The following is a 144,179-nucleotide window of genomic DNA, read 5'->3' as shown; positions in this document are numbered from 1 at the left end:
GTCAATCTCCATTCTCCTTCAGATTTGCGCACAGGCCAAATGGGACTATTGAAGGGTGAGTGGGTCTTGCTGACCACCCCTTGGCTCTCCAGCTCACGGATCATCTTGTGGATGGGAATCACAGCATCTCGAGTTGTCCGGTACTGTCGGCGATGCACTGTCGAGGTAGCAATTGGTACTTTTTGTTCTTCCACCTTCAGAAGGCCGACTGCAGACGGGTTTTCTGATAGCCCAGGCAAAGTGTTCAATTGCTTACTGCCCTCTGTCTCCACAGCAGCTATTCCAAAAGCCCACTTGAGTCCCTTTGGGTCTCTAAAATACCCGTTCCGGAGGAAGTCTATGCCCAAAATGCACGGGGCCTCTGGGCCAGTCACAATGAGATGCTTCTTCCACTCAGTTCCAGTCAGGCTCACCTCAGCTTCCACCAAGGTCAAATTTTGTGATCCACCCGTTACACCAGAAATAGAAACAGATTCTACCCCCACATGCTGCGATGGAATTATTGTACACTGCGCACCAGTGTCAACCAAGGCATCATATTTTTGTGGTTCTGATGTACCAGGCCAACGAATCCACACAGTCCAAAAAACGCGGTTTTCCCTGACCTCTACCTGGCTAGAGGCAGGGCCCCTCTATGCCTGGTTATCCTTCTTTCCCTGGGCCTGTATCTTAGAGGTTCCTTCATGGGAATTGGACATGCCATCGTCTTTTCCATCATTTCCAGCAGTTTGGCTACAGGCAACTGGAGCTACTTCCTTTTTGGTAGATCCTCCTTTCTGAGACTTGCGCTCCTTCAATTCACTCACTCGTGCTGCCAGAGCAGAAGTGGGTTGTCCACCCCACTTCCTCATGTTTTCCCCACTGTCACACAGGAAATTCCACAGCTCACTTCGTGGGATGTGCCTTCTCTCTGGGGAACGTCCGCGGAGAAGGCACTCTTTAATCTCCTGGTGATTCTTCTCCATCTTATCTTCCATTTTCTGCATACGTGTTTCCACAGCTGCGATTCTTGCATGTGTTGGGCCATGCACAGAGTCTGCATATGCTCGGAGCTTCACTGCCATATCCTTCACAGTCTCATTTGCACCGTAGTCCGGTTTCATTATTGCTAAAGCAGAAGCGTATTCTGGTGGCCCAAGGTGTATGAGTTTTCGCCACATGTATGGAATAACTCTGGCCCGGTCTGGACTCCTCAATCCTGGGTCATTTGCAAAGACAACCTCTACCACCCCTAGTTCTCTCAGGCGTTGGATCCCTTGCTCTATGGTCTTCCATGGGGTTTGCTGCATGTAGAGATCATCTCCACACATATATCTTTCAGCCACGCCTGTTAAAACTCGTCTCCAGACACTGGTAGAATCAGCCCCCCTTTTCATCGCTTGGTCGATCACTGGATCATGTGACAGGGATCCCAAATGCCTCGCTTCAGCACCGTCCAGCATCACATCATCACCTGCCGCATCCCAAATACGGACCATCCAACTTATTATGGATTCGTCGGACCGTCGGGTGTAATCCTTTCTTAGGCTGTGAAGGTCCTTTATGGACATGGACTCAGTAATGGTTTCTGTGCCTGAGTCAGATGGTGGTTTTGAGGTTCCTTCCCCTGCATCTTTTGAGGTCCCTTCCCCTCCATTATCCTCATCTTTCACTGGGCGATCAGTTTTGGTTATGTGCTTTTTCCTTGTAACAGGAGCCACTGTCAGTGGCTTAGACTCTCCATCTGGTTTGGGCTTGCTGTCTGGTTTATCTGCAGCCTGAGTGACTGGGGTATCTGCAGGCTTTGCTGATTTATCTTCCTGTCTCTCTACCATTACATGCTGCAGTGTGCGATAGGCATATGCCAAAGCCCAACATATTGCAAGGAGCTTGTTCTCATTGGAATTGTCATTATATTTCTCTTTCAGATATTTCGCCACCTCAGCTGGTTTCTGAACTTGTTCAGGGGGAAACTTGCAAACCATTGGGTCAGAGAATTTCTTCAAGATTTGGCCCATATCCTCCCATTCCCCACACCACTCAGGATGTTCCACCTCTGGGTCAGGTGTCTCAGCAGTCACCCTGGAAATCTGAGCTCTCATTCTAGACAAGCTGCGAGACATATGGAGGAAGCTTAGGAGATACAATACCACGAAGATGATGTCTTTAACATCCAGGGGAAACTGAACATTCTCAAAAGATAACTTATCAAATTTAAAGGGAAGGGAAACCTCGTCTCCTCCTCCTCTAACAATCTGGGTGCAATTACTAATAAATTCCCAAAACAGGCTACTGAAGCTAGGACTGGGGTTAGGACGGAGAAACCACTTATCATACACACTCCGAACAGCTGCCCGTACCTCTGTCAACTTCTTATAAATCATTATCACCGAGCACAGCAAGATAGAAATCCTGATTCGTCTCCCTGCTCTGTAAAATTTACATATCAGGGACAAGATTTGAGCAAGTTGTGGATAGGCAAACAACCCTAGGGACCAAAAAAAAACCAGTACCTCAATGAAGCCTAAGGACCAAAAAGACATGAGTACATCAAGCCAGAGAGACATTATGAACTCAACCACCATGGTGATTACTTTACCCCAACACAGAATAAGCAAATTCAAACCAAAATGTAATTAGCACCGTTTTTTCACTTTCCTTCGAGCCACGCAGTTGGGCGCCACTAAATTTGTTCCGGTTTGGCCAAATTTAGAAATATATCCTCTGAGAGAAGGCACAGCTACCCCTTCCCCCCCAGGTTCGGGAAAAAATAAATTTTCCTCGAAGGAAAGTGAAGAAGATAAAACTATTTATTTACCAAACACACGGGAAAAGGAAAATAAGGCTAAATAATAAAATGTTTCACTGTGGAGGAAAAAAAAAACCTGGGAAAGTGTTAAGAGTCCTCCCTTTGGTCTCCTCGGCGCTGGGGCTTGGGCCAGGGCCAGGCCCTCTGTGCCCGGTGGAAAGTCCTCCCGATGTGCTCTGAGGTTGAAAAAAAACAGTCCAGTATAAAAGGGAGAAAATCCGGAATTCCAGAGAAGGAAAAACAAAGTCCAGCTCTCAGTCTCTCTCTCTCCGGAGAACAAGAAGCTGAAACAACTGGTCAAAAGCTGACTGGAAAGCAGCAAGCCGGGTGCTTCCTCGCTCCCCTCCCGCAGCTGAAAAAAAACCTGCTATCTCTGTGTGACCTTGAACAAGCTGCAAACTGCCCTGAAAAAGTTTTGCTCAGTTTTTTCCTTCCCCCTCTCAGGCTCAGTTTAGAGGCACAGAAAGGCACAAAAATTAATTTTGGGCATAGGCAGCGATATGGGATACACATCATAACGTCACCCCAAGACAGGGTGCCATATGCTTGGGCCACAGAAAGATTCCTATCTAAAGCAATTGTTTCAGTTTTCTTAAGCCCACCTACCCAAACAAGCTCGTGGCCTGGGGATCAACTCTACTTGATCTGTTATGCAATAAGACTGAGAAAAGACTGTAACTTGAAGAGCAGGGGAAACAGAGTATGATTCCCATTCATAGACTATTCCCAGGTATATACCCCCTTTCGAACAGCCACTGTATCTAGAGAGAGGCAGGACAAACAACATATTCAGTGTGGTAAGACTTTGTCTACCATTCTTGCTATATACTCACAGAGCTGCTTGAATTTTGTCCAGTGCATCAGTCTCCTTATAGTGAAGGCTGATTCCACAATACTGAAACTTTTTCAAGAGAATGGCAATTGATTTTGATAATATAGTTAGTAAGAAGTTACCAAAACATGCTTAGCTCTGACTTTAAAATTTTAGGTTTTAAGTTTAAAGCCAGGCTGCAGTCCTCAGGTAGTGGGATGTTTATGGAAGAACAGGCTTGAAGGGAACATTAAAGCTCCTGCAAAGACTCATCTTGACTTTAAGTAGCTGCAGCTTAGTTCTGCACCCAGGCTGGTTACTGCAGAGCTGCAGCCCTCAGCTCCAGAGGGGCTCATTTATCATGTACAGCATCAGATGCAAATGATGGTGCTGTGCCCAAACTACCATGGCTCCTGGACTTGCCAAGAATCATCTTGGATACATCAAAGGCAGAACCAACAAGCCAAGGAAGACTCAAACCACCTACAAGCCCAAGCACAGGGTCTGTGTCCTGCATTCCTGAAGCACTTGCAGCAGAGACCTAGTACAAGACACTTGAGATGTCCCTAGCTAAGTCCAGTTGGACTGAGCCAGGTTTAGTAGGTCCAGGTCTACTTTATGCACAGATGAATACCCTTGTTTTACTGCTCAGCTGAGAAGCATGTTCATGGAACATTGCATCTCAGCCAAGAAGCTAGACCAGACCACAGCTCTTTTCTGTATCCAGGCAGTGGCAATACAAACCCAGGCAATCCCGGCAGTTGCTTCTAATTAATTTAGTAACATATGTGGACATGCAATATTTCAATCTTAATGTCTCAAATAGTTTCAACATTGCTGACACAGAATGTTTCAAGTATGCTCAATTACAAGATTTCTGGAATTAAAGATCTCCTAAATTTCATTAAAAGATAAAACTTCCTGTTCCAGTTCAGAACAAAAATACATTTTAAAATGCCTGAACGTCTTGTAGAACAGCTTTTCTTCTTAATACAAACACAGATGTAGTGTGTAGGCCCATGCACAACAAAACACTTAAGCACATCTTAACTTCAGTCGTGTAATTCCATCTTCAGGCATGTGCCTAAACCCTGTAATGGGCTCAACTCAGCCAAACCAAGGCTGTACAATATCTGTTTGTACAGAAACACTCAAGCTGCCTGCTGATGTTGCATTTCTGCAACATGAAGTTGCAGTTTAACATGTTTCTACTGCAATTGCTTGTTGACCCTTTCAAACATGGTTGCCAGTGAAGGTTGTTGATTCATTTTTCAGTCCCAAGACTGACCTTATCTCTGAGCAAATGAGCTGAGTAATTGTTTATTCAAGGAAATGTGCAATCTTTTGAGAAATAGGTTCAAATGTGGATTGTACAATATTGCAACTTGTTGGATTGTTAATGGCGGATGTTCTGGAGGGAAAAGAGAAATCAAAAGAATGAATCATTATCCAGATGAAGTTCAAAAGCAATTCAAAATTAGTTTCATAATCACAGATGTGTGCCAAATAAACCCATCCAGCACAAGCTGTAGGCTTTGATTTTTGTGAAGTCTGCAAGTTCTTTCCTTTGCTATTCCCACTATAACCTTTGTAGTGTGGCTAAAAGAAAATAATAAAAAAGTTAGAAGAAATTATTGCCTTCTAAATGCTCCATATACCTGTCTCTTTCTACAGTGCTGTGCTGCATCCACAAAATTACTGTCAATGTGCACAGTGGAATACAAATACTTTTTCCCTTTGGGCTTGTAGTGAGCTCATGGTTGGAATAAAGATAAAAGTCAGAGCAGCTGAGAGTGCATCTCCAGCATGCACCCACAGCAAGGTCCCTGGCCCCTCAGCTGAAGTGAAAACCCTATGATACAAAGAATAGGCATGCACAGTACTTCTCTTACATGTCCAGCGTCTCTGTAAATCCTGTCAGGGCTGAACAAAGTCCAAGGTAATAACCATGGTCAACAGGTGCTCTCTCCATTTGAGGCTTATCCATCCTCTCACACAATTCCACCTCTGGTGGTGTGCCCCTGACAGATCAACCCTACCAAGTTTGAGTTGCACTGTTTAGGCTGTGAGGTTGCAAGAAGGCATGCTAGGACAAAATTCTGCAGGCAGATACCTTGTCCTTGATCCTTTGGTCTCTCTCTGGTCTCTGGCCCATTTCTCTTTCAGCTGTAATCTTCACAAACTCTTGCAGCTACCATAGGAATGGTATGATCTTTCACTCTTTTCCTTTCAAGCCCTTTTCTTCAACAGCCTTACACTGCTTTTGATTTGCTTTCAAAACATCGATGGTTGGTTGCTGGGGGAGCATTTACTGCTTCACTAATAGATTGGAAACTCATCTGGAAAGCATCAGTACAAACAAAACAGGAATTGATCTATCTTTTATATTAAATGACCTTTTTTTTTCAGAAAGGCCCTTGGAATTCTTAATCTTCAGACTTGTAAAATATTATAGTTTGTTCAACTCATACAAAAAGAAAGGGCTTATTGGCTGTAGTTGAGATGTCTTCACTCAAGTTCACTGTTTGCCTGGCATTCCTCCTGAGACTCTGTAGTTCCTGTAACTTACACAAATAATTCCTTGGAGATGTGCATGGAACATGGTATAAACAGCATGTTAGGAAACTATAAGAAAAGTGAAAGTTAGGTTGAAGAAGTAGCCAACAGAGTAGCCCAGAGCATAAGAATACTTCAAAGGCATCCATTGGAATACACAGGTGGAAATGGCTTCTTTTAAAGTCCTGTCCCTTAAAATGGCCCATGTCACCATCTTGCAGTCGGATTTACCACCTCTCCCTCGCAAGTCACAGATAATCAATGAAGAGAAAGAATATCATAGCACCATAGAGTTTCTAGTCAAGGATAATGAGAACCAAGTAACTTGAACAAATGGCTTTAGAATGACCAATAAGCTGAATTTCTTGGCATTATTATTATACAATAAATTTTAACCAGGAACATGCATTCACTAAAAACAAAGTTGATTTGTGGACCTCTGAAGGAAAAAGCTGGGGCAAATGAGCAAATTGGAATGATCTACTTGTTCAACTTTTCCCATTAGTAGGGACAATGTCTTACTAATACTTCTGTACCTGCTGACAGTCAGTGTTCAACTGTTGAATCTCTAGTTCAGTGACACTACTGTCACCAGCATTTTCTGTTGCGTTCAATGGCAAATGTAAGTTTTTGTGTCTGTTACTTGAAAAACCAATAGGACCTCTTTAAGAAATGTGGTTCAAAATGAAATACTTGATTTGTGGGTATAAAAATTATGAAAGCCCTTGGAATGTGTAGAGAGGCCAGTGTTGCAAGTGTTATCTAATGAACACGACTCTAAGGTCGTGTTTATTCTCACAAATACCACAGCTTTTCACAAAGGCAACAGAAATATGCATGCAAAGCTGCAGCAATAACGCAAATTATGATCTAAACTCACTGGAACCATGATATCTTTCAGAACGAACTCCTATCAGAACTCCTCATCTTCACAGCTCTGAAGGCTGAAAACATTACACCTTTTCAAGACTTTAACCATACCAAAAAAAGAAGTGCCATCTCACTGTAATAATGTTGTCTTAATTATGTACAATACTTAGCACTAGTTTTACACCAGATGAGTCATCATAGAAGCTTGTACTTTACTGTTTGACTAAATCCCACAGCACTTAAAACTCCCTGCAGTGAGAGCCTACCAGCTTGTGCTCAGCTCTTTTCTCAGACCATATCTGCTGGATCCTTTGGGGAAGGTTGATTTGAAGGGTGTTAGGCTAGGATGAGCAGACACTGTGGCTGGAAATAAGGTCTTGGAGTCAGTAAGAACATGCCAGAAAAATGTCTTGAAAGCTGCTCGGGTGTCTGTGCTTCTCCAGTCATGTCCATTTTAATTAATTGGGATTCTAGAAATCACAGAGATGGGTTTCATTCCTCTCTTTTTTAAGAGCAGTTTATCTTCTGAGTAGAAAGGTGTTAAATTTTTTGTCATCTTGTGCTGGTTGTTGTAACAATTAAGACAATGCCAAGCATGTAACTGAAACACTTGCAGTTATTTATGGAATTACAGAATTATGGAATCCCTCTTCACTTGTCTTACACTATCTACTCTTTTACTGCTAAAAATAATCCCACAGAAGCAGATACCTTTCATTTTATGAAAAGTTTTTACCACTGGGGTTTTCAACAAGATAGCATGGTCTGCTGGGCACTTCTTCATTTGTGCAGATTTTTTCTCCTTCCTGTGTTTTGGGGCTTGATGAGATCAGTGAAATTTCCTGGTAAGCACAGGATCTTTTCCCAGGTCCTTCTAAATATTGATGCCTTGGAGAATACTGGCTATTCTCAAGTCTGTTGTTACTTTGACAGTTCAGCTTTCTTCATCTGAAACATATGAATAATATCCCTTTTGAGCCTTCATAAATGGTGCTGGAAAATTCAAAGTAAAAACACGCTTAGATAGATTTTTTTTTTTATAAAGTTAAAGAGCAGATGGACTTGTAGCGGAGTATACTGCAGTCTTCATTCACAGTCATCAGGAGAGGGAGGTTCCAGCCTCTTTGAATCTCTGTCTGGAAGACCACGTGGGAAATTTAATGTCAGACATTGTGAAAAATTGGTCCCATCTGCCTCCCCTCCTTCAACCAACAGATACACAGAGTGCCTGAGTACCTGGCTATCACAGATCACTGGGATCACTGCTGAAGCCTCTCTCTATGCAAATGACAAATATTCTACTCATTAAACCTCCCTGTAATGAATGCCCTGCTATGGCAACTTCCAAGAGACTCTTGATTAATTGAAAGAAGCAAAACACTTCATGTTGAAGCAACAGCTGGTCATGGTACTTACCAGTATCAGCTGATAGTCTAAAGACATACACTTCACCAGGAAGCTTTCACTCCTACACATTATTTAAATAGAAGTTGTTTTTTTGCAAACTTGGTACCTCTAAACTGAAGTCTATTACATTTGGCTTGTACAGTCCTTCTAGTAAACAGTGTTTTTTCAGTATCTTACCAAAAACTTTACCCCGAAGAAACAGTGAGGAGTGGTGTGCACGCCACACGATCGTGTGATGCAAAAAGGATGCATCCAAGTGAAAGGACAAACAAATCTTTGTGCTCATGAAAACATTTCATTTCCATTTTAGCCAGGAATGCACTAAATAATGCATAATTTCTCAGCTACTCAAAGGTCACCTTTTGGTCTACAAGCAGCTGCAGCAGCTGTGTTCCTTCGAGACCCTGCTCTGAGCACAGAACAAAGCGTGAGAGCTGACAGGAAGCTTGGGGGATGCAGGTATGGGACAGGCTTCTGAAGGCCTCCCAGCAGCTACAGTTGAGAACTACTGCCAAATTTTTTCTCTCATTTTTTACTTCAATCTCAAACAACCTCCTTCCTTTCCCTCCCTTCCTAAGTAAATTAGTCATATGTAAAATATGAGAAAATTAACAGCCAACTCAGATTTTGACACCATGCAGAGACAAGTATCCATGGAGATTAGGGACCTCCTGTTCATCACTGATTTCCCATCACATTTGACAGGAAGGTACAACAAACAGAATAAACTAGTCCCCAGAAAGGCACTCCGCAAGGCTGAGTTCAGCTTAGAGGCTACTGAGTCTGTTATTCCCAAACTATAATGCAGCAAGCCAATTCCCAAACTGTAATGCAGGCAAGACCCACAGCTCCTTTAGATATATCACTCATATTTGAGGCTTTCATCCAGTAAATCTGGATTAAAGAAATTGGTGGCTTCTCACATATTATCTCATTATCAGGAACTCAAATATTACTTTTGCAGTAGGAATCACTTCAGCTTGCTAGACTGGAGTGTTGGTTATAACATACAGACCTTAATTTGGAGAGAGTGATTTTGAAGGGGAAAGAAAATCCATTATCATCCAGTTCAGAATCTGTCCTCCTAACAAGTAGCTCAGGGTGGTACAGAGGAGATACCCTGATCAGACCTGACTTAGACAGGATGGTGGGGGAAGCAACATGTTGTTCTTGTAGGATTTTCACAGTTATACTTTCCACAGATCTAATCCTGTTCCATTTCCTGAATGCCTAGATCAAAATTTCCTACAACCAGAATAGCTTTTGTTTCAAATTAGATCAAACAAGCAAGGAGAGAAATAACAACTACATGGAAAACAAACAAGAGTGTAACTGACTGTAAGGGCTATCTTGCATTGATGCACAGCATTCACTGCTAGGCTACAGCCTAGGGAACACTCCATTTTTAAAGGTCCCACACACAGTAACAGAATCATACCAGAGAAACATCTAACCATATGTACCACTCATCTTTCCTTACCCAGAAAAACAAGCAAATCTTAAAAAGAGATAGGAAAAAAAACCCAAACCAAAACAAATCAACTAATGCACAAGCACTGAACTAATTAGAATTCCAGTGCTTATGTATTCCTTAGCTCATCCAGATGTGCTTTCATCTCCTCCACTCACTCACACATCAAGATTGCAGCAGACCTCTATGAAAACCCTCTGAGCTCTGGGATTCCTGTCCTTGATCCTGGATGATGTAGGATTCATTAACTCCAGCTGCTGCTGTTAGATTTCCCCACTGAAATGGCTCAGTGTCACCACCAACCAGCACAAAATCCATGCCATGTGGCAAGGCTCTGTGGCTAAGCAGGCTGCCAGCCTTGGTGCCACGGTGGGCACAGCAAGGTGGCAGCTATCAAAAGACAGAAAATCGAGCAAGGTGGATGGGCCTTAAGGGCTCTTCAAATGAGTTGGCAAGAAAATTTTTAAATTTGCACTTTAAAAACCCAAAAAGCAGAATACTGCAGAGCAACCAAATTTGCCATAAACTGTTTTTTACAAGCTGGAGGTAACAGCAGGAGTTTTCAGCCAGCCTGATCAAACTGAAACCTCCTGCTTGCTCATGTGTCTCTCTGGCACTGGCACATGAGGGCCTTGAACAACACATACTGCTAGTCAGGAGAGAGCCCCATGTGCTTTTGACAGCAGCTATTGTAACCATTTTCCAGCCGTGTTACCATCAGGTATGGCTCATTACTGGAATTCAGTCTGCATCAACAGACAATATATATATAATATATACTGGACCCATCATTCAGTAGATACTTCAAATGGGGCCAGGATATCACTGGCATCACTTAGACCATCTGGCCAAGCCCAAGCCTGCAGTAGCCTACATAGAAAAAAAAGCAAAAATAAAAATAAAAAAAAAAAAAAAAAAAGCAAGTCTGTTATCCATAGGTTTAAATTTGTTCAGCAGGAACATACACCTCCTTTGCAGAACATCTGTGAATCTGGAACGTAGAAAAGGCTAAAGACACAGACCAGTCAAGCACCATTTACTTAAAATATGTGATCCCAAAAATAACTGAGAATCCTTTCTAGGTAGAAATGCAAGCCAGAAAGCAATAGCAGCCCCCTGGACAGACAACAATCCAGAGTGTAATTCTGGACCTACAAACAGTTAAAAAAATGCTCATTCTAACGGCAAGAGAATGGGAACACACAGCCTTTGCACCTATGCCTTCTCTTCCAGTGCTCGAAAGCCATGTGCCTCAGGCTTCCATAAGTTGATTTAGAGTCTTTAATGCAATATGAATTCACCAAAGATCTAGACATCATTTCTACTATTCCAAGTCACATCCTTGGACTGCCTCTAAAAAAGCCATCTTATCTTCACTGACAGTGTGGGCAGCCTGGTAAGAGGAGGTTTCCAGCACAGACTCCTGCATAATGTGCTTCAAGTAAAGCAGTGACAATATTGCTCCTGTCCCCTCACCCTTCCACCTCTGTTCTTCCTCCCTTGGCTAACGAGATGTTTTCCTTTGGCAGAGCAAACCACACCAAGTATGTACAAACAGCTGCAAGACTGGAGTAGAGTGCATCTGTGTGAGCAAAGCAGCCCTTTCTCAGCTTCACAATGGTGCAAGACCAAGTGAGCATCAATGCCCTCCATCCCATCTTCAGGCCACCAGGGGCAGGAGAGCCCAGCCCAGCAGCTGGACTGGAGTCCTCTGGTGTTACAGTGAGCACTACCCTTCACACGGTATCTGCTGGCCAATTAAGGTACAACCATGGTAATTTTTTGTCTCTTGAGCATATTTTCAGAGTTGCCCCCTTTGACTTAGGTATTTAATGGGTTGCAACCCAGTTAACACATTTGCACACACTCCCAGACACACACACACACAGAGTTGCTTACATATGGCTTTCCTTACAGTTTTGATAATCTGGGTAATTTATTCAGGTTGGCAAAGTTTGAGTGTTTTTCCATTTCTTCTGCAGAAGGGGAGCAATGTGATTGTTGCTGTGGTGATCCTTCCCTTAATATTTTTAGCCATAATCTGACTTAAAGTCATGACTGGCAGTGGAAAGTGTCATTTTTTTAAGGCACAATACCAAAACATTGGTGAAGAGCCTTTTATTTTTCACACTGAATATTATATATATATATATATATACATATGTGTGTGCATATAAATATATATATTACATATATATATATATATACATATATACACATATATATTCCTTGAAATTCACATTGATAAATGTAAACATGTAGATGTTTCTGTATCATAAACAGGCCTGGGTTTGGCCTTTCTTTTGTAAGGCCTGTTCTCCTCCATCCACTTGGGCTAAAGCTGCACAGTCAGAACCTCTGCTCACCTGGGTTATGTTTTCAGGAAGGGACTAACTTACTCAGACATATAAATGCTGACATTAAGAGTTGCTTGTCTAATCCCACAGGCATGGGGTTTAAAAATCTACCCCCTTCCCTGTTAGTGAGGTTAATGACTTCTCTGCAGAAGGGCAGCAAAGCAATTTCACATTTTTCCTTCAGTTAAGAGGCTGCAGAGCCACCATTCCTCTCTGTGCTGAGAGGACAGCAAATGCCAGCTCCCTACCTTTATTTATGCCTTGATCAGTGAAGCTGTTGGTAGAGAAAACTGTGACAGACAGTGAGGAAAGGAGCACAAACCTGATGGAAACGGTGATGTTATTCCCATTTCTAGCATGGACTGTAGGCATATCCCTGCAGGACTCTATCAAAGCGAGGGTGGTAGCACCACCCCATCAAACCTGGAGCTCTGCTGTTGCATGGCAGTGGTGCAGAGCACACAAGGAGCGGAGGTGGAGGTCCAGCCCTCAAGTGTCCTACGCTTTTCTCCTTCCCTTCATTCCAAATAGGAAACGCAAGAGGCCTGGGAATGGATGCGTTCTTAAAGCTGCAAAACTAAATTCATTACACTGCTTTTCCATAAGCTGTTCCACAGTGAGTGAAATGCTTAACATTGCATTATCCCATGGGACTAACCATGGAAAAGGATGCCATGAAGTGTAGATGAAAGTAAACTCAACTGGGCCAGTGGAAAGCTGTCCTCCCACTTAGTTGTGGTTTCCTGAAAATTATCATTTGAGATGAAATTTTGTTTGTCGTTTAAAATCCAGGATTAGTCATTCAGGAAGGCTGACAATTCTGTTTCTCCATTTTGTGTCCCCTTGGGTGTTTTCCAGCATTTAAAACAATTTCCATTTTGGGGGGGTTTGTTTTTCTTTTTTCTTTTTTTTTTTTTTTTTTTTTTGAGGTGGGGAAAATGAAGGGGCTGTTTCTTTTCCATTCAGGCAAATAAAAAGTGACATTCCAAAAGATTATATAACTTCCATCATTGCAGCTAAATGTATTTGGTGTATCTGAATAAACCAGATTTGGATATTTGTTCCTGAAATGGACCAACAGAAACTACCACATTTTCTTCTGCAATGGGATTGCAAATATAGGTGATATGAAACCATATATTGTCTTAATTTTAATATGAAGAACTCCTAGAATCATAAGTAGAGACACTATTTAACAAAGAGATGAATATATACTTATTACACACACATTTACTATGAACTGCATTAAATATGATGACAGAATACCACAGCATGATTATGCCTGTGTCTTTTGTTTCTCACTGCTCCTCTAGAAATTTCAAAATTTTTAGGATTTCATCTGCAAGTTTTCAGTGTGTGCTAGAGACTCGTGCCTTCCAAAAAAGCAGTTCAATCCTCTGTGATCTTAACACTCCCTGGATAGACTCTGGTAGATTCAGCAGCCTGTTGATGCAGCAGATTACATCAGAGGTGTAAAAAACAACCAGTGCTGCACTGGTGGAACTAGGACACAGCTTTTTACCACCCCTCCAATCCTTTCCCATCATCACCAGCCTGGTGTGGGCACTTGGACTTTGCCTTCCCACTGATCCCCTGAGGCAATGCATTGGACATAGATAACACACGTGGCTAGACTGCACCTGCACAGTATTTTGGTGGCTGAACGGTGATGTTGTGCTCATCCGGGCGATGCCAGCAGACCTCCTATAGCTGCAGCCAGCATGACTCTACTCCTTGACAATTCTCTCACCAGACCATGCAGGGCACGCTACACCTTGGGATATTAATCATGTGCTGGCATGGGAAGGGCAGGAATTGATAGCTGATTTACTTTCACCTTGGCCCATTTAATGCCCTGTCCCACACTGTGATGCCACCAGCACCAAAGTAATCTGCGGGCCTGAGTATCATGTACGTGTGTATTCTTGCCCCAGGGTCAGCTAAACCTCTTTTCTAGGTCATTTAAAGAGATTTCACAACACAGACCCACTGTTATTTAAACCCAGTCCCACTGTAAGAGAAAAAGAACCAAAATAAAGCAGACAGTTGGATGGACTTCAGCCTGCTTAGAGCTACTTTGACACCTTTTTTTTAGCTATAAATGCAAGGTCTTGCTTTCCATACTGACCCAAAGTTGCTGGATCTTGGCTCACTTTCCTTTAGCATGTACCACACCTGACCTAACTGCAGTTTCATGGGACCAGACTGAACCTCCGAAGTCCTGCTATGCCACACTCATCTTCATTTGCTCCCAAAGCCTTTGAATTAAGGCAACCTTCCACCACATCCTCCAAGCAATTAGAAGATTTCCTACCTGCTGTAAGTCACCCTTATTGTGAGTGTATATCACAATACAGTTTTTTACATGTTATTCCACACCAGGATTGCTGCCTTTGTTGCAGGGTACCAAGCTACAGCCCCTGCAGAAGCGTTGAACGGAGCATTTGCAAGCAGAATGTAGGTTTCTGTGCTATTTCTGAAGCTCTGCAATTCACTTCCTGCCTCGCACGTGGATCAGGGTTTTGCTTAGATGCAAAGCTCAGATTGAGCTGTCAGTCACAATACACTTCTCCTTTTTCCATTTTAGAAAAGGGATTCATATCTGTAAAGGATGCACTCAGTTCAAAACACTGTAGCCTTAACTACATTGGCTCTGGAGCAAAATAGCAAAGAGAGATGAAGGTATGTTCCAGAATTAAGTCTGTGCTATAAAACAGGCCTTACTAATGTCTAAATTCCAGCCTTGCTGAAGTACAAACAGCAGCCTCCTTTGCTGTGCAGGTAACACCAAGCTGTTCTTTTAACAGTGTATTTCCTAGCAATTTCAATGATTCTTGCTGACAGTTTAGTTTTAAGGACCAAATTCTCAGGCAATAACTCATGACCTAATTCTGAAGTCAAGACTTCAGTTCACAGACAATTTTCTCCGTACATCCCTCAGCAGTTTTGGAGAGAAAGGATTCTAAAAGAAGGCCATAGTAAGCACAAAAGAGACAAAAGCAGTTATCCAGACATTTAAACCAGATAAAACAAAGTAAGTACTAAATACAGATTATCAGCAGCAGTTTTTGCAAACCCATAGAGGGGAACTTAGCAGCTCCAAAGTCAAGGCAGGTAAGAAGTTGGACAGTCTTAACTGGTTACTGCCTTGCCACCCATCACTTGCTCACCTCCACCCCGTGTGAGATGAAGACAGAAAGTAATTCTCAGTTAAAACCAAACAATGCATTCCTCCCCCCTCCTCCTTCCTGCCAAAAGATATCACGATATTTACATATCTGTATTATAAAAGACAGAAAAATCACTCAATTTTTAAATAAAGGGAAAAAGCCCCATACAAACAAAAAGGCAGCAAGACTGGGATATTTATTGTCTCACCTGTCTACAGAGCTTAATTTTGAATTGCCTTTGTGGCTTGGCTACTTAGTCTACACACTCAGATTTTAAAATTATGGTTGATTTTTCCAGCTCCTTAGAATATAAGCTTAATTCTAGTAATCACAACTGCTCATTGCTACAGCTTGCTAAAGCTTATTTAAGCTTTGAGGCCCCAACTTCAAGACTCCATCTCTGGGTATCTTTAAGGAGGAGTTAGACACACATCTGTAAGGAATGATGCTGATAAAGTTGCACTTGTATTCAGAAGGAAATATGGTTTAATGATCTCTTAAGGTCATCTTTGGGGCTTATTTTACATGACAGGATCTGATCATAACACAACCTAATTGCACTAATTCAAGAGAAAGTTACCTCATCACAATGGCTCTCCCTCCAGCTTCCCCCTCCAGCTTCTCTTCTATTTTAATTAATCCTTTCTCTGTAGTGTAGTTTGGCTATAAGAAAAATAGAAAGTGTATCTTTGAGAAACTACCCCTAGGCCAGATAGACAACTTTCTGATGACATATAGAGAACCCTCAGCTTTGTCTTTCTATTCTACCATCAGTTGTATGTGACATAAAAACTAGGAAATTCAATACTGTGAGGAGAGAGGTAACAGAAAGTTTCTCACCAGGGTTTCACTGTCACAGACTCTGGCTTTCTCCACCAGCAGACTGCTTGACAGGACAAATTTGATCTGGGCAGAAGACTGCATTTCTATCAAGTTAGTTGCAGTACCTGAAATGAGGGTAACATTTCCTACAGCATCAAATTTGTTATTGCTATTTCCAGCCTCAGAGAGTTTTTGGACATTTGAACCATTCCTGGAGACATGTGAGCGATATATCTATGTTGTTGGCATCTGTGATATCAGTGCTCCACATGGTGTGCCCCATTACACCTACAAAAGTCTGCTGGGGACCTTCCTGTTGGGTTTGCTCCACTGTCAGAGCCTGGTCTAAAAGAATGAGAGCCTTGGGTCCCTGACATTTCTGACAGACTTTTTGGGGCAGATCCCATAAAAATTATGGAGCAATTCAAAACCCACATGTGCATAGTTTTGAAGTGTAAAATGTTCCAGAAATTCCTGGTGTATTCTCCACAATTTCTATGTTCTGTTTTCCTCCTCTTTTTTTTGTATATCCATTCACTCACCACTTCAGTAAAGATCAAAAGTCAGTGTATTGTTCTGTTTTATGGATCAAATCCCTCTAGAATAATCTCTGCAATGCCATACAGATCTGCAGATGTATTTTTGTGGAAAAAGTTGAAAAGCATTTGAATATTGTTCAGTATATTATAATATTTTGTCTCTTCATTTTTAATTGCCTCTAGAGTGAAGCTTTTTTATTTGAACACAAAGATTTCTTTTATGCTTGAGATTTAAATTAGCAGTGGGCAAAGCAATTCCATAAAGAGGAAAGGAGAGGGGATCAACATTTCACCTTCCATCAGAAAATAATATATCCAAAGTGAGATACAGGGGGTGTGTGCTCTGAGCTGGGACCCCCCATCTTCCCACCACTCAGTCCTGTGATTTGGTGCAAACCCAAACCCACCCACCCCACATAAGGCTCCTCTTCCACTGCTCCCGGGTAGACTTTGGAGACCAGAACGGAAGCTTTAAACCTCCCACACTCAAACCGAGCATTGCTCTTTGCTTCTTTGCCAAAAAACATCTGAGAGGACTTCAGGGGCACTCTTTCACAGATCCCGTTTCCTAAGCAGGGCTGTGCAGTGTGATAGCAGGCAACTGAAGTCCTTCAAGTGCCAGTGTTTATCCCCAGAAAGGAATACATGCATGAGAGGGGGAGGAGAGCACCTGGCCTGAGTGGAGCCACCAGAGTTTCAGCAAACACAGACTGGAACGGGACACTTGGTTTGTAGCCAGTGGACCAGTAGTGGGAGAAGCAGAAGACTAAGGAAGGACTTCCTGAGCTCCAGAGGAAGAAGAGCATTGGATTATCAAAACCATGTGGATGTTTTGACATCCACAAACCAGGGAACCACCTGGACCTCCTTTTGCATTTTGCAGCTGATCTCTCAAATACTTAGTGGAATGCTGCTCACAGTGGTTTGCTGATCCTTACAGGGGAAACAGTAACACACAATTACAAGTCCATTTTATAATATTGTATTACTTACAAACATACTGACTTGAAAAGGATGAAAGTTAGAGCTGGTTTTAAGTGCCTTTGGTTTATATTTTAGTTCTCTAAAATGAACTCCGGTAAACCTGACTGCTTCTAATGGCAAGATAAAACAGATTCAAAACCCTAATGTCTGCCTCTATAATTAACCAAAACAAAAGTAGTCATCTACTTTCAGTTCCCTCCTTTAAAATCGTCTGACTTCAGTTGCCTTTGACTTCATAGATAAAATGAAGAGTTTGATCCCCTCCCCACTGCAGGTACCCAGTCCAAGGGACAGTACTGAAGACTATGGCATTTCTCCAAACACACATGACCAACAACAAAATCTGATCAGGTGACATCAGAAAGAGTTTTCCTTGTGGTACGTGTGTGCTGTAACCTGCTAGGGGGAACAGCAAATCTCTCTGCACTCTTTTGGTACTGCACATCCATTACACAGCCCCAGACAGACACACGTGATAGCACTGTGCCATGAACTACGGACAAGGTGTCAGAGATACAAGAGAGAATTTCCATTTTCTGATCCTCTAGCAGACGTACTGTCAACACAGAGCTTTTCTTACCCAAGAGGGGATCAACAAACAATACATTACTGCCCTTCTACACACTCATCCTTTGGTGCAGAGCATGGTGGGAGCCAGCCCATGCCCAACTCTATGGCCATTCTCCTGCCAGCATAGTTTTTTAAGTTGGTAAGGTCTTAATTTGCTTTGTGCCCAGTCTCCCTTGCAAAGCATCGATGCTGTTCAAAAGAATCATTTGATCAAGGATTTGTCCATCTATGCTGAGAAAACAAATGCCACAGTCCCTCAAGGAGTTCAGTTTTGATCAGATGTGATACACCGATGATGCTGCACTAATGCACAGTCCTCACAGTCTTTCATAAGACCCTTGTTGTTGCCAACACCATTGCCTGGTTTACACTAAACCAACAATCTCTCCATTCAGTTCTTAGGTACCACATCATTTCTCTGTTTCAAAACATTCTGTGATTTGTCTGGGTAGGCTTGTTATGCAAGCACACGCCCTTGTCTACTGGTTTTGCTCCAGCACAAGGTGTTTGTTTTTCCTAGCATAGCACTGGTCACAGTACAAAATAAACTCACATATTCCATCCTAAAGGTTGCAGTATTTTCATGCTTTTTTAGGTCATTGTGTCTGTAATGCCATCCCTCCAAGATCTGCTAATGAGTATCAGCTTATGCATCATTTTCTAAACTGTACACCACAGTTAGGAAAAAAACCCCAGACACTACACATGAAGTGTCATTGTTGTGAATTGGATTTATAATACCTAGAGAACCAACAAGTGGACTGGCAATGTGATGTACTTGGATTCAAATGCTAACTTCTTGTGAGATGAAGTACTTTCATTGAGTGCTGAAAACTGAACCTGGTTACAGAAGAGCTCCTAATTGTATTCCAGTCTGTCCAAATACAAATGTTTTTCAAACAAGGGGTTACTGGATTTGTCAAAGATATAAATAAAGCCTGCATTATCCTAAAAGCTGCAACAGGGAACATAACGCAGAGTTTCAGCCTATACTATAAAGACAAGAGAATGCTATGGCCCCACAGCAGAGCCTGCCATTTAACAAGAGTTCTGGGAACTGCAGTCACATTCTGTGCCTTGGGATGCCCAAATAGATTGTCTCTTGGCTCCCTCTAAGTATTCAAAAAACCTGAGGGGTCTCAATTACAACCCTCTACAATACAAAGGAAAAAAAAATAAGAAAGAAAAAGATACATCAAGTACATTTGGACCGAGATTAAATTTTTTTGATAGGGAACAGTATAGTAGGGTTCAGCTGCAAATAAAACCTAACTGCTCTTAACAACATCCTGCAAAGGTGCAAAGCACCTATACACAGACAGCAGGATCAATATAAGCTAAACTTGTGTTTCATAGCTGAAATCAGAGCCACTTCATAGTGACAAAATAATAAAACAGCAAAAGAACAATGAGACTCTGGCACATGTGTACATTTTCTAAAATGACACGTAATGAAGCTTTAGCAATGCAGAACTCAACCTCCCTGCTCAAAGTTTTATTGACCATTATCTCACTGGGTTTGGAACAGCAGCTCTGAATGCAGTAAAAGACATTCATTTTTCACAATGTTTCCCCACATAACTGACAAATTTATTACTGTTATAAAAAAGGACACTATTTTGAAATCCTCAGGGTGCTTGACTTGTAATGGTGCCAAACATGTTTCTCTTTTCATTAGCATTCAGGGAACACTGAATATGCCCAAACCAACCTCATCTACTTTTCCCACTCACGTCGATGCAGCTGATGTTGGATCTCCAATCATCTCAGTTCTTGTGCTAGATAACAGCTTAGGACCAGAGCAATCAGACAGACTGAGAGGCTGTTTCCAGATTAGACTGAGACTGGCAGGCATCCCCAGCATAGCCTCACACTGGCCTATTTCAGTATGGTATGAACCCTGAAAATCTTGTGGCTGCCTCACCTCACAGAATGGGCAATGTTAGAAGAGACCACAGCAGGTCACCTCGTCCAAAGTTCTCCCTGGCTGAGAAATACAGACACTTGTCTCAGTTTGTAGGATGGTTGTAAAAGTAGATATATGCAGAAATTCAATTGATAAAAAAACCTCGCAGGTGTTACGTAAACCTCTGGAGTGCACAAATTCTTCAACAGGCTTGGCACATCTTCCACCTCCACAGGAAAAAGTGAATGAAATGGCAACACAACATGTTTTAGGTGGTGTCTGAAGAGACCACAGGCAAAAAAACAAACAAAAAAAAAGGACAGTAATTAAAAGGACATCAAGGTACTTGGTTAGCCAAATTTTGCTTCTCCCAGGGAGAACTCCTGTCCTCCTTTCATATTGCAACCTTTGTGAAGAAAGCAGGAACTCACAGCCCAGAAACCTCCTGCTTTCTGCCAAGACTGCTCAGTTCTTTGGTCTTCAGCCTAATGACTCACAATCATTCTGAAATTATCTTTGATATCTTGTCCCTCTCATTAATGAAGTCACTTTGGGGGCCTTATATGATATAAATTTTGTTCCCCTCAGCTGGACATGCCTAAATTTCCCTAAAGAAAGAAGGCTTTTTCAGAAAGGCTGGACTCTTCTTGTTCCATGACTTCCTCACTCTGTCATCTGTCCACCCTCTTGGTCAGCACAGGCCTCTGTCTCCTCTTTGCCCACAACTCTCCGTTCTCTCAGAAACCCATCCTGGAGCTCCCTACATCCAGTGATACCAGGGTGGTGGCCTTTCACACAACCACCTGCTAGCCCCTTGCATCACTTTGGTCTCTGTCCTCCAGGATATCAAGGCTTCAGCAGTCAATGGTATCACAGCAAGTGCCATTAACTCAGTCACACCCACAGATCACAGTTTACATTACAGAGCCTGCAGTAAGGATTTGTCATCTTAGTTTCCACTTGGCTTCTTCTCACTCACCTTCACTGTAGCCCTCACTCTGGTTTTGCTTTCTTTGGCATATTCAGACCTATCTCCAGTGAGTTCAGGCTGGATTCTTCTCCTCTCACCATAGATAGGAGTTTGATATAGCCTAAATCAACTCAATTGTTTATGCTTTCTCTGCAGTAAATGGAGAGATACAGCTCCAGAGGGCTGTTCATCCCACTGTATTCAGGTACACCAGAGAGGGGGGGAATGCATTGCCTTACACAGAGCAGGAGATCAGATATCAGCAAGCTCAACATCCACATGGCTACAGTTCAGCTCTGTAAACCTTACAGCATGAACAACAGAGATCTAAAAACCAGAGACTGACTGACTGATTGAGAGCTTCACTCCCATGGAAGCCCAGATGTCCTCTCTGTCCCATTATCACTTTCAAGCTGAGGGCTGGGGATGGTGTTTTCTGGTATTCCCAGGAGGTTGTGAAGATCTCAAGGGCATAATCAACACTGTTCTGTGGGGCTGACATCAGTTCTGTGCAACACCATGCTCAATGTTAGGTTATCGTTTGGGTCAACAGCCACAAATGTTTCCTTCAAACTTCTCTTCAGACTCTGCATCAAGGTTAAGCCTAGTTCTCCAGGATCCACATCAACCTCCATTTAAGGCAAGAAAAACAAAGGAAACTGTTCCTTTGAAACTACTAATGATTGAAGCCTTTTAATTCTTTTCCTATTTGCCATTAATTTCTGCCCCTGTGAGTCTCAGAGCTTGCTGCTTTATCTTCTAAGCCTTAGAAGCCTTGTTTTCCTCAAGGACACATTGGATTTATGAACATGTCTTTCTTTGTTCACCATGCCCTTCCTATTTTTTTTTCAGAATCAGGAACTCATTACAGCACCAGTTCATTCTCTCTCCTTGCCAAGTGAACCTTGAGTATGGAAAGTAAGTGTTTTCTGTATGCAGGGAATCCTTTCTTGATAATTTTCCAAGTAACACAGAATGCCTATTATAAGAAAGAAATCTCTGCATATTCTTACAAAAACATAACACTGATAAAAAAGATAACTCTAGACTGATCCTCAATTTCCATATCCCAATCTTCAAAATAACTAAAGGAAATTATATAGTATCTTCATTCAGTGAAAAGATTTTCCTTTGTAAATCAGCAAATTCACTTTTTCTCAAGTCTGCTTCTCCTTAGCAGTCTCATACAAACTTTCCTCCTTGCCTTAATTCTTTTCTCTCTGCTTATTATCATTAGGAGTCCTATTCTTACCAGGCATGAAATAGGAATCTTGAAGACTTCACTGGCCACATCTCTAGTCTCATTTTTCCTTTATGACCTTCCTTCTGCATCCAACACAAGCAACACACAGTCAGTCAGAGGCTGTGTATCATTACTGACAGTGAGTTCTACTTACAAACACAAAATAATTCACTCTCTTCTCTAGTTTCACAAGTCTGTCAGAATGGACATTTCTTCATTCTAGGATATATTCTCATGATAGAGTTAAAAGTTATTTCAGGTCTCTTCATTCCCCTTGCCAATTTGCACAGGCAAACAGCATCCAAAATACTTTTTAAAATAGTAATAACAACCCCCAAACAAATGAACAAATGCCATCCCACCGGGCAAACATGAAAAAGAGTCCTTATGACAGACCACCAAAATGTGCGGTCAAACCATCCATGCTGGCAGGGGAAGTACTGAAATAATGAACCAATGCCAGGCTGAGTTACTATATGTGTTTGTTACCAAAATCACTCATAAAGTGAAAAACAGAAACCTTGTGCACCTCACTGATGTGCTGTGGAAGGCAACAGCAAAGAAAAGGGCAGAGCCTGGCCACATGCATGGGAAAGATGGGATCCCACTTGACCTAGAAGACTGAGGTATTTCCTAGTGGAGTGCTGCCTGTGATCCACTGGGAGGGACAGACAGGGGAGGGGATTTCCAGTCAGCAACCCCTGTGTTTACCAGAAGACTCAAAAGAGGAACAGCCCTTAGTGAAGTCTTAATGTTCCCAGAGATGGGAGGGAGAGTCAATCCATGGCAAAAAAAAAAAAAAAAAAAAGAGGGAGCATCTAAGAAATTTATACATTTGCAATTTATCCCTCCATCATAACCTCAAACCTATTTCTAGGGAAGTCAGTGACAATCAAGGATCAGGGTTCATTACAGTTTATATCTTTTCAATGGTTATTTAAAATACCAGCAAACATGTAGGTTTCCAATTCCTTTCAGCACAAAAATTCATGTGCTCTTTAACAATAGAAATATTTTAAAACAGTAGACTTCTGCATCTTGCTCTTACCTTTATGGTCCTCAGAAGCTATGATATAAGAATTGTTACCCATACTTAGTTCGTTTATTTAAAATCTCATCATCTTGTCTGCACAACATGGGTTCTCATGTGGATGAAGTCACTGACATTCCTTGGGCATATTTGGGCTGCTCCTCAGAGCTTTAAGGAGAGCAAGGCACAACATGAGCAGCAGCCTCTGTCTGAGAGCTGTCCTCATCTTCCTGCTACACCAAGGTGCAGCAAAGCACAAAATCCATGTGAAAGATCCTCACATGACAAAGCCAGGAAAAGGAGATGAAAATCAGGAAGAGAAGCAGAGTTCAAAAATTTCTTACTCTGTTTCCCTGTTTGTGTCTCCTCCTGAGTATTCTTGGGTGTAATGAGGAGGTGCAGGAAGGTTACAGCTTTCCTGACAAGCTGGACTCAAGCCTGAGTCCACATAATTCACAAAAGCTGATACAGTCCAAAAAAATCTGCAGAGTGAACAAAGTCTGGACACCTCATCCTGCCCCCTCCTCTTGGAAGGAGCTCTCCTTCCAAGTCACAGCATCAATATTAAATCAAAAGTTGTGAGAGAAAAATTTAAGTGAGTTTAAAAGACCTGTAGACAGAAAAGTTGTGGAGGAAGTTACCAACCCTGGAAAAGAGGCAGCCTATATGAAATGAAATTTAAAAAACAGACCACAAAGTATTGATCTGATCTTTGCCAGAATAAAATATTAATCATAAGACCCTTTCCTTACACCAACCACAACCGTTATAATGATAAAAAACCCAGGAAGATAATAAAGTCATCTCACAAAAGAAGAAAGAAAATAACCCAGGGAGATATAGAACACCATTTGTCCCAAACATGTTTTCTTAAAATATCTTGCCACAAATAAAAGCCTTAATAGAGCTTTTTTTTCACTTACTAAAGTTTTACTTCCTTTTCTTGGGCAAATGGTTGTAAATCAGAGAGAAAAATGGCCAGGAACAGTCCCTTGCAGATTTGCAGGAACCTTTTTGTTGCATATTGCAGGACCCTAGCCACTATGTGAAAGTGATGTCCATTGGGATGGCTGGGATCACCATACAATAAATCATAGAGAATTTTACCAAATTAATCTCTTCTGCATCTTCCCCTGTCCTCTCTCTAGTCATCTGTCTCTCTGTGATTTACAGGATAACACATCCCAATTCTACAGGTGACTCCAATTCGCAGCAGGTCATAAATCAACCTCTTCTTGTTGCTCTAAGTGAGTTTCCTACCCTACAAGCCAGGAGTCATGATTTTTCATCGTTTCTTCATCTTCCATCCCGCAAACATTGAAATAAGAGCTCTTAGATGAATGATCTGGGGAATTTTCAGTTTTTCTAGGTGGCAGAAAGAATTTAGTCAAAGTCGTGGAAAGTCCGGAGTGTCACTTAGTGTCATGAGGTTATTGAAATTTTTCTGGGATTTTGTGGTTTCTTTAAAATTCTATAAGTGTTCTAATTCTAAGAGCTTCTAACTAAAGCATTCATCTTTGTGAGCAAATGAAAACAGTCCCAACATACTTTCCAAATCTGTCTTAAGTAGTTCTTGAGGGCTTCTACTGAGTTCTGCTCCAGCAACATCCACATAGCTTGTAAGAGGTACAAATGGCACAGCCCAAATGATGTGTGTGATCCTACCCCAAGCACAGACCACACGCTCCCTGAGTGGCTGCGCCTGCTTGCATGCACACAGAGCTGCAGGACAAAAATACTGCAGCACCAATACTCTCCCCATAAGGACTACATAGAAATGCATGGCTAGACACTAACACTCAGCAGCCATGAGCTGGTTTCTCTTTCAAGAACTCTCCCAAGAATCCCCATGTGACGGTGCTCAGGGTGCCTTAAGAGCGCAAGGGACTCTGAGTGGAGCACCCAAACAGAGGCAGATGCCTTATTATCCTGATGGAGAACACCTATTTCACAAGTCTGCTCTGCACATGTGAAAAAAACCCCAGCTGTTGCACAGCTTAATTGGAGCCATGGAGGTAAAAATAGAGGACTCAGGAGTTCTGAGGTCATGGAGAGACACTCTTCAGTGGCTTCTCACACAGCTGGCCCTTCAATAGGACTGTAATGCCCAGGAGAGGCCTACAAGTACAGCATCCAAAAGAGGATGGAAATGCTGCAGAGTATTTAGTGAGACACAAGGTCAGTAATGTCAGCAGTTTTGAAGTAAAGGGTATTGAATGGGAGAACTTTCACCTTGCTACTTAGCCTATGAAGGAATTCAGGGAAGGATGACAGAGTTTAAACAGTGAAAAGGAAAAAAAAACCCTAAACATTTGCAGATTGGGGGAAACGGTGGTAGCACAAGCACGGGACAACTGAGTGATGCAGTTTTCTATAGCTCTTAAAGTAGATCAAATATTTTGGCTTACATTTTTCCTGAGACCTCACTTACACAAGTTCTCAGAAGCATTTCTGTGACTTTTTATTTTTTCCCAAAAGAAAGCTGAGTAACAATTTGGCTTAGGTGAATTTGCAAAAAAGGAACCATGAAACCACAGAAGGGAGAAACTGCATTTGGAAGGATTGACAAGGACCATCGATACTGTTGCCAAGGTAAGAAAGATCATTCAAATATACTTGATGAAAATCAAATATATTCTCAGCTGTTGCCATTTCAGCACGATGTGGTCCAGTACTCCCAGAAGAGAAAAGTCCATGTGTATTTATCCAGATCTGATTATCATGCTCCAAGGGTGGGAGTTGGGTCAAATGTGTCTCATAAGCAACCCACCTTCTCTGATTATCTCTGCACTGGAAACATAAATTGCTTTATATTTAAAAGAAGTTTAATAAATATGAGCCTGCCTTTAACTCTTAAACTAGAAGTTAACTATTTGTCAGATAGATATTGTTCTATGTAGGGCTATGGGAAACCTTATGGTAAGAGGGCATTTTCCTTACTGTGAAATTATTTAGGAGTTCTTGCTGCTTTTCCCTAGGTCCTTTGAGACACCATGACAACCCTAGTATGTCAGGGGCAGGCAGAGGTCAGCTCCAGAGCTCAGTTCTTCCTTCTGCAAGGAGCTGAGTCATTTTATTCAGAGAAATTACATTGCTTCACCAACACCAGACCAGTAACAATAGTATTGAAACAATAACTTCATTTGGATCATCAGTTTTTAAGGGATGAATTTTGCCTCTGAGTTATATGACTGCTTCTAGAGGAAAATTTTGCCTGGTGCTCTCTCTTTCTGATGTGAAGAAATCTGTGACTCCCTGACCACACAAAGTGCTTGGTGCCATCAAATATGATGGAAGAGATCAGGGGGTAGGCTGTTTGAAAGATCAGGTTCTCCATAGATGAACATGTCTCAAATGAAATTTTCTAGGTAGAAATTCCATTAGAAACCTTCTGCTTTCTGCTTCTTTCTACTGCAAGATTTATTGCTCAAGGGATCAGCAAAATCCAGTCAGCAAACCCATCCCAAACCTGGTAAGCCACAGCAGTAACCAATACAAAGCAGCTGAAATTTTCAGTGAAAATTTCTATCTCATTTCCAAAATCTTTGGTGGAAGCTACTGGCATGTATTTACAATGTTCAGATTTGCCTTCAAATTATCTAGCTTCAACTTTGTGATTTTCTGCTTATGTCTTCAGATCTGGAGTTCTCAGAGATCACCTTCGTTAAAGGCAGGTAGCCAGCCTGCCAGAACCAGAATTGAGAGCAGGCTTCAATGATGACAGAACTCAACTGAATCTTGACCTCAGGGCATTAAATTTTTCTGGTACAGCTAGACATTTGTGAAATGAGCAATTATGCAAGAGATCTCAGAAGTCAGGGGAGGTTAAAGGAAAAGCCTGGAAATTTATCAACCCTGTACCCTTGCTGGGGTGCTGAACAAGAATTCTGACATCAGATAATATCTTCTTATGCAACCAGGCTAAAACTTTGCAATGTCTTCATCACCCATTGAGGGCTTTCTCATTTAGGATTTGGGGGAAGGAAACTGTGGATAGGTGTGAGTGTGCATTTCTGATTAAAGCAATGAGAAGACAGAGGGGATAATTTCCAAGAAAGTTAAAGAAATTATTTTTCTTTACTCACATTTAATTTTCTCTTCCAGTAGCTACGGTTCTCTCTGCTTGTTTTTATTATCAGCAGAGTACTGAAATATCACCACTTTGGTACTGACATTGTCCTCAGAATGGAGAGGTGATGGCGAACACATTGCCCATTATTTCAGCTCACCCTTTTGAATGGTTGTTTTTCCAAGCACAGTTATCCATTTAGTTTTGAATATGTCTGCTTCCTGCATCTCCTCACACGATTTTGCAAATGTCTGCAACATAAGTATCCTCAGCTGTGTCTGAGACATGTTAAGAAAGCAATGTCTAATGCACAGAGATTTGCTCAGGTTTCTGGGTATCTAAATATCAGCTAAGAATAATAACAAAACTGGAAGTCACCTTCAAGTCATCAAGCAGCTTAGACTCATGATTTTATGTCTCTGTCATGGCACTCCATCACTGACAGGATGAGGAGTCCAACTCTATTCAGCTGCTGCTTTCATGCCTTTGAACAGCTTGGTCTCTTTCTCCATCCTTTTTTATCCCTCCACAAGGACTCCCTCTGTGAACTCTCCAACTTGTTACATGAGTATTTCTCTCACCACTTGCAGCATTTTGCTGGGGTAGTTTTCTGAGTCCTCCATCAGCGGTGCCTAGCAAGCCCTAGCAGCTGCCATTCAGGCAAGGATACCTCTGAAGACTGCATCCCTTCAATTACAGTACTTCAGAGCAGGCAGAGACGGTGCCCAGTCATAGATCCCCCACATGCAACGTGGTAGGTTAACTGACCTGAGCTGGTCGTTTTCTTGCCTTGTAGTCAAACTCTGGCTCTTCTCATTTCAACTCTCTTTTGAGCTGCAACCACCTCAAAGGACATCTCACTGGCAGCAAAATTCTCTCCAGTTTACACCTGAAGTCTGGTTCTCTGTTTTCCATCACAGTCTGAGGGCCTTTGAATCACTCTGTCTCCTCTGGAGGGTTGCAGACATGCCTGTGATTTTTCCAACAGCAGGATGTTCTGAACAGAGAAATTTCAAAAGACACACAAAAATAAGAAAGTGCTGATTCACAGATACTCTATGGCAGAAATAGTGGGAGTATTCCTTTAGCACACTACTGAAAAGTCTCTCTTTTAGTTCAGGATGAACATGTCATTTTGAACACCATGCTATGAGTCCACGTGTATGTCATAAATTCCTTGCTGATCTCCAGGGCTGTGGCTATCTGATCGCCACTCTGCTACAAGCCATAGATTTTTCCCAGATGTCAGTAGTCTGTAGAAGATCCTTTTTCTGTCCCTGATCAAGTTTGAGATCAAGTCCCAAACCAGGCTGTTTTGATAGACCCTCATCCTGAAAAGACATGCACTGGGGAAGTGGGGACACTTTCATTTTAAATTTTTTAATTTTTCATTTTGTAGTAAATGCATACAGAATGAAAAAAAAGGGGCATTTAACATTATCATACTTAAACACTTCCATTCCCTTTACTTGAAAAGCAATTTTTGCTCTTCCAATAAATAAACAATATTTGGTTTCTCCTCTGAAATTCAGACAAATGTATAAGAAACAATGGAATTCCCCATGGAACTGATGTTCCAGTTCCTAAGAAACCTGGGGTTTAAGTTTTGGATTTTTGTTTTGCTTTGTTTTCTAATAAGATCAGATACTATATAGACAAGATTTAGGATAATAAGAAACTTTTTCCAAAATAAATAATTAATACAACAAGAGTTGAGTAATTTATAATGATTGTGAAGCCTTCTGAAGGCACCTGAATTTTATATATTAATCTCTAAGCAAAGTAACAGTAAAAACCCAAAGATAACATAAACACATTTTTATCCTTTCAACTGTTCAATTTCCCAGAAATATTGACAAATTAGTACTACCCAGTACTTTAGAACTAGTAAAAACAAGCTTTTACAAAAATCTCAAGTTTATAAAAATATTTCCTTTCACATTCTTATGAGCAGAACTTGAAATAATAAAGAGAAATAGTCCTTTTTAACAGTTCCTATTTTAATAAAGATCCTTTCAAATGGGCATCGTTCCTTCAAATTGAAGAAAAAAAGGTTCAAGCTTATTTTTCCATTTCTCATTTCCATACATATATGTATATATAAAGAGGAGTGAGCAGCAGAAAAAAAGCAAGGGAAAATATGATTTAAGAGTTTTTCAAGATTTTTTATTATTATTTTTTTAAGAGAGAGGCATTTTTGAACTGATTCTGCATACAAATGCCCAAAGATACAGAAAGGAGAAAGGCTGTAGTCCAACACGTTGCGTGAAAGAGCATGAAATATTTTCACTTCACCCTGTCAAATACTTTTAAAAATTCTTTGTAAGATTCCCAATTGTAATGGTTTGGTCTAAAATACTTATTACTGTTTATCTTCTGTGAGATAAGAATTAGGAGAAATGCAAAGCAGGCACCAACTTGAAAGAATATAAAGAAGTTTATTAACAGACCTAAAAGAAGAAAAGGAAAAAAATCATACCACACCTTCAGAACTCTCCTCCTCCCCCCACCTTCCTCCCTTCTCCCACTGATAATGTAAAAAGACAACCCTTAAGATGTTCAGTCTGTTTACCACTTCCATAATAACCTTGTTCAGTCCATTTAGAAAGAGAAGTCTCTTTTTGCTCGTGCTATGAAAACAGTATCACAACAAGACAGCTGCCTACTTCCAAATATTGTTCAGTCCATTTAGGAAGAGGAGTCTCTCTGCTCGCGATGTGAGTCCCTTCCCCCGACTTGCAGCTTTTCCCGCAACTGCTTTCGAGGGTCCACTCTTGAAGTTTTTTGGGGTACAATTTTAAGGTTGAGCCGTTCAGAAAAAAAAAACAGAGGCCCTTCTCCTTCCCTGGGAGCAAAGGGTCTTCCTCATCTTCATCATTAAGACTATCTCTGGGAGCATCTCTAGGAATTGAGGTTTTCTCCTTTTCCGTTTGGAGCAAAAGTCCTCATCTGGTTCATCGGGTTCATCTCTCTCTGTCCAAACTTCTCATGAAATTACAGCTGCGGCAGCATCTGCCTATTGCTTACGAGCTGAACACTCCACCCCCCATATCTTCATGAAATTACAACGGGATACTCTGATATATCATAGCTTCACAGCAGACTTTCAGCTTTAAGCATCTCCTCTCTCTCTTCCCTCAGGTTTTCAGCTCTTCACAGCACTAAAAGGGTTAATCTCACCTCGGCCTTACAGCTGGAATGTGGCTTATCGCTGTTGCTCACCGGACCTCTGCCGGACAGCGGTGCCGCTTTGCTGAATCTCGGCCGCAGTGGAGGGGGGAAGCCAAGCTGCTCCGGTCGCCCACGGCAAGGCAGTGGGGGGGGTTCCATGGCTGGAACAGGCCCATGGCTCCAGGCTGGCTGTGGCCCGGCCCGGCCTGGCCCAAGCAGGGCCTGGCCAGGCCCGCTGGCCCCCACTCTGGCCCCGCAGCCACCTGTCCCAGCGCCGGAAACGAGAGAGAGCTTGGGGGGGAGTTTGTCTATTCTTAAGTGTGGATCACAGAGGCGGTCACAACTTTAAGTGGCTTAAAGAATTGTCCATATTCAAACTGGCCAGCTGATAGGTTCTACCAGGTCCCAGAGGAAGCTGTAAGCACCCCTCAGCAAGGACATCCCTTCCGGGACTATCCTTGCTAACCTATGACACCAATCTAAGACATTACTGAAAAGGGCTCTTTAATATAAGGTGGGCTATGCCAAGCCTACCCTGTATAAGCAAGAATGTCAAAGGCTATGGCACACACGCTGCTTAGCTTCAGCTGCACCAGAGAGGTAAAGAGGGCTCTGACATGTTGCACTTTAGACCTAAGAGTATGGATTGACATGAGGGAAAAGAGGGACACACTATATTAAGAAAAACATTTTAGGATAATGCCTGGAATATTCCAAAAGTAGAAGAGTATAAGTTGAGAAAACAGAGCCACCAGGAAAGCTAGCTGGTCAGCAGCCAGGTAGTGTGAGAGGTTAAGGGAAGGGATGTGAGAAGGTACGAGAGCTTTTCCCTGTGCTAGTTCCAGAAACTCTCACACATGACCTGGCCGAGCTCAACCTTTAAGATAAGATTTGCATCCACTCTCTGGTAAGTAGAGTGGCTTCTGAAAAAGGACCAATGTACCTTTTGAACCGCGTGGTGTTAAGGGTTATGGGAAGCCTGCTGTGGCTGCAGCTGTGGTTAGTGCTGCACAGTCACCACTCAAAACGGATTTGAGGAGTGCAAAGGTGCCTTTGCTCTGGAGGGGCACAACACCACCACTAATAACTAATACATTTATTGAGCCAGCAATGGGGTGCTGCCCAAGGACACTTGACAAATGCTGCTTAAAAATTAACACTTTAGATGTGAGTGCTTCCAAAGAGTTCCAGAAAATCTAAGCCGCTTCATTTCAAACACCCACTTATTTTCTTTCAGCTTTTAGAGCCAAACAATTTTTCTGTCTGAAATTTTATAAAAATGGCTGTTGTTCAGAAGAGGTTGGTAAAGATCTAGGTGACCTCTTTTACTGTATTCCAGCAAACTATCATACTAATTTTTCTCCAGGTGTGGAACATTGTAATTTTAAGCAATGCTTTCTCACACACTGTGATAATTGAATTTTTTGCAATTTTTTCAATTGTCTTTGAAGCCTGTTATTTTCTTCACTAGCAGTCCAAGAGATGCAATTTCTTTGAAGACAACTGTTTCCATTAATACAGTATCACTTGGTCAGCCAGAGACCTAGCCCTGCAAAACGGGCCTTAAAAAGCACCATTTGTATGAATAATCTGTATTATCACAAGAATAAATTACCCAGTGACTGTTGCCCTGTGTATTTACAAGAGATAGATGAAAGAGAACTCCAATCTGACTTATTACATATTTTCCCCACATGGACCTCCAAGTATGATTGTTATTGCTATTACAGCCAGCACTGTTAAAAAGTTTTGTTTGAAGAAGCACTTTGGAGGTCAGCATTGGGATTTCAGGCTATTATCAAACTAAGAATTGACCTAGCGGTGCTTTCTAACCTAGCTACAACTTTCTGGAAAAATAATAAATACTTGATAGAAGAAGTGGAAATTGAATGGGATATGCTCAGACATTTCTGATGTAAAATTGAAAAACTGCAATAAATGTGGTTTTAAATTTGTCTCCTCAGAGAAAATATCTCTACTCTAAATCTGCTGCTCTCAAAATGATTTATAACCTTCATCTTCAATGATACCAAGATCTTTAAAAGATTTGAAACTTGGTGAATCATGGCTATCCCATGGGGTGATGCAGCATGATACTGCTTGAAGATACAGGCAGACCTTCCATGGTTTGCATTACTTGGAGATACGCTGCCATGGTAGAACAAGAGTTTGAGAAGGACAGTAATCATTGTTTTGCTTCAGCTGTGAGAAAATGCTAGGATTGTGAAGGTGTGCTTTGAAACGAGTACAGGATCATTGCTTCTAACTCCTTCCAAAAGCATGGCAATCCATCTTCGCATCTCTCATCCTCTGGAACTGTACCTTGCATTCCAGTAATGGCCAGGACTCTTCACACAAGCTATTCATATGACAGATTACCAAGAAGTTCCTCATCACAAATTCTGTTGACCAAATTGGTCAACAAAACTATTTCAGAGAAAAATGCCAGCTCTGAAAAAAATCATCATCCAGGTTTCTCACACAAGACTTCTTGATTTCTAGAGCAGCAGTTATTTGATGATTTTCTGAGACCTCACCCAAGACACAAGAGAACAGCAGAACAGGAACTTTATCATGTGTCTCCCTCATGAGTACTTTAGTCCAACAAGCCATCTTTACCTGGAGAGCATAAGGGATGTTGGTATTTCCTTTGCCAACATGAGAAGTATCACCATTGCAAGTGAACTGAAAAGTAGCAGTGGAATGAAAAACACTTTTTTTATCCAGCCATAACATATTTAAATATTCAATCAGTTTAATTAGAGATATGACTCAAATACAATCAGTTTCTTGTGTAAGGTTAAAGCAAAGACCTTGGAATACCTAGCACAGGCCTCAGGTTTCAAGAAAGTTTCAGACAGAGGAAATTTATATCTCTGGCTCCAAGTAATTGGACACCTTGAGAATGAGACCTGAGTCTGTGACTGGTGTGAATCAAAGGAGACTTGGAAACAAAAAAAGGAGACCCTGATACACTGAAGGACAGAAATCCCTCTTTTTATGACCTCTGTCATTTAAGCTTCATTTTAGTAGGCTCTTCTTGAGCCTTTAAGTTGTTGGCTGAACTTCATTCTAACCCATGAATGAGGCTGAAATTTAGCCCTGAAAGTACTGACTCCACGAACTAGGAATCCTCATGTTGTTACTGTACTAATTGTGTCCTCCATTGTGACAGCTATTAAATAATTTGCTTCCACTCAGCATTGCACCATTTGGGGAAAGAAGGCTGGGTAACCAAAATAGGAATCTGAACGGGACTTGAGGCTTACCATAACAGAGAGAATTAGATCTTTTTCCATAAAGGAAAATAGCTCTCTTCATACATTTAGCATATCAACAGATACCTCAACAAAACTACAGACTTACATCAAGACCCAAACCACATGTTTGTGTAGAAAGACAGGCAGTATGCCTTTTTTTTTTTTTTAATTCACCATTTTACTCACAAAACCAGTGTAAAATGTTTCTTTACAGAGAGACTGTATTGCAGAGAGACTGCAATAGTCTCACTGCTGAAAACCTCAGTGCAGCAGATTAAAAGAGAAGTTGTGCAGAGGCAGCAATGTGTTGTACCACCCAGGGAGAGCTTGGGTACACATCAAATGAGTCTGACCTTCAGCGTGTGGGTGTGCTGAGATTTTAAAGAGGTTCCCAGTCAATGAGAAAGAGGAGTCTCCATTTAAGCTAAGTGCCACATTCCACATATTAAGCAAGGCGAATTTCTGGATGTCTGGGAGCCTGCCTAAGATACAGTTAAGGTACTCCAACAGATAAAATCTTCTCTCCATGCTGCATTATAGCACAAATAGCTAAGAGACTCTGCTCTGCCCATCGTTCTTGATATCAGTAGAATGCAGGACAGCAGGGAGACTACAAGGTGGAAAAACAAAGTAATGCAGGACACCAGGCACTGCTTGTTCACAGGGTAGCTGGGACAACAGTGCTGAAAGTAATTTGTTATATAAATCATAAAAACCAACTGTTTTCAGCAAAAGCATGGTCTAGACAAGTCAGCCCAGGACTCTGTCCAGCTGAATCTTAAAAGTGTCCACTACTGGGGAACACACCACTTTCCTGTGAGAGATTATTCCAAGGGCTGTTTCTTCTCATTGTGAAAAATTTCCCTCTTCTGTCCAATCGGAATCTTCCTGAGAGTAACTTGTACCCCTTGTCTTTTCCATGTGATGTCTTGCAAATAGGAATCTCCATCTTCTTTGTACCACACCTGAAATACTAGAACACGGTGATGAGGTCCTCCTAGGCCTCTTTTCCCAAGGCTGAACAAACCCAGTTCTCTCAGCCTTTCCTCACGTGGCAGGCTGCTCAGGCCTTTGAATATTTTTGTGGCCCTCCTCTGGACCCTCCCCAGCCTGTCCATAGCTTTTTTTGCATAGCAGGGACCAAAACTGAACACAGTGTTCCAGGTGCAGCCTGAGAAGTGCCAATTAGAGAGGGACAATGCTTTCTGCATCTCTGCTGGTGATGCTCTTGCTGATGCAGCCCAGCATCCTGTTGGCTTTCTTTGCTGCAGGAGCAGCACACAGCTCACTCAGATCGAGCTTTTTCTTGTCCACCAGGACCCCAGGTCCCTTTCCACAGAGCTGCTCCCCAGGCCTCATTCATTTATTAGCCTCAGGTGTAAATCATGATGCTCTGAGAAGTTTGACCTTTTGGCATACAGCCAGAGCCATGTCCAGTTTCTTCCATGGCTTTACAGAGCCCCCACATCCACCCAGTGTGCAGTAGTTTGGACACAGCTCCTCCACATGCACAAATGAATGCATAGGTGGAGAAGGAGGGTGTACATGGATAGCCTCAGACCTGGCTTGCTACCCCATGACAACATGTTGCTCTGCCAGCTGAGACACCACACTGCAGCAAGGCTGGGAAATCACCCAGTGTGCATCCTCCCAGACCACAGGGAAAATCAGCCCTACGCTGCTGGGGAGAAAATTGGCAAAGCATGGATCTCAGCCTACTTATTTATACACTTGTAGGTGCAATGACTTTGTAGCATTACATCACAGTAAAAGAGCAGGAACATTATTGACCTTAGATCTGAGAGCCGGGAAGATGCTTGATGAAAATCTTCCCTTATCTCAGGACTGTGGGAAAGATAAGAGGTGTAAGTGCTTTCAAACCATCACTGGCATACAAGTAGGGATGTAACAAGCCTATCCATGTGCCAAAACTATCAACTTTTCTTCATAAAACCAAGCCAAATACCTTCTGAGAGCAGATTAAAGGTTATCTGCTTCAGGAAGTTTAGGCAAATGAGGCTGATGTTTCAGGGTAGCACAGAGGGTACTTGTGTGATTTTAAAATAAAGCTGTTGATCTAAGTAACAGAGTCTCAGGGTCATTTCCTATAAATATATATATGATCTCCTAAACAATGCTTTCCAGTTCTCTTTCATTATTAAACCAATGCATTTTACCCAAAATACCAGAGAGAAAAAATTTGTGACCAAAACTTATCTGACACCTTAACATCCCACTTGACAAACATTACAGGTCTGTTCAATGTCAGATTTTTGCACTAATATGTCTTTGATTTCATTTTGTCACACGGAATGGGATCTGCTAGCAGCCCTTCTCTTACCTGTGCCAGTACATACACAACTTCTGGGTTTCTCTTTACCTCAAAGGCAGCTGATTTATTGGCAGGAAGATGTACTTTTTCACAGGCAATGTTCAGGTGGGAATCACACTAATGCTTAGTAACTTCATCATTCAGGCCTCCTCCCTGTCCCCATGGGGATGGCATGTTGATGGGGTCTTGAAAACACAGAAGAAGGAGAAGGGAAAGTCCCACTCCCCCACTTCTGTAGCAACTCCACCAGCTCCTCCATTTCTCTGAGGGATTTTCCTCTCCAGTGCAGCACTCTGGTGCCTTTATTTCCGTGTGCATGGAGGTCTCTCCCCACCTACCTCACAGATGAGTGCTGTGGTAGCAAAAGGCTGGGTGTTGTTTTCTGAAACCACAAGCTGAGCATGGGTCATCACCTGAAAACATCACCTCCTCCACCTGCTGCTTCACCAGGTGACTGACGTTGGGACACGCTGCTGTGTCACAGCTTTTGCAAGCATGTGCAGAAAAACTGCCCGCAGAGGAAAAGCCTGAACTTGGGGCACATGAAAAAACTGTACTTCTACATGCTAATAGCAATGCACTAAAATGCTCTGAACTGAGGCACCTCGATGAACAGTAAATTGCTGTATTTTAACAGCTGCAAAAAAGAAAAGCTATTAGAAACCTTGGTCTAAACAGTTTTTAAGATACGTAAAAATACAACACAAAAAAACCCATTAAAAATTATGTTTGTTGTTTTACGTCTTCATTTAACACTTATTTGGAAACTTCCAGAAGTTTAGACTGTAATATGAATTTAAGCACCACTTAATGACTTGGCTCCAGCTGAATATATCCTCATTAGGCAAATGTGTCTTAATTTGTTCTGATTAAGCAACAGTCATTGTTCTTTGCCATTGTTATTTGAAACAACTCATAGAACAGTCCGCAGTAAAGCAGTCATCCCAGATAAATATACTCCCATCAGACTGAACCCAGGAAATTCAGACAGGGTTCCTTCTTTAATGTGCACTAAGTGTTTAATCTGATTCTATGGTTATTTATAAAAAATCCCATCTGCCGAGGATAACATCTCACACCCGAAACAATGGCCACAGATAAAGCAAAAGGACCTTCTCGAAACCTTTGACATTGTTCTCAGCAAAGACAATAGGGTAGGTCTTTTCAAGGCTGAGGAAGAGTTAATCCTCATAAGTCCTATTAAAACCAGAGGGCAAATCCCTAGGAGGAGTTTGAAAATTTCAGCCCTGACTTGTTCTTATTGCTCTCACACAGGACAAACCGCAGACCATGAGCAATCTCACTGTCACAGACAGGCATTCTCACCAGCCAGGAGAACACTGTTACTTGACACAGTGATATTACTCAACATGCAAATTAAATATGGGTAATATGCCATGGGATGAAGGCCCTGTAATAAACTGTCCAAGGAAGGAAACACCTCCCGCTGTGTTTCCAGAGTACCATGTAATTTACAGTCACTGCTGTGAGTTCTCTGTGAGAATATTAATGACTACATTTCTCAGCCAGAAATATTAAAATCATTACTACCATCTGAGACTGTAGACTACAGGCTGGAAAAAAAAGGGGGTTCACTGAAAAAGACATTATTTCCTAGCTAGGAGCAGGGAAAAAGAAATAAGAATCTTAATCCAGAATCTGCTTTACTAGTATACCCTAAAAGTAGGAAAAGAAACAGCTGCTTAAGTAAAGCATAGCTAAACATGAGTTGAGTCCTAGGACTATGTTTTTTTCCTTCTCTTCACTAAGGTAACACTTTCAGATTCCCATTGGCTTTTGGGAACCGTGGGCAACTTCATCAACCAATACAAGGGGAGTTTGCACTTCTGTTCAGATATTTCTCTCCATAAGCAGAATATTACCTCACAGTTCACACCATCTTCACATGATCAGCTAGTGTCATAATGGCAACGAATGTGAGAGTGTTCTCAACAATAATGTTCTGTGCCTCTACAGTGTCCTGTTGTGAAAGGTGACAATAAGATGTGCCTTCTGTGTGTCATGCAGCAGCTCCATGCTGCTGATTAACTTGGCCACAGGCTCTAGTGAAGTGAAGAAGGATATTTTACTTTAACATCTTAGTTTCAGCTATGACCACACAGTCATCTTTTTAATTTCAGCTATGACCACATAGTCATAAAATGGGAGAGCTAATCAGCTGGGCACAGCAGCAGACCTCCACTCTGAAGAAACTTTGCTATCTTGTTAAGTCAGCCACCAACGATACCATCAGAAGTTGACATTCCTAACTACTTTAAAAAGCAAGGTGTTTTAATGAGGTCTCTGTATTTTATTATGGATGCTGACATACTCATGTGGTGAGCTGGGAACTCAATAGGAAAAGGGAATTTTTAAGGTGATACAAACAAACAAAAAAACCAAACAAATAAAACCAGAAATAAATGTCACAAGAAAGAACTGAAACAGGGAAGTTTTATGAACATTTTCAACTGATATTTCTACAAAAATACACATCAGCCAAATGAAATTGAAATGTGGGGACCATCCCAGTCCCAAAGTTGTTTTACATTAGTGTGTTAATTTCTGTATTCTATCAGTAATGGACCAGACTGAGCCAAAAAATGTGAGTCTCTCATATGACAAGATGCTAACAACTAATCAGAGAATTCCGACCCCAAAGTAATCAGACGTGAAAACAGATATTTCTAGGAAAACCTAGAAGTACAGAGTGAGCCTGGGGTCTTGTTTGACCAAGGTGGTAAGCTGTTCTTCTGAGGAAGAAACTGGTGGAAGCAGATGGCTGAGCAAAGCTCAGTGAACTGCCAAGTTCATGCATGACCGAAGACAGTTTGCACAGTTTGTACAGCGTGATTCAGCAGGTCCTACCCAAACTGTGATGGTCAAAACTGTCTTGCAAGAAGATGATACTGGGATTTCCAGGACTGCAAGAAGCTACAACTAACAACAGAAGACATATATTCTGGACATCTAAAATCTTTAATGGAAGAATGGGTCACACTGAGTGGCTGACAGCAGCTTTGCAAGAGACACCCAAGCCACGAGGTTAACTGGGAAAAATTGAAGGGTACATGCACACAGGCTGGCATAGACTCAAACTTTTCACTGCCCATGCTCCATGTTGGCTGGATTTGGAGCAGTGGGGAATTTATATAACTCGCAGAGTGTGGGTAGAGAAGGTGAGGCTGTCAGCCCTAATTTATATAGGTGTGCCCTCAGACACTCAGCTTCATTCAACATTTTACTCTCTGACTGCAAAAAAAAGCATTAGAAAAACAGAGAATGCTGTGGTCATCTGTCCTTTGACTAAATATATGTTTATAAATCATTCAGCACTTGGAGATATTTCGTTCCTGATTCTTATGCATGTCAAAACCCATTGTAGCATTCTTGCAAGGGCAAAGGACCTTTTTTGTTGCTGATGGCACAACAAGCTCATAAAAAAGTGTCTGAGTACAAATAAGAACTGAGTCTACAGCTTTTTAAGGTCAGTCTTGGTTCCTGACCAGTGGTGAAGCACTAATTTTTACTGTAGCAGTTGAAATATGAGAAAACAAATTTATAATAGGTGATGGTGGCTGTTCACAGCTATGCCCTCAGAAGCATGGGCAGAGGGTAAAGCTTCTCCAGGCAGAAGTATGGGGCATGTATTGTGAGTCTGTCACTTCCAGGAGGCAGAGACACACCCAGGCAGAACTGTGAGCTGGGGGCCTGCACTGGGTCTGCACATCTGCAGAAGACACACACTGGGTTTCTACGTGGCCTGCAGACTTATTGAAAGCATTCTGGCTTGGTTTGTTGCTGCAATTGCTTTTGCTCCAACCAGGAATCCTTGAAGAAGTCTGAAGCGCTCAAATTCTTGGGGGGACAGGGGAAACAAAAGACACAACTGAAGAATCTGAAGGTAGGGTTCCATTAGCCAAGGAGTACATCCAAGCATTAGTCTAAAAATCTAACAGCCCAGACAGGGGGAGGGCAGGGGAGGAAGTTTTTATTTTTTTTCTCTGAACTAAATAACTGAGTAGAAATCCTCGGTGACTTGCAGAAAGCCCATCTGCTTCAACAGTAAAATTGAGATTCCCACCACTTATAGTGGCTGAGGGCAGGAACAAGACATGATGAGTAAGACATGTGAAAGTCTTTGAGAATTTTTACCTCAAGCTGGCAGCATTTTGTGTTGCTGTTTTGAGGAGCCCTTTGTTGTTCTAATATGGCATAAGGTACCAAACATCAAATATGTTTAAAAGGACTAAAATTCAGACGAGCTCTACAGCTAAGGTTTACCACCCTTAATGTTCCTCTTTAAAGTGTCCCTGCAGTGCAGAAGGTGACTTTGTAAACACAGAATTTTTGTGCGACATTCATTTTCCCTTTCACTTTCATGTCAGCTTCGCTGCATTTTACACAGATAGAATTTTAGGCAATCCTCAGCATGACCATACCAGTGTGGCTTACAAAATCCAACCTGGAATTTGTTGAGGCTTTTTTCTCAGAAGTATTTTTACCTTCTTTAGAGACCATTTCAATAGCCCAAGATAATTCCTAATTCTATATCTAACAATTCAATTTATTTATGTACAAAAGAGCAAGGACAAACAGTCAGCCAAGCAGAGCAGAAGGCTAAAGAAACACATCTGTAATAAATGCTTCAGGAAAAAGAAGACTTCCCTGGTAATGACATTGACCTGAACAGCCAAAGGGACATTTTGCCTAAGCCTCAGGCTACAAAATTTCATTCCATTTTCACTCACCACTCTCATCACCTGTTTTCAAAGTCATATGTTTGAAATGAGTTACCTAACTCCACATTTGGGCTCACAAATAACTGGGATGAATGACAGAAGCACTTAACTCTGCCACATTTACAAAAGAACCCAGAGGGTTAGATACAATAAAAGCTGTAATGATTTCAGTCTTAGCTGAAATATTCAAAACTGAATTGAGGTACTTAATGACCATCTTTATTTTCTGTAAGTGCAGAGCATTCGCCTTAAGTAAAGCAGGCTCTTCGGAGAGCATAAGTTGAGCAGTTGATACCACAGATGGTTTTGAACATGTTTGTCCATAGCCTGAAAAATGCAGTTTGTATTTTTAAAACATGGCCGTACCTAATGAACTTGTTTAAATATTAGGCAGAACGGCAAATATGAGTTGGAAGTCACAGAACAGAATGCGACAGGATGCAGACATAGGACCCCACGGTGGGAATCTACTACAAGCCAAATCATACATTTTAGGACAAAAGTTAGTATTGCCCCAAACCAGAGTCTTCATTTTACCCATTAAAAAGATGCACAAGATGCTACAAACTTCACAGGTAGATCTAAAGCTGTGAGAAGGGGTGAACTAGCATCACATTTAGGGGGTAACAGAATTTAGTTTTCAGTCCTGGTCTCTCACAAACAGATACATGTATAGTAGATATATATGCACTGTTACATATTCACTTTTTCACAACTTTACCTTAAAGTAGGAGGATGCTTTAAAAAATGCATTAAGCTTGACAGCTGGAAAAATTAATAATAATAAGGCTGATCTAACATTTCAGAGTACAGAAGATTTTATTTCAACTTTAGAGAGATATTGAACTTCTGTGATGGAAGTGGCAAGAAATGGAAAATCTGGTAGACAAAAGCAGAGTGTGTTTGAAACATTGCTAGAGTATTAAAACGTTAACTATAGTTGACCCACACATAAGGCTCAAATCTAGAAGTATGAGTTGTGTTGCAAGAACAGCATACTTTGTTTCAAACAGGGCTAAGTGTTATTGCCCTGTCTGTGGACTGGTAAATTAGTCACACTGTTCCAGTATGAAACAGTTTGACAAAAAAAAAAAGTCTTGCAAAACTGAGGGTTTTTGTCTCGTCACTTATGAAATCAGAAGCTTGCTCTCGCACCACTGTGAACTATGCCAGCCACATCACTCCTCATGCTTCCACGGAGTTTACCCTCAAAGTCACAGTGTTTTTTGCTCTATTGTGGGGCAACGCAGCCAGGTTTTGCTGCTGCACAGTTAAGGCCAGAACAGAGAAATGTGCTGTGGCAGCACATCACAAAAGAATTACTCATTCCCTGGCATAAGTACCAAAAGGTCTTTATCTCAGGAGTTAGGTCTACTAGGACCAAACACTGGCAAGCAGGTTATTGCTTTACTCCCCTGCAAAGCAGAGAATATATTTAGTAGATTTGTCCCATCCCTCATCTGCTTGTCACAAAACCTGAGCACAAGCTAGTACCCTTCAAATCTTCTAATGTTCAGACTGGAGATAAGAAGATCAGAAGCATGGCAGTCCAAATTCAGAGAGAGAGCCTGAAAATGCATGCACACATCCTTTACCTTAGGTGCACTCATTTCCAAAGCAAAATTTTCAATACTGCAGACACCAAACTCAAAACACACTTTGAAAACAATTCTAAATAGCAACATTACATCACTGCAGCTATTCCTGTGCTGGGAGATGCAAAAAAAGAAACGAGTCAGAAATATCCCTATCAAACCTATTCATTAAAATGCCCTTTTCTTACCTCACCATGTTGTCCCACTTGGAACTCATAAAAACAGGGAGGTTGACAGGATTAGGACACCACCTTGGAACATGATTATTCTGTTTGAGCAAACACCATGCAGTGTTCCCTTTACCTCATGCACACTTTCTTGGCATGTGTCTTAAGTACAAGTCAGTTGCTCTTCACATTAGTCTAGAGCAGGGCAGATGCACTGAAATGCAGCCAACCCATTTTCAAATTTCTATTCCATACAAGACTATCAAGACACAGGCTTTATGTTGCTACTGAGGCCTGCTGATTTCATGTGTTTCTGCACCTGCATGTAGGCCATAGATGCTCTAAAGCCATCAGCTCATGTAGAGAAGGTGAGTTGCTCCTGTTTGCCTTCCGTTTCGGGACCAAAGGAAATCACAGGTATATGCTAAAGGTATCCTACCTGACTTCTCAGAAGGGTATCCAAAACAGCACAAATGACTAAGTCCTCTAGTAGGCTTTCAAGATTTTTCATCAGACTTGGGGTAGGTGGTATGACTAGTTACTGAATTTCCATGGGGGACATCAAATTGCCACTATGTGAAAACTAAATTCTCTTCAGTCATTTAGTCTGACAGGGCCAGAAGAAGCAGTGCTGACTCCTGGGAATGGCCAAAGCTCAGACTCTTTGCTCCTGTTACCAGAGGCAATGGCTGTGGGTGTGTTTTGGGGGAGCAGCATACAGGATGGAGTCAGCATTCCCTAGGCTACTGATTCACTCCTCACTAGCAGACTGGATGGAGTCTGAATGGGTGAGGAAGCCATACCATTCACCAGAGAACTGTGTCCAGCTGGAAAATTAGATCTTACCTGTTTATGACTAGTAATGTAGACATTTTCCCTAGAAACCACCTTCTGGTGGTGGGCAGGCACCTTGCTGCAGTCACCCGCATGAATTGATTTAAAATAGTGCATGGGCTCCTTCCAGTGTCACTGTGATGCTTGGTCTCAGGGTTTTAACAGGTCTTCAAGACACGACTTCTCTGCATGTCTGTAACACGCACACTCTAGTTCCACATATCTGTTTTCTTTCAGTTGCCATCAAACAGCCCTTCTCCACACCTCCAAAAAAATAAAAATAACAAAGCCAACCCCGCTTATCTTAAATGGCAACTTCATGCAAGGTTTCAACCCAAGGTTATTTTTTTCTACCAGTTGTTTCTTTGAGAACAGATGGCGTTTGCAATGGTTGAGGATATATCCTATTTTTAAGTGTCATATGTTTTTACTCTTCTGCAGTGGACTTAGCAATCAGAGGAAAATGCCACAAGAGCTGGGCTTTTTACATGATATACAAACCATGCTGCCTCATGCCACTCAGGAAATTATCTCCTATTGCAAGTGCCCAGCAGCCAGGGTGCCTGTATCCACCCTTCTGGTGCAACATTTCCTGCCAGTAATGGATAAGGAACAACCTGCATCCGGCAGTGCCAACTCAGCAGAGCACCCAAATACTAACACAACAAAACCGGCAGTGAGAAAGTTTAAAGTTACATACCATGCCATGACCTCTAGTACATGGTGTTCCAGGGAACAGTCCCATCTCCACCACAAAATTCAGTATGATGAGACTATCTCATTTGTTGCTTGATTTTCTTTTTTGTATTTTATTCTGCACACATCATATTTTGACAAGGTAGCAGCTCCCCCAGAACAGGAGAAGCAATGAAAACTGGAGTCAAGATCTGGCACGCCATTTAGGTTTGTTATTTCTTATACCGCAAATTCGTAGGATAAAATCAGCCTGACTTTGCAAGTAACTGCAAGCTCAGTCTCCCTCTATTTTGATCCTTCTGCACAAGAACCTACTCTTAGAATGGAAAGCCACCTAAAAATAATTTGAGCTTAAGCTTTTAAACCCTGCCAGAGAGATTAGACCACGTTTTGGACTTCTCTAACACAGCTAAATAGCTTCTGGCTTCTAAATGGCTTCTACCCAGCAGAGGAGAGTTCATATCAATTTGCAAAAGCCTGGGTGTACATGAAGTTAGTATTTGAAAGTAGCCACACGAACAGGGGGAAAGTGCTATTGTGAATGCTTAAAAGACATTTTAAGGACTTAAGCACAGCCACAGTGACTCATTCACCAAGGAAACACAAAAGTTCACATCTATAAACCTCTGCCAAAGGCCTCTGGGATGCCACTGGTACCAGGAGCACCTCCACTTTGGTTCATGCTCCTGAATAATTTCCATTTTGTTTCTCTGTCAGGCTGAGCGCTGAAGCAGCAGCAGCTTTAAGGCAGCGCTGCCTAAGGCAGCTCTGGCTGCCTCCCTCACTACCACCCCCTCGGGGCTCAGCAAGCCCTGCATGGAATTGCGAGGAAAGGCTGGAATCAGCGGCTTAAGGAAGTGATAGTCAACGGCGCTGGGATGGATCCCCCTCAAAAAGACTGAAATTCAGGAGAAAGGAAAATTAAATCAATCTGGAATCAGACTTCTCGTGTGAATCCAAGCAGAAGGAAAATGAGGAAGGGGAACTTTCCACATGTGTGCTTCACACCAAATCAGGGGGAGATGGGGTTGGAGAGTCTCTTACTGTTTTCCACTAGTTCCAGGTATTCAACTAGGACACTGGAGACCAGGGTTCTCCTTTCTAATGAAACAGGAGCAGGATTTGATCTTGTTTAAGAGAATTTCTCACCCACCAAACTATTTTGAAGTCAGAAGCTAGAGGACTTTTGAGTCTCTCCTGGTTCCTCTTCTCCTAACAAATTGTGGGTGTCTGTTCCCCGGCTGCTGTGATAACCAAGTTATTCTCACTCTGTTTGGCCCCATAAATACACACTGTTTGCCAAAACCCCTAACTGATCTTCTGCTCTGGTTTCCTGTCACATGGAACAATAAGAGATTTTTAGATGCCTACAACATTTGGAAAAACAGAATGGAAACATTTCTGAGAAATGTCCTGTTTTCTTACTTCTGCATAGTTTTAAATCAACAACTTCTTATAACAGAGGAGTCTCAGAAGGAAACAAAATAAGATGTATTCCTAGAAAACTGAAGCTGCCTCACCATAAATACCATAGGCAAAAATAATAAAAACCTCTTGGGTACCCTTCCAGCCAACTTACACAGTCCACTCCCTTAATGCTAAAGTTTAATGTCTCTGCCATTAGGCTGGGTCCTCAGAGTATGCCACAGTAAGTTTGAATGAGCACATTTGAGACTTGCTAGTAGGATAAATGTCCTCCTGGTCTCACACACACTTATTTTCTTGCTATTTTTCTACAGCACTTAAAAAGCCAGTCTTGCTAGACACTGATCTCCATAGTAGGGCTATTTTATAGCACATTGCTTTGAACTTATGAGGCTACTTGTCAAGGAAGGTGCTCAATAAAGTCAGTCTTAAGAAATCACGTAACTGCAGAGAGCAAAATCTGAAGAAAACCTCCCATTTTCAGGCAACCTGCAGAAGTTAGTTCCCTTCCTTCAGAAAGGTCAAGAGCATGGTCCATAACCCTCAGTTCAAAGAAATAAAGTGTTGTGAATTCTGGCCCCAAAAAAGTCAGGAGATGCCTGTGAAAACCCTAATTTTTTCCCATGTATGGTATACTCCAGGATCCAATGTTCAGTTACACAGTGTTTTCCCACAGTTTCCAGCCACCTTCAGTGTACAGGATGAATTTAACTGTGGAAACAAAGGGGGCATAATAAAGCAGACTCTGGTCTGATAGGGCTTACAATCACAGATGTTGGGAGATGTGTGGTGCTTCCCTTTGATGATAAACCTGGAGATAAGATCCCTATCCAAATGAAAGGTGTCATGGACTGCTTTTCTGCATATTCACATAGATCTGGAAGCTTCATAGAATAAAGCAAGAGGCCCTCCTCTTGCCCTAAATCCCCTCCTGCTAGGTCATTAGGAGAGTGTGGCAGCAGAAAGGAAAAAACACCCATGCACCAAGTCCTGTATATGGGAACCTCTGGAGCTGTGAAAGCAGTCCACAGGAAAGTTATGGAAATGCTTCAGGTTTTGCAGAGAAAATTCTCTTGTTCAAGCCCAGAGGTCCTCACCCTAAAAGTGAGCAGTGGAGAGAGGGGCTGACAGTCAAAAGAGCCCATGGTCAACATCAAAGAGGGGCACAGCCAAAAGACCTGACCCAGAGAAGAGCTGTAATTCCAACAATAAGTTTGACAGAGAGACAGAGCAGTGTTCGAAATTACCTTGAAAGGGTAGGTTTGTGGTAGTGGCAATTCTGTGCCACTCCAAAAAAAAAAAAAAGATTTTACCCATCTCTGGGCAGAGCTTTTCTACATCACAGAGTTGCCCAAAACTCATTCTAATCCAGCATCCTCAATGTACTCATGTTTCATTTTCCAGGTGTCCATTTTGGGACATTTGGTAGATGGATAACACGTAAAAATTCCCCCCTCCCACTGAAGGTCAACGTGAGCTGTGCTTTAAACGTGAATGCAAGAAGGGAAAAAATTGTAAGTACCTTGGTCTCCCATATTCCAGATACAGAATCAAAGATTAGTGGGCATATCAGGTGGTAACAGCTGTAACATCTGCATCTCAGTGGCTCACATACAAGGACACCCCACCTCAGTGGAGAGCTAGCTGTGGGCAGAAATCCACTTGTGTTCATGAACAGCTTACAAACTCTGATCAGAGCACTTCCAGTCCCTGAGGAAGGCCTGTATTCATTGTGGGGTTCAGAGGATATGTATGAAGTAACGTGAAGGAGAATAAAAGGAAGTGAAAAAGCACCATCCACCTGGACCGAGGTGAGAAGTCCAAAGCAAGAAAATACAGTGTGACCACCTACATGAAGGCTGGTTTAATGTGAACACACACACAGAGCAGAGAAAAAGGATGGGGGGACAAATCAGGGGTTTGGACAACCGTATTTAAACCAGGCACATCTAAACATTTTGCTTTTGGTCTTAAGAAAACATATACACATACCTATCTTGAAAATTGATTCAGACAACTCCTACCACTATCAAATAAATATATATATGTTTGCAAATTTTCAGCCAGGGCTACTCTAACCTAAGCTCCTTTCCCCTGTGGACATAACTCATACATGGTATACTTAAACAGCCCTAGGCAGTGAATTAAAAATACTGTTTTATTTACAGTTCTGTACCAATTGATTCACTGTAGATATACATCAGCCTTTCCATTAAATATTCATCATTCGGTGGTTTGCTCCTGCTGCCATAAGGCAATGCTGTGGCAGTACCAGGGCTTAGATAACAGAGACAAGTGCCTTAGAATTAAAGTACCTACCTCTGCAACAATGCAACCTATTTAGCAAGAACATATATTTTGAAAATCACTTGATTCTCCTTTTAAGCTGCACTTTGACCTAAAGTTCATTATCAGGTACTGAAGCCTTTTTGATGCTACAGTCATCTGGGTCACTCCTAGGATTGGTTGAGGTCAGTGGGTGGATGGGCAGAGGTCCGTTGTACGAGGTTCAACAAGGTGAAATGCCCATTCCTGCATGTGGGTCACAACAATCCCATGCAATGCTACAGGCTTGGGGAATAGTGGCTGGAAAGCTGCCCAGTGGAAAAGGACCTTGGGGGTGCTGGTCAACAGCAGCTGAAGATGAGCCAGCACATGCCCAGGTGGCCAAGAAGGCCCAGTCCTGGCTTCCTGGCCTGTGTGGCCAGGAAAGGACCAGGAAACAGTGTGGACAGCAGGACCAGGACAGTGATCATCCCTCTGTACTCAGCACTGGTGAGGCCGCACCTGGAATCCTGTGGTCAGTTTTGGGGCCCTCACTACAACAAAGACATTGAGGTGCTGGAGCAGGTCCAGAGAAGGGCAATGAAGCTGGTGAAGGGCTTGGAGCACAAGTCCTGTGAGGAGTGGCTGAGGGAGCTGGGGGTGTTTAGCCTGGAGAAAAGCAGGCTCAGGGGGGACCTTATTGCTCTCTACAACTGCCTGAAAGGAGGCTGTAGCCAGGTGGGGGGTGGTCTCTTCTCCCAGGTAACAATCAAGAGAGGAAATGGCCTCAAGTTGTGCCAGGGGAGTTTAGAATAGATACTAAGAAAAAATTATTCATTGAAAATGTGGTCAAGCATTGGAATAGGCTGGCCAGGGAAGTGGTGGAATCACCATCCCTGGAAATGTTCAAAAAACATGCAGATGTGGCACTTGGGGGCATGATTTAGCAGTGAACATGGCAGTGCTGAGCTAATGGTTGGATTATTTTATTTTAGAATCATAGAAAAATAGAATTGATTATGTTGGAAAAATCCTCCCAGTTTTAATCTGCAGCAATCCAAAGGGTTTGCAGGCCCTGTGTGCATCCATCAGAGGTATACAGACTTCTTCAGAAGAGCCATGCCCCTTCTTGAGGAGCCAGCTTGAGCCAGATACTCTCTACCATAAAACAGTTGCATATTTAAAAGTAAGTATAAACCCACCTTCCATACCATAAACCCATATGTTGAAGAGATCAAATATGCTTCTTTCTATGTAATGCCCAAAATGTTTGTAGATAATAACATATACTGCCTCACTCCCTATTGAACTACCAGTAAATGCATACACAACTCATACAGTAACAATGGGAGACACTGCTTTTGTTCTGAACATGGAGCTAACCATGTAGCTGGAAAGCCGGGGAACATTTCTGCTAAGTTTCAGATATTCTACTTAGACATATTTTCCAAAGAGTCTTGCTTTTATTTTTTTCCCTGTTGATCTTGCTCAGTCATACACAAAAGTAGGGAGTTTTATTTCAGTTGAAAACTAAACAGGATCTTACTTCAGGCGCTTAAATACAAATGACTGGAAGTAGTTACCTCTGAAATCTTACCACAAATGACCACAGAGCTCCACTGACCTGGATTTTTCTCTTATCTGATGTTACATCACATACATGGTTTATAACACAGAAGAAAATCAGGGAGCAGTTTACACTGGTGTGTCTCCCAGAGCTGTTGGGACAGGTTACAAGAACACGTGTTCAGCAGCCACATAATAGCTGACTGATGAGCACTCTCTGGGTCAGCCACACTGAACTAGCAATTTCCAACTGTACAGAAATATCTCTTAAAACATATGCATAAGATGGATAAGGTCCATGCTGGCTTTATTGCTGGCTTTCAGAACAACGAAGGAGAAAATGTGACCTTTTATAGCTACTAGAAGAAATTAACTTATAACTCTTTATTTGCCAGTCTCTGGTACCCTGCCACCACTTTTTGTCAGTATTAGATGACTGTTATGACATTATTTAGCAGAATCCAGGTTAAAAATGGTCAACACTTTCCCTCATACAAATACTTCTATGAATATGTAAAAAAAGGGATTGAAGTGCTTAGAAAGATCTCCACCTAAGCAAGCACTGCTTGGAATATTTGTTCCAAGCCCGTCACACTGCCCTGTGCTGCTGCTTTCAGAAGTAATGATATCCATCCTACAGCCAACTGAAAAAATGATTCCTGGCTTTCAAACTCTCAAAGGAAATATTTTCCATTCTGTTCCTAAAACCGATCAATACTGCAGTATCCATAATTGCTTCTAATACAACTTCATGAAGAGCATGTGCAGGCACCAGGTGAGGGTTACCAGAAAAGGACACCTTTCCAGCTGGAACATAACATTTTCTGCCCAGAAGAACTGTTTAGTTCTCTGCTTCAGGCTCTGAGTACACTGATGGGACTGTACTTCTCCTCCAGTAAGAATCCTTAGTGAAAAAAGAAGTCATGAAATGAAACTATGAAAGTTGAACACACCTTTTAGAAAGCCACTCTGAACTGATGTTTGTGTTGTGCCGAGGGTTCTGTATCCAGAGGTTTCCCTAACTCTAGTTTGCTGCACAGTTCCAGCATTGTGGAATATCATGGAAGACACAACCATGTTGTGAAGAGGAGTCAAATAGTTCATAATCAAGGTTTATCTGCATGGACAAAGAGGGTCAAAGCAAAAAGAACCCATCAGTCACAAGCAACACTGACCCTAGAACATCAGGCTCATGTCTCTGGGGGCCTGAACTTTTAATGAAGTTTTTTTTCACATGACATAAATTCTATGTACTGTAATAAAATTTACTTTACTTTTACACTGAAATGCACTAAAAAATGTTCAAACAACATCCTCTTCTGGAAAATATAACCACCCTGTGTTCACTGCAGAGCTGTCAGAGCTCCAAACTCCATCATCACCTGCCATCATGGGAACACCAGGCACCCAATCAGAATCCAGCTGAGAGAACAGAGGATGGGGGGCCAGGCTGCACCAGAGGCTGGTAGCAGGGACATAGCAGAGACTCTACCCATGCTCACAGAGGGTACAAATCTTGCAGGATTTGAAAAAGCCACCACAGTAGATGTATGTTCACCAGGGAAAAGCATGCCCTTAAACTGTGATCCCATACAGCTGATGACAGGCAGCTCCTGCTGTCAGAAGGTAACTCGCCAGGCAGGAGCAGAGACCGCTGAAAGCAGCTGGCCCCAGTCTGCACACACTCACCCTGATCCCTGCCCTGGCACCGGCAGCAAACCTGATTTCCCCAGGCGCTGGCAGAGGCAGAGCAAGCGATGAAGACATGACCATTTTGCTGTGCCCTTGGCAGGCTGCTGCTGCCCAAGGCAACAGCCCACATCACCTGTGCTCCCAGCTGGCCCTGTTTTGCAGTCAGTTCTCTGTTATGTCTTCAAATGACTCTATTAACACCTCAAAAATAAGTCATTTGGGCCCCACCTAAGGTTTGGAGAGATTTTAACAGTTGCCTTGACTCATGGATCTGCAGACTAAACGCAAGTATCATCCAGGAACATTAAATCCCACACACAATTGTGACAACTTTGATATTATTGCTTAGAACAGTGCCCACTTGAGTCATGCTTTAATTCAGTCATTAGTATTTTCATGGAAAAAGGCATATTTTCCTCAGCCCTGTTTCACAGGGTGGAAAGCACACAGGAAGGATTTATCGCACATAAAAACAAATTGCTATTTGCATGTCAGAAAATGGCTGTGGAAAACAGAAATACTTCAATTACTCAGAGCAGAAAATAAGCAAAAGTGAAATTTTTCCAATTTTTAAAAATAAATAGGTTATCTGCAAGTGATAGCTCCATTTCCCCCCTCACAAAACAATTGCCATATTCTTTTCTGTATGGAGTATAACTATCAAGACTGACACATTGGTTTGATTACTGTGAGAATGAGCAAAACAATGAGCTCTTATAGCCAAAGAGCCTTGAATTCAAACAGATGCCAATCCAACCTGTAGAGAGATACTCTATTGTATCTTTGAATACTTGCCCAAAAAATATATTCTTTTTTTTTTTTAAAGGAGAAAAATAGTCTTTCACACTTTGTTTTGAGAGGAGAAGGACATGTTTTCCCCTTTTAATCGGTGACCTGAGGATGTCAGCTCCTCTCTTACACATTATCATGCCACCAGAACACAAGTTCAGGGCAATTGTCCTGGTAAATGTGACTAAACGCAATCTAAGCCACCACAGTGAGAAAGAAGCCCATAAATCCCACTGTTAAATTATTTACATAGCTGTTGCAGCCAGACATGCCTGTTGGGTGGGGATGAGATTGCTGCCCTGCTGCCTCTGTGCTCAGTTTGGGAACATGGGTCAGTGTCTTGGCCTCTCTGTCTTCTCCACCATTTTCTCCCATATAAAGTGGGATGAATGGTCCATCCTAAATCTACTGATGTTCAGTTGAAGTGCAGTTATTTCCCCCATATGAATAGGGTCCAGCCTTGGCTTGACCACCTCTGGTAGGACAAACAGCCTCCCCCACTTCCAAGACAGAATGAGCTCACTGTGGATTTAGCTCATTTTTTCTTATTCTGGCAGATTTTAATGAGGATGGGAAAAAATAGTGAGCACAGATAATGAAAATGGTGTTTTTTGCTGAAAGTTAGTTCAGTATTAGTTTGAGGGAGGGATAAAACAGTAGACTCTGGATGGTGCAGTTTTCTGCTTTATCATCTACTTTTCTTAAGGTAACAAACAGCTAGCCAAGTGCTCATTAATGGATAGTGACAAGTAGTTTCCTGTGGTCTTAAAACAAAACATCAATTACAGACAGTGTTTTCAGTTCTAGAGGCTGAAAACCCTTCAATACCATTCAGCTGGTAGCATGTTTTTTGGGTGATGAGAAAACAAAGATGAGGAAATAAAAACAGAAAAAAAAGTAGAAAAAGAGAAACTATTGTGCTTTCTCCCCACCAGTGTGCTGCAAAACAGCCTAGACATTCAGTGTCCCTGTAAAACAAATGGCCCTTTGAAGAGCTGTAGCCTGATCTTCATCTGACCTGATCATCTTTGTTTGGCAGGTCAGTAAAGGCTCAGGGCCCATAGATCAAAGCACAGAGCAGCAAGAAGGCCAGGCCATAGCTTTAATGGACACTGCCAAGAAAGTTCGTTCTCATCACCTTTTCTTTCCATTTGAACCCTTCTGCACTGACAGGTCAAGAAAGAGGAGACTTCAAACCCGTTACCAAAACCAATCACTTATGAAAGGTAGAAATTTTCCTGCCACTAAAGTGGCAGAGAACACCCCATACTCCTAAACCAGCCCATTTTTCCCTTCACTTGAAATGATCCTAGTGAAAAACAGACACTGTGCTGGCAAATGTTACAAGGCGGGTTCCTCACTGTAATAGACAGCAGGAGGAACTGGATGCACCACTGGAACATGCAAAATACCATCAACCTAAAGCCATACCCCAAAACAGAACACTGGACTTTAGGGGGCTATTTATCTGAAAAAAAACCCCAGGAATCTTTCTAGATGTCCTTGCAGGAAGTTTATAGTGTCTCAGGAAAAACAGAGTTACTGTATTTGAAATGGTGAGAGAAACATGCTGCTGAGCTGTGGGCACAGAGTGGGCACCCACAGTCTGGGTGTACAAATACATGTACACCTTTTACTCAGTAGATATGAGGCTTGGAGAATGTGGCTGTAAAAAGGACAAAGCCATACCCAAGCACAGCCTACTATCACAAGCTCCATGAAGCACTTCCAATGGAAGAACTAGTTCTGATTTGCTTTTCACAAGCAGATTGCAGCACGTTGTAGAGATGGTCTGAGAGGCCTCTGTCTCAGGCAATAGCTACTGTCACACAGCACAGCTGGTTTTGTGGATCTGTCCTGTAGCCAGCATTAGAGCATTCACAACCCAAGCTCTAGAGCTCAATATGGGACTGGGACTTTTTTCAAAGTTCCTTGAAATTTGGATCCAAAGGTCCAGTTTAGGACCACCCTCTGGTCCCTTACCCCATCCTTCACCAACAGAGGCACGCCTTTACAATGGCAGAGCTGTACAACTGTATCTAAACTAACTTAAAGAGGGTTCAACTCACATAAAAAAGAACCCTGGCATAAACAAGAAAGCTTTTTCTGGACAAGTGTAATGTAGATATATGCTTTTTAAACATGCTACATGCTGCTCCAGCAGGACAAGAGCTACCAGCCCCTTGCACCCACTGAGGGTGCTCAAACACAAAAGTCCTGCCCTTGCTGCTCACAGCCAAGAACCATGCAGCAATTATGGACTGCTGCACCGGCACAAAACAGTAAGTACACACACAGCCACGGCTGCTGGGGTGAGTTGTGTGTGAGGCAGCTCACCATTCATGGAAGCTCTCTCTGTCTCCACAATGCAACAGCAGGGTCTGATTTTGTCTTTGCATGTGAACACTTGTTGAACTTACAGAGAATGTGAACACAAGAAACACAGCAAAAGGTGGCTTTCTGTAAGTGGAAAGCTCTCTCCAGAAGCCTGACTTCTCGTGACAACAGAAGTGATTGTTTGCTTGTGCTGTTGTATTCCCATTGCATCCTCACATGATCCCACCCCCGCCCCCCATCCCAGCTGTGTGGTCATGCTGTGACCAATAAAATAAGGCCTGTCAAGCCATTTCAGATTCAGACTATCCTTATTATTCACCCCTGCGGATATTGTGCCTTTTCGATAGACGGGTGGTTTCACAGAAACTGCATGGGTTATCTTGCTATAGTGTAACCACAGTGCCAACCACAAAGAAAATATTTCCGCCCACATGAATATTTAATACAAGCATTTTCTTCATGTAGAATGAAGGATAGCAGGGACCCCTGTGAGACTATCCTGAACCACACCAACTACAGCAGTACCACTTCACTCTAGTAAATATTGTCCATAGCTGATATCTCTCAGAGGCAAGACTTATCAATATAAGTTTTATAACCTCATTCAGAGTGAGTTTACTGAAGTCAGAAAAGAGATATAAGGGTTCCTATTAGTGTGACCTCTCCACATCTTGGGTCAGATACCTGTGAAAAAAAAATGCTCTCCCATTTCAGTCATAAATTATGAGCTTAATTATCCAAATGTCAAACTGTGCTTGCAAATAACTAGGAAGGTCAGATCAGAGTGAGAAAGACCTTTGAAAACCAGTTTCAGGAGCCAGTCCTTTCCACAGCAGATAATGTGAGTACATTACAGTTAGAACTCACTGACACTTCTTGCAAGTTGCTTCTAGAAGGGCCATGAGCAAGGAAAGAACTCTTCTTCCCACCTGGAAACATTAAGGAGCCTGTGATACCAGGGTCTGTTCTATGTACTTGCAGGTAGACAGGATTTCAGTTCCAGCAGTCCCCTATGTGAACATGCAACATACGGAGCAGGAGGTAATCAACTCCCTCTCATTATGGAGAATTGTTCAGACTCCTCATGACTACCTTCCTTTCACACTCAGGATAATCTCAAATGGAATAAACCAGAGTGTGGAGCAGAAGATGCTTTAAGGCACTGGGTGTTTTCTTTGAAGTATTAGTCACAGCAGGAAACTAATAAATAAATACTGGATAGCAAAGGGATACAGGGACCATGGACCAAATTATCATGGCTGTGAGAAGAGACACACTGAATGAAATTCTTAATGGGAGTGTTAGAGTTCAAGGGAGACTCACCCTGAATTTTGCTCTTTGATGGGTTGTTGGTTTTTTTTACTATCAACAGGTCTGGTCCACCTTTACAGACTCAAAAGAATGCTACAGACTTCAGCGTGCTTTGGATGGAGGCCAAGGTGCTTATAGAAGACATGAACCTTCAAGAGTTCACACACATTCCCTGATTTCCTCTCAGCAAGTCAGATGGAAACCACTGGTGAGATGCATTGGTTTTGGCAGCAGGCAGACGGCCATGGTCACCACCCTGATACAAGCCTGGGGAATCAGGACTGCTCCACACACAGGCAGCCTGCACAGCTGAAGCGAGGAGCATCTGGACAACCACTGGGGCAGAGATCAGATGCACCGTCTGGCAGGGCTGCCAAAGAGCCCCAGATCTTCCACACACAGATTGCACATTTGTTTTGCCAGGTATGCCAGACCTAAGCAAACTCTATGAAGCCCATCAGGTAGTAAGAGGGAGGCTACAACATAAAGCTTTCCCAACCCTGATGTCACTGGAAGATACCAGCTTCCTCACCTGGGTAAAATCAAGCCAACAGGTCTTGCAGCAAACTGCTTTGCATCTCCAGAAAACACGGGTGCAATTGCTTGTCCCCCCAGTTCTGTTCTTACTCTCTTTTCTCATCACAGGGAGGCAGCACTCCTGGTTACTATTCTATCTGCATGAGTTTCTTCTGCTCTCTCCCAAAGTAGGTCACTGCATAATGTTCTCTACACCTCTAATCATCCTCTATTTTTCTGTATAACTCTCCTATTCTCTCCAGGCTTTTTGCCCCATTGAACTCAACACCCACCCTTTTTGCTAGCAAGAGTAACAGAGGGCCCCAGATGTGCCAGCCCCTCAGCATTCATAAAGAAGTAACCCTTGAGATCTACATACCACCACACAGAGGTGCAGAAGGTTGCCTCTGCAGAGCAAAACTGGCACCCTGAACGGGACTGTGTCTGCACCATTTCTCCTCCAGCATCAGCTCTACTTATCCCCACACAGAAAGAGCAAATGAGGCCTCAGTGAACCCAGATCGAACATTCCATTTCCCAGGTGCTTTAAGGGACCATATGATTGACTGAAGGCATTTCATTGTGGCTGAAAGGAATAACATCCCTTCACCAAGGAAAAGGCACCACCTTCAACCATTTCATGGGTAAATAGTTGCTGCCTGTGCTTTCACTAAACCTCCAAGCTCATTAGACCTTAAATGCTAACTCATGAGAAAAGCCCAGAACACAGAAACACGGCAAGGGGACATCACAGCTTTAATCCTTCATAGGATTAGGTTGTTTAAATTTGATGAGATAGAAGGAAAAATAAAGGATACACATGAAAAGACACCTGGTTATATCACCTCAACAGTTACATGAGTGCCTTTTCTTGTACAATTTTCTTCCCTTTCTTTTTTTAACATTTCTAGGGATCTCAAGTGAGTCAAAATGTCCTTTACTCTCACGCACAAGAGGAGCTGCAAAACAATGTCACAGAAGTTACATCTTTGAAGAGCCAGGCACAAAAAACAGGTTCTGCTGTAGCATTAAACATAAATTACACAGCACAAACCCTGAGCTTTCACCTAGAGCTGGCACTTTGCTTTTCTTGTCTCCAAACATGCAAGCAGTGCTTGGATGTGTTTTGTGCACCCCTGTCATCCATTCTCCAGGAAAAAAAAACCTCCGGCCAGAAAGGTTCATTTAACAACTGAACAACAGAGAGAAGGAACTGGGTGAGAAATGCTGGTGTCAGACATTGGCAAATGAGAAGCCAAAAGGGAAGTACTGTGCTAAGTGCTTTGAGTGCCTGGGAGTGGTCAAAAAAAGTTGTGCAAGACTAAAAAGCAGGAAGAAACATGTGGTCTCTACATTTCTATGTATTGGGAGAGGAAACAGATGATCACAAAAGACACAAATATTTGTCAAATGGAACAACGTGAACTCCTTAAAGTTTTTTTTTATATGTAACTTTTAATTTCCCCTCCCCACCAATGGTTTCTCTATGTGCTTGGCTGGATCACTTACAGTCCAAAACTAGACCTGAGTGCTTACACCTCACATTTATGTACGTGACCCTTTTCTCATAGATGTTGAGCATACAACTTTCCCTAACAATAGGCAGTAGATATTCACTATTTGTAACCATTGCTTTTCCAATTAAAGTGAATGTAAGTGTTCATCTCTGAAAATTTAACCTAGAGGCTTTCATGCCACTTCCCACCAATAAAATGGATACAGGGAAGAGGTTCTTCAGGGATGACTGCAGCAGTGAGCTAAAAAATACCTGGATTTATCACATCCTTCTTCTCTTTTTAATTAGGGAAAAATTAGAGGAAAGACACTGGAAGCAAAATCAATTTGCTGCTCTTGATTTGGCTTTTTATTTAGTGACAATTTGACTCCTAGGACCAAATTATCTCTGGGGAAATAATTTCTCTTACTTCAAGGCAATTTCTCCAATAGACAGGATGCTTACCTTTCTTTCTTGTGTTTGTGTGCTTCCCTGCTTTTTTCTCTGAAGTATCTTGAATTCCAGGGTGTTTCTCCATTGGCCCTTCAAACGAGATCTTCAAAGTGAGGAGCATTTTCTCTATACAACTAAGCTTCTCTTCATACCTATAACAAGTTTTAAAGCAAATTAGAAATTACTTTATCAGCAAAACACCAGGGAAAAGACATTTTGGATTATGCAGCACTCCACTTAGAAGAAGGAGCAAGGGACACACAGTGACTGATTTGAAGTCTATGTGACAGAAGAAGAATGACCTTTCATCAGACCCATAATTCATTAATATAATTTCCCCCCTCCCATCTGGAAGCCAGTCATATTGCTAGAGATATTGTACATCTGCACAACTATTTAAGTATTCTTAATCCAAATCATGACCAAAAAATCATCATTTATTTCTGCTTTTTTTCCTTTACCCTACAAGAACTTTATTTGAAACTTATGTCAAAATTAATTTTGGGATGCTGATTGTGGGTTTAGTTGAATGTAAGCTGTTTGGAATTTATGTTCTGCTTCTTGTTTTCAGCCCTGGTATTCCTCTGTAAGATTTCTCACTGGGAAATAACCAGAAAATAATTTCCCTTTTTTTTCTTTTTCATTTGGGGGGGAGGGGTTTGGGGATCTTAAAAGTCATGTAAGAAAGATGAAATGACCATCAATAGTTCCCAAGGGGAAGACTGGAAATAGATCTTAATGCATCAGCTTTTCCCACACATTCAAAACCCACATGAAAATGGGAACCCACGCAGTAAAAGCCCTTATGAGCCTGTGCACCACTTAAAAATTTAAACAGTCCTCTAATGGAAAAAGATAACCTATTAAAGGCAAGAGTGCCCATCCAACAATATAATGTTCACACTGCTCAGACTGTTGCACCTCTCTGTTTTCCTGTTAAAGCCCTTTCTGCTTTTTTCTTTTGTGTAGCATCCCCTGAAAAGCCTAACAAAGGTGTTGTTTCCCAGGAGATACCTCAGTTTCCTTGCTTCCCTGTACCGAGGGAACTGGGAGACACACAGATGTGACTGCTAGCCAGTGGGGATGAAGTTCTGACAGCCTGGCAAGAGTAAAGGGAGCTGATCCACTGGCACTGTATTTCATAACTCTTCAGTCCCTTTGTAATTTGCATATACTAATCCAACTTTCCACTTCCAATGTGGGCAACTCTCTTCTTCAAATTTTCCTCTGATTAGCTTCACCTCAAGGGTAACCATGCACTAATCACTATCAAGAAACTTCTGGAAGGACAAAATCCACACCTCTTTTTACCCTGAGAATCCTTAGAAGGAATACAATCCACAGCAAGGTAATACACTGCTGCTAAAGAGTAGTTCCGGTAAGTGCAGCCCTCATTCTGGTGAAATGTGGCTTGAGAGACAGTGGGAACACTCATCCCAGCTGACTATTTGGGAGAGGATTTTTATGTGAGCACATCCCCCCTTCATTCTGGAGGCAGGCCGAGAGCTCACATACGGTGAGTTACTGCAGCTCAAGTGATGAGTGACTTCATCTCGGTGGAGAACCAGCACAGGATGACTGAGTCCATCCAACATTTCACTGCCACTGCTCAAACATGGAAATCCCACAGTCCCTACATGACTCCTAGACATTCTGTCTTGCTTATCTGCCACCAGTTCTGATGCTTTCTGGGAGCTCCTGGGAATTGATACAATCCAGAAATCCAGCAGCAAATTATCTCAGAAAGAAAGCAATATTTTCTTCTTCCAGGATAGAGACAAAGTTGCTTCAGTAAAATGTTTTACGTGCTCAGCATGACACTGCACAGCAGAAAGCAAGAGCAGGAGTAGGGAGAACAAGGAGGAAGAGGATCTCTCCCACTCAGTAGATACAAGTTGTTTGTAAGACTCAGACAAGACATGGAACTTCACCTTTGGAATCACACAGATGTTGTCTCCCATCACTACGAAGACATCCAAGCAGAGTGGTGATGAAGGAAGGGTAAAAGTTCTTTGGAGTACTCTGACAGAAAACAAGAAATGTGTATGAATAGAGTCGTCCAAACATTTTTGTGGAAGAAAATTGCAGGGTGAGTATTTTAGTAAAGAGGATATTTTAATCCTTTTTGTCTTTTTTTAAATCTGTTTACCATCAATCACAAACAAACATTTGGAACAAAGTAATGCCTTGTTAGTGATTCAGTGCCTTAATTCTTCCAGTGATTGGAAGTACTGAAATTCAGTGTTTACAGTCTGGATAACAAGCTGTCAAACAGTAACTAAGAAAACCCCTAACCTTTCTAGGGAGGAATAGAAAAGAGAAAGGAAAGGAGAGAGGGAAAAGGAAGAGAAAGGAATAGATCATTATACAGCACAAAAATAGATCACAAACTTCATTCTGTTTTAGTTCTTTGCAGGTTCCTTTTCAAATAAAAGATGTGACTTTTAAAAAGCATGAAACAGCACAGCTTTGCACTTCTTATAAAGACTTCTAAAAGACATTAACTTCTATGGCCCACAGCCTTTTCCTATGGGGAAGACATGAAATGGTTGTTGTGTCACTGAACACTGCTCTCAGCCAAAAATCTGCCCCTGTAAGGAGGCACAGCTGGGTGTTTGCCCAGGAGCAGTGCCCCAGGCCTCCTCTTACCAGTGCCACTGGTGACGAATTGACAACAAACAGCTGCTACCACCACACCAATGAAGTCCTCAGCTATCCAGTCTAGGAAGCAGGCCTATGAGGGTAGAAATTGCATCATCCAACAGTAGTATATGGCTCCCCGAGATGGGTAGCCAAAAGTTTCTTCCTGCATACCTACTACATGGATTTATATCATTGTATGGTTTCCTCCTCTCATGGACCAAAGACAAGCTTTGCAGCAGCACTCAAAGTGCCCACGGTGGCCTGCAGGTATTTATTATTTACTGCAGTCTCAGGAGGTCCACACTAAAAGCAGCCTGGGGAAGCAGGCTATGTTTTATCCACCACCTGACCCACTTTCCAGCAGCTCTGTCAAGCACTTCTGTCACCAGCGACAGGGCTGACTAATGTTCAGTGAAGTAGGTGATGAGTTACGTGGAACTAGCTTCCAGAGGAAATTAATTTCCACAGAGAGGCTCTGGCTACTTGAACTTTGTTTCAAAAAGGCTGTGCTTTATTGCAGTCTAAGTTAATGCAGAAAGGTAGCTGTCAGGCTGCTGCACTGTGGGTGTTATCTCCCAGCCACCTTTCTTACAGCAGCAGAAGCAGTGGAATGTGAACAACCACTGAAATGAGCTTCCATTTGCACTCATTATAATGTTTCTCTACCTACTGCCACATCTACTGCTTTACTATTACCATGGGAAATAATCAAACCTACTTTTAATACAATGCTTGTGCATATGGTATCTGTGCCAAGACCATTCTTGAGCAGAGGAACAGATTGCAAAAAATACCACATGCTCAGCCTTCTGCCTGGGAACTTAGGTAGGAGATAACATCTATATAACACTCAGCACTTCTTAGGAGCACCCAATCTTAAAAAAAGCTCTTTTTCCCTGCTTTTATACTGCCAGACCTACTACAGTGAATCTCCCTCTAGGTTAAGCTGCATGCTTAACCTAGTCTTCACATGCTGGAAGATTTTGGAGGCCCTCAGTAGAGACCTTAGTCCAGACAGCAGGATAAAGATAGTATTAAGTGCATCAATCTGAATAATGTGTTCTTCATATTACATCCATACTACAAAGTGTGTCCTAAAATTTAGGATAAATTGCTTTGTATGCACCTGTGTACCTCAAGCCCTGCATTCACACCCAGGTAGGTTACTGCTTCTAATAGCACTTACCTGAAACCTCTCAGTTAAAATATCTATTGGCTCTCAACATGTTCAAAAGTATGACTTTCTACATTTCAGTCATGTGGGATAATGTGGGAAAAATGCAAAAAGAATCTTTTACTCTGGAGTGGCTGCTATTCCACACCGTTAATCTTGGCACAGAAAATCAGGCACACACAGCTCTGCTCGGGATCCTTTGCATGAACACTGCTGGAAAACACACTTTGGTGTGATCGGATCCTTTGCAGTAGTTCTTCACCAAATGAGTTAAGAAACAGCCCACGAGTTAAAGCAGACTTCACAAGATGGAATTTTCTTGTGGTATTTTACAGTGTTATTTCAAAGGAAAAAAATGATGCAAAACACAAAGAACTTGAAGGTGCTTTAGTTTACATTTAGTTTACATCTCTGAGGCCCCATGTGTTTGCAAAGAATCAGGTAAAAGCATGTACGAACTGTAAAAATAATTTTAAAAATCTATCCTCAAAAGAAATTGAGACATGTTTAGGCATATGCCTAGTCACAGGCCAGAACAAAAGGTCAAAAATCTCCCACCTACCTTTTAGCTGGTCTAGGAATTGTAGATACAAGACTAACAACTTCTCAGTCTTTATCTATCTTTACCTTCCTCTTTCATCCGGTATTTTACATGTTTGGCTAGATACCATGAAGAATGTCCCACACACTTCATTACCTGAAAAGCTTCTCAATATGCAATGGCAGGGGTTTATTACGGTATCCTGCAGTGGTAGGGAGGAGAAGAGAAATCCAACAGGCAGGAATTGTGCAGCAAGATTGATTTATTTAATTATTTTACAAACTCTTTTATAGACTTTTTTCTTCATAGTCTAATTGGTCAAAGGATCAGCCACTCCTTGGGGGTGATTGGCTAAAATCCTAAAACATCCATTGTCAAAAGATTTTTCTACTGTACCATAAGCAAAGCTCTGCAAGGTCGCAGATATTCATAGTTTATAGAACTCTGCTAGTACCTTCCGTGAGAGAGAAAAGTATCTCACGGGACTGGAAAGAAGCAAGAAAAATTCTTGCTAGCAGCAATATTGTATTCACAGTGGTTTCTACAGTAAAACCCAAATGTGCAGCTGCTTTTCTTGACATTTCAAGATTCTCTTATCAGTATTAAACTCAGCCATGGTTCATTGAAGTGCATACCCAGCCTTCTCACCAGTGCTCCCCAGCTATCAGCATTCAGAATTAATGACTCTGTTTTTCATCAGACTGTTGTAAAAATAAAACAGGTTTTTTAACAATTATGAATTCTAAGGATATTTGTTTGTCATCAGATTTTTGATGTTGATGATTTTTGCTTCTCAAACTCTTCTATGTGATCACCAACATCATAATCTTACTTTTTAAAAACAGACACATGAAGGTCATGTGAAATAACACGATTCCAGAAATACATGCTATATAATCAAAATAATTTTTTTATTTGTTAGCTGCACAAACTTTTTACACAGTCTAGAGCAAAGAGTCTGGACTAGGCAAAGGCAGTGCTTGTTTTTTGGAGGGACAAGAGGCAGCAGTGGGGTGAGAGATCCCTGCCCTCAGGAGCAGGGAAAACAGCAGGTAAGAGCAGAACTGTGACTTCGCATGAGCAACCCATGAAGGTGCAGGGGATGAGTTGCATCTTTTGCAGCAACGGCATGAGGTAAATAAACAATACACATGGTTCCTAAATATCAATTGCAATGAAACTAGAAGCCAGAAGCTTCTAAGTGAGGGACAAAATGTTGATTGTCTTCTTTGAGTCTAAGAAGTGGAAATGTGCACACAGACCTAAGTCTTGATGGCTCACAAAACACACCAGATGTGCACATAGTAAAACTCTACTACATAAAACTAACTTCAGATCTGGGGAAACCTCAGGGTAGTATTCTTCCAAGAATATATTTATGCCAAATGATTTATTCCTGCTCTAAGTCATTTTAGCTACTAGAAAGCCAAAGGGCAGGGGACAGCAAAACTTGTTTTATAAAACAAAGAGAAGTTTTCCTTTTCCTTTCCACTTCTAACTAGAAACATTTGACCAGTGTTGCTCAAAATAGGCTGTATTTACTTTCAAAAAAAAGATCAAGTTAGATTTTCACTGGCAGCATAGATGATCTCAGAAAAATATGGGAGTGACAAAGTAAAAACCTGAAAAGACAGAGAACTACAATCAAAATGCTTATGTCACTTCAGCCTTCAAGTTTGCTTTCTTTCTGTGGGTGCATCTCAATTTTCTCAGCATTTCACTGCAGTTGCCATGAGGGTGGGATCTGTTCTGTGGGAGAATGGTGTCATGGCAAAAATGATTCCTAAGAATTTTACATCTGATGGGACAAGAGGTGCTATTCTCCAGGTGTAATGGGCACCAGGCTGTGGTCCTGCTACCTGCCTTGTTTATCTACAGAACAGTGGTGGAGACACAGCTCCCAAAGAACAATGCGATTTCAGCTGAGCACTGTAACCAGGTGGGATGCTTATAACAAAACAGCAGGCCAGAGTAGAGGAGGGAATGAAAACTGTGCTGTGACCCAGGGCAGATCAGGGAGCCTTTTGTGTCAGAAGGAGGTAGAAGCCCACTGCGTGCAGGCATGTGCATAGCCATCAGAAATGAACCCCCTGTCATAATGAAACAAAGCAGAAGTTCTTGTGTATGTCTGTGTGCTTATTTCCATAATCTTACCCACATTCCTGTGCTGTGCATCAACTCTGGTGTGCACAGTGGGGGCAGGTCACACAAATAAAATCCCTGACATTTTGCAGCTCCTTTTAGAAGTCTGCATCCATGCAGGGATCATGACAGCTGCTGGACTGACAACCTTGAAACAGCATGTTGCTGCAGGCTGGAGCAGCTGTGGCACAGTGGGCAGTGCTGTGTGTCCCCTCTGTGCCAGCCCGATGAAAAGGGACCACAGCAGGGGGGAGTCATACTTAGAGCCAGTGTTTTAGCTTCTTTGCTGAAAGATGCCAAGTTTACCATCATCAATTAATTTTATTCAGGGTCTCCCACCTGGGGAGGGGCAGGAGTCACCACCTCATGTGACCAGCTGGTGAGCAGGCGCTGCAAATTTGTACCAACAGTCAAGAAGTGCAAAGGCATATTCTGCTCTCCACTGCATGTGTAGAGGACAGCTCTGATCTGCAAAGCAGCCTCTGCCTGTCCCTCCAATTCAAGTAGTTCAGAGCCTTTTTTCCAAGGAGACAAATGTTTCATTTGCATTTCCCTTTCCCAAGTCGGATACTAGGAACAAATCGCTGACAGCAGTCACACAGACTGTACACCACACAGCACTTCTGAAATCTCCTTTTGTGGGTTTCACAATAAAAATACTATGAAAATCCACAGTGGCACAGGTCATCCTCTAAGTCACAGTATATGCTAAGTGAAGAGAAACAGGCATGGCCTAATGTGTCATCTGACTGCATGTTGGAAGCTTCCTCAGCACAGTAATGGGTAACACTCGAGTTCTTTTACGAAGTGTTGAAACTGCAGCTTAAGTGAAACACATCTGCTAGCAAAGATATAAGCCATTTTTGAAAACACAGTATGTATTACAGATCTAGAATACAACACCATTGTACCCCTGCCCTTCTTTAAAAGCTGGGTAAAGGAAAGGATCAGACTTCCAGATCTAGCCATACAGTAAAATCTTCATTGATCATGTGCCAATCTCCTATTGCTTGATTGGCCTCCCTCAGCCAGGACCTCATCCTCAAACACCTCCATGTCTGAAAGCCTGGATCCGTCCCCAAACCTCTCTGCATCCAGGGACCTGGAGGACCCCAGCGCTGCCATACCTTTCACCCAAGGTGCTGCCTGCCCCTCTAAAAGCATACAGGCATACAGTAGCCACAGTTTTCTCTCCCTCACAGAAGACAGCTCCTGTGCCAGGCAGAAGAGCTACATTTCAATGATTTGAACTCCCAGGAAACCCAGAAGTAGCTCCTTGCCAACCTGGGGATTGGATGGCATTAATAATAGGCACAGACTGTCTTTTTCTTATAAACACACGGGTTTGAATTTTGCCATTTTTTCACTTGTTTCCAACTCAAAAATTATCCCATTACTTTGAATGCTAATGGAGAAACAGTGAAAGAGTGCAAATATCATACAACCCCTAATATCACCTGTGAGCAGCCAGTTGGAAAGGAATATGAGTAAGAGAGATCTTCTGGGCCTGGGAATCTGTATCCAAGCAAGCTGTTTCCCAAAGGGCCCTTTGCATGCAAGTTTGAAAGGATGGGGCTGAAAATCAGCATAGGAAAAGGAATATTTTTTTCAGAATTGTCCTTCAGTTGTGGAGGACTCGGGATATACTTTTGTGACTTAATTTTCCTAAATACCATTTCATAGGAGGCCAGCACCCTGCATTTTTAAGGAGATTTCATAGACTGTTGAGCTTAATATAATCTACCACAAATGTTTATGGGGAGAGTTTTATTTAATACAGTCTGTGATCTGTATAAACATCACCATGGTTTTAGGTTAACCAAACTCTGAGCTGATTTGGAAGTCGTGTGGGAGCTTTATTTGGTATACTAAAGTAGCACAGTTCAAAGTATGATTTTATTTGCAGTAGACTGCTGGGAATGAGAGATTAGTCATATGGGGATTTTAACAGTTGTGTAGTTATGAGAGGTAGACTCAATGGCTTTTGTCTTGTAAAATGTCACCAAACTGTCTTGTTATTTCAAATTACAAGATTAAGTAGTTAAATACTTAAATCCCCAAAGAAACACTTGAATTTTTGGAATGGGGATGGCGGGAGAAAAGCACAGAAGAAGAAAAGTCAAAAAGTATCTGCAAACAAAATTCCACACTATTCACTGTTCTTACAAGTAACTAGAAAAATGGCACTATAGCTTCCAAATGTAATTTGCTCTCATGACCCTGTGTCAGATTCATTCAGTTTACAAGTCAATTTCCTATTATTAATTGTCAGCCTTGAAAACTCCACTTGAGATCCACAAATCGAGCTGCATCTCTTCATGCCTCCTAAATCACCTGTAATGAAGATCTTGTCCTTTGTAATTTACCTGTCAGTGCTTTGGAGATCCAGACTCAAATCCATCTTACTCCTGCAGTGCCCGCATGTGCTGGCTCTGGATCTTTTCTAAGGAAGCCCTTTTGTTTCAATGTGGAGGAGACTAAGATAGACATTTCCCAGATTGCCTCCCTTTTTTCTCCTCTACTCTCTGCAAACAGCCTCTGTGGGTTGTATACATATTTCTGGAAAGCTCAGAATATTTGCAAAAGATAGGTCTTTAAATATTGGAAAAGATAAACTAAGTGAAGGGTGAGGTGTGAGTAGCTGTTGTGTTGCCCTGATGTATTTGTTGATGATGTCAGTAGAAGAACAGGCAGATGAGGAAAACAGAACAGGATGGGGACAACTTGGCCACTGTAGCAGAGTTTCAGTATACCCTGCATTCACTGGGTTTTATTTCATGTGCACACAGGAACACAGGTTTTTGTGATATCAAACTTCTTGACATTTTGCCACCAGTATCAACAGGGAGCACTTGTCCTATTAGAAGTCCATCCTTCTTCACTTTCTAGACTTGGTATTGATTTAATTTGCCCAATCATGCAGTTTATTTAAGCTTGTACTTTTAGTAAAGTGATAGTGCTTTAGATTAGGAAGTGTCACTTGCTAGATTCACATATGGCAATTGCATGGTGAGTTGAAAAAGAAGCAATAAAGGGCTGTGTGGGGGAGTTTCTGATTTGTGCCTTGGAATTACTGCCTCTCTGCCAGGTATAAGGGCACACAGACAGAACAAACTCTTCTGGCAAAAATATCATACTGTGTTTTTGACTTATCTCACATAACCAAGATCAGAGACCAATCACAATATCTTAGCCAACACTAGATCCAGCGTATCTAGACCTGCATTATTCTGCCTGCGCACCAGTTTCTGGTAATCCTGCTGACCCAGAACGAACCTTCAGATGGGCAGAAGTAATCTGAACCCAGAAACTTTGTATTTACTCCCCCAAACATCCAACCAACTCCAAAATCCATATAAGCCTGAATTTTTGTATCATATCACTTTGGAGGATGGAAAAATGCCAATGATCCAGGACTTCATTCCATTCATTCATCAAATTCTTGGGACGGTGGAGCCAGGAGGAAGAAAAATCACCATGCAGACATCAAACAAATGCCACGGAAAGCTACAACCTGTTAAGAGAGGTTAGCTATATAAGACTTCAGCAAATACTAAAGGAAGTTTATTCTCTACTGAACCAAGAGTTTCCTTGCAAACCCACCTTTTCCTTAGTATGTTTCTTGAAAGTGAAACTTATACAGGATATTTAAGTAGTTGCAGAACTGAGGCCTCATATATATTCTTACCATCTTGGCTGTATCTCATTTTTTCCCTGCCCTTATTTCCAATTTACAGGGCTCTAAAATAGCCACTGTACTTGATCAAGTAGAGCACCACTTGTGTAACTTCAATCTCAGGAATTCCCAAAGCACCTGACCTAAAGAATGCAGGGGAAGCGTGCCAGGGTAGGCATCAACCTACCTGGGTTGATGCCTACCCTGGGCAGTTTTCATTTTCTTAGTCTTTTCAAACAGGTAGAGTTATAATGATACCCTTCCTCTGTGGTAAAATGCACCTCAGCCAGTAGTGGTTTGGGTCTTTCTCCCTTGATCTTCAAAGAATTTACACTGTGTAGTATGGTAGATTTACAGTCACAGGTAGAGTCATCTTAGTACCTATAATAACCTAGCGGGTCATCCAGTGATGCCACAACCACTCCTAGAAGCACAAAAGATAATAAACTGTTATTCTTGCTTTGAGAGGAATAACACAGCTTCACCTTCCTGATTTCCCTTAATCATTGATGAACTACCATCAAAGTAATCAATGTCCTTATTTTAACTCCTTTTAAATATTTGGACTCTCCCATACAATGTGGCAGCGAGTTCCACTACTTATCAGTCACTGAGAGGAGACTTCTTCCTTGAAGACCTTCAAACCTGTTCCCTCAGGGAATTTCCCCACATATTCTTACATTGTAGCAGCCCTTAGCAGTTCCTTACCTGCCTTCTCCATGCTGTTCACAGCAGACTTCCATGGCAGCCCTCCACTGTCTCCCCACAGTTCCTTTTTCCACAGACTGGAGAATATGACTTACTCTCATGCTATATGAGCCACAATATCTATCATCCTTGCCCTTTCCTGAGCATTTTCCAGTCCTACTGCATCCTATTTGAGATAGTGTGATCAGAACCACGTAGATTTATGTAGGGACATAATAATGTTAGATCTCTATTCCTTTTCCTATCATGTCTAGCCTTCTATCATGAAGTCATGAGAGAACTGAAATAATACTTCTTATAATACAGAGGCAGTATCTTCTGTGCCCTAGATGAAACAGCTTTTGGTTACAGGGGATCCAGGCTCAGATGAATGAGAGGATGCCACCAATAAAAGCAAAAAAATAAAATGAAATAAAATGAGATAGGTTAGAGTTTACTTTAAAAGAGAAGATAGTAAGATAATAAAAAAGAAAAATGTATGCAAGACTTCCTAGCACAGTGTATTGGAGGGGTAAAAAAAAATCGTATTTTATTTTCAAGCCGTAGTTTGAAAAAGAGTCACTGAGGAAACCATATCAGAAGTTTAGGATATGTCTATGCTGCACAATGCTAATTTACCTAGCTGAGCTCTGTGCTAATGCAGCTACATTGCTTACCCTATTTACAGCTAACTAGTTTAGGGGTCTCTCTGAAATCTCTTCACCAAATTGCACTGTGCAAAGGAGAAATACTTTTTTTAGTCTTCAACACTGCAGGGCACCTTGAAAAGCCAGGTGTCACACTACTGTCTCCTTTACACAAGTAGAATAGTGGTTGTTCTACCCTTGCAGACTTAGCATATTAAATACACCTTGCAGAAAGACCCCAGCCAGGACAACCCACGTAGCTTAAATGTGCCTAGATGAATATGCCTACAAATTTCAACAGAAATGCTCCCAGGCACAAAGTTAAATCCAGGCATATGGGTCGTCTGCAGCAGTAGGGCCTGAGACTTGTAACCCCCACCCTACTCAATGAAAATCAGCCCTTAGGCAGAGCCTGTAGAAGACACTGTGCTATAGAGGTGACAGTGCCACACACAAATAGGTGTTGTAGCTTGGATACACACTTGGATGCACACTTGAATGCACCTTACTCCACACAGGCTCAAAACAGAACAGCTGGACTGTGTCTTGCCCAGTCAAAAATGCCCATGGAAGAAGAACACTTAGTACTTCAGCTCTGATCTAGAGTTAAAGCTCTTTGTGCCTGTAACAACACAGCAACATGAAGTTGCGCAGAGGTTGTTACTCACTGAGGGCCAAGGTCGTTCTCCAGAGAGGAGTCCCGTGCTGTTACAGCCTCGTTGCTGCTTTTACCTACAGCCCTTAGCCACACACAAGCCTGTAGGGGCAACCCCACTGCCTTCTGTACAGATGTCTGGTGTGCCCCCAAATCCACAGGGAACACAAAATCCTCAGGCTGCCAACCCCCTCTGAGAGCATGCAGCAACACTCAGCACTAAGTGGTGCTTGGAGGGGACAGACCCAAGCATTTCCAAGTAGCTCTTTAGTGATACAGGCACCAAAGAATCACAACTCCTGGACACCAGAGTAGCTATCTCCAAAGGCTGTTCTGGGAGAAATGCAGTACTAAATTAGCAGCTATCCATGGAACACGCAACTGACACGATGGCTGATGTATTTTTGGCCTGATTCCAGTCTGCCGGCTCCCTTTAGTGAATTTTCTCCTTAGCTAATTTTAACCAAATTTGAAAGAAGGACTGGAGTATCACAGATAATTATATTTTTATAAGTTTCAGAGACCTGACAGCTGGAGAGAGAATAAAGACCAAAATTAGTGCCTTCTATTAAGGGAAAGCAGGCAAAATTCAGCCACTAAATATCCTAGCAAGACTGAGACAGCCAACAAACCTGTACGTGTTTGGTGGCAGAGTAGCATTGTTGGCATTTGCTCTTGCCAGAGCTGGTAGTGTTGCAGTACTGTATGGTTTAGGACACAAACTTTTAAGTGTCCATGTTTAATTATTTCTGATATCGTCATAACAGTTTCTATAATTTTGTTGATGTATTTGTCATAGCAGAGCATCAACTGAAATTAGGATGATTTGTGAAGGAGCAGTCAAAAATATCTATTTTATTGCAGGAAAAAATGCAATTATGACACCTCAGAAATTACTTTTATTCCTCTTGAACAATCTGTTTTTCAATTTTAATCTTGCAGTTACTGGAAAGTAAGATTGGACAGTGAAATTTGAATTTATTAGAAAAGAAATTCAAAGCATCTCAGGCCAATCTTCTGTTATGTGTCAAATTAAGGGAAATTGTGTTTTGCCTCTAAATTAAAAAGAAAAACAATTCTTGAGGAATAAAAATGTCATTGTTCAAGGCAGAGTAATAAAGTATGAATGCCTTTCCTTCAGCTGACTCTCTTAAATGAGCAAAAACACAGAGGTCAATAAATTGTCATTACCCAAGCTTCATAAATCCTCAGTGGCTGGATTTTGCCACACAGTTTAAGTTACAAGACCTTAGAAGAGGCCAAGAAAGATTCATTTGGAGTATTTATAGGCAAAGACGAGGTCTCCAAACTTTTTCAATTGTTATTTGCAGTGTCAACATGGAAAAAGCTGCTTGTCATGGACACTGCTGGTTCTAAAACACAGCTCTCTGCACGTGACACCATTAATAGAGGCCTACAGTTACCCAGCAGAATTAGAGGGTTTACCTGCTCATTATCAAGCACATCTTTGCCAGCATCAGTTGCAAAAGACAACCTAATTTTCTAATGCTTTTCTAGTTAAAAGTGGGGCCAGCACAGATACAAATAGCAAACATCCCTGAAACTTTAAGCACAATACAGAAAGGAAAAAGCAGGAAAGTTGATTAGAACAGGATGTAAAATATGACTGTGTATGCACTTATCTGCATGAATCTTATGGAGAGCTACCCAAGGACTGCAGATGGGTTCTTCTCACATGGATTCATTCCCTACACCGAATAACATGCTGAGCTGTAAAGGATATATAGCAGCACAGTTTGAAAGGGGAAAAGCAGAAAAAAAAAACCAAACAGAATGTCTAGTATACACTACAAAATTAAAAGATTGCTGAAAAGCACTTTTTGCCTTGTGGAAAACAAGTCTCAACTTATCTGAATTGTCCTGTGACTGAAGTGTGAAAGAAATGTGTGTATTTGGGTACAGCATCCTGAAAAAAATCTGGAAGTCTAGATTTAGTTAACTATCACTGAAATTTGGGCTTCTAGGTACCCTTACCTCCTTAAGTTTGAAGCTTGTGTCACTTGCACACTTCAGACGATTTTCACTCCATCACTCCCTTGAGTGAAGCAAGCTCAGCATGTCAGGCACTGTCTTACATGTTTCTCCCTCTAAAGATCCCAAAATACAAGCCATAGCTTGCCATCCTTCTCTAGAAGGACAAAGAGAGGCCTCTATGGCAATACATAAATGTGAGAAAGCCACCATGAGCTCTGAGCCAGACCAGAGGGGGACAAGGGACCGTAGGAAAGCTGTTAATTAAGCACTGCTTCTACTATTAATAGGCTGATGAAGGGCATCATTATCAGAAGGAAACATGCATCACTTCAAACAAGCTGTTTCTTGTCCTTGCTTGGTTAACAAAGCAGCCATTTGAGTATGCCAGGTTAAGAGTACTATTACACACTGCCATGGGAAGTCCCTGAAAGCAACCTATGAACCTAACGAGAGAGAGCACGTGACAGCATTCAGAGCACAGCTTTTACTGTTCCCATGCCTTTGTGCAGCTCTTGGTGACCTTGGATATGCTGAGCAGGGACACAGGAAGACTGTATTAAGAAGGAATTATTAAATATTGATTTATTTTTTTTCCTGGCATTGGGTATCAAGATAAATGCCAGAAATTCATCTGCTGTTTTGAAACTGACCCAGAAAACGTGCTTCATCAAGTTCAAGTCCATGAAAAAGGAAATGGGGACAATGAAGCAAGAAACTTTTCCATCTTACCCATCATAGATCACTCACGAAAACTCATGTAAGTGGCCCAAATATTGAGACCACAACATTTGGCAAAAGGGACTTTGCAAGCGCTCAGGAACTTTGCTGATCCTACACCTTGTGGTTGTCTGTCTTCCCACAGAGTTCTGGCCATAATCTCTCAACCAGGAATTCCTAGGTCTTACTCAGTAACCTGTACCATCTTTCTGCTCAGCTGGCATACACTGCCATTTACCCAGGTTGCAGCAGCTTCTGTAAAGACAACTCAAAATTAACATATCTTTGTATCAGATCTCGATCAGAAATCCTGAACTGTCTTCACTAACAGCTAATAAAGGAGTTCCCTTCAGCAATTGTTTTTCTCATTCACACCAAATTAACAGATGTTAAACATGTTTCTTCCAGAGTTCAGCACTGGATTTTAAGGCATGTGTGACTTTGTCCAGAACTGGATGAGTCCCAGGGCTGAAGGCAAGGAGGGTGCCAGCACTTGTCATGGCATTGAAGCTCAGCTGCAACTCGAACTAGGGTACAGTCTTTCTGGCACCTCCAGTGCTACCAAATCCACATTACTAAGGGTAGGCTGGAGGGCATTTTAATGACTTATTCAGGCCGTAGTCAGGTTGTTCTCTGCCGACAATGCAACATACTCCTTTGAACAAGGGCTTCAGCTTACCAATGTTTTCCAAGAAAATTTAGAACAACTGACCTCTTTGGAAGAGTCATAGCCCAAGGGGGTTCTGAAGTTTTTGTCCTTGAGGATTTAAGAACCTCACTGAGTAAAAGCCTGAGTAACCTGGTCTAACCTCACTGCCTATCCTACTTTCAACAAGAAATGGGACTATAGATTTCCCAAGATCAAATCCAACATGAATTGTCCTATAATCCTGGAAAAACTTAGAAAATTTGTGTCTTCTGCAATTTTTTTTTCTCAGAGTATGAGGTGAAATTTTTTACAAAACTGATCTGAAAGAAAAAATTCCATTTTGCTTTCTGTCTTACTCAGAATTGCTAGTATGGACTAAACAGCATTTGGCTGATCCAAAGCACTGATTCTTATTTCAACCTCTTGAGACCTAAGCCAATGTCTCTGTTTCATTTTGAATGTTGATACAGTCTTTTTTGCAGTCTTTTTAGGCCTGGTGGCCTGAAATTTTTGGGGTGAAAAAGAGGAGAGAGCTCATCAATTATATCAATTGGTGAAAAGATAAGAATGCTCTCTGACAAATTCTCCTTATAAACACTTGACAGAGGAAGAAGCTTTCCATGGGAATCTGTTGAGGAGCACAGGGAGATACCTGGAACACACTGGGCTGAAGTAAGCCTAATTTTTTGGTGTGTTTTCATGTACATTTCAGTTTCTTCACTAAAGCAGATGTTTTCAGCTGCAGATGGATCTAAAAGCCATTTTCAAATACAGGAAGATAAAGACAAAACCAAAGTTCATTGTGCATGAGGTGAGGGGTGGCAGCCTGCAAATTTGTTGAAAATTGACCACAGCATGGAGAGTGTTGAGGGAGTTTTATTTCTGAAAGAGGCACAAAGACGTTTGGGAGTCTGGTGCATTAGAGGCAATATGGATTGTGTAAGATGCTCAAACTCTTGCTCAAAATCACGGAACCACAGAATAACAAGCACAAAAGAACCTCTGGAGGTCATCTAGTCCCGCTCCCAAAGATGAGATACCACAGTGTTTCTGAACAACTTCTTCCAATATTTGGCCATCTCGCCTGTGAAAATTTTCTTCCCGACATCCAGCTATAATTTCTCAAGCTGCGACTTGTGCCTGTTGCCTCTTGTCCTTCCTCTGCTACACTGAAATCTAAACCCCCTTTGATGGTTCTCATAGTCCAAGCTTCCTTAAGAGATGGACAAGCAAAGACATCAGCTGGCAGAACATACAGTAACCATGTCTGGTGACAAAAGTGACTAATGGGTGACACAGAGAGGTGCAGCATCTACTTTTTAAGTAAAAAAGTGAAATCTGCTATATTTACTCTTTCATGCAAAGTCTGAACTTACTTAACTCATGGCTGAAGTACTGCAAAATAGTAGTGTGAAATACTGGGAAATGTCAGCTATGCTGCTGAGAAAACCTACCCTGAACCAAAATTTAGACACTGCCTTAAATAGCAATTTCCATTTCAATTGCCCTCCCTTCATCAAGTTGCTCTAGAATGGCAATCATTCTTCTTTGTTCTCCTAGATCCTAATACAAGTTTATTAATTTGCTCTCCACTTTGAAAACTAAACAAGTGTTACTTAAAATGACCATTTAGATACAATTTCGGTCACTTGCATTTGTAGTAAGTCATGTTTTGCCCTATGACTAGTCCTGTTTATTTCTGAGTTGACAGAAGTGGCAAATTCTGGCCCATAATATCTGTGTGCATCAAAAATAGAGAATGGAAGAGAGACAGTGAGAAGATATTAGAGTACCATGTATGCTCAGTAACCACCCACATATGCCTGCACCCCCACAGAAAAGAAGTCTCACTCTACAAAAAGTTATTAATTGTATTTTAAAGATCGACAGGTTAATTGAGCTGTTTTGGAAAAACTGACTACAGAATCATTCTGTCATTACATTTTGTCAAATTAAAACTCCAAGTATATTTTTTAAAAATCTACTAGGAAGCCAAATAAAGACTATGATGGAGTCTAGGACACCCTCACATTCTTTTCCACACTGCCTGCTTTCATTGCATATCATGAATATTGGCATCAAGTTCCCATACATCTCAACTTCCAGACATTATCCTTCTTTTACAAGCTAGCTTTCACTGAGCACTTTGTATTGTAGGGTATGAGCCTGAAAAAAGCCATGAAAATATAAGTCAAGCTTAAAGACAATAAAACAGAAAAAAATCCTTCCAAAACATACTCATAAAAAGTAGAGATGAAGCACAGAGGAGCTTAAAGGAGTCAAAAAGATTTCTTTTCCCAGGCATATTAGTGAAGTGTCTGTCAGAATGGTGATTAAGGTTTCTGGTCACAAAAAGTACATCCCACCTAACCATATTTTTTCAGCAAATTTCTTCACTGGGTTTGGACCCTTTTGAGGGGAAGCTAGCCCCAGGAACCAAAGGACAGCTATAACATTGTACCTAGGAGAACCAGACCTCTGTGGGGGTTCTTCCAGAAACTAAGTCAAAACATGCAATAATAGAAAGCATACTGTACATTTATACATACACAAGCAAATATGAATAGCACAGTGGTGGGCTGTCCATGCTGTAGAGACTTCCAGTCTCTATAGACTTCACAAAATCTTAAAAAAAAAAAACAACCAAAAAAAAAAAAAACCCTAAAGCAAAAACCCTACAGATCATTAAAATTAAAGCTAGTTCCAGGTAGTTTGGTGCTGTGGGCTAGTTTATATACCAAGAGTACATAGTAGACCTCTTTGAATAGCAGAGTCTAGACAGTGGCACCAGCACAAAACTCGCTCATTCTCAAAAACCTCCCACCTCTGTTCTGCACAGTGTATGGCAAGAGCTTCACACGAAGCAGAACATTTAGGTTTGCAGGACCTGGCTGCTGCAGTGCAGCATCGGATGGCCTGTTGCACAGGTACACGCTGTGGCAGGTAAACTGCAATATTGACATATTAACATCAATATTGACATATTAAGATAGACAAGGTGAGATGAAAGAGTGAAAAGATGAGAAGTCTATCTCATTTTTCACTCTGAGGAGCTGTGGAGCCTTGTTCCAAACTACCAGCTTTTCTCCTCTGCATGTGTCAAGATAACCCCCTACTTCCCACACAGCTACCAAATTTTGTCTATTCACAACTTCTCTCCTTCACTCTAGTTCAGAAGCAGCAGAAGACCATCCAGCATTAAATAAAGAGCAGGCACATTTTGCAGCCCATTCCGGGAGTGTGTGCACCAGAGAGAGGTTTCTGAGTGTACAGGGATGGAAATAGCTTTCAGGTACACATGGCCTCCTTTCCCTCTGCTGTATCTGACACAGTCACAATAACCTTTGTTCCTTCAGGCTCCCAGAGTCGCCATCTACAGCACCAAAGGAGAGGGCTGAAGAAGCATGGATGGTTACAAGTCCTTGTTGGCTGGATTATTCTCTCACTAGCGAAACACAGTGCTCCACAGTCCTAGTTACCAGTGCGAGACTTCAATCACCATGAGAGCCACGCAGTCCAGAAAATCCAGGAGTGCAATACTGTTTTACACTGGTGTAAACAGCACTATTACAGAGGACCCCTTCCCACTGGCTTTTCCTCAGTCAGCAGGTGGGGAGGGAGGCACTGCTACCATATCTGCATCATGCAGCTGGGACATTCTGCTGCCACTCCACCATCAACACAGCAACAGCTCTCTCAGCTGCAGGATGAACTACCTTTACCGACCCTTCTGTCAACCTTGATACTCTATCCCAGACTCTGATTTTTTCAGATGGTTCAGCAATAAAACACCTAATGATGCTGGTGCCTGAATCATCATTGGACTCTGAGACAAATAGCTGGGGTCTCCCTCTGCAGAATGATTGCTCCAGGCTCTTTGCAGTCTCAAGCAGGCATTAACTCAGGCATGTGTCCCCTGCACACACTGCCCTGCTTCCATTAGAATGTTTTGCAGCAAGATAAATTGGTCTCACCACCTCCTCTGCTGCAAGTGCTTATTCTAAAGAGGGAGTTTCTGATTCCAGCAGAACCTCCCCCCAAGAGGTGTGGTACTGCGGGAAGGGAACGAAAGGAAGACTGGGAATTGCATTTAAAGTGAATGGGAATAAATGGCTGCTCGTGCTATTTCATCAAAAGAGCCCCTTCCTCAAGCAACACTGATTCCACAGATATTTAAGTAGAATCAAGGTGAGATAAAGAGTATTGTATTAATACATATATGTATTCCTCCCTCTTCCAACATCGGCAGTTAGCATGCCTGATGAGAGATGCTGCAAAGAAACAATTTCAGGTTGAGTGCATCACATACTGACTTCACTGCCATGAAGTTCTACACTTCAACAGAATTCCTGGTGAACAATGATGAAATATTCATCAGTTCATATTTGTAAATGGCCCAGCAACATACTGAGTAAATGACCTCCGACGAAGTGCCTTGCATTAAAATGGAACAGCAACTGGCTGAAATGAGGGAACTACAAACTACGCATGTGTTTTGTCAGCACAAACAAGCAGCAAACACAAACAGAACGAAATCTAGTTGGACTCATCATCCTGACGGTGAGAAACAAATGAGAAGCCAGCCTGTTTACTTCAGCAGGACCCACTGGTGGTGCTGCCTGTGGCAGGAGTGAGTAGGGCAACCTGGGCTAAGTATTACTTCCTGCCCTCTGTCACAAGCAGAAAGTGAACCAGGCAGGGCAAGATGTTGAGCTGCTTGTTCTCCCCACACGCTGGCCCTGATTGTTCATTACCTCAAGCACTGCTAGTCCTTAACTGCAGGTCTTGGTCCCTAAAATGGAAAACACAACCCTCTACCCTCCAGAGGAAGTGGGGATCCTGCCCCCCCCCAATAGATACATGATGCTGAGCAGGAGCATCCCCACAGTGAGCATTTCTTGCCTTGCCTGCATGCTTTGCTGGGAGCTCCTGTAGAGAGCGAGCCAGGTTTGCAAGGGGTGCAGGCTGTGGGAATGGGGGTGCCACCCAGCACTGCTCTTTGTCTGGGGTGCTGGTAGCCAGTGCTGATTTAAGGAGCAGAAGGGTGGATTTTCTGTCCTGCTTTCAGCACTCATCATTATTCAGGATGCGTGTTTTCCAGGGAGGTTGCCAGAGCTGCACTGCACCGCTTGTGGTGGTTAATCCTTGTATGGGAAAGCTCCACAATGGAAACTGTGAGGAGAATGCAAAATAAATTGGGAAAACCTAGCAAGCCTTCGTCAGCTTCGCAAAACACAGAGATACCCAGGCTTGGCCTCCCCCAGACCTTTTCCAAGGTAAATTCTTGAAATTGAGCTTAAAAACCCATCTGTTGTTGCCCCAGGGCCTCACAGAGAGGTGAGCTCCCACCGCCAGAGCCAGGTGGGTGATGCAGCCCTTTTTTTATCATTTATTTATTAATTAAACGCCCTGTGATAAGGCAGATCTACATGCAGGTCCACACACAGCTCTGCAGGCTCGGAGGGGCCTCGGCGGCCGGGAACTTGAACAAACAGCACCATCAGGTGGCTCTCCGGGAAATAGATGTGTGGAAGCACCCGGGACGTCTCCAGGCGGACCTGGCCATCCCTCTGCTCTCCTCTTCCAACCCTCCCACTAGGAAGGGCCCACAGCCCCTCCTGGCAAAATCCAAGTCCAAAATTGTTAGAGAAAGCTTCAAAGGCAGCAAGACACATCCAAAAAAAGTGTTAAGGGAAAACTTTCGATCTGCTTCTTTCCCCCCGGCATGCAAGTCTTTTACGTCCTCTCCTTTCCGTTGCTGACAGCTGTGTGTATCCCAGCTCTAACTACATGGTTTAATTGACTCCTTAACAGGCCACCAGGCATCCAGAGCATCCGTCTGAGCAGAGTACAAGACTTAATTCCCTCCTTTAGCCTCTTCAATTTTTGAGGACACTGGCAAATCAATGTTTTCACCTTGAAAACAATTCCCAGTGTACAAACCCCCTCTGGGGCACTGCTGGCATCCACCTCCCCCCACCTGCATAGGGAAGGAGGAGGATGCCTCGTTCAGCCTCAGGCAGGCGCCCTTTTACCAAAGACTGCCTTTGAAATAACTTGGCTCCTTCAGCCTATTTGCTACCTTTCTCCTGCTGCTCACATATTTGGGTCAGCGCAAAGTGGGAGCAGGAGCCTTTCCCAATAACTAACCAGAGCAGCTTCAATCCCCTGGGAGTCACAGAGCAGATATAACCCCAACATACATAAAGACAACAGATGAGAATTCAGCTTCTAGAATTCAGACCTCAGCCACTTCACAAAATCTGCTCTCAGGCTCCTGCTTGTCACCTTTACATATCCTCCTAAGGAGAGGAGAGCACTGGATAAGACAATCTGAAGGAAAGAAAAATGCTTTTGCACCCACAGTGCTGCAGTGATTGCAGCTATACCCATGCTATTTCCATGATTACCAGGGGAGGGACCTATGCCATCAGTCTCAGTTGCTTTTCTCACACCTGGATTTTAAAAGATTTTCCTTTAAGTTGTTCTCCACTACAGTGAGTAATTAGATATTTCTGATTGTCTCCTAGCAGAACTAGGGTAATTTAAATATAAATGCATATAAAGAATATGTTTAGTTGTTTGTATACCTATTTCCTTATACATACATGTCTTCTATAAGTAAATACATGTATTCCTTACAATTATATAATATATATAAATTAGATACAGAAATCAATAGGCACATAAACACATACACAGTCACATTCACGAACCGAAAGGAAAATTATTCAAAAGTGTGGTTACTCCGTTCCTCTAGGAAACACCTCAGTTCACAGTTTCAGCCTTGACTGCTCCCAGTTAGACCTTACAGCAACAACTCTGAAAAATCAGGACCTTCCATTGTTATGTTTGTGCTTATGCATACAGAAGTACTGATTTACATATCTAATTTCAGGCCTCTGATTTTCAAAAATTTGTGGCCTGAAGAGACAATCCAGTGTTTCCAGTTATAGTGCCCCCAGGGGCACTTCTGTACAAAGCATATCATCCAGTCACCTTGAAGAGATGTCAAAGCATTGCAAGTTGTTGACAGCCTATCTCAAAAATCTCTGCCTTCTGTAATAAAGAGACCTCCCAATTCCCAAATATGCTCAATGCAATAAAATTTTTGAACATCCCATATAAAGTTGATAATAGAGCACCTAACACAAAAGACAAAAAAAGAAGAGGAAATGAGATTATATTTCCCATCACGGCATCTGCATTAAACTCAATAGCTGCTTATTTCTACTATAATTGTGCCAAAGTCATTTTGAATTTCATTTTCTTTATGCACCTTGCTCTGAAGCTGAGATATTTTGGGAAAAACAATGCACGAGACAGTATTTAAATGCAATGGCAACATCTCACAAGTTGTTATTAATGATGTCAGAGGAGGTCAGGTGGGCACAGAAGTATGAATTGTCCCTACATTTGTACATTTTTTGAGTGGCTAAATAGCACCCAGGAGAACTGAGGTCTTCTTAGGACAGTAGGAACACAGAACACTAAGATGAAGGAATGTATTTTTTCCTGCCACCTTAATTCTCTTTGCTTTCAAGCTCTTCCTCAGCCCTTGCCTTTTATTTTTCTGTAAAAGGAGAATGCAGTGCTAGGGGAAGTCAGCTTGCAGCAGCATTGGATCATGGGAGAGCCTGCAAAAGCCACCTCCAGGCGCTTCTAAAAGTACCTCTTTTCTACACTGGGCTGTCAGTTGTGTTGCTCTATTCTAAGTGTAGAGCCATGGAGCAAGATGCTTGGGGTGGATTTGTTGGCAGATCAGTAGGGAATCATAATATTCCTGCCAAATTCATTTTCTCATGTGACCTGAGCTTGACTTAGAACATGGATTTCCTACAGAGACAAGTTTGAGCAGTGCCAGGAATTTGAAAGCCAGGTGGTCTGCAAAGCTTCTCCCCAGGCTCTGAGATCCTATTTCCTCACATCATTCTTTCCAGACAGCATGGAGTGCAGGCTGGGGTGCTCACAGCAAACTGAGTCCTCAAAACCAATGCAATTGCTCCTTCCCACCACCACAATCCTCTGGAAGAGACTGTGACAGAAGTGGGAGGAAGGATGAGCACGTTTTCTGCTAGGAAACAGATTCAGACAGGCTTTGACCAAGAATGCTAGTGAAACTTTTCTCTGCCAGAGGAAACTCTAAAAAAAAATCCCACTTTTTCATCTCGGCAGCATCCAAATCTGGCTTAGCTAGTCCAAACTGTCATGTCCTTGCTAACTCAGAAAGCCTATATTTGCCTATTTGGGAAAGAAAGCTATCACGCAAAGGCAGATAGACAGGCTTTTCTGAAGGAAGCTATCCATAGGTTTACTGATCTCTTGGGACAAGAAGGTCCATATATTAATTTTAGATCTCTGGCAATCTGCATACTAGAAATACCTTATGGCTCTGATCCATACTGACTTCTATTAAGGAAACAAAAGCTAGAATGAGCTGGAAGCTCTCCCAGATGATGCTCTCTGAATACCCATTGAGAAAAAGCAGCCTATCCTAATATACTACTTGCCCCATCCCTAAGAAACTCTCATTAAATAAAATAAGCTTGGCTCCCTGAAGAGGCACAATAGTGGTGTTAGCATTGTGATGGGATATCAGACCAGGACCTGGACCAAATACCACAGAGTCACAGAATGGTTAAGGCTGGAAGGCACCACTGGAGGTCATCTAGTCCAACCTGCCTGGTCAAGCACGACTCCCTACAGCACATCACTCAGGATTCTGTCTACATGGCTTTTGAGTGTCTCCATAAAAAGAGACTCCTCGGCTTCTCTGGGCAGTCTATTCTAGTGCTCAGTCACCCAAAAAGTAAAGAAGTTCTTACTCATGTTCAGATGAAACTTCTGGTACATCAGTTTCTGCCCATTGCCTCTGTCCTACTGCTTGGCACCACTGAGAGAAGCTGCTTTTCTCACTGTTTCGTCTCAGCAGGAACCAGGGGTAATGCACAGATTACAGCTGTCTACTTCTGGACTTCTTAATCTTCTTGTACAGCTAAGGAAGGATCCCTGACACAGAGCAGGGAATAGCAGCCTCATCCTAAAATGTCATTCTCTCTAGAAACATTACAGAAGTGGCAATGGTCCATCACACATATAATCCCGTATCTATAATTGCTGCCTTGTTGGCAAATTCCCATCACAGACTGCACTCAGTTCTATCCCACCCTCACATCAGATGCAATCCACACCAACCTGTGCCTGCTGGAGCGCCTGGCTGAGGTAACAGGATGGAGAATAGCTCACTGCCCTGGCACTCTTGGGAGACAAAGAAGAGAACTTAGACTTCAGCAAGTTTGAACCCCTGTATCACCTCTGTCTCCTGAGGGCCCAAGGAAGGGATGGATGTAGCATGTCCTTCTCCAGTCTCTCCCAGTCCCCCACTCCTTTCTGTCTGCCTTAGATGCACTTGTGGCAGACAAGCTCTCCCTGCACAACTACAAAAATGCTCAGTGTGGAGGGAGTGATGTCTTCCACTGAGGCAGCATTTGAAACAGCACAAGTCACTGAGAATGCAACCTCCCTGTGTTCTTGTTGTTGGTGTCATGCTCATGGCTAGGGGACACTCAGAAACCCTGTGTTTCTACAGTCAGAGAACAGCAGGATAAACTCAGGAATAGCTTTGCCGAGAGCAACTGCAAACTCCCTTGGCACACTTCCGGAAGAATGTAGCTGGGAGAGTGTCAGCAGAAGCTCTGAAATTCACTTGCATCAGACTCACAACTTTCTGGCAGTAGGCTGACCAGTCTGAAATTCACTTCCTAAATCCATGAGAATCCAGTTTAAACTTGGTCTTTCTTCAGCTGTAGTTCCTCTGCTTCCTTTTTTAACGTGCGTCCAAACAAATCCAACATTTCCATCCCTCAGTCAGAAAGGAGAGGAGAAACACAGGTTAGGGAACACTCAGGTACCAAAAGGGAACAAATGGCATAGTAGGTCAATGAAATCCCAAATTACTGCCTAATTTAAGTCCTGATTTCTTGTCTGGAAGGGCCAAGCTGCTTGTTCACAATGTCTGTTACTGGTAAGAGACTTCCACTTTCAATTGCTCTCCCTTTTACAGTTCTCTCCCTGAACAGACATTTATTTACATATCTGCCAGCACATGATTATGGGACCATTTCTAAAGATTTCACATCAGGCCTCTGTGGAAATCAATTAGATCATTTTAGGGAAGGAAGACTATCAGTGCCAGGTGATCCAGAAGCACAAGGGCAGCTTATCCCTTCTTGCAGATGATTGTTCAATCCAAAACCCTACTGAGTTGCCAAGTTCCCCAATATAATTCTTGTGTGACTACAAAATTCCATACCACTGCACTGTGTGCATTTGGCTGTAGATATTTAAATACCTATAGTTATCATTTCCTGCCCTGTTGAGTCACCTGTAAACAGAATTTGTCTGTAGAGCCAGAAACTCTGTTCCTTAGATCAAACATTAACTAGTCCTTGGCTGAGTCTGCTCTGTCACAAGGTCCCAGGGCATATTATAAAAGGAGTACCTGGACACTGCTGAGCATTTCCTAGGCAGGAAACTACAGAGTCACTTCACCTTGAACACAGAGGAAACTGCATTAGCCAGGATGGAGAAACACTTCCACTAGTAATGGAGAAATATTTCCCCCAGAGTTGCAAAAACGGATGGATACCACATGACTCAATTCAACTGTCCTGGTGTGCTGCTCCTTACTGCCTAACGTGCACTGATCTGCATTGATCCAAAATTACACTCCAGCACCTCAGTGTTGGCAAACAAATTCAGTCTATCCAGGAGGGCCACTGGGTTTTGACAGAGGCCATTGATCTACTGTGATCCTGATTCAATACCAATTTAAACATATTGCCTAGCTGAAGACCTGCTCACGAGCACAGTCATGAGGTAACACATGAGAGATTGACTTCTGACATAATGAGACCTGCCAAGTTCATGCTAAACCAAAGGCTGTTTCCATACATAATTGAAGGTGCCTCACCACAGCCATGCTCTTGAGAGGCCGTTCAAAGAAGGGAGAATACAGCAGTGTGAAACATCTTTTCTCATTCCTTTGAAGTTGAGGTTTCAAAGCTTCTCCTATTCTGAGCTTCATCTGAACAGAAGGCCACCTCCAAGGCAGGTCAGAGCTCTTAGCCCAGGAGAAGTCCCCATATTTTCAGCTCCAGCTCTCAAGAAGTAAAAAAGTCCCTTAACCTATACAGGCTATTCTGGAAGTGGAGCTTTCTTCTAATTGCAGTGCTTGGTCCTGGTGCTGGGAAAATTCCTCTGCTGCTAAGGCACATTTCCACAATATTGTGCCAGCACTTTCATAAGAAGATTTGAATTCAGTGAAGTGGTATTTTCTGAGGAGAACAGTATTCACTAGAAAATTCCCACCCACCTCAAAACCTAACTGCTGCAGCAATAATTCTGCACAGCTACTGAGACCAGTTGGTGGAACTGAGCAGAGGAGAGGCAGAAGTAAATGAATACTTTTCTCTTTGCACCAAAGCTGGTTTTGCCTCTTTTATCCTGACTCCAAGGCCAGAATTCCTTTTCAGTCTTAGGCCACATATATTTGCATCATGAACATGCGCTGTAAACCCCAAATAAATGTAGGCACGTGTCATTGTCTCTGCTCTGTGTTACTAAGTCTGCTTTCCTCTTTCCCATTCCTTTATGCAAATGTGCACACTGAGGACAAGTTGACAAACACAACAACACTAGTCCAAGAATAACATCCCAAACTCTCAGTCACATATGTCACCTTAGGCGCATCACAAGCACGGCTGTCCTCTCCACACAGCACCAGAACAAACCCATTTTCTCCTTGCATGCAAACAGAGGGATAGTATATAAAACTCAGCTTCCTGCCCTAGAATCGCGGAATGGTTTGGAGAAAGTTGAAAGGTCATCCAGCCCAACCCCTTGCAATAAGGAGGTACATCTTCAACAGGATCAGGTTGCTCAGAGCCAGATCTAATCTGGCTTTGAATGTTTCCAGGCTCTTTGGGCAACTTGTTCCAGTGTTTCACTAACTTCACCATATAAAAATTCTTCCTTATACTTAATCTAAGAGTAAACTCTTATAAAAGCAATACCCCTCATCTTATTGCTACAGACAAAATTAAAAACTTTGCCCCCATATTTCTTGTTAGCCCTCTTTAACTATTGAAAGGCTGCAATAAGAAGTCCCTGGAACTTTTTCAGGCTGAACAATCCCTACTCTGTCAGCCTTTCCTCACAGGAGAGGTGTTCCATCCCTCTGATCAGTTGTGTAGCCCTCCTCTGAACATGAGGATCATAGTTGCTTCATGACAGCAGCCTAATTTCACCACTTTTCCATGACTGCCCACCAGCTTACTCCAGGAAAGACTTTATGAGAGGTAAAGGCTTTACACTGCATCCATCTACTACAGCTGCACAGGCTAAGGTGTGTGTGTTGGTGCAAGCGCACATCCTCTCACTTGGCAGCAGATGAGCCAGGAAACTTTAGTCTGTCGCACAGGCTGTAGACTCCAGATGGAGTCCTGAAAAGTTGTACCAACACACAAACTTAGTTTTCTGAGCATTTAATATAAATTTATAAAGAGAAGAAAGTTCTTGCCTTTTCTCCATACTACTGACAACTCCCTTTTCCTTAAAGCTTTAATTTTAAAATAAGTAGTTAAAATCTAAAAAGTAGCTAACAGAGTAGTCTGCTACTATATATAAGGTGTCAAAGTGAAATTAAAACTTGACCTGTATAAAAACCATGTAGACTTATGCTATATATTTCAAACAGCACCAGTGTTCCATGAAGAGCAGATAGTTCTGAGCAGCAGTTCAACCCCAGGCAGCCACTAAGGGCTTGTGCTGAGAGCATGCCAGGACTCAGCAAAGCTCAGCTTTACGATGGTTACAAAGAGCATGGAACATCAGCCCCGTCTGCAAGTCCTGCTTGCATCAGTCTCAGCCCCTTGGTTTGGTCTTGGAGCACTTGAAGAGACAAGGGGTGATTGGAGTAGCTGGATTCCCACCCCAGGTGCTGGGTTGGCAGCTAACAGGGCTGGTGGATCCCAGAAACTTTCATGCCCCATGGAAGGAAGTAGCTTTGGGGGCCTCAGGCTCCACTGGTCTCTGCCCCTGGCAGGGCTTACAAGGTGCAAGAGCCCCATCAGGCACGCTGCTGAGGGCATAGCACCTCAAACATCCCCAGCTCTGGAAATCTCAGAAAACAAAACTCACCTTCTCTCAGGTACAGCTGGAAAGGGGGTGAGGGGGTGGCACATTAGCTTGTATTGCATATCTGGGCCCTGTTCTTTTTGAACTAAAATATTAAATACACTATTACAAGCAGGATACAGTAGGAAAATTTTACTTTTATGGAGAGAAAAGGTATCACCTCTGGAAAGTCTTGTCTGTTTGCTGAGAAATTTTCACTCATTGTCTTTGACTAGAAGGAGATCCATGTGGAGAAATATGAGGCAGAAAGCTTTTGTTCTGAGCAAATTACAAGAGAAAGGAAGACAAATCAGTGATGCTTTTAATATGAAGTTTTCCCTCTGGCAACATTTCATTGTATGACACAGGCATGCAAAGATGCCGAAGGCAAAAAAAAAAAAGATTTTGGCTTGAAAGAAAGAACTTAAACTTTGGTTAGGACTCACCTGATACTGGACTTGCTCAACAGAGAAAAAGAAAATCCTTAAATAAAACACATTCTTAAGAGGAAACCCCATTGCTGAGGTGAAACATTATCCAGGTCTACATTTGAAAAAGTTTTGCAAACACAAGTACTTGGCTGGGAGGATAGGAAAAACAACATACCTATAACTATCTTGGCAAATGTCACAGCGTGGGTGCAGCTGTATGAGTGCAAGCAAGAGGCCGCTCTGGACCACCAAGCCCCATGACTAGCTAAGCCTCTGCAGAGAACCCAGAGAGTAATTAAACAATTCAAGGGCAAGGATGCTGAGTGAACACAAACCAGCCATTTGGAGGTGCATGGTGATTTGCTGTATCAGCAATCTTGTTTCAGACAGCCCAAGAAGTTACAGACATTAATGTAACGTTATCTGATTACCGGTCTGCTTTGCATCTCTTTACTCATCCCAATTACATTACATTATCTTCTTGATAGGGAACAAGAGATTTTTTCACTCTTTAATATGTCAAAAACATGTGAACAAGGTGAAGAGTGCTCTAGGTATATGAAGCCACTGCCCCTCTAGGTAAATAACTTTCTTTGCAGACATTTTTGAGCTGTTTATCTCCATGGTCAAAACCTTCAGTCAGGCAGATAGAGAAACATGCTTGTTGGCTAGATAAGCAATGCGCCAAAACAGAATTCCCTCTGCCAGAACTGATACCACTTCATTTAGATGTAGTTTCTCATCCCACAGGCTTCGGCTGTTTGAAGGGAAAGTAGTTCTCAGAACATATGGAGTTGGTAATAAAGCTCTTTCGAGGAGATACAAGGATTACACAGGGAATGAAATGGCGAAAGTGTCTGCAGTACACGTTGTAAAACTTGAACCACTCCAAATAAAATTCCCTTCCCACCAGGAAAGAACAACATGGTGGGAACAAAGTGGAAGTGACAGCGTGGCTTTCCAAAACATTAGCTATATCATGGCTGTTTCCCCTCAGAACATTGGCTGCCCAAAACCTGCTTCAGACACACATTCCAACTTTGCACTCACAAAAAAATCTTGTGACTTGTCATTTTGAGTCAGTGTCAGGAGCACTGCCAAAAAAAAGGATGAAAGAGCTGTCTTAAAAGAGCAAGAGAGAGTCTATGCACCAGACAGGGAAATAGTGCCTGTGTATATCAGAGCTCCCAAGCTCAGCTACAAGTTGTAGTTGGTTTCTGCTTGATCTACCCCAGGCATCCTACTTCCAGTGAAGCAAGAAGACTTGTAGCCCACAAGTCCAGTGTTGTTCCATGTTCCTAGGCTGTCTACTTGTTCTTTGAGCAAAACCTCTAGAAGGCAAGGCAAAGACACTTAGCTATCTGCAGAGAAGCTGCCTTCTGCCAAGAGGACTGCTTGGAGTCAGACTTCAAAAGCCACAACCAGTGGCAACACTGTTCCAAGCGGATGGGGAGGGCAGAGGGAAGGGTGGTAAAGAAAAGCCCATTGTCCAGGAAAACCATTCTAGTCCAGATCAAAGTTCCATTTAACCCAGTAACTTGTTCCCACCCGTGTGGACAAGCAGGCATGCAGAGAAGAGTAAAAGTAGGCCAAGCACGTTTGCTTTCTCCCATGTATTTTTGCAACTTCCAATGATTTTCATCTCAGGAGAGGTCCTGATCCTGATTTGATTTGTTTATTGAATGATCCCCAGTGGGTCTCTCTTTGAAACATTTATCCTATCTTTTCATTTGCTTTGTTCATTGCTATTGAACATTAGCCTAACATTTTAAGTGAAAGACCATGATGATGTCTTTCTTAAAAAAAAAAAAATAATCTGGAAGTTACGTTCTCATGGTCCTGACCTGAAGTACTTTGTGTTTTGTAATATATTGCTATATACAATTTTTACTATCTTTGTAGACTTTTGTGGGAAGACACTTTTATTTTATGTGATTTTAGTTTAAATGTATTACAGTAACCCTAGACATTGTCTCTCCCTGCTATTCCCTTTACAGTTGCTCTTCCTTTTGTCAACTATCTGCAGGGTACAACCCAAGTCCAGTCAAATCAGATCTGTAATTCAGATCTCATTATGTGACTCATATATGTTCCATGCCTAAGGACAGTTGCATGGATTCTCACTCTGGCCCTGGACATAAAATTTACCATTATGATAGCATCCAAATATATGAAGCAAACCTGAACCTCATTATTTAAAGCAAAATCTCTTGGATTGCACTGAATTGGCTTTTAAATTTAATACATTGTGGTTGAAATCTTGGCTGCCTCTTTAATCTGTGCAGGATTGCTTTTATTACCATCATTGAGGCCAGGATTTTGCCTGAAGAATAGCTCTACCATTTAGCACTATTTCATAATTATCTTGTTAGGTGCTTTCCTGTTTACTAAACAACATAAGTTTTCCCCTGTTCAGCTTTACTAAGTGGCAGAGCAAATGATACTTGCAGCCTTCAGAGCAAGAAAGACTGAGATGGCCAAGGTGATCTTTTACCCAACTCTGTTACACTACAGAGCCAATTTCTCCTTGTCTCCAGCTCAGAGAAGACTATTGCAGACATTTGCTTTAGGGTTGAATTTAGCTTGTAGCATTTTTCCAGTTGGTGCTCTGTCCAGAAAAAGACCTTTCTGGCAACTGCAGTTTGAAATTCTATTCCAGCCCTGGATCTTAAACTGATTCAAAGAATTTTACTGGAGATGAAGGAACTCTCCCTTTTTTCCATACTGATCAATCCCTGCCATCTGCACCAGCCACTAATTTCTGCATAAAGCACAGCTTTAAAAGAGCTAGTGCAAATAACAAATGCGCATTTTCACTAGAGCGCCATTAAAAATCCAGGAAGACAGGAGAAAAAAAATCAAGTCTAGGTTTACCCAGCTGGGTATACTGCTAAATTGTATGTTCCCAAAAACCACTGAACAAAATCAATGTAAATGAAGGCTTTAGCATAGTCAAGCAGAAAGAATTCGTTCCCAAAAGTTTCAAGACTTGCTTATGTGGTGTCAGCTGTATCAGACACACCTCCCTTCCCTCCAGACGGCAGATTTGTTACTAGGAAAAACATAGAGACCAAACTGTTCATCTTCCAAAATTTGGGCTGACTTTGTGTGATTAAGATGGGGCAATTTGGATTGCAACTTTTTTTCAGCCAGAAGGCTGCAAAATAAGCCTGTCTGAAGTCTTGTCCCAAATGCTTTGACTTCAAGAGAAGAAACTGGCAGCAAGAGGAGAAATAAACACATTGCTGCATTGTTCCAGCAGGCATCGAGGCAGGAGTATGCCGGGCAGTGAGTAGGTGTGATTAGCTCATTTGTCATTAGTTTAACACCAAGCAGAAAGCAGAAGTCTAAGTACACGGAAATAACACCCTCCAATTCTGATTAGCCTCTTGTTTATACCACATTATGGGAAGCTGTGGCTGCACTTGCTCACTTAACCCTTTTGCAGGCACGAATGTTCTAACTCCCGTGTCCCCTGGAGAAAGGAAGAAACACCTCCCTCCAGAGTGTTAGCAAGAGACAGAAGTGATCCTGCAAACTACCACCACCACCATGAAGACATCAAATGCTCTTCTTCTCATCTTAGTCCTGCTTTACATCAATGCCAGCACAGAATGGCCTACACACACAGTCTGCAAAGAGGACAACTTGGAAATCTATTACAAAAGCTGTGGTGAGATTTTTTTACATTTCCATTTTCCTTTTAGCTGCTCAACAGAGTTGTTCTTATGCAGTGACTGATGCTTATAAGTCAGGCAATGAACGGAAGGGTTACAGTCCAAAACCTGCCCTGGGTTTCACATCTAAAAATATTTTTCGTCTTTCAAGTATAGCTGGTTTTGGTTCACACACTCACAAATCTCACTGTATTTATAAGATAATAAAGAGGATATAATGTAACTTAATTCAGAATAATAAACCGCTGTGAAAAAAAACCAATTTAGAATGAAAGAGACGACTAAGATTTTTATCTTGAATTTAGGTAAAAAAAAAAAATAGGAAGACCCTAGGTCTTTAACTTTTTTACCCCGGGATGAAACAGGCTCTTCAATGCACTGATCTTCTGCTTTCCTAATGTGCGATGAGGCTGTGGTGATGTGCTTTCTTTCCTCCCACTTGGAGTGACAAGGGACGCAGTGTGACAGTGGGAAGGACTCATGTTCTCTGCCATTGCCTCTGTGCTTAGCGAGACTCCAGCCGCAGCCCTTACCAGAGGCATTTCCCAGGGATCACAGGGTTTTGTTTGTTCTTTAAATCTGTAGAGAAGAAAAGGAGCAAGCGACACTGGAATTGACTGAAAATGAATTCACTCAATGGTGCCTGCTTTTCACCTCTTGCTTTGCTGGCCGTATGCCTCTCCTATTGTGTTGATCTGCTTTACAACTGGGACAAAGGGAATTGGATTCACAGACGCCTCATTCATTTTCCGCACGTGATTTGAAAAGCGATTCATGGTAAATGAGCACCCTAGAGTTTGTTTTTCCAATTCATCCAGTTACAAAGGGTTTTCCCGGGGGCTTTTCCTCGCCTGTAGCTTTCATGCGTTTTTGCACACCCATTAAAATAAAGCCAGTGAGGGACAAGAGAAGTAAATAAATATTTGTAATGCTATTCTTTACTGGCCTGATCCCAGGGGACTAAAGTCAGACTTCACATTCTATAAATGGGTATAACACATTAAGAAAATATTTATTAGATATAGAATACAAACTTTGGTATTATCTTAATTTTAGTAACAATTTATTGCATGAGTGAATTCTGCTCCCTCAACAGGTCTCGGTCAGCATGAGATGCCTTGACACAGAGGCACAGGCTACAGTTTGCATCAATTCAGAGTATGATGAATTTGTCTGCTGGCATGTGCCAGTTAAATGATGCTTCTTACTGTGCACATCACTGGCCTAGCTAACAATATGCATTTGTTTAGAGTCATTTGTTTCTGTCACTTCTTTTGGTTTGCCATGAACAGGAAGATGAGAGGTATATTCATTCAGGGGGAATTCACAGCTTGAGAAGCACGAGCCAGAGATCATAGAGGTCAGGTCCCACCAGTTAGAATGGTCTTCTGTTCTCCTGAGCGCAGCTATGTGAGATGAAAAGATTACACAGATGTGGAAACAATGCAAGAATTAAACAAGATTCCTTGTTTGAAGTCAGGTTCCTTGCTGCCATACTGCTCTGTCAGATTAAAGGTGAGGCAACTCACAACCATCAGTAGAAGCTACCACATGTGCAGCATCAGCCCAGGATACACCATCGGCATTACTGCTGATGCAGCTCATAATCTGGCAGTTTGCATAAAGGAGAAGAACAGAAGGTGTTTGGGGTCGAGCCAAATCATCTGTAGATGAGGAGGATAAATCCAAGTACACTAGTCTACATCTGCTTCTGAGGAGACACTGTCCTTACTGAGCTCACTGGCGAGCTCACAAAGATGCCCAAGGTACTGATCACTCTTTCAGGAGAGGGGGAGCTTTGTCCCTACTTCATTTCACCGTAAACCATAACTAGACGGGCAGAACATAACTCCATTTTTCATCTGTGTCCTGCCAATTGTTCTCACCCAGGAGGACGCAGACTTGTTAGTGTTTTACAAGACCCTTTCCCAACAAACCTTCTCATGACAAATTTATAATGTCAGCAAACGTAGAGTTGATATTAGGCAACTGCCTATCCTCTTTAGCTATTTCAGAGGAATATTGCCCCATACATCCCCCTCCAGTCTCAGCAATCCCTTTGGTATTTCTTGCTGCACTGAAGATATCAGATAACCCATTTTGGGGATAACAGGAGCCACAGTAAGGTAACAAGCACAAAATCTTGGGTAACGGAGTGCCTGTTGGTTTCAAGAGGGGGAGGATTTCACCTCTAATGTTGTTACTATAGACGCTAGGATGTTATCAGGGAATTAGGATTGAATCAAGTAAAATATAAGGAGGTTGAGAGAATTTTAACCGAGTACTTCACAACTTGTTTCTGGACCTGAATGTCCTCTTTCAACAAATTATTAGAATTCAGTCTGAGCATTTAAAAAGGAGCCAAGTACCCATTTTTGCTTTTTCAGATCCTCTCCTATAATGCAGTAAAAATCTAACTAAAGTCAAAAATATGGGCTAATATAACTGTGATTAATGCAACAGAGAAGTTTAGGTGGATAACTGAAGACAGACAGAGAAAGTGTAGCAATCTCCTGTACCCAGGAGTAAGTCGCAATTGCCGGTCACAAGCAATTGTTCTAGCTGCACCCTGCTCCTATAGCACATAAGATACAGGCATGCATCAGGCCCCCAGCCTCAGCCCATGCTCTGGATCCTATAGAAAGCATCCCCATTCCCACCCAGCCACATCAGACTAAATGTTCTGTAACCAGGACTCCAAGCCAAAAGAAAGGGCTAGACAAGACCCTAGTGATCAGTATAATGCAACTATAAAAAAGTCATCTAAAAGAAGTCAGACAAAAGCTCTCAGCAGCAAGTCCATGGTAAGAAAATCAAGCTGAGAGACAGGTGGTCTAAAAGTAAAGTAAATAGAGAGTGTGCTGCCTCCTCTATGTAACCGCAGGAGACATAACACCGAGACAGTCTATAAATAGCAAGACATTTCCTATTGGGGCACTCTTTCTCCCAGGAACAAGTAACAAATATGAAGGAAGATCTCAAATGACCACAAATCACTTTAGAAACCTGGGCAGAGATCCCAAGATAAAAGCAGCACAGGTTAACATCTCTGACTGAGAAAAGAGAACCATAATTGGCAAGTCTATGCACAGACATGAAAAGAACCTGCTACACAAATGGCCAATTTCTGTCCCTTTTAATTTCACTGTAATAACACTTTTGATCTTTCCAGCTACATTTTAAAAGGCAATTGTCTGGGAAGGGAAGAGCAGGTAGGCAATGGTATCAAAGTGCCCTGGGCAGATTCCAGTGTTATTTGAGTAATAGGCATCCACTTGGAAGTGCAAAGTAGTCAGAGACTACAGAACATAACTCCTAAACACATCTACCAGCATCTGCTTCTAGATCATTCATGTAAAGCCTAATTGTCTTAATTAGCCATGAAAACATTCTTACTATGTAGTGTTCAAATGGCACCCCCTTCATAGGGGAAAGCGGGTGATTGCTCCTGCAGACACGTAAAAAGTATTTTCTAATTATTTTTACAGCTCTTTCTTGAAATGTTAGGTGGGTCTGCACCAACACTTCAGTGCTTCAGAATGCCTGCTTTTGTTTCGACCAGCAAATGCAGACCAGTATGCTTGGTGATTATTTAAGTTCTGTGTTTAGTTTGGGACCTGGGAGATTTCAGAGCTGCCCACTCCCTGAAACTGTAGGTTTCTTTACACTGCAGAAAAGAAGTCTGATAAGCCAGAAGGTTCTAATAAAGGGTATGGACACCATCAACCATTAAGGATTTTGTTTTCTGTGCACTGGAGTAAATAACAGGGAATTTCAGGGAGATCTTCGGAAGGGTCAAAGTAGTAGTATTCAAAGATGACATCTTCAGAAATACTCCCAAGGCTTTATAAAACACTGTTCAGACCACATGAGATTTTTAAATATCATAGACAAACACATTTTCCCAATTAATACCAGATCTTGTTTGCTTTTTCTTCTCTTTTCTCTCTGAAGCAAGGTTAATAGCCATTAAAGTCTCAGGGGAAGGAGCAAATAATCAGTATGCATTTCAACCTCCAGAACCTAAATATGAAATTGGCTGCACCCTTTATAAGTTTTATATCTGTATATCTACAAATTTTTAAAATAATAAAACATATATAGGGATATGGGTAACCATTTGCTTTAATTCATGTCTTCTGCTAGACAAAGAACCAAGGCAATCTGGTCATCTAGAGAATTATTTTTACGTGACAATGCCTCTTCCAAAACAGAGGAAAGTCAGGCTGAACTTATGTCCAATGATCTCCATGTATGCTTGCATAGTTCTGCGTCACATTTGAAGCAGTGTAATTTCTATAAACCTTTTTCCTGGCCTCCAGTGGTACAGTAGGAGAGGGCAGCACTGCCCACTTCAGTACACACTTGCAGTAGATTGCATTTATAGATAGAGAAACTCTCATTTGTATGGCTTTTCTTTAAATGTGTGAGCTCAGATTTGGATCTCTGTTACAATGGCCCCTTGAACTCAACAGGGTGTAGAACCTGCTCTGGTCACACAGTGCAGTGAAGACATGCTCCTGTTAAACTCTGTATTGAGGGAACTTTTCAGTGCTTAAAATAAAACAAGTGGAGACAGACTAACTAGCCCACAATTTCCTGATGATTTGTCTGTCCTTTCTGAATTGTTTCAGGTTTACTAGGGTCCCCCTCACACACTCCTATACCTTCTCCTACATACTGAGAGATCAAAGATACTATTTTTCTTAAATTCCACTTGTTCCTTTTTTAAAAATATACCTGTAACATGTAGCCCTGCTCAATCAGCAATACCAGCTTGTAAACAGTACTGTTAAATTGGCATCACTGCAGCACTAATTTTACAGCATATCACTTTCTCTTCTGCATGTCAACTACTGTAACTAGTCCTTTTCCCTCCCTGACCACACGCTTATATTCTTTACTAGAATGATATAAGTAATCTGATAGCTTCAGCTGGGAAAGAGAGGTCTGCAAAAAAATTCTCACTCATGCCTCTTCAGGGCAAAGATTCTTCTTCTCGGTAAAAAGAGGTTCTTTTTCCATTACTCTTTGGGTTTTTGGCAGACAGATTGAGCCAGATGCTTCTCTTGGACTTACTTATTTATTTCCCTCAAACGGGCTCCAGCAATTGCTTCTGCTTCTAAATTATTTAAAGCCACACGACACTAACTCCTCTCTGATCTTTTGTTGCATAGATTGCTAATGGGCAAACAATCAAAGAATTTAAGAATTCCACTTGAAAACAACTTTTTTGTTTGCTTACTCTGTCCAAGCCCTCTCACTGTCATAGCTTTGCTGTTGTACTCATCTGGTATAAGTTACTTATTCCAAGGGGAAGACCAGATGTGTACATGTATATTTCTGGCACCAGATCCTAAAAAACTGAAACTATCATCAGAATCAAGGTAGCATTATTATTAGTGCACATGAAAAATCTTCTTTTAAAATTTTGGTTCCTCCATAAATTAAAACTATCTCATCTATTTCATTTTCCACATCTCATTAGAGGATTTAAACTTTCTTTCGCTATGTGAACTCTTGAGGTAGTTCTGAACATCATTTTACCCTTCTTTCAGGGGCGAAGAGTACTTAGTAAGTTTTAAAATATAAATGGCAAAGAGGAGCAGGAGACAGTTTCATACCTCCAAGGTGCTCTGGCAAAAACATTATTTTCGGTACCTAGACTTTAAATCTTTCAGTAAAATCAATATTAATGCTTTCAGTGAGACTAGTAGTGGAGAGAATTAACCTCAGCTGAACTTCTCCCACCAGGCTTTAAATTTTCCCATCTAATTTAGTTCTCAGTGGTTTCCTCACAGTGCCAAACTCTTCACCAAATCAATTAAGGTCCTGCACCATGGACTGCAAAAGATGGTTGTTTATGTGTGACAGCCTCTCCTGCCTATCTCCAGCTAATAATTCTAAACTCATTGGCATGTTTTTCACCTACTGACTTTTGCCACATCTGTGGTCACTGTAGCCACTGAGTCACTAAGGTAAATGTAAGGATGAGTGGGAACAATTCAGAGCGCAAGCCATATAAAAATATGTTCTCCCCTTTGAAAACATCTAGGAGAGACATACCTAAAAATGGCATATTACATTAGTAAAGAAATACTGTGGGCAAGGCAATACTGTCATTTGCTGTTGGACACTGAATCTGAGTCTATGGAGGGAGCACTCTAATATACTAATCAGGTGAGTCACAGCCATTTTAACAATTTGATAAAAATTTGAGATTAGCTCCTGTATTACACAAAGCAGAAATTATCAAAAGGCACATCAAGTGCATGAAGTCAGGAGGGAGAACAAACCACAGCTGATAATAAGTGTTCCTATGCAAAGCTTTCTCTGTAAGCCTCTAAGCAATAAAACATTGCTACACTTTCTTGACATTGCCACATCATCTCATCTAGAGCCGTCATCAAGGCCTCAAAGTACCTCTGGAGCCTAGCAAAGAAAATAGAGGCAGGAGATCAGGTGCTCACAGCAATTTAATATCCATTGGGAAAAATATCCAAAGTATTCTAAGAAAAATTAACACCACAAAAATTAAAAAACTACTTCAGCATTATTGTGTGTTGGTGCCACTGTACCAACTTTAAGGAAGCAACCTAAAACTAAGGAGAAACTGTGGCCATGAGGGACAAGACGTCCAAATGCCCTTTACAGATTCACCACGTACCAAATCAAAACCCTTTGATCTGTTCCAGATGCTGCTTTTAGACTCAGGAGAGCTTCTAGTTGCCAAAAGCTAGCATTTTGAAAACTACCACAAATTAATTCAATGCTTCAGTTTCCTCTCCACCTGAAGATGGATGGTTCCTGTCAAATGATCCAGCAGTGATCAGGCAGGTGGGAACCCAGATAGTTTCTTCAGCAGAGAGAGCATGCCATTCCAACTGCAGCTTACTGCCATTCTCCTGTGGTGGATTTAAACCCATCCTGGGAAAATGGGAACATTTAGCCCATTTATATGCTGCTGATTACTGTTCTGTATAATCAGCGGTATAGCTGCTATCCCAGAGCATGGCATGTGTCTGACAGCAGGACAGTTTACAGCAAGATTTGGTTCCATTTCTGACAAAAGTCTGAAAGTCTGTTGTGAATCCCCAGTCATTCTGGCAAGCACTGATGTCCAGAGATCTCAGTCTCAAGTAGGGCAGTATGAAAAAATGATTTTTAAAAAAAAACAACACATTGAAGAGGGAAGAGACAGCTCTGATTAGGAATACAAGCAGTTACTGTAAGCATCTTATTCATGCCGTGCATGGTGTTTTCTTACCAACAGAAGAACAAAGACTTTCTCTCTCTAATACAGTCCCTGCTGGGCCCAAATTAATGCAGTATTTTCTTGTTACACTGCTGTAGTTGAAGCCTGCCCTGTCTGCCTTTCTTTCTTAAGCTAACTAGGACAAATCAGGATTATCAAGTACAGATCTATATGTGCTATCTCTCAAAGCCTGCATCTTTCAGTTTTGTCCTCTTAAATAGGCTTGGATAAAGGTTTGTCATACCACACGAAGCACAGAAACCCCCCTTTCCAAATACCACCTCTGGCTAAAGCAAGGAAAGGCTCCAAGAACCTTCAGACACAGCCTCCCGTCAAGCCTCGGCCAACACCTCTAACAAGCCTGCTGTCAGGAAAGGTGGTTCAGGCAGGCAAAGGCAGGGAGAGTCAGGGCATGTCTTTGACAAGGCTGCTTTCTGCATGCTAATGACACCCCCATCCCCAAACACAGACCTGCAGCTGCATAGGGCCCCTCACACCTTCTGTCTTTACAGGGGCTTCCCTCCACCTCACCATATCACTCAGGTGCCAGCAAATCTCTTCCTCCCTTCTCCACCTGACATTTGGAGAAGCTTTCTGAGTTACTGTTTCTGAATATTTGCACATTTGGACATCAGTTATACTCAGCAACGAATTTTATTTGAAGTAACAAGAGACAAAATCTTTGTCTTTTATTTAAACTAGTTTTGTAAGACACTGAAATCACCTTGCTCCAAAACTAAGGCCATAAGCACCAGCCAGTAACTCCTGTGCCTTAATCTAACCAAGAAATATATAACTGCTCTATGCATTACTAGGGTTCAGTATTCTTGAGAGAGGACTGGAAATTATTTAACTTTCATAAACACTATTTTAAAGTCACATTTTAAGTTTCTTTTACTAGCGTCCTGGGCTATTTTAGCTTATAGATTATACTGAAACCAAATCTTCAGGCTTCCCTCTACAGCCATGTAAGTTTTATCAGAAAGGATGCAGAGTTATTCACTCCATTAGACATCTCCAAAAGCTTTGGAGGTTTGGGTTTAAGCAACCTCAGAGACCACAAGCTGATAGCACTGTTTGCAAAGGGAAACTCAAACAGTCTGTAACCCCAGGACATTAAGGATACATGAATTCTAATCTTCCCTATTCCTTCTCCTCTGTGTTGCCTAAGCAAGCCAGAAAAGTTCAGGTGATAAAACATACAGTGACTGTCTGAACTAGGCAAAAGCCTGGAGCTGGTCATGGCTAAGGTAAATGTCTTGGGATGGAATATTCTCATGATAAAGTAGACACAGCAGTGTGAGTCTCACAATTTATTCTGCTGCCCTCTGAACTGAGGGTCACTCTGCCCCTCCCAGACACGTCTGGATGTGGCAGTGGCATGCACTGAAGACAGGCCCAAAGGGAAGTTTATTAAACTGAAGGTGCTCAGGGAAATGTAGATGCATAACCAGAGAGCTGCTAATTCACCTGATGCTTCTTCCTCAGTACCATGTAAGTAGATTCCACTGTCAAATATAACCTTGAGCATTCAGGTTAATTTATTTAAATAGACATTAAAGGGAAGTTGTTGAACGAATACATAAAGCCTGAAATCCCAAACAGTTCCTCATTCTTTCCCTCTCCTTTCATCACCTTGAATGTTGTAAAGACTAATGATTTAATTTTATTAAGAGCTTTGAAGGTGAGGAGTATTGGGTAATTGCTAAATGTTTCTTCCTTGTGCTAATTTCCATCTCCTCTAGCACCAGCTTGTCCTTATATGACCCTGGCCAACTGCAGTTATGCCATTTCATTCAATTCTGTGGCTTATCTGCTCCTAAAAGTATTATTTTGAAACACCCAAAGCTTACCAGTTTGGAAGGTCCTCTTATCACTCCAAAGCTTACAGATGTGGACTTTCACAAGCAAAGCTCCTCTGCTTGCTGCTGCTATTCACTCATACCACTGATTTTCATGCTCATATGGAAACAACATGATTTTAGAGCAGAGCCAGATGAGAGTGAAGCCAGTAGAGGATAGTTAAAAAGATGGGGGAAGGGAGAGAGAAGAATAAAAGACAGAGGCTGTTGAACACCAGCACAGCAAAATTCCTAGAACAGGTGCTTCCCATCTGTCCATGCAGTTTCTGTAATGCCCAGTTAGTCATCTAGCAGCTCAGGCTCTGAGGGACATAGCCACAGTGGGTTAGCACATTTTCATTCTCAGCTGTCCGCTTCATCCTGTGCTCTGGAGATCCCCTCCCAGGAGGCTGTAAGGACAGCCCCAGCTTGCAGCCCTGTGCCTTTGTGCACACCCACGTTCAGCAGGGGCAGGAGCCACTGGCCCCACAGCTGCAGTAACCAGGGCACAAAAGGGAGTTCCCATCTGTTGTCCTCGTCACTGAGGCTACACTGCTGTAAATACGTCTGAGCTAATTTACCTATGAACCTTCTGCCAAGAACAAAAGCAGGGGAAAAAAACTCTAGAAAGAAAAGTTCAGGAACTCATCTGAGCTTCTAGGCTGTACTACACACACCTGCTCAGTCTTCTAATAAAAACCCAGCCAAACCCATCAGTGTGAGCACCTTGAAATAGTAAGTCAGGATGAAATCTTGCACTGTGGCTCCAGTGCACATGGAAAAACACATCCCAGGTCAATATAGCAACAAATCTCCACCAAAGTACTTGGGAAAGGGTGAAATGGGCAGTGGGATGCATGGGCTCATCTGACACTAAACCATGTAAGGGGTGATCAGTGGCAAGAGGCCAGGTACCTCCCAAATTCACCTCTCACAAAGCAGGATTGTACTACAGAAGCCAGTCTTCAGTGCTAGATACAGTTGGGAGCTCAGCATCAGCCACAGTTCAAATAGAAAGATCTGAAAGATCTTGGAGTGCACTGATTGTTTACAAAAGCCAAAGACTTTCCCCTTTCCCAGAGCAGTTGCCTGAAAGATTTAGAACTGCCTAGAGAGAAACTTGAGTCAAAATCCTGCTTCCAGACACCTTTCATGCTAGCTGTATGTTGCAGCCCAAGTCCTTCTCATTAGATACACAAAAAATGCCCTTTTCCCCCTCAGTAAGCAGATTTTAACTGATACACCTCAATGTGTTTGCAAAATTTCCAACAACATTATGAGTGTTGGTGATATATCAAAGCTGAACTGGAAAAGCAAAATTCTGCAACCAGTTAAAGAGTTTCTAGCTTTAATTATGGAAGACGGAGCAGATTGAAGGGAGTAGGTGGAGGGAAGTCTGGGAACATACAGTACTGTGCACCATGAAATGTTGCAGAGAAGTGGAAGTCTGAAGGGCAGCCCCACGTATTTTAGAGATCTAACAGTAAATGTTATTGCTCTGCACATGTGAAAGACATAACATGAATTTTTTTCAGTCTAACCAGCTCACTTCAGATTGAGGCAAACAAGGAAGAATAAGTATTAAACCTCCATAGGAGACACACAGTGACTCACAGTTGTGTATCTGAGATGAAAAACAAAAATGGCAAGTGCCTTGAGTTGCCATTGCTACAGGAGGGACTCCCCACAATTTAAGGAAAGAAGGGTATGGCACAATCCTTTAGTGCATATAAAGCCCAGGTGAATCTACAGGCTTCTTCACTTGTCAAGTGGCTAAACCCCACTATTTTCACTAATTTCATTATAGTAGCAACCTTTCTCCCTACATGGAGAGAAATCCAGACTCCCTGGCACCATAGCTTTAGCAACACAGCCATCCTCTCAATTGATTTCAGCAGGAGGCCCCCATATATGCCCCAGTATCTAAGATTGCAAAGTTGGATTGCAAAGTCTGAGCAGGAATTTCCACAGGGATGGTCAGAAAGTGAATTGGGGGTCCTTTTGGCGGTGGAAAATTTTACATTTCTCAGCAACAGAGTAACAACACAAAATCCAAGTGCTCCAATTCACAGATTTGCTGGAGTTTCTCATATGAGTGCTTCCACACTCTCCTCTGAGGACCAGACAACACCTCCTGAATACGTCAGGATCCTATGCTGCATCACTAGCAGTACAGTAAAAGACATCCACGGCTACGATGCACTATGAAATGTGTCATCTGTCAAAGGAGCTCAACCCATAGAAATAAACAGACATCCAAACTAAAATAAGAAGCCCGGGCTTTCCAGAAAGCTTGGTTTCATGAACATAGCCTTTGCACTCAGTTACTGATGAGAAATTTTAAACTAAAAGCTCAATTTCTAGTCCTAACACCATGATTTAATTTGTTCATTCAAGTACAGCCTAGTATCTTTGAAAAGAGAACAGCATCATATATGTTCCAGTGCTGTGTTTGACCATAATTCCCTCTGGAAATTGCAGAACTAACAATTTTAGTAATTTGACAACCAGCCCTATTTGTAGGCATCGATGCCCAAACTGCTCTGAATCTGAGCAGCTGCTTCCTGAACCTTATCATCGCACCACACACAACACCGAAGCAAGAGGGGCTCTTGCAGAAGTCCAGAGGCAAGCGGAAACCAAGCCCTGAGAGATGGTAGAAACCAGAGGGGAAGCAGGAGTAACAGTCCTAGAGAAAAGAGAAGTTTGACATGCTTTCCAGCTGTAGCAGGAAACTGCTCTCCTAACTGATTCCAACAGCTTCTGAAGCTGCAAAAACAAAGTTGGAACTGACAGGAATAAGAAAAAGGAGGAAAGACAACCCTCTGACTCTGGTCACACTTGATAAACAACTCCAGGCACTAACTTTTTTGTCCCAAGCAGATTATGCAACTGCAGAGACTGCTTTAGTGGTGTGGAGGAAAAAATCCAGCACAGGGACACAGAGCTGTGGGAAATACTAGTGTCTTTTATCTCCCTCCTTTGAACAGTTATTTTCATTTACCAGAATTTAGGGCTCGGGGACTCCTTTAGACCACATTGGTAATCTGTGGGTTCACAGAGCCTGGCTTAGTTAAAGCCCTCCAGGTCCTCTCAACACTTTCATTCCTTCTGTGATCCCCTCTAAGCAATCAGGTTTTGGTCACACAGGCTGCTGTTTGCCAGCTGCTCCAGCTGTGGGGCACTGCTGCAAAAACAGAGTGAGACTATAGGGATGCTGGCTCAGCCTCACAGAGGACGCTCGTGACTCAAGTTTCACCACAGCACCAAAGGAAAATTCTCCCAACCTGTTATTTTCAACTCAGTAAGAAGATTAGCTCAGGCAACAATAACTTAGAAACAGAACTCCGTTCCCAAGCCTACATTTGTCACTACCAGATCTGTGTAAACCAAGGAGCCTATGGCTGCTTCTGCGCATGCCACAGATGCTTCTATTTTTTTCCACAAAGAACAATGTTGGATGTACAAGCTGGCTGTGGAAAGCCATAATGAGGGACAAAACTATGCCTAGAGCAAGGTTTGAGGCTCAAGGTATTTTTCCAAACTGGCCAAATCTTTCCCCTCCTGCCACAGCTTTGGAAAACGCTTGCACATTCTATTGGTTGTGGCAGCTGAGCTGTCAGTGGTTGCTGCTGCCTGTCACCAGAAAGTGACACGTCAGCAAGCCTTCAGGCACAGCATCAAGTCTCATGAGTCTAGCAACGAAGAAGGTGGAAGTGGTAGGAAAACAATTATGTTTTTACAAGAGTTTTAGAGTTTTTGCAGAGAAAAGGATACTGTAGAAACTGTAAAGAATCACATCAATGGCAATTGTAAGTCAAAGGGCTCCCTTTAGTCCCACAGCTCTGCTGAAGTCTCCCAGAAAAGGAGAAATGTAGAATATTTTCTGGCTTAGAAATATCACAGGATGATGGACTCAGCAAAAAGTACGGCAGCATCTCATTTAACACAATTTTCAGTTTTGGACTTTCCATCCCACTCCAGAATTCAGTCTCCCAATCAGCTTCACCAAGCCATCTTGTGATACAAAATAATTAAAAAACATCTTCATGACCAATTGGTCATCAGTGCTGAGGAAGGTATGGCAATGTGCAGAGTCTGGGAAGAGCTATTGTGCTGAGACTTCACCATTGAATAAGTATTGACTACCCACCACTCTGCAGAGCTTGGTTCATTTCTTTGAACTTGCTTCGTTTTTCTACAGAGTAGATTCTAGCCTCACAGAGGTTTATTATCTGAGTGTGCTTCAGACCGAGGAGGCAGGAAGGATAGAAGTAGCTATTGAAAACAGGGTATGGGAGCTTTGAGCACTTCTTGGAGAACTTTTAAGGAATGTGTAATTTGTTTTTTATAACACTTCTGTATTTTATTGTTTTTTCCTGTACAGTCAGTATCTCATTGAAGATAAAACTTGTAACCCACTGCTTTGTGTCTTGAAACAGATCCCCAGCAAGATTTTGCTATCAGCATTGACCATTGTTCTGATATCACAACCCACACCTTTAACATCAGAGCTGCAGCAGTCCTAAGTAAGTGAATTGCTATTTTCTCACACCGTACACAGTTAATTCATGTGTGAGTGCTGGTATTAAGAAGTAAGCAAGGGTGACAATCTCCTGTAAAATATGAATGGGCTTCATTTCTTACAAATTTTAGAATGTGTGCAGGGTTACTAAAGTGTCAGTTCTGTTATCAGCTTGGCCTCAGACTTCATGTGTCACCCTAAACAGGTCATATCAGCCCTCAGCCCCCATTCTGCTCTTCATTTGTACACATGGAGAGCCAAGGGGGGGCTGCTCTAGAGCTTATCATCTTCATAGCTAAGTCTCCTGCGGAGAGTCTCGTTGAATGAGACAGCTCCAGCACCCACACTCTTGTGTCAGCACAAGCAGTGCTCACCAAAGTGCCAAGGCTGTGACCCTTGCAGGTAGGGGACTGAATGGACTCCCACAGAGCAACGTGGGGACACCCCTCTGTCCCTCCTGGGCATACTGAGAAGTGTGCTGGGAAAGTGCTGGCCTGAGGCAACAGTCAGGCAATCAGTTTGCCACCTGCACTAGCTGAAATTATACCTTTCAGCACTTGACTGATCAGCAATAAAAGGTAAAAACTGGGTGCACAATTAGCAAGTTATTAGTCATAGCTTGCTTTATGATTCTTTCACAGGAAAGCCACCTCTTGCAAACCTGTTGTCCCCAAGCTCACCTAGATCCTCTACTACCAGAGCATAAATATGAAAGTGCTGCTGTACACTCTTGGTGCTGAAAATAAGTTTGTGTGTCAAGTGTCTTTTAACACCTGGGAATGCTTCCTTACATGCAAAAGGTCTTCCTTCCTGTGATATATGCTGTCAATTTGTCCAGGGAGCATCAGTTTTCAGGTGGCTGCAAAGGTAAACAAGCCTGCAAAAATTACATTACAGCCATTTGCAAATACTTTTCCCATGAGTCAGAGTACAGGACCTCCATCTAAATCCAGTAGCCTCTCTGGCTCTGCCTGTGTTAGCAAGCCAGGCACAAGCAGGCAACCTCCTACCACTGCCAAGCTGCTGTGCTGGTCCCTGGCACACGTCTGGCTCAGACCAGCTACTGTTTTCCCAAGCAGCAGTTACTGGTTGCTCCCAGGGCCCCATTGGATATGATCCCTCCTCTAAGAACACAAGAAAGGTTTAGATGTAAGGACATGAGATTTGCTGTATCATTTGACCTCAGAGTCAGAAAATGGTCATGGGCATAGTTTATTTAGCAATCAAGATAACTGCTATTATGTCCCCTGTCATATACCTTGAAAAGCCTAAAGACCTGTTCCTGAAGAACAGATTTCTATGTATCAGGAGTCCTCAATGAAGACAAAACATCTAATGGCTCAAACAGCTGGGAGGAAAAAATAGAATCTTTTTTTAAAATAAAGCAATAAACTGTTTACCCTTGCACATTCTTTGAGCTCTCTTTTCTGCTTTGTGTGTAGGCCACAGCATCAAGGAACTCTATGTCAAGCTGGACATGATCATAAATGGAAAGACCGTCTTAACCTACTCAGAGACACTTTGTGAGCCAGGTCACCCTAAGCTTATTTTCTGTGGAATGAAGAAAGGAGGTAATTTAGGTTGCACTCAGAGTGTTTGATGGCTACTGAATACTCCAAGCAGGATGCACCCGCTGTGCTGCTGACTGCACCAATACATCGTAATGTTCTGTTTACTTCACCAGCATGTTAATGGGTGACAGGAACACAGTAGGACAGAGACATTTTAATTTAAGGGCCTGCTTTGCCCCCCAACCTGTTTGTTTTCTTTACTTTTAATCACAGAATATTGCATGCACATGGGATTTCAAGTCCATTAAAAATAACTGTGGTTATGTGACCCTCCTCCAACAGCAGAGAGGTTCATAAGCCCTATTTAGAGGCACGTGGTTGTCATGTGAGCAAGAAGTATGAGAAAAAATAAAGGCTAGTTCTGTAAAAGAAATGGCTGAGCAAACAAACACGTTCTGAACATATTCTTCACTATTAAGCAAGTCACACTTCCTGTCCTTAAGGGCAATTCTTTAATGACTATGAGGAAATATGCTTGAATAAGGATATTTGGAACAAGATAGTATTTGCTACCATTTATGGTTTGCATCTTGTTTCTGTTCAACTTGTGCCTGTGCAGCAGTCAGATGAATTCAGCTCATACCAGTCACACTGCCAGCTGGTGAAGACTTGCTCTAGTTGGTTTAGAGCACTATTAGCTGCCCCCAGAAAGCAGGCATCTTTGGGCCCAGGTGAGCCTGGGCACCTCAAGGCCCCTTCTGCCACAACCCAGGCCAGGCAGTGCCGAGTAAGCTGTGCCATGTCTGGGAGAGCTATGGTCATGCTTCTGGACTGCAGTAGCCATATATCCAGTAATTTTTAAATCCCTCTTACATCACTATCATCTCTTCAGGCTGATTTTGTAAAAAAACTGTAGAGCCACAGAGAAGTTTGAGTTGTTAGAGCATCAGCTAGTTACAGAAGCTCGGCTTTCCTTCCATTCACTTGCATCTTCAAGCTGATAACACTGCCATAATTCATGTGCAAGAGCTATGAGTTTAAAGACCATGCACAGCACTACTGCTAAGACAGCCCCTGGAAAATCACTAAGACATTTCACACTGCACAAAACTATCACAAAGAATAATAGAGAAATGCTGCATGAGCAACCAATTATGTAAATCCTGTAAGCCAGATACACAAAAAAATTAAATTCAGAAGTTTCTTCAATTGTGTATTGAATTACAAGAGGAAAAAACCCACCCACAGACCTACTGAAAAACTATCTTATTCTGATGAAGTACTAAATAACATCCTTTAGTGAATACATTAAGGAGAAGTAGAGTCAATCCTGAGCTGAGCAAAAGCTGCTACTCACACATTAAGCTACAAAGCCAAAACCTCCTGGGGTTTCCAAGTCTCTTAATCTTAAGATGACAGGTGATTGTTTCCACTAATTGAAGTACATTATGATATAAACACATAGTTGGTTGTTTAAATAATACTATATATCTTCATTTAGAAGCATCCCTACTTTAGTGCAAAGACCTCTGCCATGCACTTTTTAATACACACTCTCATTCAGCAGCTGGTTTTATGTAGTAATTAAGTCACAGTGGGGAAGAAGTGAACTTTCTCAGACAGGTTCAGACTGAAAATGTGGTATTTCTTAATTAGTTGACAGTTGAATCTAACCCATGTTTTAGGATGCAGAATTGAGCTGAAGACCAATTTAAGGCAGTTCAGGCAAAATTTACCACATTAGCACAGCTGTAAATCTGATCTAATGCCTATGCAGGAAGGACAACATGTGAATGGCCAAGTATACAGGCTACTAAGACACAGGAGAGCAGAGAGCCCTTTCAACTGAAGCTTTTCATGGAAACCTTCTTTTTCCCTGCTGTATGGGCAACGTTTCCAACATCTGGCCAGACCTGATCTGAGTTTAAATATACTTTCACACAGAATTTGCTTGCCTTTCACAAGGAGGCCAAAAATTGCCTGCTCCTCCCTCTCCCAAAATTAGACAAAACATCATCCTTCTACAGATTTTGTTGATCCACTCACTGATGAGGAAAAGCACAGCAGAAATGACAAGAAAAAGAGACTTATAAGAGCCAGATGTGGCAAAGTCTTAGTTGTTTGAGAAAATTTTTCTTTTTTTCTTTATTTATATTTGCTCTTCTATAATGCTACAGTTTTTTCATGACTGGAAATACTCTCTGTGCTGGAAAGACTTAATATAGCTGGAGGTTTCATGTTCATCATAATCACATAATATTTACTATTTTTGTTAAGCAAAGGTCATATCTGGCACTGCTCACTCAGACTCATAAATGGGATTCCAAGATCTTTCTTTGAGCTATATGTCTGTTGTGAAGTTGTTATCTCAAAGTTTGCAAGGAAATTGGCCATTGTCTGTTTAGGAACAATAACAACAAGATTGCTAAATTCTTTGTGGCATAACATGAACTCAGGCCTTCCTCTTTTTCAGTAGAAAGTGCTGGTTATTCCCCATTTCCTCCAAAGAAAACAGTTACATAAGGTTTAACAGATTTCCCAATGCAATCACTAAAATCAGAGTAGAAGACCTACCAGGGTAATGTTAAGCAATGTGCCAACCACAACTTGCAGGCTTAAACAAAGCTACCTGACAAAAAGATAGCCATGTCCTCTGCAAGTTTTATTTCAGGCTCGACTAACAGAGGCACCGTCAGAGCACTTGCACAATTCCTTGTGCACCCTCCCAAACCATAGAAAAACCCCCACCTTTCTTCAAACCTCCATTCTTTACATTATTGTCCCTTCCAGTAGGTGCTACAGTGAGCAATTTTCTAAAACAGTATTTGTGAATAAAAGTAGAGAACATAACATGAATTAAAAAACTGGCTATCACACTGAGAATATAGGTAGCTGTTTCTGAGAAAGCAGCTATACCACAAAGCTAGGTCTTTGGGCTGACACACAATGCCATCTTGCTTAGCCCCTTCATCTCACCTTTCCCTCACCAGTAAAAAGAGCAAATGTTTCTCACCTGGCTATGTATTTATATACGTTTTTCCCACTCAACTATACATCTATAGCTGGCAGTTATTCACATCATTCCTACATCCACAGCACCCACAGAAGCTGTGTCAGTTGCATGGGTGCAAGATCGTGTCCTAGAAGAACTCCAACACAGAGCATTGAAGTTCTAAAAATATTTAAAACATAGAAAAAGGAAGAGGTGGGTGCAGATGTACAGGGCCTTTATATAGTACAAGAGTGTGAGAACGCATAAAGATTTTCAGTGAAAGGAAGATTTGAGAAAGAGGAGTGAGAATTTCATTATAGGTGTTTAGTCAGGAAGGAGAGGCATCTTCATGATAAATGATAACTAGTAATTTGAAGTAATCCTCAGGAAGTTCTTACACATTTGAAAACTCTGCTTCAGACTGGAGTCTGAAGGCTACTAAAGGCCCTCTCACTAGCAATGAAAAGGACTAAGTTACTTTTGGTAAAAACAACAGTGAAAAGCTGCTACAAAAAATACAGTAGTATCACCCTGATTCAGTGGTGCATTAGAAATATTTTCTAGGCTGCTCTATAGAAATCGCCTTCAGGTAAATCTATAAGAAAAAGGGCTGAAAGCATATCACTGATGACAGCATGCTTGACAAGTACCATAAATTACCAGCAGACCAAAAAAGAAAAAGGGGAATATTTAATTGGAAAAATGCACTCATGGTTTATGCTCTTCCAAATGTGTGAGCATTTTTTGCAACCACATTTGGGCTTTTCTCTAGGAAGACCACAGAATTCTTTCAATGAGATAGGCTCAGTGTTTGTGACAGCTACACTTACTGCAGCAATGTGTTCATCCTCTTTCAATGGAGGAATGTAAAAATGTATGAATACATGGAGAAAAAATGTGTATGAAGGATGCTGTAATAAACTGCAGTCCTTCAAGCCTTGGAGGATGTTTACACTTCTGGAATTATAGCAGAAATCCTCATGCAACTGGAAAACTGAATGGTCTTTGAAAAGCCTGATCCATTGAGAAGGCTTCCATGGTCCAAAGTGAACATGAATTATAAAATTCAGCAGATTTATGAATCCATAGTATTTCCTGACAGGTCTCAACTAGCTGAAAATGAAGGCTGCCCTTGCTTTCCTATAAGGACATACTTTCAAAGCAGCATAGTTTCCCCCTCCCCATTGAAGCCAGGAAGGTCGCAGGAGTTTTCCAAAGGACTGGTTACAGAACCACAGAATTGTTGAGGTTGGAAAGGACACTTGAAGATCACTTAATCCAGTTCCATCTACTTCAAGCAGGGCCACCTGACAGCCAGTTGCCCAGGACCACGGTATTTAGATATATCCAAGGATGGATGCTCTACAACCTCTCTGGGCAACCTCTGCCAGTGCTCAGTCACCCTCACAGTGAAAAAAGTCTTTCCTGATGTTCAGGAAAAACCTCCTGTGTTTCAGTTTGTGCCCACTGCCTCCTTGCCCTGCTACTAGGCACCAGTGGGAAGAGCCTGGCTCCATCCTCTTTACAATTCCACTTCAGGTATTTACATATTGATGTACTGTCCCCTAATGTTTTTATTCTCTAGGCTGAACAGTCCCAGCTCCTTCAGCCTCTCCTCATTGGAGAGATGTTCTAGTTCCTTAATCATATCAGTGGCCTTCCACTGGAATCTCTCCAGTAGCTCCATATGACTCAGCTGTAAACCACTTCAAGACCCATGGTTAGAAAGAGCTAAATAAGGGTAAAGTTGAAGCATAACGCAGTAAATGTGGACCTCAAACTGGACATGCAGCACCTGCTGCTCTGCTGTTGAAGGCTCCTTGGAAAATAATACAGCCCATGACAGTGATTTCTTTGATAACTGAGCAAAAGCATAGCTACAACACATCAGAGCAATCAAGGAAAACTTCTCAGAGTGGGCTGAGGCAGAGCCCTGAGACTGCATTCATCTAGTTACTTTATCACAGTGATGTTTGTGGGGAAAAATAGCTTCTACCTACACTAGATGAGAGATTAGCATTGCCATCATTTCAGAAGCAAATTTATGGCCTGATGACACCTACTTCATTTTAAAATACAGGCTTTGCAGAGCCTGAATGCTGCATCTATGTTTTTAGATTCTGAATGGCTTTCTGAGAGGCTAGATGAGATCCTTACAAGCCACATGATCCAAGAGAAGCTTCCATGTCCCTGTGCAGAAGGACTTTGGGGCAGGGTGATTGTTCACAGCCCAGTTTCCTCTTCACTCTCCTCTGCTGTCATTCAAGATCTGCTAGGCTGTGAGTTGACTGAAGAAAAGGTAGTCCTACGAGGCTCTCTACCGAACAAAAGGACACACAAAGCATGAGCTCCACCACTGCATTGTCCACACCACCCTGAGGGGGACCCAATATGCCTTAGCTCATATCGACATGCAGAGCTCAAGTCCCAGGGGAGTCACACATCACCTTAGTTATGCAGCCTGCAGTGCCTTTAACTCCATTTAGACTATTAAAGCTGTGAACTGAGAGGTGGGCTGTACTGTATTTTTAAAATTTTTGAGTCACTGCTCCCTGCAGTGGAGATGTGTCAGACTCCTGAGCTCTTGCTTCGTGCACAGAAGCAAGTGGCGATGATGACTGCTCTCTGAAAACAACAAGACTTCTTGGTGTCCACATGAATTAGCCAGGGATGCAGAGGGGAATCAGTACAGTAGAATTTCTGTAGCACAGTTGATCAGTTTGAAATTAACAAGCCAAGATGCACTTATTCTGGTTTTTTAGGGCAACACTGAGTTGTTTTGCATCTTCTCCACCTCCCAGGATCACCAGGGCTTTACATTAAACAAACTTCTCATTAATGCAAAGGTGTAGAGCATTGGTGATATCTCAGGTTTCTCCTTTTCCTAGTTTATCTTATTGTCATGATTCTTTCATATAATTTTGTTACAAGACTACATTTAATATCATGTGTGGGAAGAACTTTTGTGGACTGTTTTCCAAGTCCATGCATGGAGAGATGGACTGTACAACCTAAAGATGCTTTTATCCAACCTTTCACAAGAAGCGGTTTAAACCAACAGTGAGACTAGACTAAAACAACTCTCTAGAAGTGACAAGCATCAAAATGCCAGCACATACTCATATAAACATGATGAAACACTTACTCCTCTGTCACTGTCAAAGTAAAGAATATTTCATGACACCTACAAAAGAGAATCCTTAAACAGTTCTTAGACTTTTTCATTACTTGTGTGGGGCAAGTTGTGCAAGAAATTCTGAAATACTGAAACATCTACAAGTTTTATTTTCAGTCAAGTCTGCACAGTTTGGCCCAATAAGCTATGAAAAAGTAGGAGGAACTGCAGAACAGCTTGCTAATTCTCTCCATTAATGCCAAAGTTGCCCTTTCTTCAACAGCCAAGAGCAGGCATGCCTCGCACGATTAGGGAGATGGGGATTGGAAGGTGGAACTCCCAGGCTCTGTTCCAGTCACTAACACAACTTGTGATGACTTTAATACCTCATGTAACTTCTTGATGAATGCTCCCTCAGCAGAGAGACAGACATGTTCTTTTTACTTTAAAGTCATGTTCAGCAAGTAGTTAGAAGTCCACACCTACACAAACACTCAGCTCAGATTGGTTTTTCTAAAAGTTACCAAAACATTACAGTTCAACTACTGCAGCTGCAGGTGTTTAATAGTTCCTGCTAAAGAACTTGAGCCTGGCAGTCCCCCTCGTCCCCTTTCATTTGCAGGATGCATGACAACATAGGAACACCCACCTGGCTGTGCAAAGACATGCCCCCCCTTTTCCATTTAGATGGGTTGCAGATGCTCCTTGAGACCAAGCTCTGCCTTGCTTTCCCCATAAGGCTGTATACCTTCTGATATTTCCCTCAAGAGGGCTGTTGCAAGACTGCATATGGAGCATTTTGCAGCTCCATAACACTTGTCACCAGAGGCTTTGAAATGCCATTACAAAAAAAGCCTCTATGATCAGCTGCCTCTTTCCTTCATGTGCTGCATGTCTAACCATCCATCACCACTGTTGCTTTCAGAACACTTCTACTATGAGGGACCAGTCACACTGGGAATCAAAGAAATCCCTCAGGTAAGTTGGTCACAGCTGTGTTCCCAAGCAGAAGGGCTTTCCAGATGAGGTATGGTCAGAGGACTACCAGCAATCACACCAGCACATTCCAGGCTTCCCCAGCTGGCACACTGGATCTGATGGTGTTTTATATGAATAATCCTTTTCAATATGAAATTAAGTGGCTTTGCTTATAAAGAGTTGCAGAGGCACTACTGTCCAGAGACAAAAGGTTTTTTTCAGGGTAGCTGATCTCCTGTACCAGCATTAAGTCAGACAGCCATAGAGTTCTTTAGTAGGCTCTCCCTCTCTTACTCTTAAAATAGCAAGAAAAGAAGCAGTTCCAGAGGACTCCCAAGAGACCAAGGCTGCAATTTTGCTTAGTCCTTAGTGAACTGAACAATTTGGAGAGGCTCCAAATCCTCTCAGGCATCCTCTCTGGCTATAAAGGCAATTTAGATAGCTATTGCAATTGACTGTGTTCCACAGCACATACATGGTGTCAGGCAGAGAGACCGAGGTCTTCTAGGTGGCAACTGAAGGTACAAGTTATTAGGCCAAGAACACTTTCTCTGGATTTATGGAGCCTTAAAATAAGAAAATAATTTCTTAGGAAGGTGAGAAAACAGGCAGTACTCTAGGTACTGCTCTGAATTTCCTGGTCATCCATTACAGATGCTTTTTACTGGCAGCCTTCTCCACACACAGCTAAGTCTCCTAGAAGCTCAGCTGAATCACACTGCAAACAAAGATCTCAAATGCTGAATGCACCAGTCTCTTAACCAGGCACAGCATGAAGATATATTTGGTCAGTACGTAACAAAGGAGTTTTTAGAGACATACAGTGAAGAGATTGGATTGAAGGGAAGAAGGCAAGGTCTTTGATTATCAAGGCATCTTGTTGAGAATGTGGCAAAGAAAGGATCACAGCCATCACTGCAAAAGCATAGAGTTCAGGTGGTCAGTCAAATACTCCTAAGATTTACTCAGAGAGGCACAGCATGAGCTCTCAGTTCTTCAGCAGCAGACACAAAACATATGTCAGAGGCTCAAAGATGTGGTCTGGGGTCTGCTCAGCACTGGATTGCTCCAGGCAGGAAGAGAAGACAGGATCAGAACAGGGATACAGAACAAAGACATGAGTCCCAAAGAACCGGGCTTGCTAAGACCTGCAGAGGTGATAACGAGGATAGCTGGCTTCAGGGAGGATCAAGCTTCTGTAAGCACTACCAATCTCATATGTCTCAATCTTCCCTTGGTGATAGCACCAACCACAACCTTCATTTTCCCAAGGCTTTCACACAGGGAGCTGGACCCCCTTTATGCAGGCTGTTATCCCACCCTAGCCAGCCTGCTTCCCTAAAGGCTATACCTAGAGATGACATGTTGAGCATTGTCTTTTGATGTCTCACACAGGAGTGCCTGAGCTCACATCAATCAGCCTCCTGCTCCAGGAGCAGCTTTACTAACATCCTTATGTAGTAAAGCCTCAAGAGAAACTGAAGAATAGGTCTTTAAATGAAGAAGCCCTAGAAACATGCAGGCAGATCAGTAAAACTCCAGTTCTGGGCAAATTAACTGAATTTTCAGCTAGTTTCTGGAGCCAGGAACTTCAAGACTCTTTTAATAACAATTTTTCACCACAAGCAAAAAATTTATTCTGAAGGAGAAAAAAGAAATCTAATCACTAATAAGCAATGGAAATTAGTTATTATGAAGTTCCTTATTTTGAATTAAACTGTAAGCTTTTGGAGAGTTAATGCACTTGTGAGAAAGGGAATAGGAAGCCTCTTTTGTTAATTAATCAGTCAGGAAAATAACATCATCATCCCCCCACTCTGACAAAAAGGAATTATTCCAAACAGCCATCATCTTCTGCTCATTGCAAAGGACAACCTCATTCGAGAAGCATGAGGAATGTTTGCACAGTCCACACAGGAATTACAAGCAGCCTCTATTCTCAAGAGCATGCTGCCATTGGGCCTCTCTCTAAGTTTAGATTTCACTCCTAACTTGAGCCTCTCTGCGAGGATACAGGCCAGATATTGTTTTAGAAATCCCATTGTAAAAGGCAAATGCCAAGAAACCTGACTCATTCTAGCCATGCCTCCTGCTCCACAACCAGAAGGGCTCTAAACAGGGCAAGAGCATTCTGTGGTTCAAAGCCAGGAGGTCACTGCTGCCAACCTCTCCTACCCCACATTTTGTTCCCCTTCATGCTCCAGAAAAAAAAACCCCAGAAATAATTACTGCAGTGCCAGTAATATACAGTGAATAAAATCTAGTTCACCTCTTCTTCCAAATCTGTTAAATAGGCCTTGTCACCTCCCCTGACCAGAGCTTCCCCCAGTGTCTGGAGAGAGCCATTTTGAGAGAGCCTTTACCACCTCTGAAACATTTGGACCAGAAAGGTTTTGGAGGAACTTGATGGGGAAAGCATTATTCTGCTTCCAGAAAGAGGAGTTAGAAACTTAAGCAGTTATATACTACTGATGGACTAATCTCTTGCTTTGCATTTGTCTCATACAGGGAGATTACACTCTTTCAGCAAAGCTGACTAATCAAGATCACGTCACTGTCGCTTGTGCAGATTTTACTGTGAAAAATTATTTAGACTATTATTAGCAGCAAACCAATTTCATGAAAGCTACAGACTACCAAAGCTATTCAAGCCAAGTAGGCTGTTTGCATGCTACAATGATTCTGAAGAAAATAATCCTCGCATGGTGATTCTGATGGTGTTCCTCTTTATAATTTGCTATTTTCAAGAAGTTACTAGATCCTCTAGTGGTAATTTTATCTCTAAACACACACTGTAGCCTACTTTTTCCTTCTAATATATACAGCTGTAAGAAGAAAGTATCCAACACCAACACTCTCATCTTGGGATGAAAATAGCATGAGGCAGAACAGGCGAGAGCCTAAACACTTTTTTGCAGTAAGTTATGGAGGTATCCATTTCTAACACAGGCTAAAAGATGACTTTCCTATATATCACATATTATGCAGTTACAGAACTCAACATCTTAAATCTTCTCTGGAGCCTATCTGGAGATTCCACTAGCACAGCTTTTGTTATAACCACAGAACAAAAGCAAATAGGATGAGCATGCCTTTTTTCCAGTGATCGATGCCCTGTCACTGGCTTCATATCACCCTAGTCTTTTGGAGTCTACCTGGAATTTTTTGTTCCATAATGTCTTTTAAGTGATGTGTGAATCATTCTATACCTAGGCTATGTGCTCTTCTTGCTTCTCAATAAATTCATAATGAAAGACTGGTTTTTCTCTTTTTTTGTCATGATTCTAGGATCTCTCCAAAGTTTAAGGGGGCAGGGGGAAGGGGATGATGAGGGAAACAAGTTCAAAGAGCACACTTTAATTAGGAAGTATCAGTCATGTTTACGTTTTATATTCACAGAGGACAAACTGTTCCTTGCTTTGAAGCCCAGGAGAAGTAACACAAATTATATTCCAAGTGCAGCACCTCCCCAAACCATCACATTCCAGGAGCCTTTGTAGCTGGCATAGCTGATGGGTAAATAGATAACCATGCATAGGGCAGCACATGGGATTAGAATCTTGGGCTGGAGAGTGTAGAGACCTGTTTGTGATCCTGCCCTGGAGTAGGGTTGAGTTATGATTTGGAAAGGTATGGGCAGGAATCAGAGACACAGGAGGCTCCTGGAGCTGAGCACAAGTTTACAAAAGCTGGTGACCAGCATTGGGCTGCATGCCTCATGTCGGTGAGGTTCAGCATGTACAGCTAGGGCAGCTGTGCCTCACATCTGGCCACCCAGGAGCTCTGACATATGGCCTCCATCCTACACACCCATATTCTGCAGCTCAAACAAATTCCTGAGCAGCCAAAGAATCCCTGGTGCACAGATGACCAACACCTCAGACCAGCCAAGAGCTAGCAGCAAAGGAGAGTCTCTTGTTTTCTTCTTGTGCAGCAAAACTCTCACCTGCTATCCCAGCAAAGGCGAGCAAGTCTGAGACCCGCTCAACAGGGAGGCTTACCGCAGCTGAACGTGAACCAGCAAGCATACAAGATGGGATAGAACACATGTAATACACTGCAATCTCAGCCCATTTCTATTATACCCTGGTTTGGAGAGGGGAAAAAAGAAGAGAAAAGAAGAAAGGCCAAGGTGTTCGTCACAGCTTTGACCGCCACTCCCCAAATCAGGGTTCACATTATGCTGTTTTGGAAACAATTCATCCAAGACACTATCATTGCTGCATTTTAGGTCCACATAAATAATAAAATAGTATCACTATACAGATACAAGAACTTTTTTTTCTCCTCATGTCAGCAGCTCTTCAGATTCATCTCTCTCCCCCCCATGATTACCATGAGAGATCAGAAGAGCCATACCCAAAGGAGAAGCTAACAAAACTCCATTCAGCAGCAGCATTCACACAAGAGTCCACTTGCTCAGCTCTGTTTCACTGCAATCACACAGCAAAAGCATGACTAAAACCCAAATTCCTGCCACCAAGATTCTTGGTCTGTTATCTGATGAAAGACTCAGCAGATTAGAAACAGACACAGTGCTAGTTCAAGCACTTGTACTTGAAACTGATCCTGTAATAGCTGAGATCCTCTTAGCTGAATTCACCAGGCTCCTTATAGCCTTGGGCCAGCCTTTGCCTCCACACAGTATAGAGGCTTCCCCAGAGCATCCGTAGCAGAATCTGCTGTAAGAGGTCTCAGCTGACCAAAAAGTAAGAATTCAAATCTCTAAAGCATCAGACATCTGGCCCTTGAGATTTTCTGACCCTTCACTGTCCAGCTTACACACAAACATTGCAGAGCCTCACTCCCAGCACCAGCTGAACAGCATTTGGCTTCCTATCACAAAAACTCCTTGCCCTTTTTGCAATGGGAATTAAACTGAAAAACCAAGACTTACATCTTAAACCCACATTCCATGACTTAAACTGGAGCTTTCTAAATAGCAGGAGAAAGGTATGTTTGTCATACCACAGAGACAGGAAGATTTGTTGTCTAAAAATCATTCAGGGGTTGGCAGCTCAGTATCTCTGCTGTCCTCTAAATTTAAAAGGGCTTTACTCCTTCAGCCTAAGAATTGCCTTGGTTTCTTCCTTGAATTCCTGTTTCTAATCAGACACCATTTTGACATGGTCAAGCAACAAAATCAGTTCATCTTCACTGATCCCAGCACAGAAAAAGAATCCCTTGCTGTCCCAGAAGACCTGTGGTATATTCATGCTATCGCACCTGAATTCTAGTACATCTGGCAGCTACTGCAGATATCTTTCTGAAGTAGCCTCAAAAAGCTTAGTAAGGGCTCTGTAGCAACAACCAGGCTCTGAACACAGCTCAGCTGTGCATGGATGAGAGCAATATCCTCCAGGGATGTGCAGCCTGAGCAAGAAAGTGGTGGGGTTTTGCTAAAAGATCTGCACATTTCCACACAGTTCTCCTTGAAGTGAGGTATGAGACACAAGTGAACCCCATGGCCAGATTCTCAGCCCTTGCTGGCAAGATTGCCTGAATTGGAAGTGTCTTTATGCTGTTCCTTCTGTAACGTTGAAAGATGCTACTCTTTCCGTAAAGATCCATTGTTTAAATTTCTCATACACCATCTCATATGCTCTCTAGTGTAGCCCTAAAATAATCCCATTGTGGCTCCATTTTGTTATTTTGATGGTGTTTTGCAGCATGAGAAAAGAGAGTAGGGGGAGCAGGAACATCTAAATGGTGTTATTCCAACTGAAATCGAGTTTTTGCCACAGAAGACACAGGGAAGGTAAAGCATGAACTTATCTTTACCCTTAGCTCTCCTGTAATGGAGCATGATGAAGAATCCACCTAGAGCACAAACTCCAATCTCTTTAATGGATCATTCTGAAGTAACCTTCCCAGGACTGACAAATGCTTCAGTGAGACAGATGGGATGGGAGTCTGCTCCCCAAGGAGTTCCCACAGGGCTCAGGCAAACACAGTGATCAGTATGCTACAAATACACTCACTGATCAGCTAAAGCTGAGATAAAACAGCTACTACAATGTTTCTACCAAGTCATGCACACCCTAGTCACAGGGTCTTCTGTGTCTCAGCAGGCAAAGTCCCAGACTGCCAGACACGAACAGATCTGCCGTCACCCCTTCACACCAGTACATCCCTGGTTCAGTGTGAAGGTGCACCCACAAATCCAGCTCCCACCCAGCCTCCTTAAAGGGCTGTAACTGCTGAGACCCCCATTTCTGTGCAGCAGTAGGATGGGGCATTTGCCGAGACCAACCAGCCAAGAACAGAAAAGCCTTCCCAGACCTCACGTATGGATGCAGGACCCTCCTCATGCAGTGCAAGAATGCTAACTGTGGCAAGATATGAGGGCAGATAGTCACACAATTTACCCTGGAAGCACAAGGGGGAAGTCTTGCTTGAATTGCTCTGTCAGCCATATAGATTGCTTCTGTTTCTCCTCAGCACGTACACCTCCAGGAGGCCTCAAAAACAAGTACTCTGGCCTAGCATTGGCTGGATAATGTGGAGCTATTTAAAAATAAGAATTGTAAAAAAATATATTATGAAGCAATCCTTTGCAGACTAACATCCACAGGGTTAACTTCCTGCTGCCTAATATCTTCCCTTGCAGCTCAGCCCAGCCTCCCCTTGGAGGCAGGGACATTCTGTGGTGCTTCAGCACCGCCCTGATCCAGGAAAGAGAGCCATTCATATCACAAGAGCTACATTCAAGCCCAGCTTCCCTCTTGCCTCTCTAGTGCAAACATATTATGAGTTGGCCTTATAATGAATCTTAACTCAAGCACACAGGTGTCTACAACAATCTCCCCAACAGAGTACAAAATAAATAAAAGAAATACAGACAGGACAAAACAGGTAAGAAAAAGAAAAACATGGAAAAAAATAAAGCTGCCTTTATTCTGCCCTTAACACATAAAGTGAGATGCAAGATGTTTGCATAGAAAGATCCCAATCCTGAGGACTTAAAAACCTTCTCCTCCGTTTCTCCCATGAGACTACTCTGTTCCTCACCCATGCACCTCCTCCCAGAAGCTCTTTATGTATTTCTCCAGCCAGCAAGACTGAACAAGAACACCACATTCACCAAGTGAGCCCCCCCCCACCCCCACCAGACACCAACCATGGAGCCTGAAAGGATCAGAGAGGAGAGGTTTGTTTCAGCCAAGAGACTCATTGCCAAGAGGGATTCAAGCAGCTCTTGTTGGAGGAGAAAGGGGGAACCCTGAACAAAGAGATCAGTCAGAGAAGAGGCTCCGGAAGGGAAGAGCCTGGGGCTCAAGGTGATTTCTGCCAGAGGGCCATTTTGTTGATAAGGATTACAGAGCTACTCAGTCTGCCAGACATAAGCCTGCAAATGGTAAAGCATTCCCTGTTGGCCCTGTGAAAATGCCTATACCATCTAGTTATACAATAAGCCTTAGGTTGTTTTCCTAAACCAAGCAGTTGCTGGCAAAGCTAAAATAAGCTACGGTTGCCTCACACTGCAGTAAAGCGGCCTCACACAATTTCCCTCTCCCTCCTGATACTTTCCTCTTCCACACAGCTGCACAGAAGACACTGATGTCATCAATGCAAGATCAGGGCACTCCCAGTCCAAGAAGGGAACAACTTAAAAGAGGTTCAAACTCCAACTGCTTTGATCAGGGGAGTGGCTCCACCAGAGCCAAAATAAATGTTTGCTGATAATCCCGTGCCCTCTGTTTGCTTGTGTGGCTCCCATTTTATTAGCCTTCCTATGGTAAATTTTACAGCTGAGGTTAGCAGAGTGATAAAATGCACAGATTATATTCTTCACTGTTGCTGGTCTGCTTCTCCCCAGTTTAATGCAGCTTTACCTTGAAAAAATAAATACTTTGATCCAGGATGCTCTCTTGCTCCTTGCAAAGCTTCACCTCCTTCTACTACTTGACAGTCATCAGTTTGGAGAACAACAGCCTGTTCCAGAGTAGGAGGAGAGCAAGTCACAATCAGATTTCCCTACTGAATGCTTGAGATGCTCTTTAGGAGATCACTTAAATCAGAGATCCTCCTCAATCATTGCACCACTGACAGCAATTTACCCCTCCCTCCCCACCATGTTCTGGCTGGGCTCCAACAGGACCCCCCAGGTGTTGAAATACAAAGAAGTGCAGGATCCAGACCACAGAAACTTATTGGCATCCTATGATTTGAATTCTCACAACATCACCGCTGAAGCGGAAACTTCAGTGTCTACACAGTAAGTTTTGATTCAGCCCCAAACACAATACCATAACTTTCCTCTCCTCCTTCTTCTCAACTTATTCAAGTTATGCCCCAGCTATTTCTCATTCTGAAAGCCAAGAGAGAAGCCAGCAGAAGAAGGGGGCTTGGTTTGCCTTTATTTTTCCAAGTTCAAACTCCTCAGATTGAAAACTACACTAATCTGCATCACTTAGCTAGAGACGCCTTTGTTCTATCTACATAAAAATCAAAGATGAACCAGTTTATTAACTGTGGCACAGCAAAAACTGAAGAAGCTGTCAGTAGCTCTCTAGTCCCAACATAGCATTCCTATTGCTTGGCAGCAGGCTAAGAAATTACTGTTCAGTCTTTAATGTTGAATTTTCTGAATGGAAAATGGTTTTGCCCCAGAGCTTGTATTTATTATTCATAGCTTGGTTTGCTCCCTATAAACAGGAAAGTAACATCAAATTCAAGGTCTCCCTGGATTCCTAGGGAACTACAGACCCCGATCAGGAACACACAATATTTTTCCATTCCTAACTCTTTTGTCAGCATCTCTAAGGGTAAACACATAACAAGAAGCATAAGAGTTCAGAAAAACATTGGTACCTTGTGGATGATGAGTACAAACAAACAGGCCTAGAGCCACTACTACAATGAGCTTTGGTACTGCAATTGCAGGAGGTGGGAAGCAAATAACACTGCAGGATTCTTTCACCTCCGAGTCACTGCTGCTTGCTCACACAATCTTCTTCCATAGCATTGTCTACAATAGCAAACTGCTCCCACTGGCCAACAAAAAAGAGCAACATGAAAAAAAACCCAAGTAGAGCTAAGAAAGAGACTCAAGTAGACTCTTGGGTATCTCTGGGTCTAACCACATCAGAGAATTATGTAGGGGAAAAAAACATTTAAAACAAAAAAATCAATCTTAGTTGAACTGTGGTAAAAATTCAGGGAAATTTTTCAGTGTTGGCCTGACTGAAATAACAAACTCTCTGTGCAGACCTTCATATAAATGATATCAGTCTTAGTATTGAAAGGTATTTTATCTGCTAATTTTCTGGGGTTTACCTTTCCCTTAAGATAAAACCCCAAACACAGGTGAGACAGAGCTAACAGACAAATATTAAATTTTGAAGACTTTCTCCTTGAAGTCAGGGGATGCAGCCAGATCAAGCAAAGCACTCTTGTCTGGAAAGAGCGGTGGCTAAAGAATGGATTACATGGAGGAACCTTCCAGACACAGACTGGGACCACACAGCAGAGGGGACTGGTAAGACAAAGACTCATCACTAGCTATTTGAAAGAAAGACCAAAACTATTAAGTTGTACCTTGATAATATGGGGACTTCAGCAGCAAAACTGGCTGAAGGAATTCCTGATTGTGTCACGACACTGGACTTGTGCTGAAGTTTTATTTACTTATTTTAGGCTCAGAAAATTCTCTGGCCTGGCTAATACCACAAAGCATTCAGCTGGGCTGAAGGATCAAGGTCCCAGGGTGCAGCATCGCTCACATCAAAAGCACTGCTAAGGTTTCTGCATTGCCCCACCACTGTGCTGCTCAGGAGGCACTGCCACACTACCAGGTTTTTCCACCACAGTGATTTCAAGATGCCCCTGCCTCCTCTCCTTTTTCAATAGTAACTACACCCACAGGAAACACCGTAGAATGAGATGAAAGAGAGGAGATGGGGAACACCATGAAACACAGATATAAATCCAAAGAACTTGCCAAAGTGGTACATCAGAGGGAAGATTAGAAACCCAGTCTGCTGTATTGCATAAGTGATTACATTTTGTACCCTCTAGAGAAAATAAAATCAAACACCCATGCTGTTACTGGAATGTCTGCAAAGATAAATTGTTTCCTTAGAGAGGAAAAGGCTGCCTGTACCTATAAGGTCCTGCACATCTCTTAAGTGCTCTTGAGACCACGTTGAAGCAGCTGATGTGCCCCAGGAAGTGCACCCTGCTAATGAAGGCCTGCCCGAGCTGCGCTGGGAGTCATCACAAACACAGCATCCACAGCAGAGCACCGAGGCCCCTGGAGCTGTGCTAATGCCCATGACACCTCAGCTGTGCACTCCCCTTCCCCTCCTCGCACCCACACGAGGTTCATTCTGCTCTGCTGCACACCTGCTCACAAACCACACCAGCAGAAAGCTGCTCACCTCTGTCTTGGGCTTTCTTCTTGGACTGGCTCTGCAGGGGTCAAAGGAGCGCTGTAACCAGGAGCAGGGAAACGAGGTGGGAAGTTAAGAGGTGCCTAAACTGCTGTGGGACTGCTGCTCACAAGCAGGGCCGTCCTGGATCCTGCTCAGCTTCATGGAAACTCAAGTGCAACAGCAAAAATAATTTGTGAACCCAATCCTCTAGGGAAACCAAGGTTCCCTCCAAAGCTGAGGCCCATTCTACTGGCATCCCTAAGGGCACCTTTTCCCACAGCATCCCAAGCTACAGCTCCACCATCCCAGGCAAGTCTTAGCTCTCCAGCTGACCCCCTCCACATCTCAAGAAGGAGTCTAGCCATGCCATCCTCACATCATCCTGGCTCAGGAGGTATTTGCAGCAGTACCCAGTGCAGTCCCAGCAGGGCTGCCTGCCTACATCCATGCTGCCTTGAGCAGCAGCCCAGGTCCTGTGCTAATTGGTGCTAGTAGATCAGAAGCCAAGAGAATGGGACAATGGCTACCTCGTTAAACCAGGAAAATCTGGCCTGTTCTATGCAAAAGGCCTTACAACAGTGCCATAGAAAAGATGGTTTCATTTCAAAGTACCTTCATAATTTTTTTGCCTTTAATTAACATGAAATTTAAATATCAGCATTTGGACAATGGATCTGACCTTACCAAAGAGAACCTGTCCTGTCCCCCCCACCCTGCCGTGAATCAAAACAATTTATGTTCTGAGGCCCCCATCCCTGGGGGAGGAGGCGGACTTCTTTTCACCCAATGCAACAAAAAACCCCAAACCAAAACAAACAAAAAAAATTGAGGTGTTTGCATGAAGTGGAAAAATCCTGTTTGGGCCAGCCTTTGCACACCAAAGACCATTCCTGGCTGCTGCACTGAGCAGCCCTAAAGCTGCAGCTGATTTTCCCCTTTGTAGCCCCGCAGCGTCCATCGCTTGGCGAGAAATCCGCGCGTGGGACTCGACGGCTGCTGCTGGTAACGAGTGGGTGTGGGACACGTCCGTGGGAAGCTGGGACATCCCTCCCTGCCGGGGCCAGCCAGGAGGTGGCACTGTTCAACTGCTGAGCCTTCCCACTGCACTGGATTTGTGCCGGGGTTTTTTTTCCGCTCCTACCTCCCCCCACTAATCTTTTTTCCTGCCTCGAGGATGGCGCTACACCGTAGCAAAAACTCGGCAGAAAAAAAAAAAAAAAAAAAAAAAAAAAAAAAAAAGAGCTCGTTAAACAGGCGATGGCTTTATGATTTCACGGCTGTTTCCCTCTCGCATAAAGGGCTGGCCGGCCGAGAGGAAGAGGTTTACTCGGTGTAAGGTGATGTTATACAATTTTCTCCCTCTAGCAAGTGCCGGAACTGTTCTGGTTTAACCCTCTGACACCTTGACCCAGCCCATTCAAAGTCCCTTTTTTAATTTCTTTTAAGCGGCCTACACCCTTAACGCACAGCAATGCAGAACACCTACCGAGCTCTGACCCAGCAGGCAAACAACAAAAGCGCTTTATCTCGAGGGACACGTTATCAGCCCAACTCCCGCTCCCTGAGCAAACAGCAGCGGTGGCCGGGGACAGCCAGGCTCCTCTGCCCAGTGCCAGGGCTGCTGGACAGTGAAACAGCACTGACCTACCCCCCTCAGCAGTTTGTACCACGATTTGCTGAGCTGGGGGGACAGTCTTTCCTCATAGGACTCAACAAGTCCCTAATCCCCAGGGAGGAGGCAGCGATGCCGCAAGGTTTTCCAGAATGCATGTCGGCACTTTCATGTCCCAGCAAGGCCCCACGGGAGCATGGCTTGTTCACTGAAGGGAGGTGGCTGAACAAGCTGCTGCAATTCACAGCAGTGCTTTGACTCTCTGTGAATCTGTAATAAAGTTCCAAGTGGGAAAAACATTGTCAAAATATCCTGAAATTATCTCTACTCACACTTTGATAAGGCAGACACCAGCTTTCTTCATAGACATTGCCCCCATCAGCAACACTCACTACAGTGAAAAGCCCCATCATCCAGGAATTATTGATATTCCTGCAACTGTTTCATCATCTGTTTTTAAGAGAAAGACAACAGTGAGAACATATTTGCCGGATTTTTGCTTCTCAAACTTGTTTAGCAGCAGTGGAAGCAACAGGTGGGAAGTAACCAGCCAGCCGTGACCTGCTAGCTCTCCCTAAGCTGCATCTGGCCGTGGTTGGAGGGAAATCAGTGGTCGGAGGCTCAGCATGGGAACTGCTCACCTACACCATTTCTACTTTCAGGGCTTCAGAGAGTTCACGAATGAGTGCTGCTCCCTTGAGTAAGGAGGTCCACAACTGCTCAGCCTGCCTTTTTCAAGTAACAGCCCACATGAGTCATAGCAAAGATTGCAGTGCCTGTGTCTTTTTTTAGTGAGTTAAAAGTTCTCATGGCCACTTTTTTCCTCCCTGAAACTTGGCCCTTCTCTACCACAACTGCAGAAACTACCAGCAAATAAGGCTTTGTGAGCTAGGTACACTGGGACAGCGGTGCCCCAGTTGCTGGCTAGACAGGCCACAGGTTATTCTTGCCACATAAGTACTGCACACCTCGCCTTTCCTGAACATCATATACAGGTGGAAGAGCCAACCTGTGTACATGCAGACAGCTCAACACCTCTCAGAAACACTGCCTTTGTTGTAGGCACTCAGACAAGCCTGTGCCCACCCTGCTTTCCATCAAGGCCATCAGACGGATGAACCTGAGCTGGTGGTACCAGAGAAAATCATTTTCCAAGAGCTCCTGGGATTCATTATAGAAACTACCCACAAGCACTGATTTTTCTGGAAACCAAGCCAATTGCCAGCTTTCCTGAGGGCCTGGCAGCCTCTCCTCTCCCACTGAGAGAGCTCACACCTGGCCTCCTGATACAGAAAAGACCATCATGAAACACAGATGGGGCTCCAGTGCCTCAGCTGCAAGAGCACTGCCAGGACCAGCATTTAAGAGTAGCCCACTGCCTGCTTTGAAGGGCTCTCTAAACAGGCAACAAGGACCAAGCCACAAGCCTTAGAAATTGCCCCACTGGGACCTGACTTGCCAGAGCAAATCTAGTGTCACACACCAACACAGTCCAAGTGCCTTGAAAATGGGAAGTTTCCAGTTAAACAATCATCTTGATCTTTATCAAAGCCACTTTTCTAGGACTTTACTGCATAAGGAGATATTTATCACTGAAGTGCTAATGGCTGAAGTATCATTTGTGTCCATAGTAAGAGATTATTTCAGCCTACATTGGCAATACAAATCTTCCTCCGCAGAGCTAGAGCAACACTAACCCCAGCACAGTACTACTGTTACCCCTTCTGACCTCAGCAGCCAGCCAAAAATGTAGGGAGTGGTAAGTTTCCATTACAAGCAGATTTGGTAGCTGAATGAGGTGTTCCCTCCATTCCTTGCAAAGAATGCACAAACTCCTTTTTTCTCCCCCCTACGATGAACACAGGAGAGATCAAACAAGCGATGTATTTGCTCACATTCTCATGTCAGAAATTCGACATGAATTTCAAATGAAATTCATTTGAACTCTGTTTAAAAGCCTCTTCAAACTTTGACAGTGGCCCTGGCTATTCCTGCTGCAGGACTCAAGGACACTGCCAGTTGTGGGCCACTGACCCTTTCAGTGCCAGAAATTACTGCCCTGCACAGTGGACAGCTGAGCACAGCATACATTGCTCCCAAGCCACCTCCAGTAACAGGCTGGTGTGCTAGCAAACCTGACAGTACCAGGCATTGATAGATCTGCTCAGCCTCTGCAGCAGATACAAACCCCCTTCATTAACAGCTTCAGCTGCCAACCCAAGACTCAGCAGATTTTGTTTCCTGAAAATCACCCTCAGATCACTGGCTCTTACATCCTTGCAAACCCCTGTCTGCAGCTGAGCTTCTCCCTCAGCCCAGCACGACCATCCCTGCCATCCCACTGATGGCAAGCTGATCCTACTGCAGGGGGAAAAAAAAAAGGAAGAGAAAAAGGAAAAGAGGGGAAAAAGGGAAAGATAGGGGCGGAAAAAGGTGGGGGGGAAGGGGGGGAGGAAGTTTAAAAAAAGAAAAAAAGGGGAAAAAAGGAAAAGGGGGGGGAAAAATGGAAATCACTGTTGAGGAAGATGAAGGATATTGGGTTTGTGTCTTCTTAGGCAGCTCACTTCATTGTCAGGAAGGAGGAACACGGGAAAGGGGAGAGCTGGAAAGTGTGTTCAGTAGCAGCTAGCCATTAGGACAGACTTCCTTGATCATTACAAGAACACCATCATTTTTCCCTCCTCAGTCCTTTCACACTTGAAAAGTCAATAGCCAGCTGAAGCCCCTCCTGCCCATCGTGTGTGCAGGAGGGGTTCCAGTATTTCCACTTTCAGGTAGCATTAGGAGTCTTAACCCTTTCCTACTTCTGCCACTAAAGGGGAGCAGGTGGGTGAGTGTAGCAGTATGTGCAGATTCTCCCCCCACCACCATTTTCAGTGAGGCTTAGTCTGTTTGCAGTTTCACCTCAGTCTATTTGTGTCTGCAGCAGCCCTTGCTGAAATCGATAGACAAGATCCCCAATTACAGTGGGAATTAAATTCCTTCTCTTTCCAATCAGTCTTCAAGTATTTCTTTCTGCTCTTTAACACTGCTGCATCCTTCATGCAAGGAGAGAGTTGAAATGGCCCCTTCTACTCACTTTCACCAAAGTGAAAACAGGGGAGTATGAGCCTGATCTGAAAATTGTACCCCAACCTGTGTTACCTTAAATAAGGCCGAGAGATGTTTACATGAGGTTTAATTCTGTCTTCTTTTATTGGGATTCTAAGGCTGCTAATAAAAGCATCATTATGAAATTGGGTTTCTGGTCTTTTACAGGGGAGATGCTTTTGGCTTGAGAAATACTTGATCTTTTCCCATGAAGGGGAGAAATTAGGGGTGCTTCCTTTCGGGTATGGGATGGGTTTTCTCCCCCCATCCCAGCTCTAGGAATACAAAATAAACATGGCCTTATCTGGTTTTGCAGAGATCAAGATGTTTTCAAGGCTGAGTACCATGTGCTCTCATGACTTTTGTGAAAAGGAAGAGTACTGAATGCTTAGGAAAGAATCGCTCCGAAACACTTCTGAACACTTGGGCACTAAAAGTACTTACTGCATTAGTTTCTTCATTACCACAATGCCTTTTCAGCTGGTCAAAACCTCCATGTTAAGATATAATAAGGACTTGTTTTGTGCATTTTAACAAAAAAGGGAACTCCCTCTTCTTTTTTTCCTGTGTTACAGAACTTTAAAAAAAAAAATTAATTATGCTTGCTCTCACACTGCACTAACAGCTGACTCAGAAGACCCTGATCTATTTTGCCTGTTGACTGGGCTCAGTGAAGGAAAAAGCGAACAGCTACATTATGAAGAGTCTGTTAGATACCCAGATTATTGTCATTTTAAGTGCCAGTGTTGCTAATAAAAACACAAAAGTGATAGGCCCATGAATACTCCCTAAAGTTATGTTCAATATTCCAGAGCCTGAAATCCATGACACAGTAATTATCTCTGTTTTGTTTCCAGGAGAAGCTGAGGCCAGTAGCACAGCTGGGAATCTCCTACACTTCCAGACTGCCAGCCCAGCATCCCCACTAGAAACTAACTGTCCCTTTCCTGTCTCTGACATGCCTCTGGATCCTCAAGCAAGAGGCTGCCCCAAGAGAAAGCAAGGAGCCAGCCCATGACTCACCTGCTCCCAGACTAGTTTCATCCCTCTCTCTCCTCCAGCAGGGAGGGAGAGGGGCTGTGCCAGCTCCCCACCCGCACAGGCTGGGGCAGTGCGAGACCTCAAAGCTTTGTCAGTGCACAGGGCTGGTTCGGCTGCAGCCGGGGTCAGCCACAGGCACGGTGTCAGGGGGCTGTGCCAGCAATCACCAGCGCCTCTCCCAATCCCTGCTGAAGCGGACAGCACCAGGTGTGCTGCTGAACCAGACCGGGCGTGGCTCTCGTCCATCACAGCCAGTCTCCAAGATCCTTCACCTTGAGTCAGCCGCTGGCAGGGCTCCCAGGGAGGCAGTCTGCTTTGCATCTTCCATCCCGGGACAGCCCTGGCAGTCGGGAGAGGATGGGCACACAGCGCTACACCTCTGTTCTAGGACAAATCCTTTTGGCTAATATACACTTCTATAGGAGGGAATAAACAGTGTCTAGAAGCCATTGAATCAAAACAGGGTTTGAACTGCTGGGATAAACACGCACCAACCCATACGAATGCACTTCTATGAGCTGACAACAGGTTTTTATCTGGTTAGCACTGAGCTCATCAATTAATTACAGACCAGCATGTCCACACCGTGGTTTCTCTGTGATTTAGTCAAGTCAATTTTCCAAAACACTTTTAACTAACCTGGTCACAACCGAATACGTAGAAACATACTTCATGATCAGAGACAGCAGAGCGTGGTCAGGACTCTCAGGCACACAGCACACATAAAAACAGCCCTTCCAACCCATCACAGAAACTTGCTGGGGCTGCTTACACTACCCATGCCCACCCAGCTCTCTTGCAGGGGCTGCTGCACTCCCCAGTGATGCTGGAGGAAAGGGATATACGCCTGGGTCTTATCTGTTTTATGCTAGAAAGGGTAACATTAAGTCTAAACTACTGAGGAAGGTTTGTGTACAGCCCCCAGCCTGCAAATGGAAAGTAACAAACAGCTGAGGAGCAGTAGCATCTTAAACAGCTGCAGCTGTTTCCCCAGTGAACGTGATTCAGAGCCACAGTGTTCAAGAGCTGAAGCTCAGAACATAGCAACGATTCTTGCAAAATATTTTGCTTCTTGTCTTTTTTTTTTCTTCTTCTCCCCCACACAGCTTTTTAACCTCTTGGTGCCTATGCCGAGTTCCTCCCAAAAATAGGTTTCAGGGTGGAACATACTTGCCACTTGATCCATGACTTGCTAAATTTAGCCAAACACAGACTGCCTGTATAAGATGGTTCTCTTGAAATGTCAGTAGCCACAAGTAAAGTTGCCAATGTCATCCAGGAAGTGGGACACCACGGCAGTTATATTTTTTACTTAAAATAATAATAAAAAGAGACTTTCATACTCTGTAGAGATGCAACCATAAATTTGATTCCAAAAAGTAAAGAGAGTAAAGAAAGAACAGGCTTCAACAAAGCAGCACTTGAGCCAGAAGTGAACCTTTGTTTTAACATATGTAGAAGAGATTAACTCTTTGTATTTGACTAGAATCACTAAAAGCTGAAAAAGAGAAAAATCCACCTCAGCTGGCTTTTGGCATTACAGAGTTAAAGTAGAAAACACAGTGACAGTCTAGAGGAAGGAAGGACTTGGAAGGAAAACAAGAATATACCAACATAACACACAGTTCTACCTTCTTAAGTTATCAGGTGTTCAATGTCAAAATCTAAAGTTATAAATACATGACTTCTGAAAAAATTACAAACACCCAACCGGGTGTAATTCAACAAGGCACCATGATCCATGAAAACAGTTTTCCCAGGAGAAACATAGACATCTTAGCAGGGGTGACACCACAGGCTGCTAAAGAGCCTTTCTTTTGCAGTCCCTAGGCAGCTGTTTCTCCCTGTGCTCCTTGCAGCATCTCAAAGAGCCAAGTTCTGACAGTCAGCATCAGCCTAGGTGCAAGTATTCCCAAAGTAACTTTTAAAAATATGTATGTATAAAAAAAGATAGTTATCAATGAACTTAAGCCCATGTTTAAAGAACTAAAAATAAACAACACACCTCTTTAATAATTATCTGGCAACAGTACCTTTAGAACCAGAGAAGCTCCTGTTGATGGAGTATCAGATCAGTTTATCTCTCCATGAAGGAGAAGGCAGGAACCTGAACTAGGAATAATGCTTCTAGCCACCTCTTCTCCCACTTCCATCCTTCCTAAAGGGAAAGTAAGAACTGCTAGTGAGGCCAAGTCAGTCAGGGGTCAGTCCTTAAGGCAAGGGAATGCTGAATGAACTCCATCAGCTCCACTTTGCAAATTCCCCGCTGCATCCACAGACGGCGCTGCCTAGGCTCTGTTAGGTCTTACAGCTTGGAAATGACCCCAGCTGTAAATAAGCTCCTCTCTATCAGCATGTAAGACTGGTCACCTGCTATACATTCAGAAACATGAACCACTTGCTGTGAGCTCAGCTCAGCGGAGGAGGAATAGAAATATGGGTGCAATTAAGAACTTGTTAGCATGCAAAATCATCATGGTTTGCACCCAAAGTCTATAGAAAAGCCAAGCAAAAGCAGAGTTCAGCTGGCCCAGTGCTGCTGAGGTTCCCATCCCAGGATGTACAAACAAATGAGGGCCTAAAACCTGGAGGAGGTTAGGAAGCATGTCTGAATGTGGGGCTCTGACTTGAGACTGGGGTATGGGTACACCCGGGCTCAAGAACTGTCTTGTTGTGTTGGCAGAAATGATGTCTCATATGTCAGTCACTAAAATGTGATATTGCACTCTCCTGGCAAACTGAGACCCTAGACTTTAAGATGCCTTTGGGGAATAACCTGTTGCATCTCAAATTTAACTAACTGTCTGGGCAACACAGAGCTATTTTCAACATGAAGATGCCTGAACTTATCCTCCTAGAGACTGAAGCAAAGAAATGAGAGATTAACTGTGAAAAATGTATATATATGGAGAAATAGAGCTGTTATTCAATATCATGCAACATTTTCCCATTTGAAGAGCTGCCTGACTCTTCAGATAGATAAGCTTCTGGCTGTGATGGGATGGTTGTGGGAAGGGATAATACAGGGTTTCAGGTGGCTGTGGGACAAGAAAGTGTTCACTATGCAACCAGTGGTAGAGATAGTGCAGTGTTTTGTCATCAGTATTTTGCAGGACTCTCCATAAACTGTTGACCTACTTGCCCAAAGTCACAGGTGATTATCTTCATATCCAATATAAATTTGTAAGATATGGGTGTCACTGATACTGAGACAGTGTAACTTGCATTCTTTCTGGCATTCAGTGATCAGTAAAATAATCCTAACTATGTGCAGAGAATGATGATGGCAGGAAAAAGGGGAAGATGCATGATTAAAACTGGTGGGCGGAGCCAACAGCATCAAAATTGTGCTGATTCATCTTCCCTATATTTTAAACTTAAGCTCTTTTCCTCCATCGGCTAGATATCTCTAGGGTCAACTGAAGATCCAGCAGGCAGATAGTTTCACAGTCCCAAAGGAAGCAACATAAAAACATTCACCTTTTTTTTCAGCTTGCTTAGAACTTTTGGAGTCCTGATGACTGCAGCACAAATCAGAAAACTCAACAGAATGTCTTGGAGATGTTCACCAGCATAAAAGCTGCAAGCTAAAAGAGAAGCAGGGCCTTTATTCTTAATTAATTCTTATTTAATTCTAATATCTAGCAATCAGTTGGATGAAAATCTCTCTTTGTTTAACATTCAACAGCTGCTGTTCTTTTAATGCCTCCATAAGCTACTAATCTGGGTTCCCCAAGGAAGACCTCCAGCAAGAAAACTCTGAAAGAAATATCAGATCTTAAAAACTGTGGGTCTTTTTTTCTGTAAGAGGTGGGAGGGAGGGATGAAGCAGAGGGTTCAGAAGCACTTTCCAAAGTTTTCAGAGGCTTTGCACTGTTGCACACTCTCTTTAGTTTCAGAGTTCCTAGCTGGGAGCTTCCACTTTTCACAGCCAACTGCAGCTACAAGCTGCGCAGATGCATAAACCCCCCAACCAGCATGAGGAGGGTAATCTCAGCAGGGAAATGCAGGGCACAGTCTGAGCAGATACTGTCAGATTTGTACACCTGCAAACTTCGAATCATAAGAAACAGACCTGAAGCATCATCCTGGGCCAGAGCTCCTCTGGGTGCTAATAGTTTCAGAACCTGAGGCAGAGCCTTTGACTGCAAAGGCTCTTCCTTTTTGTGGTTTAAATGTCACTGCCTGTTAAGAAAAGAGAGTACTGCCTAAGCCATGGCAGCATCACTCAGGTTACACCACCATCTTGGCCAGCAGTGAGGTAAAACAGCCATCATTTAGTCCAGTGCAAATGTTATTCTCATTAAGCTTGTGCCAAGTGATTTGCTAGTTCAGCTAATCTGAATTGGCTGTGGGTACCCGAATGCCAAATAAGCACTTTCCCCTCTTTAATTATAGTCTTTATGTTTCATGATTTAGGTTGCTCCTGTCATTGTTTGCAAGGAGGATGGAGTTGCATAACAGTGTGTAACACGATACAGCTGCAGACGGGGCTGCTCAACCAGCACAAGCCCGAATAGAGAACAGCTTCTTCTTCTTTAACCAGCAGCTGAACAACAGCAGGGAAATCTCACCCATCCCTTTTTCACTGGTAGGGGAAAGGGAAGGCCTGTGGGCTGTCCCTTTACTCTTATGTCCAGCTCATTACAGCTACCAGCATATCAGTGAGATTCAACAAAATTCTCTCTGGTGAGTTCTGCCTAGAAGAGGAACCCAAACTGGTTCTGTGTGGAGAGTTGCTTTTGGTGAGAGTTTTGCCATCTTTATTTGAAGAAAATGGGAAACTCACCCCAACAATTTCACTTTTCACTCACCAAGTGTCAAACCTAGTAGGTCTCCCTCAGGCAAAAATCCAATCTGTGTCAGCAGGACTGTTGGGTTAGTCTGTTTTGTTTTGTTTTGTTTTGTTTTGTTTTGTTTTGTTTTGTTTTGTTTTGTACAAGGCCTGTAGGATCCAGTCCAGCAACTCTTCAGCCATCACGTTCAGGTCCAGGATTAGTCCATACTTGACCGGATCCTTGTACTTCTGAGGGAAATTCAAGAAGGGATAGCATTACTTTACACTTTTCTGTGGCCTACAGGAGGATCTGAGATCAGAGCCTGGGACCAGATTTTTTCTTGCATTCTTCAATGTACTCCCTCTCAAGCCACTGTGAGCAGATAAGCTATGGAGCAGAGCACAGCCTTATGTGGATGCTTGGACTGAGCGACTTATTTTTAGCTCAACGCTCTACCTTAAGGGTTGTCTCTTTTAACAATGCAGAATAGCCCTTGCTGGTACCTGAGAAAATAAATTAGTTTAAAATCCTACAACTGCTTTGGAGTGTTGCAGATGTGTGTGGATGTTCATGTTAGTTTGTAAGGCACCTTGAATCCCAGTTTTTTAACAAAGGAAGCTGCTCAGATGTTGCCATTTTTAAAATCAGTGCAGCTTCTGAGGTAAAAATTACACGGCAACTTCCTGGTTTCGCTGTTGTACCCAAAATAGAAATTTTAAGTATGTTCATTGTGATTCTGGAATATGAAGTGTAGGATTTGTCAAATGAAATGAACAGCTGCACATGTTCTTTGCTGTGCAGACACAGACTGAGGAATTTAGAAGCTGATGAGTGCTACTAGATATAGAAAGACCACCTGAAAACCCCACGGGTGCAAATGCTCAGCAACAGAGATGTGACCTAGAAATCCTTTCACACATGGCTCCTAGTTCAGTGTGTTGCACTGACCTATAATAGCAGCTTAGGAAAAGCAACCCGTTTAACAGAGCAGTTTTTTAACTTGGTGCATGCCCAAACCTGATCCAAGCACATCCCATAGCACTTTGGCTACCAAGTGCGGATTGCTATTAAACAGACTGCTGCCTACATTAGTCAGGAACATTGCTTACTAAGTGTGTTCAGACTTCTGGTTGTCTTGCACCAGCCTATTATCTGATCTTAAAAAGCTACCCGGCATTCCCCTGCCGGTGAAGGCATTGCAGATGGCTACGTGTCAGAACTGCAGCCATCTGCAGATCAGGTTGGTCTGCAGCTCATCATTCACAGTTCAGGCAGCGAGAGAGGAGATGGAGAGCACAACAAAAGCATCCAAAACACGGCCAGCTAAACATGACTTCTATGCCAGTTCAATTTCCTTGGGACTTTCCCAGCATTCTTACCCCAACTGTTCGCAGCAGTGTTAAGATTCAAGATTTCTTTTTCTGGCCCAGGCATCCTAATAGTTCTTCAGCCTGGCTGCAAAACTATATAAACAAGGATGAAATTCTGGCCCCTGCAAATCATGGCAAAACTCCCACTGATTTGAATGAAGCCAGGCTTTCTCCACACCACCCCCCTCCACCTTCCAAAATGTATGAACCCAGATTTAAAATACATTTTATAAATAGAGCACTGAAACTGTACTTTCCAGGCTGAATAGAAGAGGGAATATCAAAGATTGTATCCTTGCTGTTTTCATTAAACTTTCACTGCGGCTGGTTAACTGTGGTGGAACAACAGTTGTGATCCTGTGCTCTCACCGAGATTGTTACCAAAATTAGCAGAAGTAGTTAAGTCAAGAGAAAGCTGTGAACGAAGTCAGGCCCCAGCTCCTGGAACTTTTTTCCAAGTGTTCTCAGAGTGCCTGTTTGTCTGCTTAACTGCAATTCATCTTTCATTCTTCCCTGTTGCTTATGGACTCCAGTCCTCAGTAGGATGCTAGATTCCTTGGCAAAGAGATGCAGGCTGTGTCGGTACCATTCTTTAAACTCCACTGATCATGCACTCCACTCATCTGCACTCCACTCATCTGCAAAATTCCTTCCAGATATCTTACTGCTTCCCCTGTGCTGCTCCAATACATCAGCGTATCTCCAGACAGTCTTAAAGATTTTGGTTCTGGGGAAAAAACCAGAACTCTACAACACTCAGTGAGTACCAGGCTTTTCAGGGAGCCTGTGTTCATTCAGGGAATGCTCCCAAGGGAACAACATGCTGTACCTTGCCCGCTGATAAGCAGCAGCAAGCCATTCAGCAGGGAACTGCATGGTCCCACTTCCCAAGAAACGTAATCCCTCTAAGTCAACAAGGCAGGCAGGGCGCCGATAATTTTCTCCAAACAGAGCAGACATTATTACAGGTCTGGTAGAAAGCAAGCAGAAGTTGACACTATGTGTCTTCGTTACCACAGAAGAACTTTTCACAAATAGAGCTGTCTGAACTATGTCCAAGTGTTTGGGCAAGTCCAGAGCAGTGTCTCTCTGACCAGGTCGCCTGTGGTCTGCAGAAAGCTGATGGAATTCAAGGGATCTGCTGTTGCTATTCTTTGTCCACCCTCTAAATCACATCTAAAGCTGTTAGGAAAGGCAAGTATTTCCCTAACAGGAGTCAAAGCAGGATGGGATGTGGCAGAAGCAAGGAGCAAATGATGGGGCTTGCACCAAGTGTAGGGAAGAGGCACATTAAACCATGAAGAGGAGTGAAGAGATCCCGCCACACTTTCTCTCCAGAGATTTGTCCTATGCTATAAAAACACTGGAAAAAGCTCTGAGCTAAGCAGATTTCTTTCATTGAATGCACAAAACCCGTGCTGTTCCAAGGCTCACAGGGACCGACAGCCATTAGAGGGCAGCAGGTATCTAACACATGCATTGGTGGATCCCTTTCTGATACAGGATGACCTAGCCTGCAGAACTCACTGGGCAAAACAAAAGAAAAGGTATTTACTTTAAAAAAAATCTCCTTAAAGAAGCATTGTCAGCCAAGCACCTACCCACAGGCAGTACAACCACATGCCATCCTATGCCAGGAATAAAAATGTTGTAATGTCACATCCTGAATGAGCCATCCACCATCCTACCCAGCTATTATCCTGGAGATATAAGAAAGAACTGCATTTCTGGCAAACATCCTGACTTAACAGCTGAATGGAAGTCTGGAGTGAAATATTCATCCCATGGGCTGCCCTTGGCTTCCAGCAATGAAAATAGAAAGGAGAGGAGGGGGAAAGCCCCGAAACACTTGAGCTGGGATACTTGTGACTTGAGCTGAGATACTTGTGACTGTGACGTTATTTGTTGTGCAAGGAGGAATAAAAGCTGATCCTGCCACATAGGTACAATCTCCATTGCTTTATGTCACCTGGTCCTCAGGTGAGTGACCTGGCCACTGAAGGCGGGGCGTACTCAGAGCACTCTATCAGCAGTGCATCCTGAGAGCAAGCAGCAGCATCTGCCTGGGGAGAAGAGGCAGGGCTCTGCCCCTTGCTGAGCATGCTTCAGCAGGAGGCACAGTTTCACTGGCAGCTCCTCTCCATCCCACTGATCCAAAGGTGAAGCCTCTCAGCAAGCATATGGTGTAGAGTGGAAATAAAACCGGCCTGGCAAGCCAACAGCCACCCTGCTCCCATCACTGAGAGCAACTCACTCATCTGCTCGCATTGCCAACACTGAGGCAGCAAGGGCTTAAGCCCAAGTCAGAGACTTGAAGCACAACATGATGCCAGTGATTTCAAGTGACAGACACACCCAAAGAACTCCTCGGCCATGGCCCGACTCCAGCAGCCAGCCACGCACAGGCACAAAATGTCTGCAGGCCCCTGGAGATGCCCCGAGCTGTTGCAGCACTGCCCTGGGGAGCCGACCGCACTCCTGGGCCCCAGCCCGGCAGCCAGCAGCCAGCCAGGGACCTGCCTCCTAACATACCCCAAGATTACCCTGGTTTTAACAGGGGAAACTTCTCCTCCCCTGGCCATGAAACAAAATGGGTGCCCTGTCTCAGTGGAGCTTCCTTGCTCTGCAGGCAGGCAATCTGAGACTACTGTGGATGCTTGTAACCTGCAGGCTGGTGAGAGTCCTGTGTAGAGATCAGGACAGCCCTGCCAGCAGGACTAATATGGCTCGTGGGGGTCTGCCCACGACTGTGCCAGCCCCAGGCATCTCCTGTAGGGCAGGGCTGTGAGGAGCTGGAGACAGGCCCTGCTGCCACATTGTTTGGGTCAGAGCTGATGGCCCTGGAGGCTGACATGGGGTCCCGACTGTGAGGGAGGCCTGGTCGGCCAGGCAGGACCTCAGAGCTGGCGCTGCCCCCAGGGTCCAAGCGGGTGGGAGCTTTGGATCTGCTGGGCCTCCTGCCCAGCATGGCACCGAACAGCCTTGGGCAGGTGTCTCCTGCGGGATCTGGCAAGCTCATGGCTGCTGCACCCAGCCTGCTTGCACAGGCAGTGACAGCCATGCACCCTTCCTGCAAGCTGCTTGAGCCCCCTGCCCTCAGCCTGTCAGCAGCAATGCCTGACATCGACCTCACTTCCCATCTCGGTTTCTGCATGCCAGGTTTATGATGGCCATTTGCTTTTGTGTCAGCATTGTCCTTTAACTGAAATAGCTCCTCTTCCTCCTTAGCATTAACCTCCAGGATGTATTTATAGAGAGCGATCATATCCCTCTCTCAGCCTTTGTGATGCTGGACTAAATAAGCCAAGCTCTTTTAGTCTACTTTTATAACCTCAGCTCTCCAACACCCTAATCCTCCCGCTGTCTTTCTTTGCACCTGTTCCAGCATGAATCAATCTTTTTGAACATGAATGACCATAACTGCCCCTCATTGTGCACATGGCATGTCACATTGCTTTCTACAACAGAATTAGTATTTTCCTCTCTTGACCACCAGAGCTCTACATCAGGCAGCTGGGGACCTTGCCTGCCTTCCTTCCTCATGGATGCAGAGTCATCCTGAATAACAAACTAAGTTTGAGGAGACCATGATATGCTGGGGCAAAATACCGCTGGGTAACAATGATATGGAAAAGCACATGATATAAACCCAGGAGCATCATATTGTAACAACTAGAAAAAAATACTTTGCACCAATGCTGTGGACAAGATTTTTTATAAGTTCAGGAGATGGAAAAATCCAAAACTCTTTTTCTGTGACAATCTTACACTTAAAAAATCTATCAAGTTTAATATGGAACAAAACATTATGAAAGGGCTGTGTGGAAAAGGACTGTCACAAAAACTGTTCACATGTGGTAAAATTATCCTTACAATAGAAGAACTAACCAAGTAAAATGTGTCCTATATAGAGCAAATTATGGCCACTGTCCCACATGTCTTTTGCAGCATCTCTCAGTGTCTGTATTACTGTTCCTGTGTGGCTGCTCTACTCCTTTATCTTCCAGCATCCCTTTTGGCACCCATAACAATCAATCCCAGTATTACTATCTTTAATCTTTCCACACTCCAGTGATAGGAGACGTTTTGATCTCTGTATGTGCAGGATTCTGAAAACCCATTCTTAGAGCAACTCCAGGGCTTTTCTGTACTCCAGTCTTCTGTGGTGACCAGCTAGGGATGCCAGTCACAGCCCAGATACACCACACTGGAGCCCGTATCACATCTGACCACACAGCTCTGTTCCTTTCTGAGCCCCCCAAACACCAGATGCCTGTACTGATAAAGGAGGATGACCGTTCCATATGCTTTCAGCTGCTGTCTTTATGCTATCCATCAGGATGTTTTCAAAGCCATGCAACACATGGGCTTTGCTCTCCAGCAGTGTTGGAGAGGAAATGGGGCAAGGGAACTTCTGCCCAGCCTCCTGGAGGCCTCCCTGCACCAGGAAATGGTCTTAGTGCCACCAAAAGCATTTAAAGTTAAAGCGAAAAGCCACAAATCTTCAGGCTCTGCAATTGAATAATCAATCCTTTCACTTCTCCTATTTGTTTTCTGTGCTAGATGGGCCTCCTCCGTTTACAGAAAGTGACCCCAGGGAGCGGGCGCTGATCTCCCGAGGGGAAGCCGGTGTTCTGCCGTGTGGCCATCCGTGCCCAAGGCACTCTGCTGCTGGGCACTAGGGGCCACTCTCAGAGCTGCTGAGCGCGGCCAACAGCTGTGTTTTGTCACTGTCCTCCCCTCCCGCCCCTGCCTGCTGCCCTGCTCACTGGAGCTTAGCTGGGAACCGAAGGGGAGATCTAGGAGGGAGGCAGAGACAACTGGCAGGGACGAGGACCTGGGCTGGTACTGGTTGGGAGCGGTGGGAGGGGGGAAAGGAGATGAGCGGAGCCTGGGAGAGGAAGAAGAAAAACATGCTGCTGCAGGTCCTTCCCCCATGGAGTCTGAAGAGAAGAAAGCTGATTGCTGACAGAGAATATTAGGATGCCCTCCCTTGCTCATGCCAGCTCATCCCTGTGGAAAGCTGCCACTTGGGTCCTACCCTGGAACTTGGTGTCAGAGCACAGAGCTGGGCCAGAGTGTGGGAACAGGGGGGCCTCCAGCTCGCTTGAAACAGATGGGGCACAAGCTTCATACACCCAGGATTCATCTTCCCCCAGATTCCAGCTGGAGGTAGCACCCCTTGGGCCTTGCATCACCCCGCAGCTTCCTCAGAGAGGGAGGACCTGTAAGGGAGATAAGGGCAGAAGAGGAGGAGGTGCTGGGGAAGGCAGAGAGCAAGTGAGGCCAAGACGGACCCTTGCCCCTGGAGAATCCCAGCAGACAATTCTGAGATGCTCTCCCCTTAATTTAGCACCATCTGACCAGCTATTTTCTCCTCTGGCTCATGCACAGGGATCTCCACATTGCAATCAGTGTGTCTGGCATACTTGAGCTAGCTGCAGCCCAGCGGGGTCAGGCAGGGAGCGATCACAGCAGGGGCACAGCAGCCAGCCCTTCAGCCTGGGCTCACAAAGGCAGCCAGTTCGCCAGGCCCCTGAACTGCTTTTTGCTGAAGGCCATGCTGCTCCCTCTCCCCTGCTTTGACCTGTACTGACTAGATCAGCCAGTATGTGCTGCCTTGCAACGATTTCAGAGCAGCCTGGTCCCTGGGGAGCATGGCTCCATGCAGCAGGGGCTGGTATGCTGGATAAAGAAGAATGGGTACACCTGGGCACTGCTCTGAGAAACAGTTTGGCAGGTCTCATGATTTTGTCACAAGTCACGTTATTCCGTATTTTTTCATCACACCTCAAAGACAAGAGCTTCATTCTTCAACACAAACCTGACCTTGCATAAGAAGCCAGTAAGAATACCACTTTTGTACTCGCTGCTTATTTACTTCTCTGAGCTTTGCAGTTAAGAAGGTGAATTAATTTTTCTCTGGTTCAGGATGGTGTTAGAAGGAATTTTTAGAGACAACACATCTGTTCTCAAAGGGTGTCCTTGCCTACCTCTTTTTCTATCTTTTTGTGTTCTTTATCTACACAGGCTTTGTGGTCTCTGATGCAGAACTAGGGCTTCACCGGATACCGTTTTTCACAGAGTTTGGGCTGCCATGCAAATAATAATTACAACCATTTATATGGCTGAGCAAAAGCCTTATTTTTTCTTTTCCCTGAAATGGGTGTGACACAGGGACAGACTGGGCAAAGTTTGCAAAACATTTTGTACTGTGTGCTGATTGCTCCATCTTTTAGACCAAGTTAAGGCTCCTGAGAAGAGAGGGAATTTGCCAGGGCAGATCCAACAAGGACCAGTGACTCGCCTGGCACAGTAGAGGCCTGTGCTTTCCCTGCAAAGATAGCACGATGTCCATCTACGTACCCTGAAACCAAACCCAATGATAAATTTCCTCCCCTATGAAGCAATCCTACAGCACAAATCAAGATTAATTGACATCCTCGTGCCTTCCACAGCTGCACAAATGGTTGGTACAGCACAAGTGGGGCCTGTTCGCTAATCGTGAAGTAGCTAAGAGCAGACCTTGGATTACTGTGGTCTATAGTAATATATCACTTTCCATAAAAAGAAAAGAACATTGTGCTCTCTTTCCCAACACTCTTTCACCCCAGCTCATCAGTTGCCCAGCAATCACTCTCCTCTCCCAACACTTGCATAGCAGACAGAGTGGCTTTTAATCCTGGAGAAGTTCTACTGTGAACTAAAGCAAAAGGAGCAGGGAGAAGCAGCTGGGTGCAGGGGGAGGAGTTCTTTTTGACAAGAGCAAAAAGAATGCAGTACTAGGGGAGTTTCCAGGTTAACAGAAGTCTAAAGGCCACTCTCTCTTTCTTAATGGCTCCAAAGTGCTTAACTGCCACAGGGAGAGGGAGAATATCTGACCGAGGGAGCAGACTCCTCTCTCTTCAGATGAATTCCATCTCTCACTGTACACTCAAAGGTGCTGTTGAGTTATGCTTTGTTTCAGTTGCAGGAGCCTTCTAAGGCACATACGTTATGTTCTCTGTTGTGAAACCTGTCATTTCGCAAACTGGCTGAAGTTTTCAGTCATTTTGCAAAATGCCAGGAGATGATAGGTATGCACATGAAATCCTCACCCTCTGGCTATTACTAACTCCCTAACTCAAAGAGAGATGCAAAACTATCCTTATGTTCATTTCTACAACCAGGCAATCTTTTGTAATTACTTTTAAAGCCAGTCAGCAACACCCACCCCCTGACAAAGCTAACTAGTATTTTCACAACTGAGCATTGTAACATCAGCCATTACATGTCAGTCTTGCCAGAAACATCTGCCTCTGACTCCCAGTGCTCTGGTCCGCCACAACTCCATCACCCAAACCAGCCTCCCTCAAATGAATAGTGATCAACTGTCTGAGTTCAACAATAAAAGTTCCTTTCCATTAATCAAAGGAAAAATAAAGAAATGGTCACAGATAGAATTTCAAATGGCACAGCACTATATTCTATGGGAAATACATCAGTTCCCAGATCAGAATGGTGACATCACTGTCTTGGTACACATTCTGAAGAGGAAGATCAGGGTCATATGCAGAAAGTCAGTCAACAGTGCACACCATTAGGAAAAAGGCAAACAACGTGCTGAATGTATAAACAGGAGAATACCCCTCAGGACAAGTGAAGTAATCCTTCCATCCAGGACTATCCAGGCTGGAGCTAGACTGCTCTCTGGTTTTGGAGACAACTCTTCAACACCAACCAGCTGGGAAAAGTGCAGAAGAGAGCTGTGAGATAGACAAGAGGCCTAGAAAACATGATCAAGAACTGTGTCTGCCTGAGAGCATCCCAGTCAATACAAAGTTGATGCAAGCACAGTTGCCCACAGACTAACCTATTTCTGATAGCTGTAATAGCTGTAGTGTTCCAGGGTGCCCAGGATGCCAATTTTAGCACAAGCAGTGCAACAGGCAGCTTGCAAATGACTCCAACTTTCCATCACTTGGCATATTGATGGAGAAGAGAAATAAGGCAGTGAGGTAAAATGTCCGCAATTCCTATTCCAAAAAGACTAAACTTTTAGTCATCTTGTGAATAAAACATGTTGCAAAGTAAAAAAACCTGCAGTCATTCCATGAAATTATTTTACAGGATGAGTAACTCCCATATGAAAATATTTTTTAAAATCATTCTAACCAACTAGGCCACGCTGTCATAATACGTGAACAGCGTGCAGTCTCAGGGCCCTATGAAGACTACCAAGAGATGCTCACTTCTTTTGAAAAAGGGCAGAAGGCTCCAAAAATGGTTTATATGATTTGACCACAGAAACCACAGGAGTCTTTGGCTGAATCAAGATCCAAAATGAGATCGTATAAGTTCAAGGCCATAGCCCTGTCTGTGCAAGTCCCCATTTTTCATGCTGGTTTTGCTCTTGCTCACCCCTTAGTACAACTAGAGCTATACCTATATATTACCTAGCACAGCAAACTACCTGAATCCTATGGGAAATAACACAGTTAATTCCCCCAAAATAGGGCTAAACCCAGTCACTTTTGATCTTGCAGGGAAATTCAAATTCAGAATCCAGGCTTGTGGCTGAAATCACCTCCTAACCTAGGCCCTGCAAGGCTGAAGTCACCTCTCACCCCATACAGTCTGCATCAGATCAGGGAAAGCCTTTCCTCTCTGTTAACAGGCAGAAAAATAGCATGGAAA

The 144,179-nt window shown here is 42.8% G+C and overlaps 1 protein-coding gene and 3 long non-coding RNA genes across 4 annotated transcripts; 1 reads left to right on the top strand and 3 right to left on the bottom strand.

Moving 5' to 3' along the window:
- Nucleotides 1–58,227: 58,227 nt before the first annotated feature.
- On the bottom strand, nt 58,228–60,731 carry LOC138106858 (uncharacterized). Its single transcript, XR_011149156.1, has 3 exons — nt 60,601–60,731; nt 60,141–60,231; nt 58,228–58,361 (listed from the first exon to the last, which is right to left on the bottom strand). It is a non-coding gene; the product is annotated as an uncharacterized lncRNA (long non-coding RNA).
- A 6,651-nt stretch (nt 60,732–67,382) lies between these two features.
- On the bottom strand, nt 67,383–131,646 carry LOC138106859 (uncharacterized). Its single transcript, XR_011149157.1, has 3 exons — nt 131,389–131,646; nt 91,370–91,598; nt 67,383–68,223 (listed from the first exon to the last, which is right to left on the bottom strand). It is a non-coding gene; the product is annotated as an uncharacterized lncRNA (long non-coding RNA).
- LY86 (lymphocyte antigen 86) lies at nt 90,743–116,492 on the top strand. The gene is made up of 5 exons (XM_069008167.1): nt 90,743–91,015; nt 104,558–104,644; nt 106,083–106,211; nt 113,184–113,236; nt 115,745–116,492. The coding sequence occupies exons 1-5, from the start codon at nt 90,895–90,897 to the stop codon at nt 115,838–115,840; spliced, it is 486 nt and encodes a 161-aa protein (XP_068864268.1). The 5' UTR covers nt 90,743–90,894; the 3' UTR covers nt 115,841–116,492.
- Nucleotides 119,611–130,228, bottom strand: LOC138106855 (uncharacterized). The gene is made up of 6 exons (XR_011149153.1): nt 129,995–130,228; nt 125,557–125,674; nt 123,619–123,669; nt 122,051–122,229; nt 121,072–121,171; nt 119,611–119,743 (listed from the first exon to the last, which is right to left on the bottom strand). It is a non-coding gene; the product is annotated as an uncharacterized lncRNA (long non-coding RNA).
- Nucleotides 131,647–144,179: the final 12,533 nt, after the last annotated feature.

Source organism: Aphelocoma coerulescens, chromosome 2, assembly GCF_041296385.1.
Source record: "Aphelocoma coerulescens isolate FSJ_1873_10779 chromosome 2, UR_Acoe_1.0, whole genome shotgun sequence".
In the NCBI taxonomy this organism is placed as follows: Eukaryota; Metazoa; Chordata; class Aves; order Passeriformes; family Corvidae; genus Aphelocoma; species Aphelocoma coerulescens.
This window is presented reverse-complemented; position numbering and strand designations above follow the sequence as displayed.

Bases quoted from the DNA above. Each gene is read 5' to 3' on its own strand.
- LY86 (XM_069008167.1), top strand. From the start codon at position 90,895: ATGAAGACATCAAATGCTCTTCTTCTCATCTTAGTCCTGCTTTACATC. The intron at 104,645-106,082 runs GTAAGTGAATTG...CTTTGTGTGTAG, and splicing joins CAGAGCTGCAGCAGTCCTAA to GCCACAGCATCAAGGAACTC. The intron at 106,212-113,183 runs GTAATTTAGGTT...TGTTGCTTTCAG, and splicing joins CTGTGGAATGAAGAAAGGAG to AACACTTCTACTATGAGGGA.